This window comes from Gorilla gorilla, chromosome 15 (assembly GCF_029281585.2).
Source record: "Gorilla gorilla gorilla isolate KB3781 chromosome 15, NHGRI_mGorGor1-v2.1_pri, whole genome shotgun sequence".
NCBI lineage: Eukaryota > Metazoa > Chordata > Mammalia > Primates > Hominidae > Gorilla > Gorilla gorilla.
Genome location: NC_073239.2, coordinates 100,453,323 through 100,597,501, shown reverse-complemented (window position 1 = coordinate 100,597,501; position 144,179 = coordinate 100,453,323).

Sequence of the window (144,179 nt, the reverse complement as noted above, 5' to 3'; positions counted from 1 at the left end):
CAGAATTTTGCATAGTATCTGGCACATAGATCTTTTCAGCAAATATTAGTTAAAGAAATGTTTATTTTTAACTGCTAAATCATGGAAGTCGTTGAGCACAATCAAGGCTGATGAAAATGATAGTCACTGAATGCCTACTAAAAATACATACCTGAGGTCAGAATGTTTGTCTCTGTTCATGAAAAAAGATATAGATGTTCTCTTTGTGATTTTTTTAACAATACTAGGAACTCTTAAACATAAAAGGAATTATTTTCAAAAAGATTTTAAAAGGACAACCTTCTAAGCCATATTACAAAAATAATTGTTTTTTCTTCGTCATTTTCTATGTAATTCTGTATTCCAAGAACATATTCCCCTTTGAGTTACTTTATTCCATGTTATGCCATTAATATCACTTGCAAGGGTTGCTATTAGCTCATGCTAAGTAGTTTAAAGTTATTCAAGCAGAGACTTCTTTGTCGTGCACAGGGGTTGAAAGCAGCAAGGAAGCTCCAACCCAGCCATCATGCTAGCTTCCATTCCGAGTGCAGGAGTTCTTTGCATTCCCTGAATGCAAATAATATATTGAAAAAAACACTTTCCAGAACACAGTGTTTACTACTTTCCCACAAATAATACAGTAAAATAAAAAGAAATGGGAAAAATGTAGGTAAAGATGATATACATCTTGTGTTTTTTTAATTCTCTTCAGAGAATCACCATCGTGGGTGGAAACAAAAATAGATAGATAGGTGGATATTAATTTAGAGAATTTGAATGCTGTGCTGTTATTGTTTTTCCCACTAATTACGTTAAAGCTAAAATTACTTGTTTTTTAGAGTTATTGAATGGATCTTAAATATGTATGTCATAATTGGAAAGAAAAATTCTTTTCATTTTTGTACTTGTTTGCATATTCTTCATTCAAAACTTGGAGATTATTTCCTCTCCAGTTGAATCTGAACTGGCTTTATGATTTGCTTTGACCATCAGAATATGGCAGAAGCAATGAAGTGTGAGTTCCAGAAACCAGGTCTTAAGAGGATGGGTGGCCTTACTTTTCCTCACTTGGAACCCAGACTGCATCTGTCAGAATGTTTGTCTAGACCCCTGGAGGATGACAAGCTACAAGGAAGAAATTAAGAAGCCCCAGCCAATAGCCAGCATCAATGCCAGGCATGTAGGGATATAAAGAAGGTCATCATGAAATCATCAAGGCCAGCTGCTCCCATCTGCAACTGCACAAGTGAGCACAAGAGAGATCAACATAAGAATTGCCCAGCTGAGGCCAGTCAGCCATGAAAAAGACCAATCAAGTCATGAAAAATCATAAATTGTTTTTATTTTAAGCCCTTGCATTTTATGATCATGTGTTATGAAACAACACATAAATAATACAAAGATGAAAGGAGAAAAACAAAGTTTCAACTAAAATTCACTTATCTCACTTCATAGGAAGCATTGCATACATTATAAGACTGTTTTCTGTCACTGTTTTTTCTATTTACATCTTCCCATGATTAAGCTTTAAACAATGTTTTGGTAAAGTCAGACCTAGCTCTGTAACAAAATGGTAAGATCAATGTATATTAAGGGATTTTGAAAATATACGATAATATAGGTTATATACAAAACAATATAGGATATATACAAAAAATTGCCAATATCAAATTTTCTTCCATGTACTACTTAGAGTAAAAGCCTGCCACATTGTTTAGCACTGACTTTATGGCTAAACAGTGAATTGAAAGGCTTCTTGCCATGGGCTGGGCACAGTGGCTCATGCCTGTAATCCTAGCCCTTTGGGAGGCCAAGGCAGCTGGATCACCTGAGGTGAGAAGTTCAAGACCAGCCTAGCCAACATGGTGAAACCTCATCTCTCTAAAAATACAAAAATTAGCCGGGCATGGTGGTGGGCACCTGTAATCCCAACTACTCAGGAGTCTGAGGTAGGAGAATGGTTGAACCCGGGAGGCGGAGGTTGTGGTGAACTGAGATTGTGTAACTGCACTCCAGCCTGGGCGACAGAGTGAGACTCCGTCTCAAAAAACAAAGGAAAGGCTTCTTGCCATGAAGCTGCTTCCAGCAACACAGATTTCCATATGAAAAAAAGAGTAACTGTATTAGAAAGAGGAGATAACCCACATCATTAAATCTCCATTGAGTGTTACTATAACATTGACATTATTACCACTACCCTAATATTCAAATAAAGTAACTTTTACAGTAAAATTTTTTTCTCTTCTGATTTGTCCTAAATCCAAATCAGTAATAAGGACTTTAGTATTATATTTGTCAAGATGATCACTTTGACTAATAGTTGTTTCATTCCATTATATTTTTCCATATATTCATATTGGATGGAGACTTACAGTGATTTATATTTTTAAATGGAAACAGAAAAAGTCTCAGACTTGTTCTGGTCTTTGGTCCTTTTCAAGTCTAGATGTTCATCAGAGCCCACTACAACAGAATCTCCAGGGGTGCACCCTAGCTAGGATTTTGTTTTCCAACAGTGCTAAAAAAAGATTGCTTTATATTAATTCTTACAGATCATTTTCATATGCAGTTGGGGTTGGTAACCACAGCCTTATAGGAAGGGTGTCACTTCACTGCTAAAATAATTCTCGATGGATCCTGAGCAAACCATGAAGTCTCTGCATAGTTCTGTGTCCATATATTGTATCCAGTCTTTCACCATCATGATGTTCATAAAATGCCTCCCTCCCCCAAGAGTGTGCTGCGTGGACCAAATGTGTTAGATTCACTTAAGAGTGGTTATAAAGATTTGAATTCCCAAGATACTTCCACAATCTAATAATTTTAAATGATTAGAGAGAGCCTGGGAATCTGTATTTTAAGCAAGTCCAGCTGCTTGTCATTCTCTTTTTCAGTGAAATCACCAGCAATGTCTTAGCCATGCATTTTATCTGATCTAATCGGTATGTCACAATCAAGGTAAGGTGTTACTGAAGGATGGATGCTTAATATGAAAAACCTCCCAAATACTATTTACCTTTTAATTTTATCTTCCAGTGACTTGCCCTTTGCTGTGATTTGAATATTTGCCCTCTTCAAAACCTCGTGGTGAATTTCAATCCCCAATGTGGCAATATTGAGAGAACGGGCTTTAAGAGATGATTGGATCATGAGGGCTCTGACCTAGTGAATGGATTAATGGGGTAATGGATTAATGGATTAATGAGTTATTATAGGAATGGGATTTGTGGCTGAGTAAGAAGCAAGACCTGAGCTTGCATCAGCCTCCTCACCACGTCATGCCCTGTGCTGCCTCTGGACACTACAGAAGGTCCCTACGAGGAAGAAGGTTCTCACCAGATATGCAACCTCAACCTTGGACTCTCCAGCCTCATTCTGTAAGAAATAAATTTTGTTTCTTTATAAATTGCCCAGAGTCAGCTGTTCTGTTATAAGCAACAGAAAACGGACCAAGAATCCGATATCGTTTGGATTTGTGTCCCCGCTCAAATTGCATTTTCAATTGCAATCACCAGTGTTGGAGGTGGGGCCTGGTAGGAGGTGATTGGATCATGAAGGTGGATCCTTCATAAATGGTTTAGCAGCATCCCTTTGGTGCTGTTTTGCAATAGAGTTCTCACAAGATCTGGTTGTTTAAAAGTGTGTAACACCTCCTCCCACAACAACCCTTCCTCCCGCTTCAGCCATGTAAGATGTGTTTGTTTCCCCTTCACCTTACATCATGACTGTAAGTTTCCTGAGGCCTCCCCAGAAACAGAAGTTTCTATGCTGATTGTATAGCCTTCAGAACTGTGAGCCAATTAAACTTCTTTTATTTATAAATTACGTAGACTCAGGTATTTTTTATAGCAATGCAAGAACAGTCTAATACAGAAACCCCTTTAACAATTGATTTTTATACTCATGATGAAAGAGACTTGAGGTTGGGTACCAATTTTAGGTTTCCCTTCTACTTTCACTACTTGAGAATCTATACAAAGTGTCAATGAGAAAGGAATCCTCCACTGGTGATTCCTAATTGTCCAGGGAGACACTAATTTGTATTTAGAGGTAAACACTTATTATATGTAAAACCATACTCAGTGTACTCTGAAATGTGCCATGTTGTATATCCAGCTTTACATGGACCAGTGTCTATTGCAGGAACAATGACACAGCTCGTTTGATTAAGCCAATCTGGCTTTTGGTGTTCAAAGTGTATCACTCCAGATGTTCTGGACAGAACAAAGATAGGCTAGAATATGTGATGTAATGAATTAATGAATTTTTTTATACTTCATCAGCCAACATCAAGATAAACTGTATTGAACTAGCATGTGTCCAGCTGAAGAGTGTTTAAACTGTTAGTGCAAAGCTGAAACTTCAATAAACGCTAGGAAAGGATCCAGGTTTTATTACCGGTGATACAGTTTGAGTGGATAAATTCTAACCATTTTAGCTAAACCCTCCAGCTTCATATTAATCATGAAGTAGAATAAAGTGGGAAAAAAAACAACCACGGGGAATGTGAAAATAAGAGTTTAAAAACTGAAGTATTACAAAGGTCAGCTTCTTTACGAGAAGACAAACATAGCTGCATTTTAATTAAATTATGAGATTGAAAAAATAATTTATGTACCATCTGGTCCTTCTCACAACTTATGAAAGGAAGAAGAGAAAACTGAAAAAAACTGGATTTTCTCTCTGATGTTGTCATTACTTTTCTGTAGGAGCTTGGCAAATCACACATCTCTCCAGACTTCAGTTTTGTTTTCTGTAAATTTGTTATTAGATAAGATGATTTGAGAGTCCCTAATTTTGGAGAATGTTGTCAATAATTTTTGGAGATTTGGTGTATATAAATAAGCTGTTATAAAAGTAACTAAATTCTATTCTCACAACATTTTAAAGAGAAAAATGTTGCATGTCAAGTCCACGAGTTATTAATTTTATTGAGAGTTCTTGATTTACCAGCGACTCTACTAGCTATTACCATACATTTTCTATTTTAACATTCGCTCCAGCTGTAGTTTTACTTTTTTTCTCTTTTAACAGAAGTGGAACTGAGGCTTAGATAGTGTAATCTGCCCATAATTTCACTGTTGGTAATAGTTGGAGCTTGGATACACCAGGGAATGTGACTGTGGATGCTGTGGTCTTAACAAATGTGCTGCGATAATAAATTAGTAATTCACTATGTGTGTGGTAAGTTCCAGTGGCAGAACAATAAAGTCATCTGTAAACTCTGGTAAGTAAATGCTTATTGTGGTAAACTTCAAATCACAGAAATTTTTCTATTTTTACTACCTGCTGTAATTCAAAGATTAGTATTTGGCAGACAGGTCATGAAAAATAAAGTAATGATGTGGAGATTAGTTTTACCAGATATTTATACACTCTGTAAATCCTCTAAAATTAAAGGAGTATGGAACCATATGACCACATGAATGAAATGGAGTAAAACACTCAGAAAAAAATTAAAGAATAGTTTAAAACATAATATATGATAAGATTCGCATTTCAAAATTCTTCAAAATATATAAACTTTTTAATAAATGGTACTGGGTAACTGTATAGCCACTTAGAAAAAGAAAAATTGAATCTATATCTATAATCATGTAACAGAATAATCCCCAACTCTTTCAGTGATGTAAATGTAAAAATAAAATCGCACAAGCATGAGAAGTAAACGTGAGTAAATTTATTTGTTACCTGGCATTTTCTAAATTTGTCAAATTTCAACTTTTCTAAATTTGTCTCAAAAAAATTTTTAAAAAATAAAATACTGATAATGTGCCTACATAAAAACAAAAGAAAAATGCTTTGCATGACAGAAACATCATAGGCAAAATCAAAAGACAATAACAAACTGGAAGAAGATATCTGTAACTTTTATCTGAGATAAATAACTAATAACAATTAAGATTTAAAAAGACCCTTGGAAGAATATTGTCCAAAATAATAAAATATTCAGAGACTGACAATGTTAAAAGTACACTTAATGATATGAATGTATGTTGAGATGCAATTAAATCTTTACAGAGATGTAATTCTTCACATTTAAGATTGGCAAAATCTAAAAGCTTGTCAGCATGCTCTTTAAAGAAATGCTAGAAAAATGGGTGTTCTCAAAATTGCTAATGGGAATGGCAAATGAAACCCCCAGTTCTCGGACTTTATCATGAAAATATTATGGCAAAAATATGAACAAGCCATATAAAAAGTTATTTGTAAACGTGAAATTTTGGAAATAACACAAATATTCATCCACACGAGATTGTTGCATACACTCTAATACATTCAAACAACTACATACTATCAAATTATTTAAAAGGAATGAGAAATATCTATACTGTTTCAATTCGTGATTAACCATCCTCTCCCTCACCTTCCAATAAAACGCAGTTTTGAATTGTTATTCCAGAAGAAAGGAGAAGTAAATCTTACAATTTTCTAATGTACACCTACCTCTTTGTTCCTGCTATGTTTCATTTGCCTTTGATAAGAACATCCAGAAGGAAAAAAGAAGTGAAATGATACACAATGCTACTCCTTAAGTATTTGTGGATGATGTGGGAAAAAACAATTATATAACAATAAATCTTAGGAGAGAACCAAATTTTAATTTAAGCCACATAGCTATTGAAACATACATGTAAAAAAAATTGCAAGCAAATCTACGCTGTAGTTGTGTGGCTTTTTCCATTGACTAAATCAGGTCCCCCATGTCCAGAAATTTAAAATATTTCCAAAAACTCTCTTTTATGTCTGTCACGGTTTCTGTTATTTTGCTTTCTGTAACTCAAAGTGAGATTAAACATACCTTAATTACTCAGTTTATATCATAGATATAATTAAAATAGGGCCAATTTTAAAGGTATATCACAAATATGTTAAAAGACATTTGTGGAAGAAGTAAAAAGTAATTTTGGCTGATAAACAAGGAGATTTGGCATGTTTTAAAGGTCATTGAGGTGAAATGCAGTGGCTCATACCTGTAACCCCAGCATGTTGGGAGACCGAGGTGGGAGAATTGCTTGATCTCAGTTCAAGACCAGCCTGGGCAATATGGAAAATCCTGTCTCTACAAAAAGAATAAAAATTAGCCAGATATGGTGGTGTGCACCTGTCGTCCCAGCTACTTGGGAAGCTGAGGTTGGAGGATTGCTTGAGCCCAGGAGGTTGAGGCTGCAGTAAGCAGAGATTACAACACTGCACACAAGCCTGGGTGACAGAGTGAGACCCTGCCTCAAAAAAATTAAAAATAAAACATATAACTGAAATGAAATAAAATATAGATTTAATAAAATATTACAGAGTGCCATCAGTAAATATTGTGAGGTATGGAATTCCAAAATCTACCCTTTCGTAACAGCAACTAAAATTCTGGAAAATCCATCAGAATTGACTCTTTGAAACTCTGAAATTTAGTAAAAGCAACTTGAAAACACTTAATAAAAATTATTGAAGTGCAGAAAAAATAAGAAACTTTATGGTGTTTCAATTATCCATTGTCCTATTCCTCACTTCCCAGCTCAGTGGTAGTCTTAAAAGTAACAGCCAACCTCATTAGTTCCAGTACAAGAAAAATTCCTATAAACATACACTCAACTGAAACTGACTGAAAAACAGAAAATCAGAATAGACACATAACAATCAAAAGAATGACTCAGTAATCAAAAAACTTTTAACCAAAACAGTAACAAAACAATGCCTAGAACCAGAAGGTTTCAATGGTCAATTCCACCAAATGTTAAGGAGAAACTCACACCGATCGTGTACAAACTTTTCAAAAAATAAAATAGAAGAGAAGGGCATACTTGCTAACTCAATCTGTGAGGTCGACATCACTCTGATACCAAAGCCAGGCAAAGATATCCCAAGAAAAGAAAAATACAATCAGATATCCCATATAAATATAGATGCAATGATCCCTAATAGAATAGAACAGAATCCTCAATAGAATACCTAATTCAGCAACATATGAAAAGATTATACACCACGACCAAGTGAAATTTATCACAGAAATTCAAAATTGGAAAATTGATCAGTGTAATTCCATATCACTAGAATAAAGGAAACACACACATATACATGTTAACTCAATAAATGCAGAAAAGATTTTGATAAAGTGTGATACCTTTTCATGGTAAAAACACTCAACACACTATGAATAGCAGGAAATTTCCTCAACTTGATAATGGTATGATGCCTAATTGTAAAAGACTCCCTCATACTTAATTGTGACAGACCCAAATCTTCCCCCTTAAGATGAGGAATAGTACAAGGATGTTTGCTCTAGCCACTTTTATTCAACATCATATCAGAAATTCTAACCAGAAGCAATTAAATCAGGAAAATGATAAAAGGAATCTAAATTGGAAAGGAAGAAATAAAACCATCTCTACTTGTAGCTAACATAATTATACACATAGAAAATTCTAACAAATCCACATGTTAAAAAAATCAGTCAGCAGAGTTGTGAGATACCAGGTCAATACATCAAAATCCATTCTATAGCTATACACTAAAAGTGAACAAGCCAAAGTTGAAATTAACAAAATGATTTCATTTACAGTAGCAGCAAAAAGAATAAAATACTTAGTAATGAATTTAACCAAGGAAGTGCAAGCATGGTACACTGAAAACTATCAGGTAGTGTTAATAGAATTTAAGAGGAGCTAAATAAATAGAAGTATGTCTAGATTTATTGATTGGAAGGTTTAGTATTATTAAAGTATCCATATTCCCTAAATTTATTTAATGAATTTAATCAGCATCAACATTCTAACTACCTGTTTGCAGAAATAGATACAATGATCTTAAAATTCCTGTATAAATGCAAGAAGTCAAAACATTCTGAACAAAAGAACAAAGTTGACTCACAATTCTTAATTTCAAAACATACTACAAAGCTACAGTAATTAAAGCAGTGTGGTACTGACATAAAGATAGATATATAGATTAATGAATAGAGTGGAGAGTACAGTCATATAAACCCATGAATCTTTAGATCAACAGGAGAATTAAGAAAATTAAATAGGGAAAGAATTAGTCATGTCAGCAAATGCTAATTAGACTATTGAATATTCATATGCCAAAGCATAAATTTGTATTCCTACCCCACATTTTTTATGTCATACCCTTTAAACTTTATTTGTATATATTTATAGAATATAGGTAAATTTTGTTACATATTGTGTAGTAGCAAACTCAGGGCTTGTAGTGTATCCATCAAAAATTAACTCAAAATGGGTCGATAACCTAAATGGATCCTCTAGAATTATAAAACACTTAGGAGGAAGCATAGCTATAAATCCTTGTGACCTTAGATTAAGTAGGAACAAATAGATAAATTATTTATCAACATTTAAACATGTTCTGTGTCAAAAGATAACCTATAAAATGTGATAAAATATTTGCAAATCATATAAAGTTCTCCTATCCAAAATATCCTAGTAAAGGATTCCTGCAACTTGACATGAACAATCCAATTAACAGGCAAACAATCAAGTTTTTAAAATGAGCAGAGGATTTGAATACACTACTCATTCAGGTAGCTTCATGTCTCAGTTGTGACAAATATATGTGCAGACATTGCCAAATGTCTCCTACAGAGCAAAATTGTCCCCAATCTAGAACCACTGTTCTAGAGGAAGAATTATACCTCTTTCTTCAGGGGTGGCTGGCCATAAAAATGATACAGGCCTAGAGCATTGATGCCACCAAGTAAAAGCTATTTTCTCCTAAGGTCAGGAACAGTACAAAAATGTTTGCTCTAGCCAGTTTTACTCAACAGAATGAATGAAGTCAACAGAGAGACAGAAATGGGACGATCTAAGCCTTGAGAAAAATCATTTCAGTCATTTGATCAAACTTTACCTGAATGTTATTCACCACTGGACCTTACAATGACATAAACCAATAAATTTTATTCTTTGACCTAAGCCAGTTTGATTGACTTTTTTTCTAATTCGCAACCAAAATAATCTTAAATAGTTTGTCATTATAATCTAAATAGATAAAATGCACCCATTAGTATTTCTACCTCAAAAGGTAAAGGTTATTTTTCCCATATGATTTATAATAGTTTTGAGCTTCCTTACAAGTGTTGCCACGTACAGAATGAAAATTATTTTGCATGCTTTACTTTTTAGATAAACGATTGCAGTTTTAAACCCTGATATAACTCTTTGCTAAGGTATCTGCATTAACTATGTCCATTGTTAATAAAACTAATTCATCAAAAGTCTATGATAAAATGGGCTGCTTATATAACTTTAATCAGCTATTGCTTTGAATCCTGTTATTTTCAAAAGATGAAAATTATATAGCCATTGTGGCAGTTCCCACTGGCAGTAAAATTGTAGTGTTTTAAAAAATGTTATTACTTTCACTTTTGTTTGAGCTGTCCTCCACAATCATGTCACTCTTGGATGGTGCTAAAAAATAGAGACATAATATGAACAAAGCCTTAATCATGGCTTGAACATGTATCACCCTCATTGTGTGGTATTCTAGGACAAACATTGTAGATTTTTCTTTAAATAATCTGTTTAATTATCATTAAAAAGTAAAAACACTTCTTTCACACATATCTAGATAAAAAATAATTATTTTAAGAAATAAGGAAGAATACAAGTCAGTTTGATTTATACACAGAAAATTTTAACCTGATTACATCACATTTTACCTCAATTTTGAGTATTTTAACTAAGTCAAATAATTTTCTATCTATATAATATAAACTCTGCCAATACTTTCACGTGAAAGAACTTATTAATGTGTAACATTTGAGACCGTTTTCAAAAGATGAATTAGTACAAAAAATGCATTGGGACAAAAATTGTAGACTATTTTGAATAAGAAATGTGGTAATTTTGAGTAAGAATGTGTATCATTTTTTCTTCTTAAATTCATTGTGTCTGCCCAGAGGCCAACACACCTCCAGGCACTTTCATTTTTTACTTATTTACTCACCCTTTTTACAGGAGAATTTGAATATTTGAAAGATCTTTATAAAGGAATAACCATAAATAGTAGTCCTTTAGATCAATCCATGGTTCCAAAAGGACTCATGGTTGAACAAGCAAAATTAATAGAATCCTTCTTTGTCGCTGCAAGTTCAAAATTATTTTGCAGTGCAATAAAATCACGTCTTTTCACACTTTTACAATGGTTAAGGATAAAAGTTTAATTCCTTCATTCTGAAGATTGATCCAATTTTTGAAATGGCTTACTACAAAAGACATAGGGTACATCTGAAAAGGAAATATTAAAAGTGCTTAGTAACAACAAAAACAAAAGTGACACCATATTATGAGTCTAGGAAACCTACTTCTTTTTAACAAAACATGCTATTAAATTGTGGTAAAATGCACTGAAACTCTATGTCCATTAAACAATAAGTTTGCATTCCTCCTTCCACCTTATTTCTGAACAACCATCGTTCTATTTTCTGTCTTTATAAATTTGACTATTTCAGGTACCTCAGATAAGTGGAATTATATACTTGTCTTTTTGTGATTGGCTTATTCCACTTAGTATAATCCCCCACTGTTTATCAGTGTAGCATATGTCAGAATTCTCTTCATTTCTAAGGCCGAATAATATTCCGTTTTATGTATATACCCCATTTTAAGGTCAATGGACACATTGGTTGCTTCCATGTTTTAAACAATGTAAATAATACTCCTGTGAATATGGTTATGCAAATATATTTTCAATATCTTGCTTTCAGTTCTTTTGGGCATATATCAAAAAGTGTATCATATGATAATTTCATATTTAATTTTTTGAGAAACCAACATATATTTTCCATATTGACTGTATCATTTTACATTCCTACAAGCAGTACACAGCGTTCCCATTTCGCTGTACCCTCATCAAAGGTAGGTATTTTTCTGTTTTGTTACTTTATAGTAGTCATCTTAATGGGTATGTGGTGATATCTCATTGCAGTTTTGATTTACATTTTTATAATAATTAGTTGTATTGAGCATCTTTTCATGTGCTTATTATCTATTCATATGTTTTTTGGAGAAATGTCTATTCAAGACCTTTGTCCATTTTTAAATCTGGGTTTATGTTGTTGTTGTTGTTTTTGTTATAGAGTTATCAGAGTTTTACACATATTTCCAGACACTATTTCCTTATTAGATATATGTTTTGTAAATATATTCTCCCATTCTGTGGGTGTTTTAAATTTATTGATATTGTCTTTTGATACAAGAAGATATTTTATTTTTCAGGAAGTACAATTTGTCTTTCTTTCTTTAGTTGCCTGTGTCTTTGGAACCAAATCCACGAAACCAATGTGATTAAATTTTGCTCCATTTTTTCATAGAATTTTATAGTTTTTATGCACTTATGTATAGGTCTTGGATAAATATTGTGTTAATTGTTGTACATGGTGTTAGGTAAGAGTCTAAATCCATTCATTTACATGTGGATATCCAGTTTTCCCAGCGTCATTTGTTTAAAAGTCTATCCTTCCCTCATTGATTATGTTGGCACCCTTGTCAAAAATCAATTTACCATATATGGAAGAGCTTATTTCTGGGTTATCTATGATGCTTCCTTAGACTACTTATTTGAAATTATGCCAATACTGTACTGTTTTCATTACTGTAGCTTTGTAGTAAGTTTTAAAATCAGTAAGTTGGAGCCCTCCAGCTTTGTTTTTCTTTTTCAACATTGTTTTAATTATTAAGGGTCCCTTGAAATTCCATACAAATTTTATGATGGGTTTTTCTATTTCTGCAAAAAGTCATTGAGATTTTGCTAGAGATTTCATTGCATTTGTAGATTGCTTTGGGTAATATTGATAACTTAACAATGCTAAGTCTTCCAATTGATAAACATAAGATTTCTTTACATTTATTTATGTTTTCTTCAGCAATATTTTATAATTTTTTATTGTAAATGTCTTTTATCTCTTTGGTTAAGTTAATTCCCACATGTTTTATTTTTTGATGCTATCACAAATAAAATTATTTTCTGAATTTCCTTTTCAGATTGTTTATTGTTAATGAATAGTAATGCAACTGATTTGGGAGTGTTGATCTTGTATCTTGCTATGCTGATGAATTTATTACTTCAAACAGTTTTTGTTTTTAATTTTCGTAAAATCTTTTTCTATATAAGATCATATCATCTGCAAACAGAGATAAAAAAATAATAATAAAAGGCATCCAAACACATGTGCCTTGTTTCTGATCTTAAGGGAAAAGCTTTCAGTCTTTTATCATTGAGTAAGATAGTTGCTGTGGGTTTTTAATACATGGCTAATACGGTTTGGCTATGTCCCCACCCAAAATCTCATCTTGAATTTTAATCCCCGTAATCCCCAAGCATCAAGGGTGGGATTAGGTGGATGTAATTGGATTATGGGGGCAGTTTTCCCCATGCTGTTCTCATGATAGTGAGTGAGTTCTCATGAGATCTGATGGTTTTACAACGGACTCTTCCCTGTTTGCTTGACACTTCTCCTTCCTGCTGCCCTGTGAAGAAGGTGCCTGTTTCTTCCTTGCCTTCAGACATGATTGTAAGTTTCCTGAGGCCTCCCTAGCAATGCAGAACTGTGAGTCAATTAAATCGCTTTCCTTTATAAATTACCCAGTCTCAGGTATTAATTCATAGCAGTGTGAGAATGGACTAATACAATGGATTGTATTATGTTGAAGTAGTTTCTGTGGATTCCTAGCTTACCGAATATTTTTATCATAAAAGAGTGTTGAATTTTGTCCAACTTATTTTTTTCTGAATCAACTGAGAGGATCACGTTTTATGTCCTTCATTCTGTTAATGTGGTGTATTACATTGATCTATTTTCATATGTTGAACCATTCTTGCATTCCAGTAATAAAACCCACCTGGTCATTGTGCATAATATATTTGGTATGTTGCTGAATTAAGCTCACCAGCATTTTGTTGAGATTTTTACATCAATGTTTATAAGGGATATTGGTCTTTAGTTTCCTTTTCTTTCAGTGCCTTGTCAGCTTTGGCGTCAGAGCAAAGCTGGTTTCATAGGACAAGTTAGAAAGTGTTTCTTTCTCTCTAATTTTTTTGAAAACTTTGAGAAAGATTGGTGTTAGTTCTTTAAGTGTTTGGTTAAAATTTACCAGTATATAAATTCATCAAGTGTATGATTTTCTTTTTTGGTAAATTTTTGATTACAGATTCAATCACCTTACTAGTTTTCATCCTATTCAGGTTTTTTATTTCTTTGTGATTCAGTCTTGGTAAGGTTAGCATCTCCAGAAATTTGTTCATTTCATCTAGGTTATTCAATGTGTTTGTGTGTAATTGTTCATAGTATTCTCTTAGCATCTCTTTTTAAATTTTAGTAGTAAAAGTAGTAACATCTCCACTTTTATTTCTAATTTTAGTAATTTTAATATCCTGTCTTCATTTTCTTGGTTGATCTACACGACACATTGACCAACTTATGATTTAAATGTTTTTCTCTATTTTTAATTCTTTAATTCATTTATCTCTGCTCTAATTTTTATTATTTATTTTTCAGCTAACTTTGGGTTTAGTTTATTTTTGATTTTCTTATTCTTTAAGTTGTAAAATATAGTTGTTGATTAGAGATTTTTTATTTTATAGTGAGTTTATATAAATTTCTCCATTAGTACCATTTCCACTGCCTCCCATATGTTTTGATGTGTTGTGTTTTTGTTTTTATTTCTACTCAAGTATTTTCTAATTTCTGTTGTGATTTCTTTTTGATTCATTGTTTGTTTAATAGTAATTCATTTAATTTACAAAAATTTGCAAGTTCTGTTTTTGTTATGGATTTCTAACTTGTTCCCACTATGTTTGAAGAAGATACTTTCTATAATATTTATATTTTAAAATCTCTTGACACTTAATTTGTGTCCTGATATATGACTTATCTCAGAGAATGCCTCATATGTGCACTTAAGAAGAATGAGTATGTTGCTCTTGTTGGGTAAAGTGTTCTGCATATTTCTGTAAAATCTAGTTGGCTTATTGTGTTGTTCAAATTCTCTATATTCTTACTTATCTTCAATTTGGTTGTTCTACTCATTACTGGGAATGACATATTAAAGTCTAAAACTATTATTAAACAACTATCTATTTCTCTCTTCAATATTGTTAGTTTCTGTTTCATATATAATGGTCCGTTATGAGATGTGTAAGTATTTATAATTGTATATCTTCTCATTGAATTGAATATTATATTTTATTATATGTAATGTCCTTTATTATTGTAATCTTTTTTGATTAAATGTCAATTTGGTCTGATATTAGCTTAGACATCCATTATTCTTCAGTTACCATTTACATAAAATATATTTCTTTATTATTTCATTTTTAACCTATTTGGGTCTTTGGATTTAAAGTGAGTCTATATATACACAACATATAGTTGGCTAAGATTTATAAATTATTTACTCTGCCAATCTCTGTATTTTGACTGGAGATTTTAGTCTACTTACATTTAAATGATTTCTGATAAGACAAGTTTAAAATGATTAAAGATAAGAATACTTACTTCTGTCATTTTGTCATTTGTTTTCTGTATGTTAAAGCTTTTTTGTCCTTTATTTCCTACATTATTGTCTTTTTTGGGTTTAGCTGATTTTTTTGTATGAAAACATCTAAATTCAATTTCATTCTCTCTCTCGTGTGTGTGGTTGTGTGTGTGTGTTTGTGTTTGTGTGTGTGTCTATGTTATAGCTATTCTCTTTGCATTTACCATGTGGATTACATTTAACATCCTAAAGTAATAATACTCTAATTTGAATTTATTGTGTTCTTAAATTCAACAAAATACAAAAATTCTGCTTCTAAATAACTTTGTCCCTATGCACATTCAGATATTAATGTCACAAAATTACATTTTTATATATGTGTGCCCTAAAGCAAAAACTAATAATTGTTTTTAATGGATTAGTCTCTTGAATTATGTAGAAAACAAATGTTAAGTTACAAACCAAAGTTACAACAATATTAACTTTTATTTGTACAACCATTTTGGTAAATGTATGTTTCATAAATCATGCAGAAAACAAAATGTGGAGTTACAAACCAAGGCTACAATGACAGTAGCTTATGTAATTACCCATGTATTTACTTTTGCTGAGACTATGTTCTTCATAGGGCTTAGTGTTGCAGCCCAGTGTTCTTTCATTTCAACCTGCAAAATTCCTTTTAGTATTTCTCGTGGGGCTAGTCTAAAAATTACAAACTTTTGTCTATCTGAAAATATATTAATCTCTCCCTCACTTTGAAGGATACTTTTGTTGAATATAAGATTCTTGGTTGATAGTTTCTTTCTTTCACTGCTTTGACAATATCAGCCCACTGACTTATGACCTCCAAAGTTTCTGATAAGAAATATGATGATAATCTTATTGAAGATTCCTTGTATGTGATGAGTTGATTCTCTCTTGTTTCTTATAAGATTATCACTTTGACTTTGTCTTTCAATAATTTGATTCTAATATGTCTCAGTGTGGGTCTCTTTGAGTTTATCTCACTTGGGTTTCAGCGAGCTTCTTAGATATTTATATTCATGTCTTTCATCAAAATTAAGAATATTTGGCCATTGTTCTTTGGATAATCTTTCCATCTATCTTCTTCTGTTACAAGTACCACAATGTGTACATTTGTTAGGTTGATGATGTTTCACAGTTCCTTTGGACTCTTCCCACTTGTCTTTAATCTTTTTTTCCCTTTCTGCTCCTCAGACTTAATAATTTTAATTTAAACTATCTTCAAGTTTACTGAATCTTCTGCCTGCTCACATCTGCCTTTGAATTCCTCTGGTAAAATTTCCATTCCTTTTACTGTACTTTTGAACTCCAGGATTTCTTTTTTATTTCATCTCAGGTTTTGTATTTATTTACTTACATTTCCATTTTATTTATATATCGTTTTCTTGACTTTCTCCATTGTCTCCCTTTAATTCTTACAGCATTTTTAATACTGTTGTTTTAACGTCTTTTTCAATTAGCTTTGCCCTCATGTCTTTTCACGGATGGTTTCTGTTGGTATTTTTTCCATATGGGCCACACTTTCTCATTTCTTTATATCATTTGTGGTTTTTTTAACTGGATAATTCAATTTAATAATTCAGTACCTTGGGATATCAGATTCTCTCTCTTCCTCAGGATTTACAGATTTTAAAAAATAATTTTGTTGTGTATTTTGATTGTTGTAGGTTGTTTCTGTGCTGGGGGTCAGCCTAAGGTAAACGTAAGATCTTCTCAAGACTTTTTGAGTGTGTGCATTTTTTTGGGCATATGTGGTGGCTCTCTGAATTTCTACATATATAAGGTTGATTTTAAAATTCCTAGACCTTAAATTTTGGCTCCCAAAAGAGAAAGAAGAGGAAAAACTAAGGGGCACAATGAGAGAAATTTTAAAAGGCACGAGCCCTTTAAATTCCCTGATAGTTATTTCAGCTATGGGGGGGCGGGGCTTGCAAGTGTGAGTAGGAGGGCAACAGTGGCCGTCCACCACTATGCCTGCATCTCCAAGATATAAAACAGCAATCCGTGATTAGAACACAGGTCCCTGATATTTAGAGGATAGGGCCCTTATTGCCCAACCTGGCTCCCACAGGCTGCATGAAAGCAGTCTCTGGAGTACATGTAGAGTTCCCTGCCATGGGGCTGGTGAAGTAGAAAATAGGTAGCTAGAAAGATAGCTAAGAGCTTAAACTGACTAAAATTATTTAAAATTTAACATTCAGACATTCCCTGACAGTTACAAACCTTCCAATAGACTACAGAATTCCAAAACTGTTACATTATATAGATTCTGTTATGTAATTGTTTTCTATTTAGGGAAATGTATTCCTGGTGTTTTCTACTCCACCATCTTCCCAAATTTCCACCTGTGAAGCCACTTCATTTATATGAACACATTTCATATATATGTTTCAAAAATCATTATTATATAATTTAATTTGGCTTCTGCCTTTTTAATTAATCAAGAACTGAATGTTTCTACATGTTTTCTTCATTGAGAAGTTAGCAAATAATATTTTTAATACACTTCACTTTTCCATTATGGACTTCATATTTCATAGTAACTTAGCCATCTTTTGCCAACTCTCTTTCCCAAATATTGTGGTTATAATTTAAAAAGTGATAAAACCTACTAAGATATTAACTGATAATTTATGAGTCTTTTAATAGTTAATGAGGGGTTCAACAACCAAAACTCTATATGAAGTAATGTCTTAACAGTGAGAAAATAGGGAAATTGACAATTTAGAGTGGGGGCTATTTTTAGGTGACATCCTAGCATAACATCATTTGGATTTATATGCATTTTACATAAATACAAAACTATTAGATAACAAATTTGGCATAAAGATAGATTTTATTATAAAGTGATTTACAAGAGATTAATTACTAACATAGCAGAAGCTGGTTTTATATGGTGATCTCATCTTTAAATAATATAAGGCCTATGATTAGTAGAATTAAGAAGGTATATATTAAAAAATTTACATTTGTTGTTATTGTTGACATTTTTGCTGTTCTCATTTATTCTATAGTTTTCCTTCTTATTTTATTTGAAATAAGTTCTGTAGCCCATGTGTTAATGTATATCTGTCTCATAAGTCATTTGTTATAATATTTGTAGAAAATTACAATGTGTTCACTCACTATGTTTATCTGTAAAGTGAAAATAAAATATTGGTTTAAAAATATTTGTGTTTCTCAAAAAAATGTTAAAAAACACCCCAGCTTAATGATGTCTTAGATTCATAATAATAAAATGAAGAGGTCTACTTTATCTGAAGGTAAGCCTACGTACTGACTTTGAAACATTTATGTTATCACTAGTGTAGAATGCAAGATGAATTCATTTGTTATTTTGTTATTGATCAAATTTTGTTTTTATCTTTTTCTCTTTTTTAAGGTTTTATATGTAAACAAAAATCTCTGATTACATTTCAGATCCTGATAAACAGGTGATTTATTTAATAGAAGTCATTGAAATAGAGTAACAGACTAGTAAATTTATTAGAATGCCTCTGGTTATTTGGCATCCTGTGTTGATAATGATGGCTTTAGCTATATTCAGTAGATGTAAATTTTTTTATGTCATGTGCTAATAACTGAAAAATCTGCAATATTATCATATAAGAATATATCTAATTTAAAATATATTTTTGTGCTTCTTAGATGTAAAAAATTACCATAAAGTTGTGTCTTTAAATAGAAACAAATCACCTATAATCTGATTCATTCTGAACATTGCATATTCTCAATTCTTCGTGTACATTGAAACATCTAGTTTTAAAGCAGACACTCATGTATATCGTCCACTTTGAGAAGTATGCAAAACTACAACTATTTCCTCTGCCAAGCTATTGTTAAAGTCCCACTTTACAACTTTAGAGCTATGACTTGGGCAGCATTAAAGTTATTACTAACTTAAAATTTCTTATTATTCTCCAGAAACATTAGGGATGTTACCACTATGAGTTACTATTAAATATTATTTAATAACAAATTTTAGATTAATTACTTTATGCAATTTAACACATTTTAATTGAGTACTTACTGTTATAATATGGCACATATTAGGTGCTTGGGATTATTTTCAAGTATGTTAAATTGAGCAAAAATTCCTCTGGAAATGAGACACAGATTCAAATAGATTTACATTTAGCTGGTGGGTAAGATATGAAATAAATATATAAATCCATAGCTTGACATTTTGTCCAGCTTTCTGGTGAAGACAACTATAGTTACTGAGGTCATGTGAACAGATTGATAAGTCAAAAATACCCCAAGGTTATTGATATGGTCTGGCTCTGTGGCCCCATCCAAATCTCATCTCCAATTGTAATCCCCATGTGTCAGGAAAGGGACCTGGTGGGAGGTGATTGGATCCCCAGATGGATTTTCTCCATGCTGTTCTTGTGATAGTGAGCTCTCACAAAAGCAGACGGTTTTGAAGTGTAGCACTTCCTTGCTCTCTCTCTCTCCTGCCACAATGTAAGACATGCCTTGTTTCCCATTTGTCTTCTGCCGTGATTAGAAGTTTCCTGAGACCTCCACAGTCATGCAGAACTGTGAGTCAATTAAACCTTTTTTTTTTTTTTTTTTAATTACCCAGTCTGGGTAGTTCTTTATGGCAGTGTGAAAATGAACTAATACAGTTGTCGAAGAAGAAAAAGAAGTTAAAGTAAGACATTGGTGTTTTGTTGTTGTTGTTGTTGCTGTAGTTTGTTTGTTTTGAGACAGAGTCTCCCTCTGTCGCCAGGCTGGAGTGTAGTGGTGCCATCTCAGCTCACTGCAACCTCTGCCTGCTGGGTAAGTGATTCTCCTGCCTCAGCCTCCCCAGTGGCTGGGACTACAGGCACGCACCACCACGCCCAGCTAATTTGTGTGGTTTTAGTAGAGACGGGGTTACATCTTGTTGGCCAAGATGGTCTATATCTCTTGACCTCATGATCCGCCCTCCTCGGACTCCCAAAGTGCTGGGATCACAGGTTTGAGCCACCGCACCTGGCTGACATTGGTGTTTTTATCAACTGACTTTGTATGGTCATCAATTCAGTGTACAGTTCTGGTTAGATAAAACAATACAAAGGAGAGCAACACAGGAACTGCCTTTTACTCATTGAATACTTTGTGTATTTACTATTTAATTTATTTTAACTCAATCATAAATGGGAAACTAAGGTTAAGGGAAACATAGAAGTCACTGCACAAATATTTAACAATTTTAATTGATGTAAATGATCTCTAGGTGTTGACATAACACTGAAGCAAATTTATCATTTTACTCTAGGATAATTTGAGGGAAAAAATATCCTTTGATTTTTGTTCTAGACACGAGTTTCACTGAAGAAAATATATTTTAAAATAACTCATTTATCTTACATGAAAAGTAATTTCAAAAGCATATTATAACCTAATGGAGGAAATTCTACCAAGTAACTTGACCACCTGTACCAAGATGCAAACTGAATTAACATTGTTGATTATAAACAAATTCTTCATTTAGATTACCACTGTGAGGTTTTCCTGTCAAGATTTTCAGGTGGATAGAAAAAAAGCCAGGACAGTACAGAGACTGCTTTGTTGTGTTAACCAAAAAGGCTTATAGTCGTATGGTTTGGAAAATTGATGCTGCTGTTTTTCTTAGGTCATCTCATTTATGTCAAAATAACATAATCAGAATAAAGTATTGATAATCAGGATTAGAATTCTAGAGATACTATATTTTTCAATATATATATATTTCTATATGAATGTGTATTCTATATGAATGTGTATCAGGTGTCTCTGACTTCCTAATAACATTTTTGCAGTCTAAGTTTTACTTTATTCCTGTCTGACTGCCCTTAGCACAGCTTGTTTGTGATGACCCTGTTTAACATACATGCTGGCTTCCCCCAGTGAAATTTTTGTATTCATAAAATAATTCAGAAGAGGAAGAAAGAACCTCAAACGATGGATTATCAACGACCAAAGGCTGGAACAAATGTACTTCTTCTTGTGGAAACATTTTATCGTTTTTTGAAAGGGAACTTTTGAATCCCACTTATATTTTGACTCATTCTTCTCCTTCCTCCTAACTACATATTTTTGTAATTACAATTTGAACCCAGAAAAAGAAAAAAGAATAGGAACGGAAGTGCCCCAAGTGATAGACTTTTGGTAAAACATCCATTAGATGGTAAACAGCAGCCACAGTTGGAGATTCAGCTCCATATTTAGGAGGTGATTCACTAAAGAAGCTACTGAATGTTCCTCTGTTTCCAAACCTGGAGAAAAAGAAAAGTGGATTATTGGCACCCCCAACACAATTTATTGTTATGGCAACCTGGAGAATCGAGAATGTGTTTTGAGATTCTCTTAAGGAGAAAGAAAATAACTAAACAAACAAACACCAAAATGGTATGTAAATGAGCTAGATAAAAGCAAGAATTAAGAATTTGAAGTATTTCAAAATATTAAAATAATTTTTCAAATAAAGTGAAAAATTATGATATTATTAGTGAATGTGTATATACTGATGCAGTTGCACTTTTATGTGTACTTTTTGGAGGAAGAAGGAAGAGCAGGAGTGCTTGTGATAGTCTCAATTGATTAATGGCTTTTCATCTCACAGGTTTTCTAGACGAGTAAAACTTTACTATATAAAATATTCTCGGCCTGGTGCGGTGGCTCACTCCTGTAATCCCAGCACTTTGGGAGGCTGAGGCAGGTGGATCACGAGGTCAGAAATTCAGGACCAGCCTGGCCAACATAGTGAAACCCATCTCTACCAAAAATACAAAAATTAGCTGGGCATGGCAGCAGGCGCCTGTAATCCCAACTACTCGGGAGGCTGAGGCAGTTCGAGAATCGCATGACCTGGGAGGCCAAGATCATGCCACCACACTCCAGCCTGGGAGACAGAGCAAGATTCCGTCTCAAAAAAAAAAAAAAAAAAAAAAAAAAAAAAAAAACTCATAGGATATAACTGCCTCATTAAGAAAAACCACATACAAAGCAGCAAATAAGAAACTTGATGCATATTTAGAGCTTTCTGTTTTCTACGGAGGTATAATGGCACTGATATGATACAGACAAGCCACCATACTGGATAGACTGATGATCTGACACAAGGAATAAGTTCAAAAAGGTCCCAGCAATCAATGATTAGAAGCTTTCAAAGGATTGCTTCTTCAGGCCGTTTTCAGACAGAATTTGGTACGGCTAGTTCAGAAAAAGTCACTGAATACCTATTACAAATTGTAAAATGCTGTTTCCTTTGTCTCTGTTGTCCTGATTGAAAATCATGTTGATAGCTAAGAAGAGACATTTCTGAGCAGAGAATCGTTTGTTCTGAATTGTTCTGCAGCCTAAATACTTGAAAGCAATTTTTTCCCTAGTTGTGGATGGGGTGGGGAGAAATAATATTTTTTCCTCCAACTCTAGACAATGTTCTACATTTTTCTTAAAGTATGACTTAATAAATATATATTTGGTAAGGCTTTATAAGCAACACATAAAGGCTAATTATGCTAAATTCAGTCTCTCTTAACTGATAACTGAGAGAGAATGGAGCAAGTGAAGTCATAAAGAGAAGGGTAAACAAGATGCTTGTAATAGATTTTCCCTTGAAAGAAGTAAAAGCTATTTTTACTGTTCCTAGAAAAGTGAATTTTAAGTATCTTTGATTGGAACAGAAAGAGATTTCATCTTTTGATAAATAAGGTTTCTAAATTAATTCATCTATTTTCTACTTCTAAAATAATTTTGTTGAATCTTTGAATTTAAGCTTTAAAGAGTGATGAGTTTCAAGACAATAGCATATTTAAAATACTATGCATCAATGTACTTAAACTCATGTAATTGATTTTTGAAACATTAGGAATGTTTTAGCCTTGATCCAATTTATATTCCCTAAAAATACAAATTTATTTCACTTTCTGATTTTTTTTGGTCCATGTTGTTAGTTGAAGAAACAAAAGTTGTTAGTTTTGACACATACAGAATTATATTTATGATATGTTTTCCATCATGTTCACAATACAGAATATCAAATATGCCAGTTCACCAAAAGCTCTATGATTCAAAATGATAAGTTTTATAAACATGAAACTAATTTTTTAAACACTTTATAATTTAAAATAATAAATGTAAATTTATGTCCCTATATTTCTAGATCTTAATACATTTAGTTTGTTGCCTATAGATGGTTACTAATTACTGGCATCAATGTTTGTGACAGACTGGAATTACTGGCATTACATCACTCCAACATTTAAGTGACTACCAGGTTTTCATTTTAGTGCAGAACAAATGGAATACTTACTAAGGTCAATATGCTATGATCCTTCTTAGCTCTTAGAATATACTACCAGATGAGACAGTAATATATACTGATAACTATAATAGATTTTGATATGTACTATTGTAGAAAGTATTACTCAAAAGTTTTGTAACCACAAAGGGAGTGAATGAAGAGTGCTGGGTTCACTGACAGCCTGGGAAAGAAGGATATTCTTGAAATAAGATTGGAAGAAATGAAGCTTGTGCATACTGTCTTCTTTCTCTCGTTACTCCACTTCTTCCAGCCAACAGCCTATATTTTAGTTGCTTCCCTTACTGTGACTTCTCAGATCCTCCAGATAGATCACAGACCAAATTCAATGTTATTATTTTAGCACATCAGCACATATTGTAATTATAATTCCAGTTTCAATGTCAGTCTGTCTCATCACACTGACATCCCTGACAACAGTATATTACACAATGCCTGTGCTAATATTTGAAAGGATACATTTGCAATTGCAAAAATATGGAACCAGCCCAAATGCCCATCAATCAACAAGTGGATAAAGAAAATGAGAAAATGTGGTACGTATTTATATATACATATGGTGTAATACTACTAAGCTATAAAAAGGAATAGATTAATGGCATTTGCAGCAACTTGGATGGAAATGGAGACTAGTATTCTAAGCAAAATAACCCAGGAATGGGAAATCAAACATTGTATGTTCTCACTCATAAGTGGGAGCTAAGCTATGAGGATGCAAAGGCAAAAGACAGATACAATGGACTTTGGGAACTCAGGGCAAAGTGTGGGAGGGGGATGAGGGATAAAAAAACTACAAATTGGGTTCAGTGTACACTGCTCGGGTGATGGGTACACCAAAATCTCACAAGTCATCACTGAAGAACTTACTCATGTAACAAAATACCACCTGTTCCCCAAAAACCTATGGAAATAAAAAATTTAAAAATTTAAAAAATAAAAGATAATGGATCAAAAAAAGGATACATGAATGAATTAATATGTCATATTTTCAGAGAGAGAGAATTGGAGGAAAGGCCATTCCGGAAAGCTGTAGTACATATGGCACCTACCAAATGTAGTAAACAACGTAGCAAGAATAATTTTGTGAAGTAGGACTCAGCATGATTGAAAATGCCTTACTTTATTCTAGTTCTTTATTTTCCAGAACATTTATCCTCTTCTAAAATACCATGCCTTATATATTTATTATATTTATTGATTTTCTTACCCATCTAGAACACAAGATCATGAAATAAAGGTATAGATCTCTTTTATGTTATGTTTTCACCAGGACCAAATATAATGCCCAGAGTGATGTCAATTTGAAAATATTAAAATTGAAATTCAAACTTAGGTCTCAAGTGTTCATAATTTAATTTTTCTAAACCAAGGTTGAAAATTAGACAATAGCCAATGAGATTCTTAAAAACTTATTTCAACTAAACAATTGTGTATCAAGGGCCTATCATCTGCAAAATAGTTTATAAGTAGTATAACATACAAAAGTAAACAAACTAGAATCTATTTTCCAGTTCATCATGGTCGTCTGTGTAACCCAGACAATTACAGATCTAACTATACAGTGGAGAGTTATTAGTTATGACAGAGATAAAAAAGCATTCTATGAAAACACAGGATTCAATTCTGTTTGGGAAAATTGAGACAAACTTTGAGGATAAAACCTTACTTGACCTGAATTTTTAATTATATGCCTCCTTGAAAAAATGTAATAAACTAAATACACAAACTAAATAAATGCCACTCCTTCTAAGGTTAGCGCTGAAAGAATAATTTACACATATGGAGAGATAGTTAGATGCATAGATATATATATATTCCTAACATAAAACATGAGCCACAAATCATCTAAGGTTTGACATTCAGTTATTTATCACCTAACTTATCTGACACCAATTATTATTGTCCCAAGAATAAATGAGAAGTATCCTATGGAAAAACCAATCATGGGACAGAGCTCCCCTAAAAGTTCTAAATGCTCTTGTCTGTATAAATGTTCTTCTTTCAATGAAAACTTTGTAAGGCATTGGTTTTATTTTTTTTTAAAAAGGGAAAGAGATAGTTCAAAAGATTTAGAATTAAGAATAGCAAAGGTATTTGAAAGGAAACAAAGGTATAAGGCTTAAACCCAAAATCTTTAAATTTATACTATAATTTAATGAAAATCTTAATACTAAAATAGAAATAAATAAAATGATGGAATATAATGAAATGACTGATCAGAGATATATCTGCATATCACATATGTTTGCTTGCTATTTAATTTTGCTTATTTTTAACACAAATGTTCTGTGAGCAATTAATTATTATTATTTCCTTTGCAAATTTTTACATACACAGAGCCATCAGTCTTAATCTTTCTATTTCTTCTTTTACTTTTATAGGTAGAAAAGCAATCATCAAACTAAGATAAAAATAATTATTCACAGATTTTTTCATTTTTATTTTAGATTTATGTATTTAACTTTTCTGATTGAGCTGAAAACTATTTTGCAACATGTTTTTACATAGAAATCCAATCCAACAATATATTTTTAAAATGGGTTAGTGTTAGTCTCAACACCATTTATTCAATAGTCAATATTTCTCTCACTGAATTCAGGTGTATGCTTGCTACATAATGGCAAATTATATAAACACTACAGAAATAATTTTATTGAGTGGCAAATTAAAAAGACCATTTAATAAAATTGTTGAGAAAATGAATAAGACTTTACGAGCAAAGAAATGTGAAAGGGTATAGCTATGAATCTTTTAAAAATATTGAAGTAGGTTATACTAATGGAGGGTCAATTTGCTTTCCCAGAATGTGTTTATAGCCATTAAAAGGTTTTGATTGTTTGTGCCATTAAAAAAAGGTTGTTCGTTTTTAATCAGAGAAAGATGGGGTAATTTGGCTTGGGAAGGAAGGAGAAGGCAAGGAAACAGCAGAGGAGAAGGAAACTCAAACAAAATGGAGTTTAAGGAATTATATCTCATCATTTGCTGATCCTAGACAATTTTTTGGTCTGCTATGAGAACAAAAGAAAGTACTCAAAACAGACAAAGTTGTTCAAAATGGACTTTGACACTGTGGACACAGTAAAGTGTCCTTAAGCTATAGGTGACAGAGTGGGAAAAAGGTCTCTCTGATCTGCCTCTAGCAGCCCTCTGAGAGTGGGAAGATTTTGGCAAAGCCAAAGTCAGTACCCTTGGCACACAGACACATTACAGTCATTAGACTGGCCAGTGGCCAATGCCATGATTTTATGTCAAGTGCCTTACTAGGAGTAGGAATAGGAAAGAAAGAATAAAAAGTTAGTTGGTGGGCATATGTGAGGAAAGCCCTTCATAAATCAAGCAAATAACTGGATGTCCTTTCTCAAAAGCCAATTTTCTGCTCTAGCTAATCGGTTAGTGGAGGCTAGAGCTGCTACAATTTGTTCTATAAAGTCAAATTGTCCTTTTATAGAAACAGATTGTTAAGTCTTAGAAGTCAAGATTATACTTCAGATAAAAAAATAAAGTTATAGCTAGTTGATATGGTTTGGTTCTGTGTCCCCACCCAAATCTCACCTCATATTGTAATCCCTATAATCCCCACGTGTCAAGGGTGGGATCAGGTGGAGGTAATTGGATCATGGGGGTCATTTCCCACATGCTGTTCTCATGATAAGTGAGTAAGTCCCAAGAGATCTGATGGTTTTATAAGCGTCTGGCATTTCCCCCGCTGGCACTCATTCCCTCTCCTGCCGCCCTGTGAAAAGGAGACTTCCGCCATGATTGTAAGTTTTCTTGAGGCCTTCCCAGCCATGTGGAACTGTGAGAAAATTAAACCTCTTTCCTTTGTAAGTTACCCAGTCTCAGGTATGTCTTTATTAGCAGTGTGAGAACAGACTAATACGTCAATCATAATAGCCAATATAGTTCGAAATTCTATGATTTGTTAGACATTGTTCTAAGCACAGTGCTTACATTCATTCATCATATCCTTAAGTAGAAATGTGCATATTATAATGTGTGACAAAAGAGACCATTGTAGCTTTGTAGTTGACAGGTTCCAATCAGATATCCTTGAAATATCTTTGGTAGTAATGATCCTAATATATAGAAAAATTAAGAACCAAATTCAGAATCACAACCAGTAAATATATTAGTTGAATTCCATAAAATGGTAGAGCTATCTGGATTGATGATACTAACACTAATTTGACCTAAAAATAAGGTAATGAGAAGCAGTAGTCTCACAGGCTTCACTTAATAGATCTATAAGAAAAACTTCCTTTAAAACTGGATAGTTTCACTGAAAAGTTGACAAGTTCTATTAATGTTACACCTACGGTTTCCCAGGGATGGAGTAATCCCACTGCTGGTTATCCACCTTAGGTAAATAAACACTTATGTTCATGGAAAATCCACATACAAAATATTCATCGTGGTTTTATTCATAATCATCCACATTTGGGAACAACTCAAAAGTCCTTCAATGGCAAAGGAATAAAGAAACTGTGAGAGGTCCATACAATGGAATATTAATCAAGAATGAAAAGGAAAGAACTATTGATAAACAACGACAGGGATGAATCTCAAAGATACGATGCTAAAGAAATAAACCAGTCTTAACAAATAAATATTTTAATATAAGAATTCTTATAAATAATATTCTAGAAAAAGCAAAATTATAGTGACAGAACAGATCGCTGGTTTCCAGGGGTTGAGTATGGAGGAAATGTATTACCAAAAAGATCAGCATGAGGGAATTTTGGGGTAAGCACTGACGAAAATATTCTCTAACCTGATTGTGGTGGTGTTACATGATTCTTTTCCTGTATAAAAACTCACAGGACTATAGATCACAAGAGTCAATTTTATGGTATTTTAATATTGAAGTGGAGTAACTTTTTAAAATAAGAGACTAAATATATTACACTGACAAGGTATGCCCCTAAATATAATTATATACTTTATGAAAGAGCAAATTGAAAGTCAGAAAAATTTAGAATTAAGTATACAGATATCTAAAAAAAATTTATTAGCATCCTGAAAGACATAAATCTACGCAATTAGATAAATTAGATCCAAATAGTTATTTTTAAAGAACTTAACCTATAAATTTAATGTAATAGCCTTATAAAATATGTTGTTTGCTATTCTATTTACTTTTAATTTTTATTTAAAATGTTATTGTTGATGCACAGTATTATAATGCTTCTAATAACATGATTTACCATATTTATTGTCTTATTGTACTTTCAGTAATTACTTATCTGTAAATGTTTTAATTTAGGTAATTATATATTTAAAATGAAATCAAATATCATACATTTAATTTAAAATATTTGGGCTTAATTAACTTTGTATATTAATGATGCTGAACATTATTCAAAGGCCATTTAGAAATATCCTTAAAATATCTTAGACTTTTAAGTAGAATAATAAAAATCAGAGCTTGAATATAAAAGTTTTAAGAAGAGTAGGCATTTAGAAAATTTGTATACAAATCAAAATAATACTCAGATAACCTTGTCTTCACATAAATTTATCCTGAATAGCATCAAAGACCCAACACTAACAGGTATTATTATTCTCTATTTTAAAAATGAGAAAACTAAGGCACCAAGAGGCTACTTACATGTCTTATGTCACACAAAACACGGTCCAAAATTATTTCAAGAGAGAAGAAATAAGTGTTCTTATAATTTTAATATGTTTGTTGGCCACATAAATGTCTTCTTTTGAAAAGTGTTCATATACTTCACCCACTTTTTGAGGGAGTTGTTTGATTTTTTTCTTGTACATTTGTTTAAGTTCCTTATAGATTCTGGGTATTAGTCCTTTGTCAGATGGATAGATTGCAAAAATTTTCTCCCATTCTGTAGGTTGCTTCTTCACTCTGATGATAGTTTCTTTTGCTGTGCGGAAGCTACTTAGTTTGATTGGATCCCATCTGTCAATTTTGGCTTCTGTTGCAATTGCTTTTTGTGTTTTAGTCATAAAGTCTTTGCCCATGCCTATGTCCTGAATGCTATTGCCTAGGTTTTCTTCTAGGGCTTTTTTTATGGTTTCAGATTTTATGTTTACATATTTAATCCATCTTGAGTTAATTTTTATATAAGGTTTAACGAAGGGGTCCAGTTTTAGTTTTCTGCATATGGTTAGCCAGTTTTCCCAGCACCATTTATTAAGTAGGAAACCCTTTCCCCATTGCTTGTTTTCGTCAGGTTGGCCAAAAATCAGATGGTTGTAGATGTATGGTGTTGTTTCTGAGGTTCTTGTTCTGTTCCACTGGTATATATATATATATATCTGTTTTGGTACCAGTACCATGCTGTTTTGGTTACTGTAGCCTTGTTGTATAGTTTGAAGTCAGGTAGAGTGATACCTCCAGCTTTGTTCTTTTTGCTTAGGATTGTCTTGGCTATACGTGCTCTTTTTTGGTTCTACATGAAATTTAAAGTCGTTTTTTTCTAATTCTGTGAAGAGGCTTAAGGATAGCCTGATGGGAATAGCATTGAATCTATAAATTATTATGGACAGTATGGCCATTTTTACGATATTGATTCTTCCTATCCGTGAGCATGGGATGTTTTTCCATTTGATTGTGTCCTCTCTTATTTCCTTAGCAGAGGTTTGTAGTTCTCCTTGAAAAGGTCCTTCACATCTCTTGTAAGTTGTATTCCTAGGTATTTTATTCTCTTTGTAGCAGTTGTGAATGGGAGTTTGCCCATGATTTGACTCTATTATTGGTGTATAGGAATGTTTGTGATTTTTGCACATTGATTTTGTATCCTGAGACTTTACTGATGTTGCTTATCAGCTTAAGGAATTTTTGGGTGGGGATGATGGGGCTTTCTAAATATACAATCATGTCATCTGCAAACAGAGATAATTTGACTTCCTCTCTTCCTATTTGAATACACTTTATTTCTTTCTCTTGCTTGATTGCCCTGGCCAGAACTTCCTATACTATGTTAAATATGAGTGGTGAGAGAGGGCATCCTTATCTTGTGCCGTTTTTCAAAGGGAATGCTTCCAGCTTTTGCCCATTCAGTATGATATTGGCTGTGGGTTTGTCAAAAATAGCTCTTATTATTTTGAGATATTTTCCATCAATACCCAGTTTATTGAGTGTTTTTAGCATGAAGGGGTGTTGAATTTTATCGAAGGCCATTTCTGCACCTATTGAGATAATCATGTGATTTTTGTCATTGATTCTGTTTATGTGATGTATTACGTTTACTGATTTGCATATGTTGAGCCAGCCTTACATCCCAGGGATGAAACTGACTTGGTCGTTGTGGTCATTAGAGAAACGCAAAAAAAAAAACCCACAATGAGATACTATCTCATACCAGTTAGAATGGCAATCATTAAAGTCAGGAAACAACAGATCCCGGAGAGGATGTGGAGAAATAGGAATGCTTTTACACTGTTGGTGGGAGTGTAAATTAGTTCAACCATTGTGGAAAACAGTGTGGTGATTCTTCAAGCATCTAGAAGTAGAAATAGCATTTGACCCAGCAATCCCATTTCTGGGTATATATCCAAAGGATTATAAATCATTCTACTATAAAGACACATACACATGTATGTTTATTGCAGCACTATTCACAATAGCAAAGACTTGGAACCAACCCAAATGCCCATCGATATTAGACTGGATGAAGAAAATGTGGCACATATATACCATGGAATACTATGTAGCCATAAAAAAGAATGAGTTTTTGTACTTTGCAGGGACATAGATGAAGCTAGAAATTATCATTCTCAGCAAACTAACACAGGAACAGAAAAACAAACACCGCATGTTCTCACTCATAAGTGGGAGTTGAACAATCAGAACATGTGGGCACAGGGAGGGGAACATCACACACTGGGGCTTGTGAGGGAGTGGGGGATAATGGGAGGGATAGCATTAAGAGAAACACCTAATATAGATGACGGGTTGATGGGTGCAGGAAATCACCGTGGCACATGTATACCTATGTAACAAACCTGCACATTCTGCACATGTATCCCAGAACTTAAAATATGATAAAAAAAAATTTAAAACAAATCACATGTAGAGTAAGAGAACTAACCAGAAAAGTTGAAATTAAATGTATACAGAAAAGTTGGAAATTTGTAACAAATATATTAAACAACCAGACTAATAAAAATTACTGTAATTAAGCATTTTTTAAAAAATAATTCTTATAATTGTAAATTATAAACCCTGAAGGGCAACCGAGGTACATAAATGTTAAAAATGCTAGTATATCTGATAATCTCCTTACTGGGCATTTCTTCCTCATGAAAAATAATGTTTATTTAAGTAAAAAATTGGGGAAAAAACATCATATATTAAATACTTGGTTAAACCTACACAATATAAATAATTCCTAAGCTATTTGGTATAATATAATGTAACTCTATTTTTTTCTAGATGAATATTTAAATATTGCTCAAATGATATAAGTAAAAAAAATTGGAACTAGTAAGGACATATGACTTTAAATACACTCAGGTATATCCTCACATAACACATCAAATACATGGAGAGAAGAAAGAATCGAATGTCATATACCAAATTGTTTGCAGTGGTTTTTCCTTGGTGGAGAGCTTATTTCTGCTTTTTCTAAATTCCTGACTTAATGAACATATACCTGAAAGCAGAAACAAATATTTTCCATTAGAAAGTAGACAAGCAGTGCTTAAGTACACTATAGTATGTAGTGATTCGTTCACTGTTAGGAACACCTGTAAGCTTGTCACTAGGGCAGTTAGTGTTGTCTGCTGTATAGTTGTATTAACAATACAACTAATGCTCTCCTTTTGATCAGCATCTTCTCCCAAAGGATTCCATGGAGCAGTTTCACACACTAGGTACTTACCGGTAATGCAGAAAAAACTGAACATTTAAGCAAAACACCTTTTAGGTAGGTGTCTTATTTTACTTGTAGTAGTTCTTCTAACGTGATACCCTGGTATTTGTAGTATATATGTTCATTGGTAGTCTCCAATTCCAAAGAGCAAATGTAGGTACAGATGTTCAACCTCCAAAACCTTAGCAAAACTAAAGGCCAGGAAAGGCACAAAACTCAGCAAAATTCCTTATTCGCCCTCTGCATTTTTCCACTGGGTAAAATATCATAATCCAAATTAGATTTCCCTCTGGCCTAATTGCTATAGACTTCCTCCAAAGGGCTTGAGGCACTCTTGTTCTACTCCTTGCTGTTTTCACTCAGCCAGCCAGATTTTTGAACAAGAGTGTATGCAATGTACAAGATTAATCTTCTCCTGAAAATAGCATCCTCTAGTAGTGGATAATCCATGAAAGCCTAAAAATTAAAGGAAATCTTTTAAGTTCAAGTAAAATGAGCCAGGGATTTGGTTCGTCTCTTGTTTTGCCTTTGATATTTAGATCCCTGTCTGAGCCCACTTAGACATTTACTAGACCTCCAGGTATGAGGGATGCAGCTTTGTTTTGACATCAAAGTTCGGGGGAAATGTAGAATGCTAATGAGCACTGCAAGCTCCAAAGGACATGATTAAGCTGTAATTGGTAAGCAGGTGCAACTCAGCGAAAAATCTGCAGGAGAGAACCGTCAACTTGGAAATACAAAATAAAAATAATCTCGTCTGATTTGTCCTGTTTTCTTTCTTCTTTCTTTTTCTTCTTAAGATAATAATGTACAGCTAATAACTGGAGATATTGATTCATTATCTTTTCTGCAGAGGTTGCTGATTGAGGTATTAATCCACGGCAAGCAGAACAGATCAAATATTTGTCACACGAAACTAGATTAAAAGATCACAGATCCTGAAATGGGGATACTTCCAGTTTTATGTGAGTAAAGTAGAATATTCTGTGCTCATCATCTACCTCACCTTGCTCACAAGATGCTTGCCCCTACTGCTGCTACAACAACGTATGGACTACTGGAGTTTGTGGGCAACCCATCAATGCTAACCAAAGCAAGTCCTGAAATCCATCTTGCTGGAGCGTGTTTGCTCAGAGGAGTGAAGCCATTTGTGCAGTAGCTCAATAGGAACTTAATGTGAAGAGAATCTGATTGCCAGCACCAAATTTGCTTCACAACTAGGTAGCACCTATTTGTAAGGAGCTGAGAAAAGATTGGCACTTAGGTAATGGGATGAAATTAAGCAAGATATTGAATTGCTTTGTCATGGAAGGATGTAAATTAAGCAAGATACTGAACTGCTTTGTCATGGAAGGATGTACTAAAGTTAGATCCTTTTTTCACATGTCTTGTTTTGATGGTGAGGTGAGGGCTCTTGTTCTGATTTCACTATCTGTTAGTGATATCAGATAACAGATAGTGATAACAGATCACTATCTGTTCTGATAGTGATATCAGAACAAGAGCCCTCACCTCACCATCAAAACAAGACACATGAAAAATATTCAGTGAAAATATTCTAATGTAATCACTTTGCCTCCTGTGTTGACAACAAAGAGTAATATACATGGGTTTTGTTCTTTATTATTTTATTTCACATGAAGACCTGCAGTATTTTTTTAAAATCCTGTGTGTGTGTGTGTGTGTGTGTGTGTATGAATTTCTGTGGTGTCATTGTACTGTTGTTTATAATGTCTTACTGTGTTCACATTTTTATGGCGTTGCTGGTAATTCTATGAAACAAGATTACAGACTGTTGTTGTTTATAATAATACATTTAGGTTTCAAAGTGTCGGAGGTAACGCGGTGACTCTTTTCTTGGGTTGATCTTGAACTCTCTATTTGGACAGTGCTTTAAATATAAATTTATAGAGAGTTCAGTCCCAATTTGCCACTTTAAAATGAGTTAATTGGATTATGAAGCATCTAAGTGTCCTTCCACATTATTGATTACATCAAATTTCCCAGTAGCTTAGCTAAAAATGCATCTCAGATTACATTAAGCTGAAGGTTTTCTTTCTTTTACTATACTTATGAAAGTCAATAAAGAAATTATCTTTTTCCCTAGCAAGTTAGGAAAATATCTGAAATTCTGAAAATTTCCTTAACAGAGATCCTTGGAAGAGATTTTGTCAATAATATAAAACTGTCTTACATCTGACTATACATAACTTCTTGTATTTCTTTAAACAATTACAGCAAATTTGCTTTTACCAGCAGTGACTGAGAATGTGTTTCATTTAATCAAATTCTCATTAATGGGAACCATTTTTTTTTAGAGAGTTTATAATTTGATTCATTTTTCAAAATCTTGTTTTAATTATTTTGATTAGTATTGAGCTTAATTTAATACTTGTTTATTTGTATGTCTTCAATGTATTTTCTATTTTTACTTGTCTTTATCAATGAGCCATTCATATATTGTTTATTTATGAGTTTATTTATTAGAATATCACCTCTATGTCACAATTGTTGATATCCAGAGTTTTCACTTTTAACATGTTTTGATATTTTTTATCTCACAGAAATTCTTTTAGCTCTAGTTTTGTTTAATACGTTTATGAATTACCATCACCTAGTTATTCATAGATTCACATATTCAACTTCTTTCAAAGATTATTTCATTCTGATTAGAACAAAATACATGCTGTAAAAGTAGGAAACTATATACAAAGTATAAAACTACTATCTATCATCCCACCAGAAGAAATACCTATTGATTTATTTTTGCCTGTTACTTAATCTCATTATCATGTGCATTTAAATGCATACATATGCAGCTCTGAACACTTCATACCATGCTCACTCCACCTAGCTGGAACTACCTGTTCCGGAATTTCTTTCTTTGCACGATTCCAAATTAGGTTTGACCACAGAGAGATTGCAGGAAAACTGGAAGGCATAAGTGACAAGGCAGATAAAGGATTATCTGGAGGAAGGGCAAGGGCCCACAGCACAATGAGGGCTCACACTTTGCTGCTGATCTGCCCGCTGATCCCACCAGATTTTCTCCTTCAGCTTGTTGAGTCCCTGGGCCAAGAGTGTGTGCATCATCATAGCAAAAGATTCCACATTCTCCTGCATGTCATCTGTGTCATGCCTAAGAGACAGATATAGGTTTCTATTTGTTTTCCTAAGTTCCAGTTTGTCCATTTTGTTTCATTTGTCCTAATTCTCCCTCAATTTGCATCCAGTTTTGTTGTTTTTTTTTTCTGACTGCCAGTCCCGCTGACCTGTAATAATGACTTTGGGCTCATCATCAGGCTCAGGGTCAATGGTTTCGCTTAGACTTCTCTGCCAGCTTCCACAACTGTATAAGGATTGACCCCTATGGCAAATTCCTTATTTATTTTACACAAGGTGGTTCTGTTCCTCTGATGAAATGTCATATGAAATATTAAAGAAAAAAATTGGGATTTGACCGTGTGGTTTATTCAGATTTTCGCCCTACACTTTCATTATATAACAAATATTTTATATGTCACTCTTTGAAAGAAATATCAACTATAATTTAATTTCTATGACATTTTCTGTTATGAATAGAGAGAAATTAATACAACCATTTCTGTATATTGAAATGTTATACTGTTTCCATAGTGAACCTTCTTATATATAAATATTTATGCAAATCTATGATCATATTCTTACCTTAAATCTCTAGAGATAGAACGACTAGGCCAAATGTAATGACTTTTTAGTGTTTATATACAAATCACTTTCCAGAAATGCTAATAGTTGCACTAACAGTATAAAAGGGAGATCATCCTATAACAACATTGATTTATAAAATTTTTATTTACCAATATTATAAGCAAAGTCTTTTCTCTTAAGGCCGACAGTATATTTATCTGCATTTTCTTTATTTTATTTTTTCCATTTTTACCTGCTATCTAGATTTATTTTTTAATAATTCCTTTAAACATATACAATCCCCACTGAATTAAACAAAAACATTATTTTAATCCAAATACTTTATAAAATATTTCACCACTAGAAGTTTTATGTTGATATCACCAGAGCAATATATATCAAGTTAAAAATATAAACTGTACAAAGAAAAAACTGATAATTTAATTTTTCTGATATATATATACCTATTAACATACTTACTACTAGTAATTTTTTTCAGCTATATGGTGAATATATTCTGTGGAAGCATAATGAGTGTGTATGTGTGTCTGCATGTATGTATTTTTATAGTATAAGATAATTAAATCTTTATCTTTTCTGTTGTGGTGCTTTTGGTTTCTTTTTAATTATTACACACATTCTGAGATAATCATATATATATGTAAATTTCTATGTATACCATCAAATATTTCCTCAGGATAATTTTCAGAACTGAAATAATCAGGGCATTTTTTTTCTTTTTCTTGAAACTTAAATATTTAACAGAACTTATATTTAAGAATTTGTCTATTCAAATTCCGTTGAGCCTGATAAACATCAATTTTCACGTACAGATATTAAATTCTGGATAATTTTGTATTATTTCATTCCACCTTGTGCGTTCTTTTAAAAATTCAATCCTAATTCTCAAAAATTTTACACACAGACACACACACACACACATACATATGCTACATACAGGTAAGTTCTCCATAGTAGGCATGCGCCTTCATTAATTAAATCTTTTTGGCTGATTTTCCTGGGAATTCCTTCGTCGTTACATAGATACCCCAGACCCATTGCCTTCCTGTCACCACCACTTCTAATTACTTGGTTCACAGCTCAAATTGCAATTCACTGTAATTGGTCTATTTCTGTCCTAGGATATATTGCATTATTAGATGTGTAGCCTTTAAATGCACATTGACACCAATGGCAACCATTGGAAATTCAGGTGAGTAAGGATGTGAAATGCTCACAGCTATCTTAGAAAATAGTTAAGTATTATAATGTACACTTCAATTGCAAAATGGTAGAAAATTAATCAGATGCAGTGGCTAACCACATTAACCTGAAAGTCCTTTATTAAACTATTTGATCCTCTCTCAAATTATTCTGTAAACTAGAGAGAGTTTTGAAACCTATTTCCATCTATCAATAATGACACAGAAGTCCAAAGTCTTTAGTGACATATCCAAAGTCACCCAAAGTTGGTGACCCGACTAGGAGTGAATTTAAGGTCACAGATTTGCTAATTTCTACTGGCCTCATTATAGCATAGGCTAATTTGGAAGTAAACAGAATGAGCCTAATTATATCTTTTATGAACTTTATTTCCCAGGGGCAAATCATCTTATGCCAGGTTATATATCATTGTGCCATACTGGCACTTTTAATATAAAAGCAAAACCAAATTGTTGACATACTTGTTGAAATGCTCATTTGGTTATACACATATTAATAGGTTTGATGTCCTTTACGTTAATAAAATGGAGCATTTAGTTTTCAATTTGTTTCTAAGAATATTATGCCAGCTCCTGGAGTCTAAATGCCTACAGCTGGTTGTTAATAAGAGTGAGGTAGGAAATTTGATTTCTTTATGAAATAAGTAACATTCATGATCACAGTTGCACTTTCAATTCTGGGCAGTGGTCCCATGATTCTAAGCTCAGAAATTTATTCTGTTAATTGCAGAGAGCACAAAAGAGACCTGGCTGATGATTGAAAACCAGCTCTTGGTATTTGTTATTCAGCTAGAGTTATTTCTCCTGCTGGTACATTGCATACGCTTACATAAAGAGTTGCTTATTTTATATGCCTAATTACAACACTTTTGTTCAAGACTATAATCACAATACCTTAAAATAAAACAGTTTGTAGGATTTGCTCTCTTGAAAGAATGCAGAACTTTTTCCTTCTGATATTGTAGTATTTTTGGTGTTCATTTGCTTTAAATCCAGTTATAATGTTGGAAAGGATTTAATTATAATCCGTTTGTAATTTACTAGAAGTTATAGTTATGTTTTAAATATCATTTCAGTAAGAATATATTTGCTCATTAAATACATATGAATATAAATATTGACATAAATAGAGATATATACATATAAATATAGAGATTTGATATAAAACATGCCTACCATGTGTCAGACACGGTTAGAAAATCTGTGACAAAAATGGTTGTATAAAATGCCTTTCCAGTGTATCACAGCTTCTCTTCATATTGCAAGTCAAAACTTACATAGTGATTTAAATGCAAACATATTCCCCGTCAACCAGGACGGAAGATGTCAAAGAGTCTTCTGATATTCATACAAAGAGCTGAGCAGGTATCTGTACTTGTCTTTTAATAAATGACATTTCCTTTAGCATATGATTATCATTTTGTTACAAATACAATAATCTATAAATTTGCTCTCTGCTTATGGGTTTTTGAGCTAAATGGAAGTGAAAGAAAGATTGAGAAAAAAATATGTTGTACTATGTTCTAATACTTATATTGCTTAGATGAATTCAGAACTGTTTTCATCAAAGTTGTCCAGATAAAGCTTCAATGTGCTCAAAACATGCTATGGCAGATTATGTTCAACATTAGAATGCTATTTACATGCTATGTTATTTAGAGTTTTAAAAACTTAAGCAGAATAATATGAACAAGGAAAGAATGTGATAGAATTCTTTCCGACTTCCCTAATCTTATTGGTCAAGATAATGTATTGGAAATATTCATAGATAATGTGGTACATAAAATGATCAGATCAGAAATTGGGTTCACATTTTCTTTGATCTATATGAAAAAATGCTATTCGTTATTTTATTTGTGTCTTTAACAGGTATTTATTAAATGTGTTTAATTTCTAAGACTATGTGCATTGTCTCTAAGCACCACTCAGTATTTGTTGCTACATTAAAATATTTAAAATGAGGAGCTTTATTATTTAGTTGGTCTATTTCTCACTTACGTGGAATAGATTTGAACTCATTAAACTGAATATTTGTTTATTAGTGATTACTCAAATAAGTGTTGTAGTATTTTTTAAAAACCTTGAAATATTCAGACATGAATATATTCAAATAATCTTAAAAGGATTTGAGAAACTTTCTCATAAAATGTTTTTAATGTATTTATATAATTAGTTAATTAATACCTTGGAAAATTATATATTAAGCACCTAACATATAACAATATTGCTATATACTAGGGCTACAATAGTGAGTAAAATATAGTCTATGATTTCATGAAGAATTTAGACTACTGAGAAAGTTTATTGTTGATTAGATCATCAAGAAAATACATAATTAGTTATATGCTCTATTAAGTTTTATGTAAGGTAGGTATAGAGGGCAACGAAAACATATGATACAGGGACAGAACAATAACTAATGGAATGTGGGAGAAAGAAAGAAAATGTCAAAGATTAAACTTTGGCTCTTTGCTGCACACACAGGTGAGAACATTCAGAGATGGGGGATCTGAAGATATCATCATATTGCACAACTTCATAGGATACCATTCACAGATTTGAGGTGAAGACCATTAACGGTGATTTGAAAATGTTGCATTTGAGCTGCATGGAAACATCCAAAAAAGGGTTGTAAGCAAGCAAGTGGATACATGGGTTGAAAATTCAGAGAGAATACTTGGCGTGGAGAAATACATTTGTAAATTACAGGCTGCAGAGGGTAAATGAGGCCATGTGACAAAAACAGCAACAACATAAAACAAAAATAGTACCTACAAAATTTAAATATTTTAAGTCCTAATGGTAGAGTTGAGCAAAAAATGAAAATCGAATAGAGAATAGAGAAATAGAATGAAAACCAAGATGTATACAATCACAGAGTCACAGTTGACTATTTCAAGGAAGTATTATTATATAATAAGATTGAATGCCAATGATAGATAAAAAATGCTGATACCTAAAACATTATCCACTTGATTTCATAGCATAAAGGTCATTAACTCATGACAATGTGACCAAATTTAAAAGCAAACAATCTCAGTATATGGAATGAACATTACAAATTATAATGTTTCTCATTTTATTTAGTGCTGCTTTCAAAATACTGTAAAATAACTTCATTTAATATAATTCTAACACCACAAGGATTAATTTTACTTAATTTTGATTCCTTTTTGTCTTTCTTTATACTATCTTCTAAAAATATTTGTTTACGTAGTACTTTTTTAGTGGTGAAGCATGGTAACAGTTATCTCCTTAATACTTGCATGAATGTATGCTTTACTTTTGGAAAACATACATTTCATGCCTATGGAAATTTTCTAAAAATTGTACAATTAAGTTTCTCTGTTCATTTAACTTCTTTTTTCTTTTTTTTTCAAATTCTCCTCAGGGATCTCAGTGCAATTAAGGGAAAATGCTCAGGAGGGGGAGTACAATGAAGTAAAACAGTTAAGTCAATGACTATTAACCAGGCCAACCCCGGGTAGATATCACAATCACCTGGAGAACTTTAAAAATTCTAATGACCATTCCTCACCTACGAAGATATGATGTAATTAATATGCAGTGATAGCCAAGCACTGTGACTTGTTTAAAGTCTTCTTCTCCTTTCCCACCCTAGATGATTCTGATTGTCTGATAGAATTAAGAAGCACTGATAGTATTGGCTTCCTCCCACCCCTCCCCCTACTATCCTATTAAATGAGCATATATTACTAAGATATTACTGAGTGAGTGTAACCAAGAGAGACATGAACTGCTTCCTGAGTTAGTCTCTTTCCCCAAGTAACATTTATGGTCTAAGTACCTTCCCTGTAATCCAGATGAGTCTACCATAAATACATATACACAGAAAAAAAGACAGGGAAATAGATGTTAGGGAGCATTTCAATCAATTTGAAAACTGTAGAAAAAATGAAATACATATCCTATAATTTAAAAATACAAAATCTTAACTTTTACATTCATTTGATGATTTTGTCATTGTCTGGACAGAACAAAAACTAAGATTAGTATACTTGTAGATAGTTTAATAAAAAATAAACTGAAGTGGAGAGGATGAAATAAAAAGGATGAAAAGGAAAAAAAAAATCACATCAGATTATAAGAGGCATAACAGATGCATAGAGTCCCAGAGGAGAGAAGAAAGAAATGAAACAGAAGCAATATTTGAAAGAATAGTGGCTGATAAATTTCTCAAAGTAATGAAATATATTAACCCACATATTCAAGAAAGAACAACATTGGACTCAGTAGTACATCATAATCAAACTGTAAAAATCCAAAAATCTTAAAATCAGTCAGAGAAAAAGTGATTACCTTCAAAAGAGCAATAATGATATTAAGGTTATTTATAAACAAAATAGTTGAAAGCCAGAAGATGATGGAATAACTTATTTAGAATATGAAAAGAGCAAAAGTGAAAATATAGAATTATAAAATTGTAGTAAAAATATCCAAAAATGAAGATGACATATATATTTACAGAAAAATAGAATCCTTAGCAGACTACCAGTTTAAAAATGCAGACTAAAAGGAGTTCTACAAATGGAAGAAACTTTGTCATTTTTGGAAGCATAAAACCTTGAAAAGTATAAGGTGTACTGAAGTGTGTAATAAACTCTAATATGTTTACAACACAAATGAAAATGTCTTTTGAGGTTTGGTACCTAAATAAACACATAGGCAACTGCAGCAAGGCCCTACCTGCTTTTCCCCAATGTGACCCTCAACATTCACCCACACTCCCAATAATCAAGTGGATATCCAGCTTCCAAAAAGCTTTACTTCCTTTGAGCCAAGTTATTTTTTTCCTGCCCACTTCTAAGTTACAGCATTTTAAATGACTTCCCATCACAATTAGAATAATATCTAAATCCAGCCTCCTAACATACTGGGCAATACTAGTCCCAGGGACTAGTTCCTGCTACCCTTACAACGTCGTAACATTCAACTCTCCATATAACTCAATGGACTGTCTGTCCTTCACTTTGTTTAAACGGGTAGCTGGTCTCTGCCAGGAACACTCCTCTGCTCATTTGTGGATTTCCCTGCTTCTTTTGCAGGTCTTAAAGAGACCTCCAAAAATGAGTCCACATTCTTGTTCTCATAATCATAATTTCCTGATTCCATTGTGATTATTTTGAATTATTTTCTTTATTTGATTTGGTTCTTTGATTTAATTAGACACCCCTTAAAACTTTAAACTGCATGAACATAAAACAAGCTTTATTTTATTCTCTGTTTTATTATTTGCATCCAGTTACCTGCCTGGTACATTGCAGAGGCTCCATCAATACTTGTTGAAAGAGTGAATGATAATGAACACCTAAACCCTAGTTGATTAATCTATCAAATAAAGGTGTGGGCTAGACAATTTACACAAACTACTCTGATGTCAATAAGAATATTATAGTATACTTGAATAACATAATTTGGCAAGTCTAATTATTTCACCCAAATTAATTGTCTAAAGAATCTTACTTGATTGATAGTTAATAAATGTATTTGTCGGGTTAGTGGAGTAGGTTAGAGCAAATGTTGTAATTCCAGGCCAAATCAATTACTAAATTGCTTTTATGAAAAGGTGAAATAGTTCAGTGCATTTTATCCACAGCATTTTCATTTCACATTTATATTGACAGTTTTGAAACTAAAGTTCTGAAACACTATTGCTAGTTCATTCAAAAGCAGGAAACAAAAAAAAATTGCAATGTGGGTAGTACACACTTATAGCAGTTCCTGGTTTACATTTATTTTATCATTTTTTTTTGAGACAGAATCTTGCTCTGTTGCTCAGGCTAGAGTGCAGTGGCATGATCTCAGCTCACTGCAACCTCTGCCTCTGGGTTCAAGTGATTCTCCTGCCTCAGCCTCCTGAGTAGCTGGGTCTACAGGCATGCACCACCACACGCAGCTCATTTTTGTATTTTTTGTAGAGACAGGGTTTCACCATGCTGGCCAGGATGGGATGGTCTTGATCTCTTGACCTCGTGATCTGCCCGCCTCGGCCTCCCAAAGTGCTGGGATTACAGGCATAAGCCACTGCACCCAGCCTCTGGTTTACTTTTGCTGACTCAAGAATTGTAAATATTTCAGATTGAAAATAATATATGTTTTTATCTAAGTAATCTACAATTGAAGGATAAACTTCAGTATCTCATTCTCAGTGAAACTGAACTAATTCAACATATTAAATGGACAATCTTTAGTGGATTGAATCATGAATACCAATTTCCCCTCTTGCCTACGAAGCAGTCATATCCCAAACTGCCAGAAGTGTTGACTTCTGAGGGCTCAGAGCTGAATCCCCCTCCAAGAATTGCTCTCATCTCCTCCCCCGAAGAATAATGTTTCACCTGATATTACATTCCCTCTTCAATTAATAATTGCCTTCAACAAATTATTGGTTAATGTGAGGAGAAAAAAGCCTGTCTTCAAATAGCAACAACTCCCCAAAGGTGTAGTTCCTCCAGCGTTGCCTGTGAAATTGGCTGTGTGCTATCAACTGCACCACACTTCTTCATTCTCACTCTGACCAATCCTGTTTCTCTCAAACTCTTAACGGTGTCATTCATAAGAATACTCCCCATTAATATCCCTGTATGCAAATCTCTGTCTCAAGGTTTTATTTCTGAGGAACTGCACCTCAAAATAGAATTTTCCTATTTTCATGCTAAAAATGTTTTCTTGAAAATTTTGGAAGTCTCAATAAAAACATGGTTATAACCCATTTTAAATACCTTTCTTTCCTGTTAATTAGTGAGGAAATCACTTATACTAGTTCAGGTATAGAACAATGCTTTAATGAGTCATTAGCATCTGTATCATCTGGGAGCTTGTTAGAAGTGCAAAGACTCAGGCTCCCCATTGCAGCCCCCACTGCATTAGAATCTGTAGACATAGGACCCAGAAATCTGTGGCAAAATCACTTCTACAGGTGACTCTTATGTATAGTTAAGTATAGTTTAGTTAAAGAAGTATTGTAAATATTGGATATTAAGAAAGGAAGAATGGGTAAGACAGTTATCTAATTATACTAGGGAATAAGAAGTTATCTTTTAATTCAATAAAAATATTAAACTGATAAAAGAAACATCAATATTAAGAGACACATATTAGCTGTTATGGTTCATCCACATGTCTATAAATGAAACATATAATTATGAAGTAATATAAGTAGTTACATTTCCATTTCCATTTTTGGCTTCATACATTAGATTATTTCATCTCTTCCCTTCCGTCAATATTTAACTTTTCTATTTTTCCATCAAATCATTATTATATTTCTGAAAATTAAGTCATCAAAAGTCTTTTAGCAAGTCTAACAATTAAGAGCACAAAACCCATCTACTACTACTACTTTAGTTTACAAACTTAGTTTACAAATGGGCTACTACTTTACAGTTTACAAATTGCTTTCACATTTCATGTGTCATTTGATGCTAACAAAATTCAAGTGCCATTTTACTTTAATTGATAGATGAAAAGTTGATGTTAACTGAGGCCAAATGGCTTACTTAAAATCAAGTAGCTTGTAACTGATAGCATAACATTAAGGATTAGTTCATCTAAATCCACATCATGTCCCCTATTAAAAGAAGTTCAGATTTTAAGTTGGAAGGATCTTTTCATTATCTATCTATCCATCTATCTACCTACTTATCTCTGGTGATTGCTTTCTGATGTTCATAGATTTACCTCAATGTGTATTCTCCTTAAATTAAGAGAATATCTAGCACTTATTTAAGTCTGCAGTATATACTCCATATGTGCTACTTCCCTGGTGTCTTTCTTTTATTTTAGCCCAAGGATGTATGTGTAAATATATTCAATATGGCCTTATGCTGAAGAAGAAACCAGGACATTAAACTACCTGGAAGTCTGGAATTATTTTCCTGCTGATATTTGGTGAAGTGTATCCAATATATCACATGGAATGATTTTAGACAATATAAATGATCTTTATTAATTTTTAACACATTGTTCTGCACTATTTATTGAGTGTCTACTGTATGCCAATCATTTTTCTGGGTACTGCGTGTAAAGAGATAAGAGAAATAATGTCCCTGCCTTCCTAGAGAACATTGTCTAATGAAGCAGAAGGCGGATGACAAGTAAATACATAATAAAGTCATTACACAGTGCAAAGTATGTGAAAGAAATAACCATAAAAACTTGGGTGCTAAAATACAGAATAAGGGAAATCAGATGAACTGCAAAACATACATAGAAAATTGCTATTAATACTACTATTAGTTTTGCGTAATGAAACTCTATGATTGTACTTCCCTAACACAGTAAAATACTTGCAGCTAACAGCGTATTTAATGAAAATAATTATGTGGTCCATTCAGCATTACAAAATGCCTTCGTGTGTCTAGAGTTGAATATTTAAATGAATCCTCACTTTTCTTTATGATTATCCAGATTTACATGTCTCAATTAAATAATAAAATATTTCCCATAGTACTTCTATCCAACACCTTAACAACAAATTGCCTTGACCTTCATTTATTCCCTTTAGGTGCATGTTGAAAGGCTTTGCCAATAGAAAGGTCTCTGGTTATCTTTTAATATTTCTGTGGTTTGGAATGGAGACTGCTGCTGCCGCCACATGCAGTAGGTGATTTTATACCTTTCAAGAGCAGGCAGACGGTAGAAGCAGATGGGACGTATTTATAATCCCACATATCCCCATTGAGCATCATTTAAACATCTGGCTTTGAGAAAGGGTCACCAGTGCTGTAATGAGTTCAAATATTTTATAACCTGCTTCACCTATCCCATCATGTACATAATGATAGTTAGCAATTCTCAAAGCATTAGACCGTTGAAGTTCTTTCTCCCACTTTTTTAATTTATTCTGTACTTTTACTCTGAAGCAAAATATTCTCAGTAAAAAAAAAAAAATGAAAATAAGAAAAAAGACAGGATGACGCATTTGTGCATTTGTAGGAGCAATGGCTAGTATCCTGGACACTTGATATATGCAAGCCCTTGTGATAACCACCTTACATCCATTATCACATTTAATCCAATAAACTGACCCCATAAGCTAAACACTTTCATTACCCCATTCCCTAAGTCCATTAGAGTAAACATATATGCAAAGGATATGAAAGATATGCAAAGGATCCAACATCCTTGCAATAAGATGAATCCAAGTTTTTCTGGGTCCTCATTCTTCTCCACCAGCCTGCAGCAGTGAAAACACTATGGGAGGAATTCCCTACTTAGAAATGATGCCTCTCTAGCACCATAAAAACCATACGCTTAGATATGGAGAGAACATTACGAAGATTCTTATTCTGGACTCTAATAGTAAATATCACTTTAGTTTTCTGCTATTTGTTTGCCAACACTATAACAAGCCCAGTACCAAATACAAACTTTTGAGGATAAGGAAAGGTGAGAATAAATTGTTCCCCTTTCGAAGTTTAAGAAGGCTGAGTGTTTAACTCATGGCATTAGGCAAAACCAACGTGAAACAAAATTTTCAGGAATGTATAAATCTCTTAAAGTATTACATATTACATTACATGTAACTATGTCTCTTCACTCACGCGTGGCTCACGTCTGTAATCGCAGCACTTTGGGAGGTGGAGGCGGGTGGATCACTTGAGGTCAGGAGTTTGAGACCAGCCTGGCCAACATGGTGAAACCCCGTCTGTGCTAAAAATACAAAAATTAGCCAGGTGTGGTGGTGCATGCCTGTAATCCCAGCTACTTGGAAGGCTGAGGCAAGAAAATCACTTGAACTTAGGAGGCGGGGGTTGCAGTGAGCCAAGATCATGCCACTGCACTGCAGCCTGGGCAATAGAGAGAAAAAAAAGAAAAAAAAGTATATATAGAGAGATAATACTTATTATATATTATACATGTAATCTTATTGATTTGAGGTTAGGATTTACATGTCAGAAAAGTGGTGGGAAGGATAATTCAATACATATATTATCTCATTTACAACCAAAACTAATTTGAATAGGTACTTCACAAAATATCACTGGCTAAGCTAGAAACTGGGTAGGTTACATGAGACTATGACGAAGCAATAAACAGGACAGAGACATTCCGTACAGACACACCAGCCCTAATCTCTCTTTCCTCTTTTTACTCCTCACTTTGCAAGTGTCAGTTTAGAGGCATCCTCTTACTCTCTTGTGCCTGGCTTAGCTGCTTCTTTCATGAAATCCCTTAATTCCATTTTCTGACTTCTATAAGAGGAACTCAACATGGTTTGTAACACAAATGTGATATTGCCAACAGCTGAATAGGAGATCTCCTCCATTATCAAAAGGCTCTTTGTTTTCTATAATATATATTTTTACAACACTCTTCTGACTTTTCTCATTTGAGGTTTCATCTTACTCACATGGGCTACAGAATCTCTTAACAGTTTTTTAGAAATTGATCTAATATAACAATTGAACAACAGATTTAATGAACAATTGTTTGCACCTCTGAGCAGTCTATTATAGGTGTTTGCCAACACTATAACAATCCCGGTACCAAATAAAAACTTTTGAGGATAAGGATAAGGATAACACAATCTACTGAGAAATATAGACAAGCACAAATAGATATGGAAACGTATATAAGGTATTTTCACATACAAGCTATGAAATCCTCATTTGTAGTGAATAACTTCTGGGGTAAGATTAATTCCAAGACTTTGCAAGAGAGAGAGAAAGCTTATAAAGGCCGGGCATGGTGGCTCACGCCTGTAATCCCAGCACTTTGGGAGGCCAAGGAGGGCCGATCACGAGGTCAAGAGATCAAGAGCATCCTAGCCAACATGGTGAAACCCTGCCTCTATTAAAAATACAAAAATTAGGCCAGGCGCAGTGGCTCACGCCTGCAATCCCAGCACTTTGGGAGGCCGAGGTGGGCGGATCACGAGGTCAGGAGATCGAGACCATCCTGGCTAACATGGTGAAACCCCGTCTCTACTAAAAATACAAAAAATTAGCCGGGCTTGGTGGCGGGCGCCTGTAGTCCCAGCTACTCGGGAGGCTGAGGCAGGAGAATGGCGTGAACCTGGGAGGCGGAGCTTGCAGTGAGCTGAGATTGTGCCACTGCACTCCAGCCTGGGCGACAGAGCCAGACTCCGTCTCAAAAAAAAAAAAAAAAAAAAAAAATACAAAAATTAGCTGGGCGTGGTGGCGCATGCCTGTAGTCCCAGCTACTTGGGAGGCTGAGACAGAATTGCTTGAACCCAGGAGGCAGAGGTTGCAGTGAGCTGAGATCATGCCACTGCACTCCAGCCTGGTAACAAAGCAATAGTGTCTCAAAAAAAAAAGTTTCATTTAAAGATTATCTCTATTTTCTATTTCCTAAAATGTTTTCTAAGCCGCCTTTTTTTTTTTTCATTTTTTAAATGAAACTTTTTTTTTGTTTTTTTTTTTTTTGAGACAGAGTCTCACTTCGTCATCCAGGCTAGAGTGCAGTGGCATGATCTCAGCTCATTGCAGCCTCAACCTCCCAGGCCCAGGTGATCCTTCCATATCAGCCTCCCAAAGCAGTTGGGACTACAGGCATGCACCACCATGCCTGGCTAATTTTTTGTAGAGACAGGGTTTCTACATGTTGCCCAGGCTGGCCTCGAACTGCTGAGTTCAGGTGATCAGCCAGCATCGGCATCCCTACGGCTGAGATTACAGGCATGAGCCACTGTGCCCAGCCTGTTTAGATGAAACTTAATGCAAAGGAGAACTTTACCAACTTGTAAGTGGCAAGAAGAGCATTAAAAGAGCAGACATAGAGTGAGTGAAAGAATGGAGGATTAAAAGTAGGAATTTGTAAGCAATATGCGAGAATAGATAGCTCATCAGAGTACTTGAATACTGTGAAAACCCTTGAACAGTAACCCAAGTTAGTTCAGGCTTTCAGCAAAGAATGTAGAATTGAAGCTAAATATTTCAAATAAAATAATCATTAATTTTTTATTGACTATCAGTTGTAACTAACAAATATTTATAGTTTATCAGTGTCTTCTACTTGAATGTCTTCTCCAATGTGGGCTTTTATTTTAAAATGTATGCCAGGAAACTTCAGAGAAGACAAGCTTCTCTTATTTGAGGATTAGGTTTGGTTTCTGAAGTTTAATTATACTATTATATCATTCTGCCAAAATGGATTCTGTTAGTCATACAATTATACTCAAATCTTTGAATATAGAGCAAATGATACAGTTGTCAATACATATCATACCATACCATACTTATCTTACACTGTCATAGTGTAACACTGGCAAGGGACAATCTCAAAAAATGAATTTTGATTTTACCATCTCCTTAGTTTAAGATTTGACAATGACCAGAAACTAGTGCTCAGCCATCATTCTCTGCTTACTGAGACATATACCCCACGATGATTTTCTAAAGTGGCCGGTAACATTTCTTGCGACAATTCTCTCTAACTAATAAGAAATGACAGAAGATGGGAGAGTTATCCAATAAATCAAGCTCAAGCAAAACCTCAGCAAGTTAACTTTGTTCATTCAGAGCAAAGATTATTGCCTTGACTCGATAATTACTCAGTAATGTGGACTGTCATCATTTCTAAGAATTCTCCAAAATAATTTAAGTAGACTATCATGAAGCTTAAACTAACATAATGTATGCAATTTGTACACATTTCATAAAAATGAAATGTGGATTGATTTCCTGACTAAAGTATATCTCTAAAACCTCATATAAAAAGAACATTTCACTAGTCCCTGCACTTCATAAGTTTTCAAGCATTATGAACTAATTGTGCATGGATTGGTTTATTTGGGATAACTAAATAACTTTTCTCTTTGCTGGCTTGACTCTTCTGACTCCCTACTCTCCCGACTCCCTACTCTCCCCATAACATATATGTCTACAATTTTTTATGGAAAATTTGGAAATCCATCAACTTCTAAAAGCCACAGTTTTGCTTGATTTTTAACAAACTCATTTGATGTGAAACGTGATCAGAGCTGCTGTGAGCCTATTTGTCATCTTCATTGACCCACTTAGTGTGAAAATCTACACACTTCAAAACCCTTAACTCTAGAGGGCTTTCCCTGCTTATTTCTGAAACTTATCTGGAACCAAAGCTTTTCGATAACTATTTAGAGTCCTCTACTTTTGGAGCAAAAATAGGATTATATTTTCCTTCAACTGAAGCCTTGTTTGTAACCTGAGGGTGACTTTTTAAAGTATAAATATATTCAATTCATTGATCCATAGTTTCTCATAAATAGCACTTATTGTACACAATGATTAGCTTGCCTTTTTTCTAGATGAGGAAACAGAATCTTGAGAGGCAAAACAACAAGACCAGAGTAGCAGAACCAGAAATCAGAGGAGGCAAATTTCAAACCACAGCAGTTTGACTCCAGCATGCTTCCTCTTCACCTGCTTTCTGGTCTTTGCTCCTCTCTTTCTAGCTCTAGACAGTAACTTAGAGGAAGAAAGATGATCTCAGCTTTCATTCAAGGAAATAATTTTGACCTATTTATTGACAGTCCCTTAAAATATATCTACCCTTTTATGAAAAGATGTTGAGACTTTATCCTGAGTAGGGCTGATCATTAGCATTTCAGTGACACATTTACGAAATACTTAAACAGACGATATTCCCTAGGATGTATCTTCCTCTCCTCTGTCATTAATCCTCCCTTCTTATTACTTACTACTTTACAATACTGAAACGTTTTTAGACATAAATCAATCTCATCGGAGACTAAATGCTCAGATAAACAATAGTTTAATCATGTTTCTTTTGTTATTAAGTGTTATTGTCACACCTGACATATCAACATCTTTCCTATCAATAGTCATTAACTCACTTTTACAGATTGCATTCTAATGTATTTACCTTCATGCCATTATCAAGCAGTGTTCTCAGAAGACAACCTGAATTTCTCTTAAGAGCTTTTTTTTAAAATGCAGTGTGTAATAACTCCCTGACTAAAGTATGTATCTAAAACCTCATATAAAAAAGAACATTTCACTTGTCTCTGCATTTTGTTTCTACACATTATTAAAATGACCAATCTTTAATACTTGAAAGAAAAAAGTGTGTAGGAGAAAAATATTTTAGCCTAGGCATCTGGCCAAATGACAAATGGAGCACAGAGAGCTGAAACCATTTTATCACGATTTCACCAGAGACTGATTTATAGGTATTCTAGTGTCAATGACATGTGCAGATTCAGAATTTTTTTAATGTTTACTTTTCTAAGACAAATACAGATAATTTATTCTGGGTCTAAGGGGCTAAAGCAAGAGTACTGGAATGGATCAACTCTACCCTTTAACATCAAAGTGAGTGCTAGAGCCATAACTTTGGTGACATTTGGGCTGTGAGCAATAATTCGGAGCCACCTGGATGTGATTAGTTCAGAGTAAACTAATGTCAGAATAATCTTCAGTGTACCTTTTACCTTCAACCTCCAATCACCCAGGTTCCCTCCTCTACCCTTGGGGAAAATAGCTGCTAGCATCTGTCAAGTTACACAGCATTTAAAGAGTTTGTTCCTCTAGAAGATCTACATAGTATTGGCTAAAACATTTCTGTTAACATTAAGACTTGAAGAAAACACTAAGTTCACTTTATTGTTTGTACTCACAGCCAAAATGCTGAAATGCCTATGTGTCTAGGGAAAAAAAATTATCCAAAATCAAAAGCAGGACCAAAAGGAGTTAATGCACCAATCACTTACTTTGGTAGACCTGTGAGAAATTCTGGAACATGTTAAAATATGACATGAACTTGTTGAACTTCACTTCTTCTTTTAAACCTCTGGCATGATCCAGGATCTTCTTGCTTGTAGCTAACAAAAGAAAAAAAAACCAACAACAACAAAAAAAAATGGTGATTTAAGTCCCCTTTGGAATGAACTGCAACTGAGCAACTGACATGGGAATTAAAATAAATCAGGCCTAGACACACAGTTAGTTACCAAGCAAGAGCTGTGAAAACTGGAAGCATTCACTATAATTATAAGGCAGCTGAGAGACAAGAGGATGAAATTTTATGGGGCTCGAGGGTCGAAGATCAACATTACACTGATCATCAACTGTCACTACCATGCTATTTCCTAGTTGGGACCAAGTTAACTGTTTGTTTAATTTCTAATGCTGTTAATTTTTCCCACGTCTGTGAATGAAAGGTTGTGACATGGTATGGAATCTTTCTACTTGAGTCACAAGTAAATTCACTAGAATATTGAAGATAATTTATTTCTGAAATCTCTAGTTTGGGGCTCTAAACATATTTTGTGGCAAAATCTAAACATCGTGACAAAACCTAAACATATCGTCAAGGAAAAAGTTTGCTTCTTTAAAAAATGGCTGGTTTACAAATATCAATAAAAATTATCAGATGCTAATATACAAAGTAAGAAAAATAATGAACTGTGAATGCCCACAGATGGGAGGAGAACAATAAAACAATTGCTGTTTCTTCATCTGCAAATTGATAAAACAAATTTTGGGAAGTAGCTTTATGCCTTATCAAAAACCCTCAAAACGTCTTGTCTCTTTAGGTTCAGTAATCATATATTTTTAATCTATCCTAGAAAAATAATATTAAGTAAACTTAAATTATACATTGCATACTATTTATAATTGTAGAGTTTTAGAAATATCTGAAAAAGTTTATGATAAAGGTGAAGGTTAGGCAAATTATTGGTACACTGTGTTTTGATGTATTACATTGCCACTGTAAAAATAATAAACATATATGTTATGTGTTAGGTTGGCGCAAAAGTAATTGCAGTTTTGCCATTATTCTTCGAATGCATAAACTGCAATTACTTTTGTGCCAACTTAATAGAAATTTGATTTGCTGTACTGGAACATTATATAATTTCATGATAAATGTTCTATCTATTATATATATAAAATTTACACAAAAAATGATATAAAGTAAAACATATAGAATAAAAACCAAATGTATACAACAGTAATGTTATGTAAACGTATAATTACACAGAAATCATTGTAAAGACCAAAATCGATCACAAAATTTTTTTTTTTAATTTTCTTTTTCTTTTTATTATTATACTTTAAGTTTTAGGGTACATGTGCACATTGTGCAGGTTAGTTACATACGTATACATGTGCCATGCTGGTGTGCTGCACCCACTAACTCGTCATCTAGCATTAGGTATATCTCCCAATGCTATTCCTCCCCCCTCCCCCCACCCCACAACAGTCCCCAGAGTGTGATGTTCCCCTTCCTGTGTCCATGTGATCTCATTGTTCAATTTCCACTTATGAGTGAGAATATGCGGTGTTTGGTTGTTTGTTCTTGCGATAGTTTACTGAGAATGATGATTTCCAATTTCATCCATGTCCCTGCAAAGGACATGAACTCATCCTTTTTTATGGCTGCATAGTATTCCATGGTGTATATGTGCCACATTTTCTTAATCCAGTCTATCATTGTTGGACATTTGGGTTGGTTCCAAGTCTTTGCTATTGTGAATAATGCCGCAATAAACATACGTGTGCATGTGTCTTTATAGCAGCATGATTTATAGTCCTTTGGGTATATACCCAGTAATGGGATGGCTGGGTCAAATGGTATTTCTAGTTCTAGATCCCTGAGGAATTGCCACACTGACTTCCACAATGGTTGAACTAGTTTACAGTCCCACCAACAGTGTAAAAGTGTTCCTATTTCTCCACATCCTCTCCAGCACCTGTTGTTTCCTGACTTTTTAATGATTGCCATTCTAACTGGTGTGAGATGGTATCTCATTGTGGTTTTGATTTGCATTTCTCTGATGGCCAGTGATGATGAGCATTTTTTCATGTGTTTTTTGGCTGCATAAATGTCTTCTTTTGAAAAGTGTCTGTTCATGTCCTTCGCCCACTTTTTGATGGGGTTGTTTGTTTTTTTCTTGTAAATTTGTTTGAGTTCATTGTAGATTCTGGATATTAGCCCTTTGTCAGATGAGTAGGTTGCGAAAACTTTCTCCCATTTTGTAGGTTGCCTGTTCACTCTGATGGTAGTTTCTTTTGCTGTGCAGAAGCTCTTTAGTTTAATTAGATCCCATTTGTCAATTCTGGCTTTTGTTGCCATTGCTTTTGGTGTTTTAGACATGAAGTCCTTGCCCATGCCTATGCCCTGAATGGTAATGCCTAGGTTTTCTTCTAGGGTTTTTATGGTTTTAGGTCTAATGTTTAAGTCTTTAATCCATCTCAAATTGATTTTTGTATAAGGTGTAAGGAAAGGATCCAGTTTCAGCTTTCTACATATGGCTAGCCAGTTTTCCCAGCACCATTTATTAAATAGGGAATCCTTTCCCCATTGCTTGTTTTTCTCAGGTTTGTCAAAGATCAGATAGTTGTAGATATGCAGCATTATTTCTGAGGGCTCTGTTCTGTCCCATTGATCTATATCTCTGTTTTGGTACAAGTACCATGCTGTTTTGGTTACTGTAGCCTTGTAGTATAGTTTGAAGTCTGGTAGTGTGATGCCTCCAGCTTTGTTCTTTTGGCTTATGATTGACTTGGTGATGCAGGCTCTTTTTTGGTTCCATATGAACTTTAAAGTAGTTTTTTCCAATTCTGTGAAGAAAGGCATTGGTAGCTTGATGGGGATGGCATTGAATCTGTAAATTACCTTGGGCAGTATGGCCATTTTCACGATATTGATTCTTCCCACCCATGAGCATGGAATGTTCTTCCATTTGTTTGTATCCTCTTTTATTTCCTTGAGCAGTGGTTTGTAGTTCTCCTTGAAGAGGTCCTTCATATCCCTTGTAAGTTGGATTCCTAGGTATTTTATTCTCTTTGAAGCGATTGTGAATGGGAGTTCACTCATGATTTGGCTCTCTGTTTGTCTGTTGTTGGTGTACAAGAATGCTTGTGATTTTTGTACATTGATTTTGTTTCCTGAGACTTTGCTGAACTTGCTTATCAGCTTAAGGAGATTTTGGGCTGAGACAATGGGGTTTTCTAGATATACAATCATGTGGTCTGCAAACAGGGACAATTTGACTTCCTCTTTTCCTAATTGAATACCCTTTATTTCCTTCTCCTGACTAATTGCCCTGGCCAGAACTTCCAACACTATGTTGAATAGGAGTGGTGAGAGACGGCATCCCCGTCTTGTGCCAGTTTTCAAAGGGAATGCTACCAGTTTTTGCCCATTCAGTATGATATTGGCTGTGGGTTTGTCATAGATAGCTCTTATGATTTTGAAATACGTCCCATCAATACCTAATTTATTGAGAGTTTTTAGCATGAAGGGTTGTTGAATTTTGTCAAAGGCCTTTTCTGCATCTATTGAGATAATCATGTGGTTTTTGTCTTTGGCTCTGTTTATATGCTGGATTACATTTATTGATTTGCATATATTGAACCAGCCTTGCATCCCAGGGATGAAGCCCACTTGATCATGGTGGATAAGCTTTTTGACGTGCTGCTGGATTCGTTTTGCCAGTATTTTATTGAGGATTTTTGCATCAATGTTCATCAAGGTTATTGGCCTAAAATTCTCTTTTTTGGTTGTGTCTTTGCCCGGCTTTGGTATCAGAATGATGCTGGCCTCATAAAATGAGTTAGGGAGGATTCCCTCTTTTTCTATTGATTGGAATAGTTTCAGAAGGAATGGTACCAGTTCCTCCTTGTACCTCTGGTAGAATTCGGCTGTGAATCCATCCGGTCCTGGACTCTTTTTGGTTGGTAAGCTATTGATTATTGCCACAATTTCAGATCCTGTTATTGGTCTATTCAGAGATTCAACTTCTTCCTGGTTTAGTCTTGGGAGAGTGTATGTGTCAAGGAATTTATCCATTTCTTCTAGATTTTCTGGTTTATTTGCATAGAGGTGTTTGTAGTATTCTCTGATGGTATTTTGTATTTCTGTGGGATCGGTGGTGATATCCCCTTTATCATTTTTTATTGCGTCTATTTGATTCTTCTCTCTTTTTTTCTTTATTAGTCTTGCTAGCGGTCTATCTATTTTGTTGATCCTTTCAAAAAACCAGCTCCTGGATTCATTAATTTTTTGAAGGGTTTTTTGTGTCTCTATTTCCTTCAGTTCTGCTCTGATTTTAGTTATTTCTTGCCTTCTGCTAGCTTTTGAATGTGTTTGCTCTTGCTTTTCTAGTTCTTTTAATTGTGATGTTAGGGTGTCAATTTTGGATCTTTCCTGCTTTCTCTTGTGGGCATTTAGTGCTATAAATTTACTTCTACACACTGCTTTGAATGTGTCCCAGAGATTCTGGTATGTTGTGTCTTTGTTCTCGTTGGTTTCAAAGAACATCTTTATTTCTGCCTTGATTTCGTTATGTACCCAGTAGTCATTCAGGAGCAGGTTGTTCAGTTTCCATGTAGTTGAGCAGTTTTGAGTGAGATTCTTAATCCTGAGTTCTAGTTTGATTGCACTGTGGTCTGAGAGATAGTTTGTTACAATTTCTGTTCTTTTACATTTGCTGAGGAGAGCTTTACTTCCCAGTATGTGGTCAATTTTGGAATAGGTGTGGTGTGGTGCTGAAAAAAATGTGTATTCTGTTGATTTGGGGTGGAGAGTTCTGTAGATGTCTATTAGGTCTGCTTGGTGCAGAGCTGAGTTCAATTCCTGGGTGTCCTTGTGACTTTCTGTCTCCTTGATCTGTCTAATGTTGACAGTGGGGTGTTAAAGTCTCCCATTATTAATGTGTGGGAGTCTAAGTCTCTTTGTAGGTCACTCAGGACTTGCTTTATGAATCTGGGTGCTCCTGTATTGGGTGCATATATATTTAGGATAGTTAGCTCTTCTCGTTGAATTGATCCCTTTACCATTATGTAATGGCCTTCTTTGTCTCTTTTGATCTTTGTTGGTTTAAAGTCTGTTTTATCAGAGACTAGGATTGCAACCCCTGCCTTTTTTTGTTTTCCATTTGCTTGGTAGATCTTCCTCCATCCTTTTATTTTGAGCCTATGTGTGTCTCTGCACATGAGATGGGTTTCCTGAATACAGCACACTGATGGGTCTTGACTCTTTATCCAATTTGCCAGTCTGTGTCTTTTAATTGGAGCATTTAGTCCATTTACATTTAAAGTTAATATTGTTATGTGTGAATTTGATCCTGTCATGATGATGTTAGCTGTTTATTTTGCTCGTTAGTTGATGCAGTTTCTTCTTAGTCTCGATGGTCTTTACATTTTGGCATGAGTTTGCAGCGGCTGGTACCAGTTGTTCCTTTCCATGTTTGGTGCTTCCTTCAGGAGCTCTTTTAGGGCAGGCCTGGTGGTGACAAAATATCTCAGCATTTGCTTGTCTGTAAAGTATTTTATTTCTCCTTCACTTATGAAGCTTAGTTTGGCTGGATATGAAATTCTGGGTTGAAAATTCTTTTCTTGAAGAATGTTGAATATTGGCCCCCACTCTCTTCTGGCTTGTAGGGTTTCTGCCGAGAGATCCGCTGTTAGTCTGATGGGCTTCCCTTTGAGGGTAACCCGACCTTTCTTTCTGGCTGCCCTTAACATTTTTTCCTTCATTTCAACTTTGGTGAATCTGACAATTATGTGTCTTGGAGTTGCTCTTCTCGAGGAGTATCTTTGTGGCGTTCTCTGTATTTCCTGAATCTGAACGTTGGCCTTCCTTGCTAGATTGGGGAAGTTCTCCTGGATAATATCCTGCAGAGTGTTTTCCAACTTGGTTCCATTCTCCCCATCACTTTCAGGTACACCAATCAGACGTAGATTTGGTCTTTTCACATAGTCCCATATTTCTTGGAGGCTTTGCTCGTTTCTTTTTATTCTTTTTTCTCTAAACTTCCCTTCTCGCTTCATTTCATTCATTTTATCTTCCATTGCTGATACTCTTTCTTCCAGTTGATTGCAGCAGCTCCTGAGGCTTCTGCATTCTTCACGTAGTTCTGGAGCCTTGGTTTTCAGCTCCATCAGCTCCTTTAAGCACTTCTCTGTATTGGTTATTCTACTTATACATTCTTCTAAATTTTTTTCAAAGTTTTCAACTTCTTTGCCTTTGGTTTGAATGTCCTCCCGTAGCTCAGAGTAATTTGATCGTCTGAAGCCTTCTTCTCTCAGCTCGTCAAAGTCATTCTCCGTCCAGCTTTGTTCCGTTGCTGGTGAGGAACTGCGTTCCTTTGGAGGAGGAGAGGTGCTCTGCGTTTTAGAGTTTCCAGTTTTTCTGTTCTGTTTTTTCCCCATCTTTGTGGTTTTACTTTTGGTCTTTGATGATGGTGATGTACAGATGGGTTTTTGGTGTGGATGTCCTTTCTGTTTGTTAGTTTTCCTTCTAACAGACAGGACCCTCAGCTGCAGGTCTGTTGGAGTACCCTGCCGTGTGAGGTGTCAGTGTGCCCCTGCTGGGGGGTGCCTCCCAGTTAGGCTGCTCGGGGGTCAGGGGTCAGGGACCCACTTGAGGAGGCAGTCTGCCCATTCTCAGATCTCCAGCTGCATGCTGGGAGAACCACTGCTCTCTTCAAAGCTGTCAGACAGGGACATTTAAGTCTGCAGAGGTTACTGCTGTCTTTTCGTTTGTCTGTGCCCTGCCCCCAGAGGTGGAGCCTACAGAGGCAGGCAGGCCTCCTTGAGCTGTGGTGGGCTCCACCCAGTTCCAGCTTCCCGGCTGCTCTGTTTACCTCAGCACGCCTGGGCAATGGCGGGCGCCCCTCCCCCAGCCTCGCTGCCGCTTCGCAGTTTGATCTCAGACTGCTGTGCTAGCAATCAGCGAGACTCCGTGGGCGTAGGACCCCCCCCCCTCCAGCCAGGTGTGCGATATAATCTCGTGGTGCACCGTTTTTTAAGCCCGTCGGAAAAGCGCAGTATTCGGGTGGGAGTGACCCGATTTTCCAGGTGCCGACCGTCACCCCTTTCTTTGACTAGGAAAGGGAACTGCCTGACCCCTTGCGCTTCCCGAGTGACGCAATGCCTCGCCCTGCTTCGGCTCGCGCACGGTGCCTGCACCCACTGACCTGCGCCCACTGTCTGGCATTCCCTAGTGAGATGAACCCAGTACCTCAGATGGAAATGCAGAAATCACCGGTCTTCTGCGTCGCTCACGCTGGGAGCTGTAGACCGGAGCTGTTCCTATTCGGCCATCTTGGCTCCTCCCCTGACATGAAGAGCACAAAATTTTAAGTAAGAAGTCCTTGGCTTTTCTCTAGATATATATAAATAGAGAATAAGATACATTTATTTAAGCGGTATGGTAATTTTTGCATGTGTATGTGTGCATAAAATAAGTTTCTTTATTAGTCCATTCTCATACCTCTATAAAGAACTACCTGAGACTGAGTAATTCATGAAGAAAAGAGTTTTAATTAATTGACTTACAGTTTCACGAGCTTAACAGAAAGCATGACTGGAGATCTCAGGAAACTGACAATCATGGCAGAAGGAAAAGAAGCAGCAAGCTCCTTCTTCAGAAGGCAGCAGGAGACAGAGAGAGAGGGAGAGCAAGGGGGGAAGTGCCATACACTTTTAAACCATCAGCTCTGGTGAGAACTCACTCACTATCACAAGAAGAGCGTAGGGGAAATCTGCCCCCGTGATCCAATCACCTCCCATCAGTTCCCTCTTCGAACATTGGGAATTACAATTCAACATGAGATTTGGGTATAGACACAGACCAAGACCATATCGGTTTCTAACGCCCAGTACACTTTGCATCTGCATATGTTATTCTCCCTTATGTTGACTACATATACAACATTAAATGCAAAAGAATACACCTTGAAGTCAAGAAAATATTTAGTACAGTGGAATATAACCCATTGAAACACAATAAATATTTACTGGCAACGATAATAGTAATTATAAATCATTAGATATCTAAACATTATTAAATAACTTTTGCTTTAAGCAGTTATATTTTGGCTTTGCAGAAACAAAGTCCTAGAAAATGAGAAACACATAAGCAAAGCAGTTTTATAAAGCAGAATTTAACTAACAGAAATCCCTAATCAAATGAGACTTTTAGAGGCTATATATTAATTTTAGCCAAATAAACAAAACGATAAGAACACAAGTATTACCAATGTTTTATTCCAAAAAGAACTGGAAGGTTATGCTTTTGGTGTAGTAATCATTTCTAAACTCCTATTCCAACAATGACAACAAAACATAGCTTTGACTCACATTCAAGATAAAGGCAAAATATTTGCAAGAATTTCATTGTAACTTAATTTATAAAGTAATCTCACAATGTAAAAACACAGAGTTTAGAAACTTTGTCAACATGGGGAAAATAAAAAAATGAAATTAAATCTGAAATCAGTTTATTCAAGAAATATTGTTCACCATCACTATGCTTTTTAATTTATATTGCAATGGCTCAGATTTTGGTTTCTGGTGTCAGAGCTCCATGTCCAAATCTTGACTGTGCCACTTGCTAGCTAAGCAACTATAAGCAAGGCATTTAAGCTTTCTAAAGCTTAGTTTTGATGCAGAAAAAAGAGCGATGATAGTAATATATCACTGTGGTTTTACTAGAAATAAGTTACAACATTGTTAATAAAATATTAGCATGTAATGAATGTTGGTTATTTAAATTGTGCTAGGCCTGGGGATTTAACAGTGAGGAAGGAAAAAGATCAATGTCATTCTCTCAATGAACAAAATATTTTTAAAAAACAAAATTATTAGAGAGCCTATAAGGCAGAAAGGAGTTACGGTTAATGAGTGATGGCTAGATTCAACAAAAGAAAATAGGAAAAACTGAGGTCGGTATTGGAGACCGATTTTCTGCTAGAAGGATTTGTCAGTTGTAGAGGAGTAGCTGAGAGGCTGAGAAACTATGTATTGCTTTTGACAACCTGGTAGGGTCAACTGTGCAAAGACCCCTGGATCAAGAGCCCTGGATTTCGAGGCCCCAGCCAACCACTCATGCATTGAATTAGGATTCCAAATAATTACACTCTAGGAGTTAGGATTCCAAAAGATTTTACTTTGAGAGTAAGAGTAAACCAGAAATATGCAGAATTTAAGGACTAAAGACTAGCTTTAAATTGTTTCAAAAAATAAAACTACTAATCTGTCTTGAACTTTAAGATAATTTTTCTTTGCAAGATAAAAACTTGATAACCAAGAGTATATGAAGAAAAGACTGAGTAATGAAAAACAGGAGTTGAGATAAGTAGCAAACTGTAGACCAAGACTTTTGAATAGGTGCTTTTATTAAGTTTGAAGAGATAAAAGAAAAATTGAGAAATTTAGTCAAGAACTGGAAACCATAAGAAAGAAGAAAATAGAATTATTGGAACTTAAAGATAGAGTATATACAACTAGAAAATAAATGCATAAGTTTATTTTAAAAATATTTGTGACACAGTTGAAGATAAACATAATTAACAGGAAGATAGCTCATAAGAAAATATCCATACTTAAACATGAAGAGGCAAAAATATGGAAATATTGAAAATTGAATAAAAACCATAAATGATTCAGAGAAAAAAATCTGGTATTTAATATATGCATAATTGTCCTTGCAAATATTAACTGTTGAATATCCTAATATGTATATCAACACAAAATTGATACTGTCATTCTAATACGGGGTATGAGATCTGAGAAGGAGAAGGTGATGTGTGCAGGGAGAAATAATGTAGAACTTCAAAGATTTGCCTTTGGTACATAAAGTGGATTCTTAGATGAATATTTTTATAACTAATTTAATTCGTTTATTTTTCAAAATATGTTGTTAGTAATTCCTAACACAGAAGGAGATGAATGTTTTTACTTAAGGATTCCTGTCTTATGAGCTTGACATGGCTTATTTCTACAAAAATCTGTGCTTTCATTCATCAATACAGTAAGTCTTCTAAGCACTTTATATTTTGTAATCATGTAATAATAACAGTATTCAGGAGTTTTAGGAATTCAGGCGTTCCTAAACATTCATTAAATAAAGGCAGGAATTATCATTATAGTCAATGTCTTTTAGGTATATGTTAGTTTCCTAATACTTATAAAATATTGTGCTAAACTCAGTGTAACTCTTTAAAAATAGTTATAAACACAAAATACAGTAATATTATAGTTTCTTTTGTTGTGATCTCCTGTGTTTACCAATATAGATTGAGTCTGATTTATTCAATTTCAAATGTATAGGCAAATAAGTATTGAAATGGGTCCGGTGCGGTGGCTCACTCCTCACCTGAGGTCAGGCATTGAAGACCAGCTTGGCCAACATGGTGAAACCCTGTCTCTACTAAAAATACAAAAATTAGTCGGGTGTGGCAGTGCATGCCTGTAATCCCAGCTATTCAGGAGGCTGAGACAGGAGAATTGTTTGAACCAAGGAGGCGGAGATTGCCCTGAGCCGAGATCCCACCACTGCACCCCAGCCTGGTGGACAGTATTAAAAGTATTATGGTTCCTACCACTTGAAGTTTAAATTCGTAAACTGGACTTTGAAGATGTCTCACAATAAGATCTCAAATTTTAGAGTAGAGAAGAATCCCTAGGGTACTGTTGACAGTATATGGAAAATGGTTCTAAATGCTAAGAAACTTTTCAGTAGCTTTGGGGTAGGGCCCAGAAATTTTCATTGTTAACAACTCTGGCATGTGGTATAATACTAGTGGGATTTTGGAACAATTTTTAGGAATACTATGTCATCTTATTCCTCACTCACATAATGCCTCTAATTAGGCAATCAGGAACAGTTTCTAGCTGTTCCCCAAATAAGCCATGGTCATTTCTTTCTCTAACATATTTTTTTTAAGCACAAAAAATTTTCTTTTCATTTTCTGTTCCTAAAACACTCTCGTTTACCCTTTTTCATTAAAATGCTGATGTATCCTTCTCAACTCAATTGCTCTCTTTTTCTGTTGCTTCTTTTATTATGTATGCGTTTTTAAATCTTGTTTATCATTGCCTGATGCAAATCCTTCCCAATGCATATATTCCATTTATGCAACACAATTTCACTCTCATCATTAACTATTCACTAGGAAAGTGTATGTTTCCATATATGTAATATGTTCCAACAAGAAGGTAAAGATTTAAATGGTAGGAACTGTATCTTATTTCTTAATTTCATATTTTGTAGAACAATGGTAGGCACATAAAAGATAACTGATACATTCTGATTTACATTGTGATGATAAGAATTGGTGGGATATCTAAGTAAAAATGAAAAGCATTTTATATATCTTTTGCCATAATATTGTAATGTATACTGAAGTGACTATTTTCCAAAATTAAAGGATTATTAGAAAATTTTAAATAATTTTACATAGTTAAAATTGCTAATAGCTTTTTCAATTATTATATTGTAATACAATATAGAGTTGTCATCAACTGTATATTGATCAGCATATCGACTGTATATTGATCCACACAGACACATACTAAAATATGCACATATATAAAACACATATATAAGTATACACCCACACACATGTATATATGCACATATATACATACATAAACACATATATGTAATTAACATATACATACATGCAGATAGAGTACATATACATATAAGTTGAAAATAACTACAGTTGACGCTTGAACAACATAGGTTTGAATCTACTTATATGTGGATTTTCTTGGATAAAACTTACATTGACTGTGCCTGTCTCTCCTGCTTCCTCTTCCAGTTCCTCCACCACTTCTGCCACCTTTACCACCCCAGAGAGAGCAAGACCAACCCCTCCCCTTCTTCATCCTCCTCAGAAGATGAAGATCTTTATAAAGATCCACTTCTGCTTAATGAATAGTAAATATATTTTCTCTTCCTTATGATTTTCTCAATAACATTTTCTTTCCTCCAGCTTACTTTATTACAACATCCAGTACATAACACATATAAAACATGAAATATGTGTTAATCGACTGTTTATGATATCAATAAGGCTACCGGTCAACAGTAGGCTAATAGTAGTTAGGTTCAGTCAAAATTACATGTGGATTTTGGACTGAGAGAGTGGTTTGGCCTCCCAGCCCCCATGTTGTTCAAGGGTGAGCTGCAGATTAACAGATCAAAACCGAGTATTTTTTATTTAATATAATATTTTCTGCTTTATACAATTTGTCTTTCATTAGAGAAGTTTTAAAAAGCCATGGAGTATATCATCCAGAAGATTTCCAAGAGTTTATATACTTTCAATTCCACCTCTATCATACTGCAAAACCTTGTATACTATTTAGAGATAGCATACTGTATCAAATTATTAGATTTTACCTAATTAATAGAAAGCTGAAAATAACAGACATAGTATAAGCACAGAGAGAAAACGCTTTTATAGTTAACCTTGAACTTATGAGCCATTGTGCTTTACAGTGAAAACACCAGAGGTGTAAAGCATTTTCACGAATCATGATTTTATTATATTTTGCGTTTGATCTAACTAATATGTCAGTTCACTAACAGAAGCACCTTAATTTTTTTGTCTCATATTTACTTGGGTATCAAATGATATAATTAAAATGCAATAAAATTATTCAGAAATTCAATGAGTTAAATGCAATGCTTCTCTATTTTGCATTCACAAAATAACCCATGCATTTTAGAGATTTAAGATAATATTATGATTTATCTGTAACTACTAATTAACTACAATTGTTCTTCAAATTTATCTTTACCTGTAAATTTCTTTAATTATTATTTAATAGCTAAATGTCACATTCAAGATGTCACAAATCTATGATTCTTTTCTTAATTCTCCCAAAGTGGGACAATTTCTCTAAAGTTCATTTCTTGTCAGCTTGTGGCTTACAATGTTATTAATACTTTCATTAGGTAATTGTATTGCAATAGTTAATTACTGTTTATTTTCTGCAATATAAATGTCTGTCAAGTGGTCTGCTAAGCTTTTTACTTTTATTTCTTTATTCACCCTCAGTATTCTTATCCCAAACTTATGAACTCGGGGACTAACTCTTAGAGAAAACAAGTAATTGGTCGAAAGACATAGAGCCAGAAAAAGCCGAGTTGAGATTCAAAAGCAGACACATCTGACTTCAAAGTCGGGTTCCTAGCCACCAGAATTCCGCTTCACATCTTGTACTTTATTAAAGGTAAATGCAGGGAGTAATTGAAGAGCTGCTTAGCATTTTAAGAAACAGAAGCAAATTGCTGACTATGTGAGCTACATTTTCTGGGAAATAAGCAGAAATGCCTACTTAAAATTAGCTGAATGCCTCAAATTGTCTGAGCTATTGAGACAAATGCCGTGGACTGTAATACAGAAAACATTTCTCCCCTGAAAATGTTACTAACATAATATTGACAAAGTATGTATAGAAAATACTTTTTTTTCACCTTTATTGAGCCATATTGAACAAATAGCAGTTGGCAGAGATCAAAACAATAAGATGAAAGGGAAAAATGAAATGCAGAAATTAACAAAACTTTCATTTTTTGGCAGAGGCTAATTCTCACTCTTTTTTTGCTGAAAGAAAAGCGGCCATCCCTTTGCGCTATGATCCCAAAGAATTTATAATGGGAAAGTTCTGTGATATTAATTCAAATATTTCAACTAACAGGTTAAAGAGGGGAGGGAATTTGTAGAGAGAAGAATAAATCCTTCAGCCATAAAGGTATGTGATGCCAATTAAAATGCACTCCTAGGTTGCAAAGCAGCTGCCAAAGTGAAGAGTGTTTTCAGAAAATAATTCTGGAGAGGGTCTAGGTGGCACAAGGGCTTTTAACATTCATCCCCAGAATATTTCATCCACAAATATAACACCATGCAAAAGCAAAGAGAGTATGCCAAGCACAGAATCTCATTTAGCACCCTGGTAGTTCACTTAATTAGAATAAACCCAGACTTCCTTAAAACTCTTTTGTAAGCCAAAACCTCCCCACCACAAACTGACTTTTTAATTATGTGGTTCTTAAGAGCCTTTGGGCATGCAATAGAACTGAGTGTAAATATAGCCATTAACACACACAGACCCACCCTCTCCCTACACACACACACACACACACACACACACACACACTCACTCACTTTTGGAGAATTAAGCAATGGATACTAGTGCTATTTGTGTCACTCTCTCATTACATGACTTTGAGAAAAAGATATTAACATCTACACAACTTAATTTCCTTCTGCAAGATCGGAATAAAATAGTTGCTTCTTTACAGCTACTGCTATTTTAAGATTGTTTTCAGAGCAGTTTTAGGTTCACAGAAAAATTTAGAGAAAGGTACAGAGATTTCCCATATACCTCCTACCCCACATGTGGCACAGACTCCCCCGTTATCAACACCCACTATTTTATTTTCAAGATTAACTAAAATAATGTTTGCAAAGTCCATAGTGCAGTACTTATGTGATAAATTTAAGAAAATAGTATTTAGGCTAATATTAGTACAAAGAATGATAAATGGAAATCAAATGTCCTGAATTAGAGTCTCTTCACTCTCATTTGCCTAGATTTAAGACCTTAGAAAAATCTCATTATAATATTTGCTTCAGTTATCCTACATGTGGCACCAAAATACATTCAGGCTTTAAACTTCTTAATTTTTTTAAGATATTGCTATGATTAGATTTATTAAGAATTCTTCATAGCTAATATGACTAACGTTAAGAGTAGAAGCCTTTCTATTAGACTCTCCTTTTAAATTCACATTTAAAAATGTAATATAACAAGAATTTTTTATTAATTTGCTTATAAAACACTGTCAAGAATGAGTAAATTGTAATCTTATAATAAATTATAATAAATTACTTTCAAGGCTGTACTCAGCTACTCAGCTTTCTTGAGTCAGGCAATATTAATAATAAGAGCTCTAAACAGCCATCCCAATAAAAATCATTGAAATAATAAAAACTAGAGTCAGGGGCACCATTTGAAAAGTACCCTTCATTGATCAGTAATGATAATAAGAAATTGATAAAGGACAACTTTCAAGTGGAATCAGAAATCCTGGGCAGTTAATGAGCAACCAAGCAAAACTGTGCCAAAAAGGGTTTTAACAAAGCTTGGAAGTTTTGAAATTTTTCTTCCTTTTTGCAGTAGACACGAGAGCAGGATATTAAGCCTAGGGTAGCTCCAGGTAAAAAAAAAAAAAAAAACCCAATAAAAAATAGAAAAGTACAGTTCTCAACTTTGTGAGTACAAAATTTCAATCGAACAGGCAAGAGGAGGCAACTAAAAACAAATCTCAGGAAGGACAGGAAAAATTCAGTCTTTCAAACTGGTGACCAGAAGTTTACTCTTCATATGGTTTGTCTGTATCCCCACCCAAATCTCACCTTGAATTGTAGCTCCCATAATTCCCAAGTGTTGTAGGAGGGATTGGGTTGGAGATAATTGAATCATGGAGGCAGTTCCCCTATACTATTCCTATGGTAGTGAATAAGTCTCACGAGATCTGATGGTTTTATAAGGGGTTTAGCCTTTTGCTTGGCTCTCATTTCAGTCTTTCCTACCACCATGTAAGATGTGCCTTTCACCTTCTGCCATGTTTGTGAGGCCTCCCCAGCCATGCAGAGCTGTGAATCCATTAAACCTCTTTTTCTTTATAAATTACCCACTCTCAGGTACGTCTTTATCGGCGGTGTGAAAACGAACTAATACGGCACTCATGTACTCATGCATCAAAACAGTAACCAAAGGGGAATTTACTTATTATAATGGAATGATGGCTAAAAAACTGTGCATCAAAAATTGTGGACTGCAACTAAAGAAGTATTTAGAGGAAAATACATAGTCCTCGAAATACAAACTTGAAGAGGAAAGCAATCAATTTAAGAATTTAAAAAAATAAAAATTCTAAAACAAGTAAAATAAACTAAATAATAAAAAGTAAAGATAAAAATTTGGATGCATTAGTAAACTAACTTACTGAAGAATAATAGCAAATCTGAAAGTGAGTTATTGTGAAAGACTGATAAAATTTAAGAATATTGCAAGAATAATCAAAAAGAGAGCTCAAATTAAAATTAACTGGCATGAAAAACAAAACGTAATCATTCTGCTATTTAGATTACAGGGAAAATAAGATGATATTATAAACAAATTACTAAGAAATTATAAACAACAATGACAAAAATAGATGCAATGCATATATCCCTCTGAAAAATACAACTTACTGAAATTAAAACAAGAAAATTTTTTAAAAAACTGTAATAGACTTTCAAATATTGAATAATCTTTCCACAAAGTTGCAGTAAAGATGACTTTTCAGGAAAGTTCTACTAAGCATTACAGAACAGATTGTTCCAAAACACACGCTCTTCCGGAGAATACAAAAATTGAATCAGATCCAATATTATTTATTTTCAAGTTGTCTGTAAATTTTATTTAAGCTGCACCTCTTGTATGTTCAATGTATGTGGTTTTTCTTTTTTGTCCAGTCTGTTTAACTCATTTCTTAATTGGAATATTTAATCCATTTACTTTTAATGTTCTTGTTAATATATATGGCTTTGCTCCTGTTTTACCTACTGTACATCCCTCTTTCATTCGGATTAATTAAAAGTATGCTTTGTCCATTCTTTGTCCATGCTTATCCCTTATATAAAGTTTCATTATCTTATTATTATTATTTTAGCAAGATTTAAAGTTGATACATTTGGGTGCAAAATGCAGAAACAGTGGTACTTGCATTACTAGCAAAAAAGTAAACTGGCACAAAGTTTCTGAAAGATTTAGCAAGATTAATATATATATAACATTTTATAAATATATCTACAGGGAGCTTCAAAATGTTTTCTATCTTTTGACCCTATAATTAATGTACTAAATGACTTCTATAATTTAAGGATGCTTAATATAAAACTTAAATAATGTAGAAAATTTGGGAAAAAACTAAAAATCAAACAAGAGAATAATGAAATATCAAACTAATCATATATAATCATTAAAATCATGTTTTTAGAATATAATTATAAGAGTTGAGGGAAATTCTTATATAATAATGTGAAGTACAAAATGTAAGATACCAAATTAAATATACGATGTGATTTAACATCAAAACCCTAGAAGAGGCCGGGTAGGGTGGCTCACGCCTGTAATCTCAGCACTTTGGGAGGCCGAGGCGGGTGGATCACAAGGTCAGGAGATGGAGACCATCCTGGCTAACACGGTGAAACCTCGTCTCTACTAAAAATACAAAAAATTAGCCAGGTGTGGTGGCAGGTGCCTATAGTCCCAGCTACTCGGGAGGCTGAGGCAGGAGAATGGCGTGAACCCAGGAGGCGGAGCTTTCAGTGAGCGGAGATCGCGCCACTGCACTCTAGCCTGGGCGCCAGAGCGAGACTCCGTCTCAAAAAAAAAAAAAAAAAAAACCCTAGAAGAAAACCTAGGCAGTACCATTCAGGACACAGGCATGGGCAAAGACTTCATGACTAAAACACCAAAAGCAATGGCAACAAAAGCCAAAATTGATAAATGGGATCTAATTAAACTAAAGAGCTTCTGCACAGCAAAAGAAACTATCATCAGAGTGAACAGGCAACCTACAGAATGGGAGAAAATTTTTGCAATCTATCCATCTGACAAAGGGCCAATATCCAGAAACTACAAAGAACTTAAACAAATTTACAAGAAAAAAACAACCCCATCAAAAAGTGAGTGAAGGATATGAACAGACACTTCTCAAAAGAAAACATTTATGCCGCCAACAAACATATGAAAAGAAGCTCATTATCTCTGGTCGTTAGAGAAATGCAAATCAAAACCACAATGAGATACTATCTCATGCCAGCTAAAATGACGATCATTAAAAAGTCAGGAAACAACAGATGCTGGAGAGGATGTGGAGAAATAGGAACACTTTTACACTGTTGGTGGGAGTGTAAATTAGTTCAACCATTGTAGAAGACAGTGTGATGATTCCTCAAGGATCTAGAAGTAGAAATACCATTTGACCCAGCAATCCCATTACTGGGTATATACCCAAAGGATTGTAAGTCATTCTACTATAAGGACGCATGCACACGTATGTTTATTGCGGCACTGTTCACAATAGCAAAGACTTGGAAGCAACCCAAATGCCCATCAGTGATAGACTGGATAAAGAAAATGTGGCACATACACACCATGGAATACTATGCAGCCATGAAAAAGGATGAATTCATGCCCTTTGCAGGGACATAGATGAAGCTGGAAACCATCATTCTCAGCAAACTAACACAAGAACAGAAAACCAAACACCACATGTTCTCACTCATAAGTGCAAGTTGAACAATGAGAACACATGGACATGGGGTGGAGGCATCACACACTGGGGCCTGTTGTGGGGTGGGGGTGCTGGGGGAGGGATAGCATTAGGAGAAATACCTAATGTAGATCATGGGTTGATGGGTGCAGCAAACCACCACGGTAGGTGTATATCTATGTAACAAACCTGCATGTTCTGCACATGTACCCCAGAACTTAATTAAAAAAAAAGTATCATTGTCTTATTATTGATGACCCTAGTTATAGACATGCAATATTCGTTAGTAAAGTGTAGGTTAGTAATACTCATTCCAAGTAAGTTAGAGTATTAGCTTAATTCAGCCTCACCTATTTTTATTGTCTTCACATACTGTAAATCTATCTGCCTTTCCCTCTGTCTGTCTCTCTCATTCTTTCTCTTGGTCTCTGCCCTCCATGTGTACACACACACACATACACACACACACAGAGACCAAAACCACATTTTGTTCTATACAATCAACATTCAATTGGATTGACTTATATTCCCACAGTCACTCTTTCTACTGATATTCATTCCTTTTTTGATCTTCATATTTCTCTCAGGGATCATTTTATTTCTCATTGAAAAATTTACCTTCAGTGTTGAAAGATATACTCATTGATGGTGGCACTTTTGAAATAAATTTCTCCAGATTCTTTATTACTTTTCCCTTAAAGAGCTGGAGCTTACCCACACTCACTTTTATTGAAAGTGGGCTGGACTTAGAGACTTACATCTGGAGAACAGGATATGAAAGAAGTGATGTGAATGATGGGGTATTGCTTTAGAAAGTAGGTTGTAAGAAGACCACAGCTTCTCTCCTGGAAATGCTGTTTTGCTGTCTCTCCCAAATCATTTTTTTCATTGAAATAAAATTCGCTAACCTAAAATTAACCATTTAAAGCGATAAATTCAGTAACATTTAGTACATTCACAATGGGGAGCAAATGCCACATCTGTCTAGTCTTCTTTCTTTTTAAGATTTCAGTTAAAGTGGAATTAATGCTTAATTTGCTAAGTACTTTTGTATCATCGTTAACTTTCAGTAATTGTAGTTTTTACCCTTAGCATTTTTATCCTATTATTTTACAAATATATGCCTTACTTTAGTTGTACTGAAATTAACATGGAAATTTGGATCATGGTTACTTTAAACTTTGTGTCTGATAACACCAACATCTATAGCCAAAAAGGTTGATTTTATTTCTTGCAGTTGTGTTAGTTTTTGATTCACATTGTCTTCTTTCATCCTGTGTCACACACTGTAAACATATTATAAACATATTGGGTATGTGTGTGAAGTGTGTGTGTATGTGTGCATGCACGCGCAACACATGAAGTAGAGTAGAAGTCCCTTAAGATTATAAGAAATTACTTCTTACAGAGAAAATGTAGTTTTACTCCTACGAGGTGCCCATAGTAACTTGTAAAATGAGATCATCTTCCTGTATTTTTTAGGTATTGAGGGGATGTGTATCCAGACTTCAGTCTGGTTGAGGACAGTTCGTGTCTTATTCTTGCTGTCTACCTCTTTGGCTCTTTGCACTGAATCTGGTTGTTTGTCATCTTCCTTTTTTCCTTCCTTGGCCGCTCTATTTATTTCTCTTGCCACACAAGACTGCCAAAAACGTGATACTCAGGATTTTAGTCTCAGAGCAGCCTTTTCCGAAATTTCAGATTCCATCAGGAGAAAAGGGGACGAAAGGTGCTGGACTTCAAAGTTTGGATTTCCTTTATTCCATGGATGCATGTATGTGTGTGTGCATGTGTGTTTATTTTGTACACATATACACACATTTTACAGTACATATAAATTTTCTCATTCAAGTAGGATGTTCTAGTTACCCAATTGTTATCAGAATCTGGAGACCTTTAAATATTAACCTGTGCAGTATAATTTTCACATGCATCTATTCACCCCCTTTATAGAAATATCTCTTAAGATTTCTCCCATTCCAACTGCCCCACTGCTCTTTTGATATAGGCTGTTGACCCCACTGCCTCACTGCAACCTCTTATCAAGTTTGCCAATCATACATCATAAATACATCCAATTTCGTAATCAAGCTGTTACCTACTTTTCTTCCCTCTTCTTCCACCTCAGTTTAGCACTTCTATTTTAGAACTTTTATTCTTCCACTGATTTCTATCTTATCTATAGTATAATGAATTCTTACATATCTCTTTGCCTATTGGTTTATATCCTTAATTTGTGAACATATTTTATATGACTCATATTTTTAAAGATACATTAGGTATTATAGGAAAACAACGTCAAGATGGATATAGGAAGGAAGTAGGGGAGTAAAAGATATACTTGCTTCTTTTCTCAGCAGATTCGAATATAAATTTTTCAACGGAAATATATTTTAAAACTTAAAAAAATTGAATATCCATGGTTTAACAGAATTTCAGGGTTCTCTAATCAATATATTTGAAAATGAGAAAACGTTGTGAATATTTCGTGTGTTACTTCTCAGCTTACATTTTAACCATGAAAACAGGACGTATTAAAAAAAGGACAGTTGAAAGGTTTTATTTCTCATGATTGTGTTACAAAAACATGGAAGTCTCAGTTTGGCAGGTTTCCCAGGGGATTTAAAATTTCTCTAAGTCATCTATAAACAAAATAGTTCCTCAGCTGAAGGGCTATAATAACTTCAGATCCCCACCCTAGATATCTTCAGTTTATCTTGTTTTGTAGAAAAAGGGAATAGTCAACACACACACACACACACACACACATACACACACACACACGCACGATTTAGAATATGCAAACTGAAAACTGAATCCCTAACCAAGCAGTTTTCCCTCTTTCTTTGGGAGGAGCCTGCAACGATTGCAAATGACGTCATTAGTCATTGAAACTGATGGAACTGCTAAGATAACATTCTTCACCCCAGAGTAAACATTGATGGCTCCTTCGAGGGATGTCTTACATTGCAAGTCTGGGATTTAGTTTATAGGTCTGACAAGTGTGACCTTTAAACTAATGTATTTGCTATGAAAAACGGGAAAGAAAACTCTTTATAACTCAAATAGATTGGCTAGAAAATCACTTTCCAGCAAGTAGTCTGATTACAATCAAAATAACACACCAAAATGAAACAGTTTACCTGTGATCAATTTAATGTGGTTGTAAAATGCTAATTATGAGAGAAAACACATTCAAGGTTTGTGGTACTGTCTATAAAACTTGCAGAGAATCTAACATTCAGTGATGTGTAACACATATGGGTAAGCAGATGGCCAAAGTATTATTTTTAAAAACAGGACTTTTGCTGACAAAATACAGAATTGGAATGGTGTGATTGGAAAGCTAAGAGGATACTATTTATGAGGCAGTAAGCTCATGCTCAGTAATTGGATTCTTGCTAAATGGCAGATAACAAGGACTTGGTTTGTGTATGTGTGTGTATGTGTGTGTGTGTGCATGTTGTAGCTATAGAAATGAATAAAAAACTCTTCTGACCGTATACCTATCTATAATTTCTAACCCAGCTTTTGGGGATCTATGAGAGAATGATGCTTACTTTACAATATCAGATGTGATTCATGTAAATTGTTAACTTTTCTATTTTTGATACAATTCTGCAGAAAAAAAGTAATGAAATAATTCTGAATATGAACAAAGACAAATTAGATATGAAGTAATTTTTAAAACTCCATACATATACAACAAATACTAAATTAGTTACTTGAAATCACTTGCTGATTTGGGTGCCCCTTCTTGGAGCTACTTCAACACCTTGCTTATATTTCCAGTACTCATCATATTCAGCTGAGATTTTTCTAGGAAACTGCATGCCTTCTTGAATTTGCTATTAGCTTTCTGATATCAGGGATTATATCTTGTACATATTTTATTCTCCCAACCTAGCATGAGACTTGGCCTGTAGTAAATGATCAGAAAGACTTTACTGAAAAAATTAATGAAGCTCTATTATTCAGTTAATACATTTTAAGCCATTGCATTAAAATTGCAGCAATTTTTTGAAAGAAATGTTAATTTCTTCCTAAGAATGACAATTTTTAAGAAAGGAGATTTTAATAAATTTTTGATAAGAGGTTCCTTAAGTCTCAAATTCCTTGCCTGTAGGTGAATTAGACCTATATTGGTACTTACCTATGAGGCATAAGTTATATTTCCAAATGTTCTGAAGACTGAGTTCAGATGTTACTTAGTAACCTTTCCAAATATTCATGATAACTAAGTTTATCTCATATTTTGCTTCAAGATATTTTCAGAAATTTAAATTTGTTTCATACTCAGGTGTTATCCCTTGTTATGTTTCATATACATTTTGTTATATATCATATATATCTTCAACTACATATTTACTAAATTCTGTTCTTTCCATAGTGGGCACCAAAGTAAACCTAAATGAAAAAAATTGTAAATATAAAAATATTATATATGTAGATACATAAATTATTAGGAAGAACACTGGCATGTATCAACATGCAAACTATGATTTGTTGATATTGTTAGAATAAGTAAATAGGTAAATGTTAATAATCACAATTGCTCTATCTCAGGCACTTTTATATGTATTAGCCAAACCAAGCAGATCTGTTCATAAGGACCTCCTTCTGACCCATTCTTCTTTGCTATAGAGACTTCAATGTCTATCTTGGCCAATAGAAGGGCAGTACAGTCCTCCACTGGAGGCAGTGGCCAAAGAAACAGCCTTGAACACAACATAGGTGTTGACATGAAGGACTCTGGTTTCAGAAACCATGGTTCTGAGTTCTAGTTCAGCCTCTCATTAGCTTGGGAGTTCAGTTATTACCTTAATCTGTCTGGAGCCCAGTTTCTTAACATGCAAAAAAGGCAACTGATACTACCTATTTCATAGCATGCTTCTTAGCATGGTGTGAGAAAAGAGGTTATGCTCTTAAACCAGTGCTTGCCACAAAGTTAATTCTCCACAAATTATGGCTATTAAGTTAATGACACAGTTGTTGTTTTTAAAAAGCTCCTGTAAGAAACCAATATTTGGAAAACTAGGTAGGATACTGAACCATGAATATAGCAGAGAAATTAAAATGCACATCACAATTAAAGATAAATGAGTAAGAACATATATTTGTACATGTGTTTATGCATGTATGCAAATGTATATTCTATTTTTGCACTATAGATTTGGGCACTCAATCAAGCTAAATATTGTCATAACTATAGGAATAGTTCCCAGCTGGAAACAACCAAGCTGGAGAGAAACATTCGCTCAACTTAGGGCAGGTGTAATCCTGTAGGGGCAGATGGCAACATATGTTTACAGAACTCTCTAGAAGGCCAACATTTAATGGAAAACAAGTTGGAAAGATTTCATCTTATACTCTAACTCAAATAAAGTATAAGAAATACACTAAGAAAAAAATAACAACATTCTAGCCACTTTTCTCTTAGACAACCTATTTTGTAATTGTAGGTCGGTTTCCTTTATGCTAATTGTTCAAATATCTGTGACTTAAGTCATAAATTCTAGAACTATGTTTTACTTTTCCTATTATGCATTTCCACCTTGGCTTTTTGCTGACACCTCCAAGTCATCATATTTTCCCCTGAACACTTTTTTATTTACCTCTGTTCCTTTTGCCTGAGAGGCATATCATAGTTCTCCCAATCATGTGTGAAAGAAACTTCAGACTTTGTGTGAAATATATATGAATGGATATATGGCAGGTAGGACAGTAGATGATCTGCATGGTGTGCATATTGATTTCACCTTATATTTAATTTGGATATAATTATGCATATTATATATAAGTTTAACACTGGTCAGTTTTGCTTTTCCTGTTATTCTGTCCCTATGTACTAAAGAATTAATTTGGCAGATCTGGGTGTCTGCAACTTGCACACTCTGTGGAAAAGTGTGTCCTCGTCCATCTCGCAGAGACAACTTCTAGGCCCTATCATTATCCTGTCTGATAAATGTGTCTCTGTTTATCTGGGGAGTTGGACAATGCCACACTGTTTATACTGTAATAACAATGTGATTTATGTTGGGAGCCTTGGGCCACATGGCATTAGTTTGACTTTTAGAGGGACTACACATTGTTTAACTAAGACGTCCTTCAGCCTCATCCATGGTCAGCCATGCCTCTGTGACCAACCCCAATAAAAACACTGAGCACTGAGTGTCAAGTAGCTTCTCTGGTTGGCCATACTTATGTGTATTGTCACACATCATTGCTGGGATAATTAAAAACTGTTTATAAGCCACTGGGACAGGACAATAAAATCAAATATCTGGTCTTTTTTTGAACTCTGCTTTATTCACTTCTTAATTCTACTCATTTTAATCTATGTATATCTTTTCTCTAATAAACTATAGTTATAACAACTTCTCAGGATTCTTTGAACCCTTCTAGCAAATTATTGCTCCTGAGAATGGTCTCGGGGGCCTGCAAAAATAAGTATGTTTGTAAAAACGTAAAACTAAATTGACTAAGTTTTATAGGATACTCAGTCCCTCAGAGCTAAAATTTAGACCTGCATTTATTTTGGTATCAGAAAAAATAAGAATTTAATTAGTTCACTTATTCGTTTATTTTAGGACTGTTTATCTATAAAGTGTCTGAAAAATTAACTGTTTCTAAGAGTATTGGTGTAATGAATATTTTAAAAGTGAGTCACATTTAGATCTAATTTGCAAATATTTAGCAATTGCCCCCACTTTTATCATGAATAGCACAGGTACAGGCTTTCAGTGGATTAGCCTAACTAAGGCAAATCTGGACCGGTTGTGAGTAAGAACCATCTGTCTATTAAATCAGGGATGCTCAGACCTAGAAGGAAAAACAATCTCAGCAATCCAAAGATTATTTTAAGATATGGGTAGAAACTCTGCTAACTATAATTCTCAGTGGTTAGAAGATCTGAATTTAGAATCAGAATAAAATAGGTTTGAATCCCATAAATAAGTTCTTTAAGTTTCCAAACATGTTTGCTACTCCAAATATATTCTTTTTTTCAATGAGTATATATTGACTGCTTATCATAAGCCAGATATTTTGCTGATCATTAAATATTAAAGCGTTGAATAGATTATGTATATTGAGTTCTTAGTGTAGTTTCTATTGGACATTAAACCTGTTTCTCCATATTTGGGTGTATTTTTTGTTATCTACCTGCTACAATATTTATATTTAAAATCTGACTATTAGAATTCTGCATGGACCTGTGTTACATGGCCATGATACTGCACAGTGCCCAGCTCTAGAAGAGACTGTGTTGATAGATAGCAATGTGAGTGGTGTCCCCAAGTTTTAAACATGAAAGTCTGGAATTTACCTCATATTTAAAGAAAATGTTTGTTTGCATAATTTTTATGTTAATTAGCTACTTATGATAATATACACTTGACTGGAAAATATTTTAACAGTGTACAATATTAGCTATACCATTTGGGAAAAAAATATCAGCCTTAGAATGCTCTTCAAACTGATATTACACAGGACAGCTTTGTTGTGGCTACCTGAAGATTCAATTACTCTGAGAGATAATTTTAAAATATCTAAATCTACTAATATTTTCAATGTATATAAATCATCTTAAAGGTCCTTGGAAGGAAAATACAACTCAAGTGTTTTTGTTGTTGCTGTTTTGTTTGTTTGTTTGTTTTGAGATGTAGTTTCGCTCTTGTTGCCCAAGCTGCAGTGCAATGGCGCAGTCTTGGCTCACTGCAGCCTCCGCCTCAAGAGTTCAAGCGATTCTCCTACCTCAGCCTCCCGTGTAGCTGGGATTAAAAGCATGTGCCACCACGCCTGGCTGTTTTTGTATTTTTAGTAGAGACGGAGTTTCTCCATGGGGGTCAGGCTGGTCTCAAACTCCCAACCTCAGGTGATCCACCCGCCTCGGCCTCCCAAAGTGATAGGATTCTAGGCGTGAGCCACCACGCCCGGCTCTCAAGTGTTTTTTTGATATGTAGACTGGTTGCAGTGCCAAAAGATGATTAGGAGAAACAATGTGTTTCCTTTGACTATCAATAAATACCTGATGGTAGGTCCTAAACAAAGCATCCTTTTTTTTTTTTTTTTTTTTTTTTTTGAGACAGTCTCGCTCTGTCACCCAGGCTGGAGTGCAGTGGTGTGATCTCGGCTCACTGCAAGCTCTGCCTCCCGGGTTCACGGCATTCTCCTGCCTCAGCTTCCTGAGCAGCTGGGACTACAGGCGCACGCCACCAAGCCTGGCTAATTTTTTGTATTTTTAGTAGAGACGGGGTTTCACCGTGTTAGCCACGATGGTCTCGATCTCCTGACCTCGTGATCCGCCCGCCTTGGCCTCCCAAAGTGCTGGGATTACAGGCGTGAGCCACCGCGCCCGGCACAAAGCATCTTAATGAAAATGTATGAAAATATAATTGGTAGAATAAAAGTTTAAAAGTAAACAGGTAACAGAAACAAATCTGAACTCATTGAAGTTACATGAATCACACCATCAGATTTTATTATTTTGATTGTAATACTCTAACAATGACCCACTTGGAGATATTGAACTAGGCCAAATATAATTCCCTTTTTCTTAAAATGATATAATTTATAGAGCTTTAGGAAAGTCCTTTCCATTTGCGAGAATATAACTAGATTCATGGTCTACTTTCATCTTTTTTTTTTTTTTTTCAACTCGCTGTCAAGTACCTACCACTCCAGAAATAATCTGTTTCCTTTGGCTTTTTGTAATCTTCTTTATTCTGATTTTAGCATTTGGGATTTTGTTTTATTTCTCTAGGAAAAATCCTAAATCCCAAGTCACAAGACAAATGAAAAGTTCCCAGACATTCAGTATATCTATATAATCTCATTTTTATACATTACAGTTTGTTTTACATTGTGTGTGTGTCTGTGTGTTTGTGTATGTGTATTAGCTTTATGCATTAACATTGGGAACTTTCTTGGAATGTATTTTATGTCATAATTTATACAACCTTAAAGTTGAGCAATGCCTTCATATGAAGCCTCAATACCAAACAAAGCAATTTTGAAAATATTTTAACACTTGTCGTTTTTCAGTTCTGATGACTACTCTCTGCATGTATTTTAGTAACATTGCACAACTAGACATCAAAGTATATGTGAGACCACTCTAGATAGGTTCATAAGCACTTGTCTTTATGGAGATTATAAAATATTTTATTTGTATGCTTTCAAGACTCACAATTATGAAAACATAGACTGAAAAATATTTTAAAGAAATATAAAATAATAGTCTTTATTTTCCTCCAAAAATCTCATATTAGCTTTTCTTTCTTTTATTTTTTTCCTAGTACTCTTGCAGACAATTCTGTTGAATCTGCATAATTATGGCAGAATTTGTTACAAGTAAGTAATTATATCCATTTACTTTGCACATTAGGCCTATTATGTCTGGGTGACTATCATTACTATGGCCCATTATCAGTCACTTAAAAAAATACATAGGTGAAAGAGGCATTGCGTTTTTGGTGACCTCCACAGTCAGGCATTGTGTTCAGTGGTTTAAATATGTTTTATTATTTTATCTTCAGAAGAAGCCTCTGAAGGATATAAACCCAGGTACCATTCAAAGTTACCTGTTCTTTAGGAAAAAAAGCTCATATTCCAACTAACAGAATTCTAATTTTTTATCTGATGTATCTGTGACTATTAAGGGCTAATATTCTCATGATCACATTTGCAATGATTTTCTTTGTGCCAAATGCTTGGTCTCATTCGAATTTGGCCTCGTCTGTCTCTTTTTTTTTTTCTTTACTTCCTTATGAGATCTAAAATTGCAATGTAGTGAATTCTCTTGAATTTCTTTTTCCTTAATGCCACTTACACAAATAGCAGTATCAGATGTTGCTGAAGTCTTAGGTCTAATAGCAACAGCCTGGTACAAAACAGAGAAGAGATGCTGAGTAAGAAAGAGACACCATCAAGTGGAAAGGATGTTTCATCACACAATCTTCAGACATCCATTTTCATACTAGATCCTTAAGTATGACCCTCACAGGGAATTTCTCATCAGGAGATAATTTTGTTTAACTCTGCTTTCTTAAGGTTTACAGTTGTGCCTATCACACGGTACACACTCAATACATGATGGAAAATGGGCAGATTTTCCACCTAAATTCTATCTGCCTCCCACTATGGTGCTCCTTTGATACTGTTTGAATGTCTGTCCCCACCCAAATCTCGTGCCAAGTTGTAATCACCAATATTGGATGTGAGGCCTGGTGGGAGGTGATTAGATCATAGGGATGGAGTTCTCATGAATGGTTTAGCACAATCCTCTCAGTGCTGTTCTTGTGATAGTGAATTACCATGAGATTTGGTTGTTTTAAAAGGGTGTGGCACCTCCCCAGCCCCCTTTCTCCTGCTCCAGCCATGTAAGACGTGCCTGCTTCCTCTTCACCTTCTTCCATGGTTGTAAGTTTTCTGAGGCCTCCCCAGAAACAGAAGCTGCTATGCTTCCCATACAGCCTGTGGAACCATAAGCCAATTAAACCTCTCTCTTTATAAATTAGCCCGTTTTTTAATCCTTCCCTTTCTCATTGACATTTCTTTAATTATTTTCCACTTTATTTTGTACACCAACTTAACCCTTGCTCTTTCTGGTCTAACTCATTCCATTTGTGTATGGAGAGCCAACCATCCACAACCAAAATGGCCCCTCAGTAGGCTTCTATTAAACAAATATCAACCTCCTTCTATGCTTGTTGTGTGTGCGTACTTGTATGCATATAACATTTGTTTGGCTCATCCTACAGAACAAAGAAGACCAACAAGTCTCTCAATAATATCAGCTGTAAATAAAGGTTTTCTGCCTTCCTTAATACCATAGGTTGTTTTGTTTGTATGTTTTAGTATTATAGAATTGAACATTATATTGTAGGCTTTCAATAAATAGTTTTTGAAAGGTTGGTTAGATTGGGTAACTTGATGAGATAATCTAAATATAAGGAGTGATTTTTCTCTGAAAGTTATTTTTATCAGTTTCTAAGGTCTGTGATGCATAATATTTGTCATATATTTTTTCAAATTTTTAAATTTGAAAAATGACATGGAACTATCATTTGATATGCAGCTATCATTAAATTTGAAAAATAATATATTTGTTGAAATTTTAATTTTTAAATTTGAGAAATGATATATAACTGTCATTCCCGGGCCAGTCAACCATGATACATTGTTATACTATATAACAATTGGATCTTATTGTAGCTCATATCCTGAAATATGGTGAGATCCATGATTGCTAGGATGTAAATTTTCCTTATCACTATAAAAGAACTTTCACTGTAGGCCCTGCCTATCTCATTTTCTTGAGGATCAGATGCAGTAATTATTCAAAGTATTTTTTAAAAGGGAGATTAAGATATTGTTGAGAAGAATATTTTTCACATTAACACATTTGATGATGCTATTAACAAATTTATTAAATATTCATTTAATGCACTTTTAATAAAAAAGGGCAATCTTCATTTGAAAAGCTCTAGTCATGTCCTGTCTCCTTTAGACATGATCTTGTGAGGAAGCTTTAATTCTCCCTCTCAAGTACACTCCTAAGAAGTATAATCATAGTTTTATAAAATTTATTCCATTACAAAAGTATAATTGTCTGATTATACTTTGTTAATGGGCTATCATTTAAATATAAATGCTGGTATAAATCTACTAATATTATTATTGGTGGTGCTTTCTTATCAGTAAAATATATGTGAATTACACACAAAATATTTTTAAACAGGGCAGTTGTCTAATTCAGTTTTATGATTTTCATAAAGTTAAATGGGAAAAGAAAACAAACACATAAATGTCAGAAAAGTAAATTACATTCATGCCATTTTGTTTCTACTAAAAATATTTATTTTATCAGAAGCACAGGTAGACACATCATTAGAAAAACATGATTTGAAAAATTCCTTCGTTCTACTTCACACTTCAGAAATAAATAATTTTCTTCAGTTTGGTCTACAGTTTTTTCAATAATGATAACAGGTTCTGAAACACTCATATAAAAACCTCTTTTTTTTAAAAAAAGTAACAATTTTAAATTACTGTGTTAACATACACTTTTTGAATAGAACCGATTGTTGACTCTGATAGCCCTAGGTTGGGCTTCTTTTCCTAGGGCTTCCTCACCCCGTCCAAAAAATCATGCACAGTCCTTGCCAGATCATTTTGTTGAGATGGTCTGGCTTTATACAATGGATATCTTATGGTTGTATATAGTAATCTAAATAAATTATTTATCTAATTAAATTTAGCATGTTAAGCCATTCTGCGATATTATAACTTGGAGAAACTCTCTAACATTCGGGATCCAGGGAAACAAATGAGACTATTAAACAAGTAAATACTGTTTAAATATCATCATTTTTATATTTTAAAGCACTGGAATTCATTTCATAAGTAAAAAACCAATTCTAAGAATTTAGCACAGACACAATCACCCCTTGCCTAAGCGACATTCGAAATAGAAAAGATAAAACAGAGTCCCACAAAAAGCTGAGTAAGGATGTTGCCAAGCCCTTCCTTTTAAAGTAAATCTCTTAGGCATACTAAAAAGACAGGAGCTAGGTTAAAAAGCAAAAAAAAAAAAAAAAAGGGCAGGATAATCTAAACGCATCTATTTTTGAGAAATATATGAAAAATTTGCAATCTGTCCTGCAAATTAATCTCTTCTTTCTCCTTGGATCCATATGGCTTCCCACCAACCCCTATCCCTTTGAGCTAGTCCAGCAAATAGGCCTGGTGGCAATGGGAGAGGACCCTCCCCCAAGACCAACTTTGATTGTTCATTTTACAATGGCATATGACAGAAGCTTTCCCAGATTTGGCTGAGAAAATCCAAGTGAAGTGTCTGTTGACTGTTATCACGTTCCAACCTGCTGGCCATATGCAAATAGGATTCTGTTTAGAAAAACTGGTTGGTCGTGTGCTGCTGTTCGCAGGGAGAGAGGGTTCCAAGAGGCTCAAGCTGTTGCCCCATGGGGACTTGTGCTGCTCCTGACAAGGAGAAAAACCAATTCGGTCTTAAAACTACATTACAAGAGGAAAATAATTTTTTAAAGGTGGTTGTGGAGTGAAAATAGATGATTAATTAATGGGTTATTAGAAAAAGTTTGCCATGTCTGAGGAGGAAGTATTTAAGGAATGTTAAATAGAATGAAATAATTAGAAAGATCCTTCCATTCATACCGGTTAACCCCCTCAGCAGAGAGTTTCTGTAATTCCTTGTATAGACATTGCTTGCAAATTGTCCCATTATTTACTCTGTCTCCCAACAGATTAACTTTTCCAAGTCTTTGCATTGTCTTGGGCATAGAGTTAGCACTCAGTGCATGCTAATTGAATAAGTAAATGAATGAATTGCCAATGTCAACTTTTTGACAGACTAAACTGCTAACTGGTGTTTCTCATACCCTTTATTGTACACTAAAAATTTTGTTTATGTGAGGAAACAAACTTTCTTTATGGCTCTGTTGAGTTCACTACTTTTTATTTATTCTCTTAAAACTCCTAAATAATCTGCCGGGCGCAGCTCACGCCTGTAATCCCAGCGCTTTGGGAGGCCAAAGCGGGGGGATCACGAGGTCAGAAGATTGAGACCATCCTGGCTAACACGGTGAAACCGCGTCTCTACTAAAAATACAAAGAAATTAGCCTGGCTTGGTGGCAGGCGCCTGTCCCAGCTACTCGGGAGGCTGAGGCAGGAGAATGGCGTGAACCCGGGAGGCGGAGCTTGCAGTGAGCCGAGATCACGCCACTGCACTCCAGCCTGGGCGACAGAGCGGGACTCCGTCTCAAAAAACAACAAACAAACAAAAAGCTCCTAAGTAATCATTGAGAGGAGTGATTTTGGCCCCTAGAAATAATTTGGCGATCTACAGAGGTATTTGCCTATCACAACTGGGGAAGAGCAATTACTATCTAATAAGTATCCTTCAAGGACCTACCAAGGATATTGCTAAGCATCGTACCATACACTCGGCAGCCACAGCAACAAAGACTTATCCAGCTCAAGATGTCAATGGTGCAGAGGTTGAGAAAACCCGCCATGAAAAATATGTTCTTCTCCACTAAAGAATTGTAGGCTACCCAGGGTTTTTTTCTTTCTGAGTTGAAGTTTTGATGACTCCCTGTCTGTGCCATGCGATGAACATTGTTTCTCCCTTTTTGTCTTGCCTCTTACGCCTACTGACACCTCATCAGATAATGCAGCCAAAGATTAATCAAGCTGCAGTCAGGAGCAAATAGGCGCTTGTCCCTCAAGGTTGCTCCCAATTCATTTTCTGGACTTCAACCCATGGAGAAATGTGCCTGGTTTGTAAAATATCCCAGCTCTTGAAGAAGGGGCTGTAGGTGCCACACAATATTTGCTATTTCTCAAGGGTAAAACCATCTCTTTGTTTTAAAAATTGTATATTCAAATGCAAAAATACAGGAGAAGAATTCTGGACCACCACTTATACATATACACAGAAATATACATGTGTACATACACCCACACATACAAACTGTACACATTTGTTTTGCTTTTCTCTTGCTCTAGAAAAATCATAGCCAAATTCTAGGGCACAAGGTGAATATGACTGTTTGCTTTAAGCCTATTTTTGCACTGCCGGTTCAGTGATAAATTAGAAACATAATGTGAATAAAGTAAAAACATTAGGTCCCTCCCTCAGCCTAATTGTTTGCTCTGCATTTTAATGATCTAAGGTAGAGAAAATAAATTAGCTTTGGAATCAGAAATAGATATAGATTAGTAACTTTCTGATCTATGTCGTGTGTGCTTATTTATAAAAAGTTAAACACATTATAAAAATAAAATCATAAAATACAGAAATAGGAGACCAGTCAGTGTATATTCCTGATCTTTCCATGTTCTTTCTTCTGAACAACAGTCCTGTAAGATCTCAGAGGGTTGAGTTTGGTGTTGCAAGGCTCCAGAGATGACCTCTTCTAGATATTTTCTTCTGCTTATTTGTTCTTCTGCCTTTTTCCTTGCTGTGCCTGCCTTTGATTGTTCTAGGCTTGAGTTTAACCATAAGGTTAGTCTAATCCCTGATGTGGCTCCTGTCTTGGGGCCAGAAAGTCAAGTGTGAAATTTTGACATTTGTCCAGCTACTGTCACTTATTCCAAGTCTTAAATCAGCAGCTCTCATTACAAAAGGCTATCCGGGTATCAGCACCAGTCTAAGTGTCCAAGTTAATGGAATCTCAAACTTCTTAAAATTAATAGCTAGTATTTGCATCCTTATGTTTTTAGTAACCTCATTCTCAGATTCTGACTATAGGAGAAGCAATAACTTAATTATTGATTACAATAGGTACCTCTGTTTAGAATTCTACAAACACTGCTACTGTTTCATTCATTCATCTCTGCATCAATACATGCTTGCCAAGAGCCTTTGGTGTCACAGATCCAGGGTCAGATAAAGTGAACAGCAGCAATATTAATAGAGCATTTATTTCTATGTAAATAAATCAGGACCATATATAATCTGCCAGGCACTTTGAAAACTTGCTGAGCAAGACAGACATGTGCCTGCCCTCCTGTGCTTATAGTCTAGGAACTTCAAAGATGTCCAGTAATGCATATTAATATAAATAATATTTGATAACTAGTTTTATTTCATTTCATATCCTGATTTTGGAGATTTTTCATCCTTCATTTTGTGTTTACACTTTCTTTTTTTTCTTTTTATCACTTCCTTTCTTGCTTTTTTAAAATCCAAATGTTTGCATTGTGCTGGGCATAGAGCTAGCATTCAATAATCTGCCTTGGGATGTACTCACTGAGAATCAAGGATGAGCAATACATAATGCTAAGCATGCCTGTCCTCAGTGAGTTTAAGGCTGTGCTGAAGGCTCTGCTAAGTGGCGATGTATGTATAAGAAGAAAGAAGTAATTCTAGTAAAAAAGTAATTATCCCCTCAGGGGAAGGAAGGCATCCCAGAGGAAGAGATTTTGAGATGAGCCTTTAAAGAAAAGCAGGACACTCACAGGCAAAGAGATTTAAGGTTCTACTGGATTGAGCCAATATTTGAAAATTCCCATTGAATTTAATGAAGATAACATTTTGTGATCCCATGTGGTTAGGATAGGGTCCCTGCACTGAGAGTATAAACGAAATGCTAGTCTAGCAACAGCCTGGAGTGGTGTGTTGAGAAATTTAGACACTATTTTTATATCATCAGGATATAACATAAATAAATGTAGATATGTAAATCTTTATATATATACATTATGGAGCTATAAATTATTTATAGAAACAATACGGCAAAATGAAAACTCTAAACCGGTTTTCCAGGTCTATTTTTATTCCTCAATGGATTTGTGTTTCTACAGAGCTATGAAAACAAAGCATCGTCATGCTGTGTTTATTATGGAAAATCTTTCTGTCCTGCTTAAATGATTTTGGTTTTCAACAACTTCAGATGACAGACTGGAATTTTCCCTTTTCAAGCCAAATTTTCATTGTCTTTTCTTCAGAAAAATCACCTGGATTTGTCACGCTTGGTTCAAATTACTTCTGAGTGTGCCTCATATCTTAGAGTGCAGTCATAATTGATACCTTATTTATTCATAATTTTATGACTAAAAGGGTTTTAGGGTTTATTAAGGAAGTGGATCAACACATCTTCTGAGTTCTTGGGAAATATCAGCCTTCACCAGGAGTATTTGTCAGGTACTGATGATTTTTTTTTCTCTTTAGGACAAAAACTGAAAAAAACTTCCAAGTTTACAAATATTTTGGAAATGTAAGGAGATGGATAAGATTCGAAAGTTACAATTTCTACTGAAAACATCAGTGCTCTAAATTATGGCACACAGGTACCATTTTAATACTTTTTCATAATTCCACTACTATAAACAGTAGTATAGTACTACTATACTACTATAAAAATTCCACTACTATAAAACTACTATAGTGAACAGACTATAAAATTATCATACTTCACTGCGTTGCCTCTACATTCTCTTTCATTACTATGGATCTACGATTCAATTTTTCCAAAATAGTTGCACTTTACAAGAAGTCTTGGTAAATACGAGCATAAATGAATGGAGAGAATAATGTGAATTTCTTCTATAACTCTGAGCTAGGTTTGGTCTCTGAATTAGGTTTCAGAATAATCTTTGTTTCACAAAAGTCCAGGTTTTTTTCCTGAGACTTCACTAACCATATTTGAAAATTAAATGGCAACAGATAGTAAAATATTAGTTAAAACAATGTGTTTAGTAATCTGATGACCTGGTATTATACTGTGGTTGTTTCTATTAATAAGTTGTGTGGTCTTTAGAATATTATGTTACCTCTTCAAACATCAGTTTTCTAAAATAGAAAGTGGAGATAATAATAGTAACTTTACAGCATTGTTTCAAGAATTAAATGTGATAATGATAATGGGTTCCTAACTAATACTTTACCTACCATAGAGCCCAATCTATACATTGTCATTATGATACTTAATAAAAACTTGAAAACTTGGAGAAACATTTTGGTCATTTTAAACAAGAGGATATTTTGCTTCCCTGCCGTTTGTTGTTTCTCCCTCTATTTTTCTAGGTGATAAAGATTTTATGCATGCATTTGTAACAAGTAGATACGCTATTTTCAATTTTGGCAACCAATCTTTCATCAGTCAGTTTACTTCCTGATTAAGGCTTGTTTATAAATACATGTTTTCTCTATTGTTTTTCTCATCTTTCTTTCTTAGGCTATCATGCCACTTTAAAGAGATGACTAACTATCAATTTTTTGGTACTACTTCCCTCCTTTTAAGTCTGGAGGAGCTTGTAACAGCTTCAACCAAAAGAGCACACATGAAATAATGCTAAGTGACTTTCAAAACCAAGCCAAAAGTATATATGCAACTCCTGCCTTTTTCTCTGGAACACTTCTTACATTGTGAGTCTCCAGGCAAAATTTTCAACTACTTTGAAGCCACCATGCTGGTACCCTGGTGAATGCCACTCTCCAGCCATCTCCTTTAGATACAAGAACTCAATTAAAACATGGTCAGCACATTCACATGCCAGACACCACTAAGTACCACTGTCAATGTCATGTGGAGTAGAAGAATCAGATTTCGAGTCTTGATGAATTTCTGAATCACAAAACAATTAAGACGTAGTAAATAGTTGTTACTTAAGGCTCTAAATTTAGATAAGTTGTAATGCAGCAGCAATAGGTAACTGGGATAGGTACATTTTTAGAATTTGCCCTACACACATTCACAATATGACCCAAAAATTATTTTCACTTGTCAAATTGAGGCTGAAAATAATGAACTTCATAATGAGGCAATTGCACATACAATTGGAAAGAAGTTCCTTCATTTTAGTTAAAAGGTAACAAAGTTATTACTCAGTGAACCCATTACAAGTGCAATTACTTGCAGGCTAATTTCTGCCCCTATGGCTAATTACAGGCAGAAGGATTTCAATGAAAAATTGAATGCCTACCAGAATCTCCTTAGAAAAACATTTCTCGATTACTCTGTACAGGTTTCTGGTGACCTATGGTCATTAAGCATCACAAGACATTACTCAGAGAGGAAGTTATACTCCTGATAGATACTCTGTCTAACCTAAAATTATACGATTAACTCACTTTTGCTTAAAATTCTTGTTATTTTAACATTTTATTTTCTATCTGCAACTGTTATATACTACTAATATGCTTTTTAGCTTCTTGAATGTGTCCAAATACTACAACTTCATTACTGCATAATGAAACACACTGGTCTACTCATAGGCAGTCTAGAGAAAAAAAGACTGTGTTAGCTTCCTCTTTTTATATATACACTGTTTGTATTATTACAGATAAATAAAAAATATTAGAACCTGATGGAAACTATAGCAATTTTAATTACCATAATCCCAAAACAAGAAAAAATGTATAATTTATCACAATGTACATACCATATATCTGTGTAATATATTACAAAAATGATTCCCATCTACACATTATCTATAAATTTCTTTATTTACATAGCAATAGATCATGAACACTAACTATGGCAAATAAAGACCTTTGTCATCACTTGCAATCTTTACATATTATTTCATTCCTTTATTATTATTTTTGCCCTAAAAGGGGAATAAACATGCATTGAGAATGGAAGATGTTAATAGAGTTGAATAGACTCACTAAATTTGTGATTTTCCATATCTGTAAAAATGTTGAAATGATTGAGATTGATCTTGCAAAGTTAATAGTAATGGGCTTAAAATTCTTATTTATTTATAAGAATTTTGAAATTTTTATCATTCAAAATTTTTAAAAAATCTGTGATCCAAGCAAAGAGAAGGATATAGGTTATTAATGAGCAATACACTTGAAATGAAATTGGAATGGTAAATAAAAACATTAAAACATAAATAATAGTCATTTTAAAACAACATTGCCGTATCATTTACCCTGAAATTCATAAGTCATTGAAAACTTTGATATTCAGTATTACCCATACTCTATAAAAGTGGGTTGGGTAGACAGAAAAGACAGTTTAGAAGTTTTCAAACCCTTCAACCCACTGATTGTTTTATACAAGTTTCTCCAGAAAATAAAGCAGAACAAAATTATACGAACAAAAATATTAATTTCAGCATTATGTAAAATATGTAATTATTTTAAAATTCCTATTGTCATTAAAAATTACATTTATCTAGATTAATATGTACATTAAATGAACAAAATTGTCGTGGTTTATAATAAACAATATCTCTATTTGTAATAAAAAGCAAATGTAAAAATAAATGTGGTGACTGATGGAAAGAGAGGAAAAGCAGAGTGGAGCCAGGGACCACCTGGGAGCCACTCAAGGAAAAACGAGCTTCCACCCCAGCCAAGGGAGGCAGTGAGTGATTATGCTACCCTGCTCAGGAAACGACACTTTTTTCCACAGATCTGTGCAACCTGCGGATCAGGAGATCTCCTTCTTGAGCCCCTGCCACCAGGGTCTTGGATTCCAAGCCCAGAGCTGTGCAGATTCTCTGTGGCCACTCGGCTTGCAGACTGCCTAAGATTACCGAGTTTCTGTGGGGAGGGGTGGCCACCGTCACTGCAGCTGCAGTCTGCTGTTTTTCCCCTGCCGGTGCCCTGGAGACTGGGTGTTTTGGACCCAGGAGGAATTCTCCACAGTGCAGCACAGTGGCTGTGGCAGATGGCGCCCAGACTGCCTCTTTAGACCACACCCTGACCCATCCCTCCTCACCGGGTGGAGCCTCCCTGAAGGGAATTTCAGCAACTCCAGCAAGGGGTTTATGGACAGAACTCTGATCTCCCTGGGACTAAGTCCCTGGCGGGGAGGGGCAGCCGAGGTCTCCACAGATCAGCTGACTTAGTCTTTCCTCCGGCTGGCTCTGGGGAATCAGGGCAGTCCAGATTGGCGGGATTCCCCACAGTGCACCACAACCCCTCTGCCAAGAGGCAGCCAGAGTGCTTTGCTAAGTGGGCCCCGGATCCTGTGCCTCCTGACTGGGTGAAGCCCAACAGGGGTCGCCTGACACCTTACACAGGAGCATTCCTGCTGGCATGAGATTGGTGCTCCTCTGGTACAGAGCTCCCAGAGGAAGGAGCAGGCAGCCATCTTTGCTGTTCTGCAACCTCCACTAATGACACTTCCAGGTGCAGGAGAAGCCCAGGCAAATAGGGTCTGGAGTGGGCCCCCAGCAAATCGCAGCAGCCCTACAGGAGAGAGGCCTGATCATTAAAAGAAAAACAAACAAACAGAAAGCAACAACAACCACAGCATCAACAAAAAGTCCCCACAAAAATTCCATCCAAAAGTCAGCAGCCTCAAAGATTGAAGTTAGATAAACGTATGAAGATGAGAAAGAATCAACAAGAAAACGCTGAAAACTCAAAAAGCCAGAGTGCCTCCTTCTCCTCCAAATGATTGCAACACCTTTCCAGCAAGAACACAGAACTGGGTAGAGGCTGACATGGATGAATTAACAGAAGTAGGCTTCAGAAGGTGGGTAATAATGAACTTTGCTGAACTAAAGGAGCATGTTCTAACCCTATGCAAAGAAGCTAGGAACCATATAAGCTCTTAACCAGAATAACCAGGTTAGAAAGAAGCATAAATGACCTGATGGAGCTGAAAAACACAACACAAAAACTTCACAATGCAAGCATAAGCGTCAGTAACTGAGTAGACCAAGCAGAGGAAAGAATTTCAAAGCTTGAAGACTATCTTGCTGAAATAGGACAGGCAGATAAGATTAGAGAAAAAAGAATGAAGAGAACTAACAAAACCTCCAAGAACTATGGGATTATGTAAAAAGACAGAACCTATGACTGATTGTGGTAGCTGAAAGAGATGGGGAGAATGGAATCAAGTTGGAAAACATACTTCAGGATATCATCCAGGAGAACTTCCCCAACTTAGCAAGGCAGGCCAACATTCAAATTCAGGAAACCCAGAGAACCCCAGTAAAATATTCCATGAGAAGATCAACCTTAAGACACATAATCGTCAGATTCTCCAAAGTCAAAATGAAGGAAAAAATGTTAAAGGGAGCCAGAGAGGAAGGCCAGGTGACCTACAAAGGGAAGCCCATCAGACTAACAGTGGACTTTGCAGCAGAAACTCTACAGGTTAGAAGAGATTGGGGGCCAATATTCAACATTCTTAAAGAAAACAATTCCCAGCCAGAATTTCATATCTAGCCAAACTAAGCTTTATAAGTGAAGGAGAAATCAAACCCTTTTCAGATGAGCAAATACTGAGGGAATTCGTCACTACCAGGCCTGCCTTGCAAGAACTTCTGAAGGAAGCACTAAATATGGAATGGAATGAAAAAACTGTTACTAGCCACTACAAAAACACACTGAAGTACAAATACGAATGACACTATGAAGAAACTACATCAACAAGTCTATAAAATAACCAGCTAGTATCATGATGACAGGATCAAATTCACACAAACAATATTAACCTTAATTATAAATGGGCTAAATGCCCCAATTAAAAAGCACAGAATGGCTAGCTAAATGAAGAGTCAAGACCCATTGATGTACTGTATTCAAGAGACCCATCTCATGTGCAAAGACACACATAGGCTCAAAAAAAAGGATGGAGGAAAATTTACGAAGCAAATGGAAAGCAGAAAAAAACAGGGGTGACAATTTTAGTTTCTGACAAAACAGACTTTAAACAAACAAAGATCAAAAAAGACAAAGAAGAACATTACATAATGATAAAGGGTTCAATTCAGCAAGAGGAGCTAACTATCCCAAATATATATGCACCCAATACAGAAGTACCCAGATTCATAAAACAAGTTCTTAGACTCCTACATAATAATAGTGGGAGACTTTAATTACCCACTGTCAATATTAGAAAGATCATTGAAACAGAAAATTAACAATAGCATTCAGGACTTGAACTCAGCTCTGGATCAAGTGGACCTAATAGATATCTACAGAGCTCTCCACCCAAAAACAACAGAATATGCATTCTTCTCAGCACCACATGACACATGACACAGTCCTCAGCAAATGCAAAATAACTGAAGTCATAACAGTTTCTCAGACCACAATGCAATCAAATTAAAACTCAAGATTAAGAAACTCACTCAAAACCACACAACTACATGGAAATTGAACAACCTGCTCCTGAATGACTCCTGGGTAAATAATGAAATTAAGGCAGAAATTAAGATGTCCTTTGAAACCAATGAGAACAAAGAGACAATGTACCAGAATCTCTGGAAAACAGCTGAAGCAGTGTTAAAAGGGAAATGTATAACCCACATCAAAAAGGTAGAAAGAACTCAAATTGACACTCTAACATCACAACTGGAAGAAGAACCAAGAGCACACAAACCCCAAAGCTAGAAGAAGATAAGAAATAACGAAGATCAGAGTGAAACTGAAGGAGATAGAGACCCAAAAAAGCCTTAAAAAACAACAAATCCTGGAGGTGTTTTTCTTTTTAATTAATAAAATAGATAGACCACTGGCTAGACTAATAAAGCAGAGAAGAGAGAAGAATCAAATAGACACAATAGAAAATTATAAAAGGGATATCACCGCTGACCCCACAGGAATACAAATAACTATCAGAGAATACTATAAACAACTCTGTGCAAATAAAATAGAAAATCTAGAAGAAATGGATAAATTCCTGCACACATACACCCTCTAAATACTGAACCAGAAAGAAGTTTAATCCCTGAATAGACTAATAACAAGTTCTAAAATTGAGGTAGTAATAGGCTACCAACCAAAAAAAGCCCAGAACCACATGGATTTACAGTTGAATTCTTCCAGAGATACAAAGTGGAGCTGATACCATTTCTTCTGAAACTATTGCAAACAATTGAAAAGGAGCAACTCCTCCCTAACTCATTTTATGAGACCAGCATCATCCTGATACCAAAACTTGTCAGAGATACAACAAAAATGGAAAACTTCATACCAATATCCCAGATGAACATTGATGAAAAAATCCTCAATAAAATACTAGCAAATCGAATCCAGCAGCAACCAAAAAGTTCATTCACCACAGTCAACTTGGCTTCATCCCTAGGATGCAAGACTGGGTCAACATACACAAATCAATAAACATAATCCATCACATAAACAGAACTAAAGACAAAGATCACACGATTATCTCAATAGATGCTGAAAAGACGTTCAATAAAGTTCAGCATCCCTTTATGTAAAAAACTCTTGATAAATTATGTACTGATGGAACATACCTCAAATTGATGAAAGCCATATATGACAAACCCACAGTCAATATCATACTGAATGGGCAAAAGCTGGAAACATTCCTCTTGAAAATTGGCACAAGACAAGAATGCACTTTCTCACCACTCCCATTCAACATACTTCTGGCCAGGGCAAGAAGGAAAGAGAAAGAAATAAAGCGTATTCAAATAGGAAGGGAGGAAGTCAAATTGTTTCTGTTTTCAGAAGACACAATCCTATATCTAGAAAACCTTATTGTCTCAGTCCAAAAGCTTCTTAAGCTGATAAGCAACTTCAGCAAAGTCTCAGCATACAAAATCAATGTGCAAAAATCACAGACATTCCTATACATCAACAATAGACAAGCAGAGAGCCAAATCATGAATGAACTCCCATTCACAATTGCTAAGAAAATAATAAAATATCTAGGAATACAGCTAACAAGGGAAGTGAAGGACCTCTTCAAGGAGAACTACAAGCCACTGCTCAAGGAATTCAGATAGAACATAAACAAACGGAAAAACATTTCATGATCATGGATGGGAAGAATCAACATTGTGAAAATTGCCATACTGCCCAAAGCAATTTGTAGATGCAATGCTATTCCTATTAAACTGCCATTGATATTCTTACCAAAATTAGAAAAGCAAATTTCTTTAAAATTTATATGGAACTAAAAAAGAGCTTATATAGCCAAGACAATCCTAAACAAAAATAATAAATCTGGAGGCATCATGCTATGCGACTTCAAAATATCCTACAAGGCTACAGTAACAAAACAGTGTGGTACTGGTACAAAAGCATACATATAAAACAATGGAACAGAATAGGGATCTCAGAAATAAGACCGTACATCTACAACCATCTGCTCTTCAACAAACCTGACAAAACCAACCAATGGGGAAAGGATTCCCTAATTAATAAATCATGCTGGAAGAACTGGGTAGCCATATGCAAAAAATTGAAACTGTATGACTTTCTTATACCTTACGCACAAACTAACTCAAAATGGATTAATGACTTAAGTGTAAAACTCAAAACTATAAAAACCCTAGAAGAAAATCTAGGCAATACAATTCAGGACATAGGCATGGGCAAAGATTTCATAACCAAAACATCAAAAACAATTGTAACAAAAGCAAAAATTGATAAATAGGATCTAAATAAACTAAAGAGCATCCACCCAGCAAAATAAACTACATCAGAGTAAACAGACAACCTAAAGAAAGGGAGAAAATTTTTGCAATCTATTTATCTGACAAAGGTCTAATATCCAGAATCTCCAAGGAACTTAAATTTACAGAAAACAACCCCATTAAAAAGTGGGAAAAGGATGTGAACAGACACTTCTCAAAAGAAGACATTTATGCTGCCAACAATCATACAAAAAAATCCCAACATTACTGATCATTAGGGAAATGCAAATCAAAATCACATTGAGTTACCATCCCATGCCAATCAGAATGGTGATTATTAAAAAGTCAAGAAACAATAGATGCTGACAAGGCTGTAGAGAAATAGAAATGCTTTTACATTGTTGTTGGGAATGTAAATTAGTTCAACCATTGTGGAAGATAGTATGGTGATTGCTTAAAGGCCCAGAACCAGAAATACCATTTGACCTAGAAATCTCATTACTGGGTATATGCCCAGAATAATATAAATCGTTCTATTATGAAGATACATGCACACGTATGCTCACTGCAGCACTAGTCACAATAGCAAAGACTTGAAGTCAACCCAAATGCCTGTCAATAATAGACTGGATAAAGAAAATGTGGTACATATACACCATGGAATATTAGGTAGCTATAAAGAGGAACAAGATCATGTCCTTTGCGGGGACATGTATATAGCTCCAAGCCATTATCCTCAGCAAACTAACTAACACAGGAATAGAAAACCAAACACCACATGTTCTCACTTATAAGAGGGAGCTGAACAATGAGAACACATGGACACAGGAAAGGTAACAACACACACTGGGGCCTGTTTGAGTGTGGGTTGTGGGGAGGGAGGGCATCAGGAAAAATAGCTAATGCATGCAGAGCTTAATACCTAGGTGATGGTTTGATAGGTGCAGCCAACCACCATGGTCCACATTTACTTGTGTAAGAAACCTGAACATTCTGCACACGTATCCTTGAACAAACAAACAAACAAATAAATTCAAGGGAGCAGAAAGTATTTCCATCTTCTTATTTCATTATATGACATTATTTCTTCATGGGAGAATACCTCAGGCAGGCCAAATCTTTTGATACTGGATTTCTTGTTTATGTTTTTTTCTGTATATGTCAAATAATTGACATAGAATATTAATATGATTTTCTGCAATGCTTTAATAAGAATCAGTTTTGAAAACATGAGATGCTTTTGTAACTTAGAATTTTCAAATCAACCACAAAGCCCTGGGCAAACCGGATTGCATTACAAATCTCTCTGGTTGTAATTATTACTTTCCTCAGCAAAGTGATGTGAGAAATTTTTTCCTGGGAAGAGATTGGAGTTTATGAAATATTCACTAAAAATTTCTTTAAGGAAAGTCTGAAATCAGATAGTGTCTTAATATTGTAAACAGAATCTAGTGATGTGTTAGATTATTTCAACCACACAATTCTGTCTCACTGCATAATCCCCAAATCCTAAAATTAATGAAGCCTGAATAAATTAGTCTTGATAACACATGATATGATGCTATACTTCAAAAATATAAAAATGAATAATATGTATAAATATGAGAAAATAATTTTTAAAATGAGAACATTATAACAAAATACATTCCTCACTCTATAACTAGAACTACTTAATTTAAGTAAGTACATTGAAGAATGCTATACAGAAATTTAACCATAAAAACATTGTATTAGGATATAACACTTCACTAAACCATTTAATCATTTATTTTTTCAAAAATATTTATGGAATAGTTGCTTAATTCCAAGTGTGTTTGCACTTGACATTATGGGTAATTTTCTTATTTTCAAAAAATATAATTTGTAAAGGCTAAAATTAAAAATATACCATAAAATTTTAAATATTTTCATATGATACTGTAAAAAATATCCTTTGCTTAAATAGGAAGAAAAACTGAGAAGGTAAATGGCTTTGACTGAGCTGAATGAGAGGCAGAACAAGCAGGTGATTGGCATAAAATTGCAGAAAAGAATAATGAAATACACAAAGAAGTTGATGAAATTGAAAAGGAAAGATATAAAAATTAGGGATATACTGAAAACTTCAAAGCATTGCTGAAATAAATTAAAGAAGACCTAAATGATTTCCTGTGTATATGAACTGGGAGACTTAATATTGCTAAAATGGAAGACTTGTACAGATTCAATGTTGTTTTTATCAAAACTTCAATGGCCTTTTGTTTTTTTTTTCAAAAATGGAAAAACTGATCTTCAAAATCATATGAATTATAAAGATGCCCTGAATAGTCAAAACAATATAGAAAAAAGTTAAAGGAACATACTTCCAAATATCAAAATTATTGCAAAACTACAGTAAGAAAAACAGTGTAGTACTGGCATCATAGTAGATATAATAGACTAATGAAATAGATTTGAAAGTTTATAAATAAGCATGTACGTATATGACAATGGATTTTCAACAAGGTGCCAAGATGAATCAATGGGTAAAAATAGCCTGTTCAACCATCAGTGGTTGTAAAAGTGAATATTCTCATGCAAAAGAAGGAAATTGAAACTTTAATTTGCACCTAAAATAATAAAAATAAAATTGGATCAACAACATAAATATAAGCTAGACTCATAAAACTTAAAGAAGAAAATATGGATTTAAATCTTCATTACTTTGTCGTTTTGCAAATGATTTTTAAATATGACAACTAAAACACAATCAACAACAACAAATAGATACACACTAGACTTAATCAAAATTAAAAGCTTTTGTGTATCAAAGGACATTATCAATAAGGAAAAAATACAACCTACAGGATGGGAGAGAATCCAGTTGTTGCTCTGTATCCATGGTTTCTGCATTCATGGATTCAACAAAGCGTTAATAAGAAATACAGGATTCCAGGAATATGGAATGGGCCAATAAGGAAGGACTACTTTTTATATCAGTGGGTTTCGCAGGACCAATTGCAGGACATGAGCATCTGCAAATATTAGTAGCCTTGGAGGGTCCTCATACTAATACCCTGTGTGCCAACGGATGACTGGGTTTGCAAATCCTATATCTGATAATGATTTCATATCTAGAATATAGAAAAAAAATTCCTAAAACTTAATAACAAAAGACAAACAGCCACATTTTAAAAATGGCCAAAAACTTGAACAGACCTTTCTCCAAAGATACGTGAATGCCCGAAAAGCACATGAAAAGATATGGAACACAATTAGTAATTAGAGACATTCAAATCAAAGCCATGAGATACCGCTTCATGTCTGCTATGATGGTTATAATATTATTTAATGGAAAATAATAAATATCGGAAGGGTGTGGAGAAGAAATTGGAACTTTTGTACATTGCTGATGGCAATGCAAAATGGTGTACTCTTTGTGGAAAACAGTTTGGTGGTTCCTTGGCTCCTCACCAAGTTAGAATTACCATATGACTCCTATATGCATGCACAAAAGAATTGGAAACAGGTACTCAGAGAAATACATGCACATGCATGTTCGTATAGCAGTACTATTCATAAGAGTCAAAAAGTTGAGAAAACCCAAATGTCCATCAATCTATGAATAGATGAACAAATTGTCATATATACATAAAACAGAATGTTATTCAGCCATAAAAAAGAATATCATACTAATATTAATATATACTAAAATGACCTTTGACAACATTATGCTTAGTGAAACAGACCAGACATAAATGGCCACTTTTTTTGGATTCCATTTATATAAAATATCCAGAATAGGAAAATTGATAGAGACAAAGTAGATTGGTGGTGTCCAGGAGCTAGCAGAGGTATGAATGGGGAGTGACTGCTTTGCAGGTACATGGTTTCCTTATGAAGTGATGAAAATATTTTAGAACTGGATAGCAGAGATGGCTACATGGCATTGTTAATGTACTAAATGCCATTGAGTTTTTCACCTTAAAATGGTTTATTGCCAGTAATTTTGTATGCTATTTACCAAAATGAGTTGAAAACTTAAGTCTACACAATGACCTACACACGTTTATAATAACTTTATTTATAACTGCCAAAACTCATAAGCAACCAAAATTTTCTTCAATAGGTGAATGGATAAACAGCCTGGGTTACATCCATAGAATGGAATATCATTCAATGACTTAAAAAAATAAGTTTTCAAGCCAGAAAAAGAAAAGAAGGAAAGTTAAATGTATATTGTTAAATTACAGGACTAATCTGAAAGGCGATATATGTATTATTACAACTCTATGGCATTCTGGAAAACACAAAACTATAGAGATCGTAAAATAAGCAGTGATTGCCGGAGGTTACAGGGGAGAGAAAGATGAATAGGCAGAGCACAAAATATTTTTAGGGCAGTGGAACTATTCTGTATGCTATTCTACATGTGGATATATTTCATTATATATTTTCCAAAACCCACAGTATATAAAATACTAAGAATAAATTCTAATGTAAACTATGGACTTTAGTTAACAATGATGTATAAATATTGACTCATCAATTGTAACAAATGTATGCCACTAATGTAAGATGATAATAATAGGGAAAACTGGTATACCTGTGTATAGTGGGGTTGGGAGGAAGTGAGAGAGTATATGGGAACGTTTTGAATATTCACTTAAATTTTTTTGTAAACCTAAAGCTACCCTAAAAAGCAAAGTCTCTTAATTAAAAAGAATAGCTCAAGCACTCTTTTTAATGACTTCTATTTCATTAAAGACATAACCTCTGGGTTTTTCTAAAGGTTAAATTTATGTTACATGAATATCACCTCAATAAAAAATAATTAAAAATGAGTGAAATAAAATTATGCAAATAGCCTATTGGGAAGTCAAATACGCTATTGATTTTCTAACACTTTGTTCATGCAGTCCAAAAATATGAATAAACTGCACTTCTTCACACATATTTAAGTTGATATATAAAAATTGTTACAATCAAATGGTTGAAAGGAACTACTTTTAGCACATTTTATTTTTTAACTTTTCTATTTCTGCAAATTTGTGGGGTGCAGGAGAAATTTTGTGATATGTATACAGTACATAGTGATCAAGTCATAGTATTTAGGATATCCATTACCTAAGTATAGCATATTTTTGTTAAGTATAGTCATTATACTCTGCTATGAAATGTTGAATTTATTGCTTCTACCTAACTGAATGTTTGTATCCTTTAACCCACTTCTCTTTATTCTCCTCACTAGCCCCTACTCACCCTGCCCAGTCTGTTATCTATTTCTCCACCCTCTACCTCCATCAACATATTTTAAATATTAAAACTTTTTATACAAATAGCAGTGTTGCATAATGCTTTCAAATATACCTAATGGAATACAATGGAATAAAATACAGCATTATTCATATGAAAATATAAAAACATTAACCTCTCAATGTGCATTTGCATTTGCATTTCTCTCTGCATAAAAGGCTCTTCCTCTAAATTTTAACTTGGTTGAACGTGATATACTTCATCACTGAATTTATGCTTCTGTTCAAATATGATCTCGAAGATATCCTTGATATTCATTCTATTTAAAACAGATTGTCTTTACCACCACTGACCCCACCACAGTCTCTATCTTCTTCATTCAGCTTCTTATCATATACTGTTACATTATATTATTTTGGATATTTGTTCATAAAGTATTTTTATTTTGTGTCTCTATCTTGTACAAGCACCATGAAGAAAGTTTGGGGCAGGAAAAAGAAATCCTGCCACAGTGTGTAGCACATATTCAGTGTTCAATAAATATTACTGAGTGAACAGATGAATAAATGAATGGACCTTACTTCAAGGAATTTGCACATTATCCATCAAACACATGGTTCAGATCTCGACTTGTATACTTCCTGCGAGATTACAAAAGTTTCTGAGAAAGCATACCTAAAACATTGTGGTGTTTGAGTTCTTTCAAAAGCAGATCATGAGACAAGAATTTGAGAGGAATGAGTTTATTGAGGAAGGTCTCAGAAATGTGGGACTTGCTGACACAGACAGCATCTGCTCCAACTGTCTCGTCATCAGACTTGTCTATCAGAACATACCAATCAATTACATCATCATTTCAGATCCCCCGTACATTACAGAATCCCAAATTTAAGGAAGTTCTGATATGTAGTGCAAATTAAGTAAGTCTTAAAATTCCGGTAGGTATATAAAACCTAGCTAGAAAATGGATAGGAATATTTTGGGGGGCAGACCTTAAAATTAAAAGAACAGTAATTATAATAAAACTATTAACTAGTATGTTTCCGCTTAAAATGTGCTGCACCTTGTGTCAGGCACTTTATATTCCTTGGCTCCTTAATCCCAAACATTTTACTTCAAAACAGTTACTTCCTTCACTTTACAAATGAGACACTGGGGACCAAATAAGTAAAGCAGTTTCTTTAAGGATGGAATCCGGATTCAACATCAAGGCTTTCTATTATCAAAAGTAACAATCTAGCCTTGACTTTCCATGTATATCATTGAGCACCAGACTTTCTTCCTTATTCTTGCTTCTCCTATTTACTATTATATTATTATGAGTTCTGTTACTGCTCATCGTGATTTCCATAATATAACTATGCTTTCAGTTGTTTTTTTTTCAAATTAAACTTGAATATTGATGTATTTCTATGAAAGATGAGAAAATTGGCACACTTATACTTCTCCCCACATTCCTGGACTCTTGTTTGCTTGGCAGATGTCCTTCAGGGAAAATAGAGTGATCAAATGCAAATACAGTAATAGATATGTCCCTATTTCCAGAGCAGATTTACTAGCATACTTTTGGAAACCATTAATTGTGCATTCTGCCACTCTATTTTTAATGGCATTATAATTCATTCCCAGATTGCTAGATAAATGCTCTGTTAACTGCCATTTCTATTACATGACTGCAAAATATAACTGAGAAGTAATAAATAGCCACATACCAAGTAATAAATGGTTTGTTTTCAAAACAAGATTGTGATTACTTGGATTTTAAAAAAATGTAATGCAATATTAAAACAGAAAAATACTGAACTCTTCCGAGGGATGTGGTAGTATGGAGTGGTTTGCTAAAATTGAATACATGTTGAGTTATCCTGTATTCAATTAAAATGACATTATTCCTGGAAACATCTATTTAATTGTATTTCATTCTATAATTTTTCAATTTTTATTTAGAATTTTCATTGGAAACAAAAACCAATTTTAAAATAATTTAAACTTTGTTTTTATCATTCTAAATGTATTACTTTGTAATTGTTAGCTACAGACACAAAATAAAATATTTGCTCACCATTTATTAGTAATTACTTACAGTTGACTAACATGTCTTGGCGTTTATAGTACTTCAAAATTGCTGTCACAGAGTAGAATGTGGAAGTAAATTTCAGTTACTAATGTAAACCTCAACTGAACCTCATACCAAGAGCTGTGAGACACATAAACATAATAAATATATTCACAGTCTATTTCAAAGGCAATCATAATTATGATCCTTGAAAATACCTTTTTCCTCCTTCAGAATATTTGAATTTGAAATTGCTTGGTACCAAGATTGAAAGATAACCTTAGGCCAGATCTTCCTTTGTGGAGTAAATACAGTTTAAACAGTTGTCTCAATGCCATTCCTAAGATTTGAGAAAACAAATTTTGAGGGCAAAATGAGCCTGGGAGTTTAAGCGTCTTCCATTTCAGTAAAGTGCTCCTTTATTTTTAATATTCTGCTCCTTCCCCATCTCTTTCTAACTATGTGGCCTCATATAAGACCTGTACAAAGTGAATCCATGTTACTTTCTTTAAAGAAATATGAGGTGAGATTGATTGCCTTCAAATATCAAATACCATTCAGGTTTGAATGACTTTAATCCATAAGAATTCCTCTTGCAACCTAAACTTTTGAGTACTCCTTTGTTGGTATAGGAAAAAATAACATTGTATTGTTGCAGCTTTTTTTGCTTCAGTAATTCTGAGTTGTAGGGAGTGGGGCCCAGTAGCTTTTTTGCTCCCGTTAATTCAGCAAGCGGGAGGGAGTAGGGTTCAGCAGCTTTTTCACTTTTGTCGTTCCACGAGCGTGAGAGAGTGTTACAACTTCTTACTCCCGCCAACCGCAGTCAGCCAGGAACATCTCAACTCTTTAACCCTCACAGTTCAGCAAGCGACAGGGGTTGGCTCTCAATGGCTTCCTGTCTCCCTTTGTTCGGTGAGCAGGAGGGAGGTAACAGCTCTTTTACTCCCGCCACCCGCAGGTCTGCGAGTCCCGGGTTCTTGTCCCATGACCAAGAGAAATAAGGTACATAGACACTGGAAGGTGAGTAAGGTAGAGAGGAATTTTACTGAGTGACAGAAGAAAAACTGTCAGGTGTGGGAGGAGAGCCTGAAAGCAGGTAGCCATCTCTGAGGCTGAATTCTGTTGTTTTGTTTTTTTGTTTGTTTGTTTTTGTTTTTTGAGATGGAGTCTCGCTCTGTCACCTATCTTGGAGTGCAGTGGTGTGATCTCAGCTCACTGCAACCTCAGTCTCCTAGGCTCAAGCAATTCTCGTGTCTCAGCCTCCCGGGTAGCTGGGATTACAGGGGTGTGGCAACACGCCTGGCTAATTTTTTGTATTTTGTGTGGAGATGGGGTTTCACCATGTTAGGCAGGCTGGTCTTGAACTCCTGACCTGAAGCAATCTGCCCGTCTTGGCCTCCGAAAGTGCTGGGATTACAGGCGTTAGCCACTGCATCAGGCCAAGTCCGGGGGGTTTTCATGGGCTTAGAATGGGGTGAGTGCATGATGATTGGCCCATGGATGGTCTTGGAAAAATCGTCATTTGAGTGGTTAAAAGCCAACATTCAGAAGAAGCCAATCAAGAGAGAGGGGGTAAGATGGGGATAGAAGTTTTCACTCTGATTATGGACTCTGTCCAGAACTGGCAGCTCGGTTTTTAGGTTTTAAATGGTCCTTGGATTGAAGGTCAGGTTTCACTCCGTCCCTGTCTGCCTAGGAATTTGTCTGTCTCCTGTCACTATCAGTATGAAATGACTTTTTATTATTTAGTTGCTAACAGTAATTAAATTATTTCTGAGGCTTCTCTCCAATAAGCCAAAAGCAAACCAAAAAACCCCAAAAAAGCAAAACAAAAAGAAAAACAACGCACCTTGTAACTTTTTTGTAGATTCATTTTCTTTCCCTCAGACCTGGCAATAGTGTCCTTTCCCAAAGAGTGGTAACTTAAACTTGACCCAACACTTTAACAAGGGGTGGAGCTTCCTTCATCTAAAGCTCTCCCACTAAAAACAGAGAACATCCAGATAAAGGATACTTTTGTGGTTAGGTGCCCCATTTAGCCCAGCTAATCTGCACATGATGAAGGAAACTAAAGAAGGCAGGGAGGTCTCTAAGCAAAATTGAACCAGCAGTGATGGTCTTGATCACACTCCAAACTACCTTCCAGTTATTTGTCAATGACATACACTCGCATACACTTCTGTGAACCATTCCTCAGAAGAGTCAGAGTTCCCAAGGGATCTATGTCCGAGGTTTCTTTTTTCCCTTTTATGCCCCTTTAGAAGCTCCATCACTTATTTGTCACTTCAGCAAGGATCTGGAAAATAAATTCATACCAATGAGTTACTAAGAATATATTTCTAATTTTAATAGAGAGAAAATAGATTAAATTAACAAAAAAATAAACACTTTCCAAAAGGGATTTAGGTAAAGCCTATGAATTTCTTTTAGGAAGAGGCTAGAATGCTTAGTGTTTGAAAATATATAGTTGCAAAGAAGCATAGTATGTTTTACATTCAATGAATTCCTTCGATGTAAGTAACTCTTGCTCTCTTTTTACTGATTTTCTTCATTAGTGATTGGGATGACCTTATTTTATAAATTATTGCTTTTCTTAATAAAAGTATAATTTTCTAAGAGCTAATAATAATTTCTATGCAACATAAAATGAACATATGTTGAAGATTTAACTCATTAATGAAGGAAACAGTAGAATGATAAGAGAGTGAAAACTAAAGACTAAGTGGGCACTAAATTAGATATAAAATGGTTTGAGGTCTTAAGGAACAAGAAATCCATAACCTTTTGGTATCTAAAACAATTTGCATCCACAGAGAAGAAGAAACTTTATACACTGTTGATAGATATGTAAATTAGTAATTAGTACAGCCATTATTGAAAATTATATAGAGGTTCTTTGGAAAAGTAAAAAATAGAACTATCATATGATCCAGCAATGGCACTTCTAGATAGATATATATCTAAAGCAAATGAAACCACTATTTTAAAGAGATATCTGCACTCCCGTCTTTTGCAGCATTATTTACAATAGCCAAGGTGTGGAGTTCACCTGAATATTCCTTGATGAATGAATGGATAAAAAACGTGATATATATATATATATATATATATATATATATATATCACATTATACAATGGAAATCTATTCAGCCTTTTAAAGGAAGGAAATCCTGTCATTTTTAACAACATGGATGAAACTGGAAGACATCACACTAAATGAAATAAGCCAGCTACAGAAAGATAAACACTGTATGATCTCACTTATATGTGGAATCTGAAAAAGTTGAACTCATAGAACTAGGGAGTAGAATGGTGATTACTAGAGGCTAAGAGTTGTTGGGGGATGGCAGATGTTGATCAAAGGGTAGTAAATTTAAGTTAGACAACAGGAATAAGTAGATCCATTGCACAGCGTGATGACCACAGTTAATAATAACATATTGCAGATTTCAGAATTGCTAAAAGTAAATTTTAAATGTTCTCACCACAAAAAAATTATAAGCATGCCTTCTATTTATTTATTTATTGAGATGAAGTCTCCCTCTTGCCGCCCAGGCTGGAGTGCGATGGTGCGATCTCAGCTCACTGCAACCTCCACCTCCCGGGTTCAAGCGATTCTCCTACCTCAGCCCCCTGAGTAGCTGGGATTACAGGTGCACGCCACCACGCTCGGCTAGTTTTGGTATTTTTAGTAGAGACGGGGTTCAGCATGTTGGCCAGGCTTGTCTCTAACTCCTGACCTCAGGTGATCCACCTGTCTCTGCCTCCCAAAGTGCTGGGATTACAGATGTGAGCCACCGCACCCGGCTGCTTTGCCTTATTTTTAAGGTTTAGATCATTTTCCTTAATGCCTGCATTACTGTTAAAATACAACTCACTCTTCATAGAAAGTAACCAAAAGAAGAATAGAAGGAGAGGAAGGAAGGAAGGAAGGAAGGAAGGAAGGAAGGAAGGAAGGAAGGAAGGAAGGAAGGAAGGAAAGATGGGAGGGAGGGAGGGAAGGAGGGAGGGAGGGAGGAAGAATATTTACTATATTGTTCTTTGCATTGTATTCTTTTGAAGATATACTAATTGTCCCTGTACTCAGTAGTCTTTTAGTTGTTTTAAGAGCCAAAAGAAAACCTCCTTTTCACTTTCTGAAGGTTCACTGAGAATCAAATGGCAAAAGGCAGATTAATAGAAGAAAAGGAATATCAATTTATTTGATCACAGTTTTACATGACAAGGAAGTATTCAGAATGAAGACTCAAAAGTACGAGAGAACTGTCCATTTGTATGCTTAGTTTCAACGAAGTATGGACAAGCCATGTAAAAATATGATTGAACAAGGGCCGGGCACGGTGCCTCACACATGTAATCCCAGCACTTTGGGAGGCCGAGGTAGGCAGATCACGAGATCAGGAGATCAAGACCATCCTGGCTAACACGGTGAAACCCCGTCTCTACTAAAAATACAAAAAAATTAGCTGGACATGGTGGCGGGCGCCTGTAGTCCCAGCTACTCGGGAGGCTGTGGCAGGAGAATGGCATGAACCCCGGAGACAGAGCTTGCAGTGAGCCGAGATGGATTCACTGCACTCTAGTCTGGGTGACAGAGTGAGACTCTGTCTCAAAAAAACAAACAAAAAACAAAACAAAACAAAACAAAAAAATATATATGTGTATATACATATGATTGAATAAAAAGTGTATGATCTAATGCTAATAGACAGAGTAGGGGAACCCATCAAAGCCTATCCATTTAGATTCTTCTTGGCTTCCCTGAGCATGCATTCCTTTCTTCTGCATATTGCAAAGGTCCTTCTCTGGAATGAATTCTTATGACCAACAATCAAGTAAGGGGGGTCGGATTCATTTCTCTGTGGCTTTACATAGAAAGGTGGGGGGAAATTTTTAAGTTTTATGTCTGGTTTTGAAAAAGGGGTTTGGGTTTCTCTGACCCACCATGGGGAAGGGGGATTGTATCTTCTATGGCTAGCATTGCAGGGAAATGAGGTGCCAGAGACAGGAGGGCAGGAGAAGAGCAGAGCAGAGCAGAGCGAAACTGTTGCTTCTGAGGCCTTTACGCTGGGGCATTGTTTTCTGAGCTCCAACATTATGCCATTAATTCTGTGCTACACAGTAGAAATATGTTCCATAAATATCTTATTCAATATAGGCTTCCATCATATTTTATATATTTACCAGCCAATGTTCTCTGAATGAGGATCCTTGACAACTGGAAATGTCAGGAGACCATAGAAAATAAGTTTTTTTTTTTTTTAATCTATAATAATTTGCTTAGGGTGGGGGAAAGGCAAAAACAATCACGTAAGACAAAATACTCTAATGTAAAGTGAAAAAAATTACAAACATACGAATAAGTAATGGATTTTCAGAAAGAGAGTTAGTAAAGAAATGTCCTATGTTTGATGAATTGGTGAATCATTTTCCTGGTAGTTTTTAAAGGGCTGATTTCTATATCATTCTGCATTGCTTTATCTCAAGATTTGTGCAAGCTCAACCTCCTTTACAATATACAATTGTTTGTGTCTTCCCATATACTAAATTGTTAACCAAGTGAAATTATTCTCACTTTAAACATTGTTATGTCTCATTTACAAATGGAAAAGATACTAATTTTTTAAAAAGTTTTATACACATTAATTCTTTGTCTTTGATATTTAGCACTTATGTTTTAAAAATAAAAATGATCACAAAGCATTGTTGACATAAAAGTACAGATACTTGAAGTCAATGCCAAAATGCTTTTCTTTTTTTTTTTTTTTTGTATTTTATTTATTTATTTATTTATTTATTTATTTATTTATTTTTGAGACGGAGTCTCACTCTGTCGCCCAGGCTGGAGTGCAGTGGCATGATCTCGGCTCACTGCAAGCTCCGCCTCCCGGGTTCACGACATTTTCCTGCCTCAGCCTCCCAAGTAGCTGGGACTAGAGGTGCCCTCCACCACGCCCGGCTAAGTTTTTGTGTTTTTCGTAGAGACGGGGTTTCACCGTGTTAGTCGGGATGGTCTCGAGCTCCTGACCTCGTGATCCACCTGCCTCGGCCTCCCAAAGTGCTGGAATTACTGGCGTGAGCCACCGCGCCAGGCCCAAAATGTTTTTCAATTGTCATATTTTAAAATGCCTTTATAAAAGGCCGTTGGGTTTAGTAAAAAATTAGACCAGGATGCTATCACTCACCATCACGGAAGGCCTGGTCCCCTCTGAATCTGCTGTAGCCGTACTCAGATTTGATTCCTACCAAATCCGTTGTAGAAGCTAAGCTTATATTGAATATTCCAACCTGGCATAACTACCTTAAGGTGTGAATTAATTCATGCTTAAAGGACATAACAATTATTTAATAGATACGTACGCCCAACACACCTACGCTCAACGCACGTACACTCAATTTCAAGAACTATTTCCGATTAGATCCGCAAACCCTCTCTCCCCTGATCTCTGACTTTCCATCAGTCCAGGTAAAGTACCCTTGCCAAACCCCAAAAACAAGAGACTAACATGCCGCCCAGTCAGAGCCCAGAAATCATAGTTTAACAGTGAATATCCCAACAGCTACCCTTCAATTGATGCAATTTTCCTAAAAATCTTAAGACCCCTAACTAAATTAAGCCTCCATTCTATATAATAAACACAATACTTCCACCATAATACTAATATATCTTGAACATATTCCTCTGAAAGTACTACCCCATATATCATACCCTAAATCAATTATATCCTAATTATGAGTAACCTTCTCAGCCAAACCTCTGCCAATTCAACTGTAAAGACCCTGAATTCCCGGAACTGTAAACGATTGCTTATACTTACTTCTTTCCTTCTCATATTTTAGTTTTACATTGAAGTATTTACGCAGTTAATGTAGCTTAATTATTCAAAGCAAGACACTGAAAATGTCTAGATGGGTTTACACAATTCCATAAACGGATAGGCTCGATCCTAGCCTTTCTATTAACTCTTAGTAAGTTTACACATGCAAACATCCCCGCCCGAGTGAAAATGCCCTCTAGATCACCCGCATCAAAAGGAGCAAGTATCAAGGGCCCACAAATGCAGCTCAAAACACTTTGCTCAACCACACCCCAACGGGAAACAGCAGTGATAAATCTTTAGTAATAAATGAAAGTTTAACTAAGCCATGCTGATATCTAGGGTTAGTCAATTTCATGCCAGCCACCGCAGCCATACGATGAACGCAAGCTAATAGAACTCGGCCTAAAGCGTGTTTAAGGTCTGCCCTCAATAAACCTAAACTCCATCTAAGTTGTAAAAAACTTTAGCTGAAATAAAATATACTACGAAAGTGGCTTTAGTGTCTTGAAGACACAATAGCTAAGACTCAAACTGGGATTAGATACCCCACTATGCTTAGCCCTAAACTCTAGTAGTTGCATTAACAAAACCATTCGTCAGAATACTACAAGCAACAGCTTAAAACTCAAAGGACCTGGCAGTGCTTTATATCCCTCTAGAGAAGCCTGTTCTATAAGCTATAAACCCGATACACCTCACCACCTCTTGCCCCCAGCCTATTACCGCCATCTTCAGCAAACCCTAAAAAGGTTGTAGAGTAAGCACAAGTGTACACATAAAAATCTGGTTGGTGTAGCTCATGAGGTGGCAAGAATTGGGCTACATTTTCCATATCCAGAAAACATCATGACTACCTTTATGAAATCTAACGGCTCAAGGAGGATGTAGCAGTAAACCCAGAGCAGAGTGCTTGGCCATGAAGCACGCACCCACTGCCCATCACCCTCCTCCAGTACTATTCTAGAGATTAATATTACTAAATACTTTCTACACACGTTGAGAGGAGATAAGTCATAACACAGTAAGCATACTGGAGAGTACATTTGGGAAAAATAAAGTGTAGCTTAACCCAAGGCATCCGGCTTACACCTGGAAAATTTCATCATGACCTGATCACTTTGAGCCAACTCTAGCCCCAAACCTCACTCAATTTACCTTAGACAAAAGTATAGGCTATAGAAATTTCATCCTGGCTCAATAGACATGGTACTGTAAGGGAAAGATGAAAGAACTGAATCAAGCATTAAAAAGCAAAGAGAAACTTTTATACCTTCCACATAATCTATTAACTAGAAATAACTTTACATAGAGAACTATAGCCAAGTCCCCCGAAACCAGATGAGCTACCCAAGAACAGCAGAAAGAGCACACCTACCTGGTGGCAAAATAGTGAGAAGATTCATGAACAGCGGTGACAAGCCTACCAGGCCTGGTGATAGCTGGTTGTCCAAGAGGGAATCTTAGTTAACTTTAAACTTACCCACAGAATTCTTAATCTCCCTGTTAGTTTAGCTGTTAGTCTAAAGAGAGACAGCTCTTTACACCCTAGGAAACAGCCTTCCTACAGAGAGTAAAAAATATTACCACCATAGTTGGTCCAAAGGCAGCCACCAATTAAGAAAACGTTCAAGCTCAATGTCCAATTATTTTAAATCCTAATCACTCTATTGAATTATTTTAAATCCTAATCACTCTGTTGAACTCCTAACATTACATTGGACTAATATATTACTTAATAGAAGCAATAATGTTAATATAAGTAACATGAAGACATTCTCCATTGCATAAGCTTACATCAGACCGGAATAATCCACTGATTATCACAAGAGCCATTCCAATTCATCAGGGAAGGAAGGTATCATGTAGCTATAAATTAAATTACTTGGTTTCAGGGAAATTAGCAGAGTTTAAGTTGTTTTGCTCCCTGCTGAAGATCTATGATTTTTTCTTTTCTGTAACATTCTCAATATCGCTGTTCCCCAGACAGTGAAGGTAGGTGACTGTGTAGGTCCATACAGTGTAACAGGGCGTATAAAGAAGAGTAAGCTTAAGGCTAAAAGAGATGTCCCATTGTTCAGTGCTTTTTTTTAGCAGATCTTGTGTCAAGTGCTTTGCATGTTTTTTCTCTTTTCACTCTCACAACTGTCCTGTAAGGAAAATTGATTTGCTCCATTTTATAGTTATGAAAACTGAGGCTTAGATATTAAATTATTCCAATATCACACAGGTAGTAAGTTGTGGTGCAGGAAATTGAACACATTTAGGCCAGCTTCAGAGAGCACAAACAACCTTGTTATATTTCCTTTACAAAACTGAATGACTCAGGTTATATAAATAAGTCTTTGTCAAATCAATGAAAATCTCTTGGCTTCTTTTTTTGCTATGTGCAAAATAGCAATTTATTTTTTTTCAAGTTTTATTTTAGATTCAGTGGGTAGATGTGCAGGTTTGCCACAGGGGAGTATTGCATGATACTAAAGTTTGGGGTACAATTGAACCCCTGTTACCCAGGCGATGAGCATAACTTCCAAAGGAAGTTTTTTAATCCTTGCCCCGGTTCCTCCTTACTCCCTTTTGTAGTCCCCAATGTCTGTTTTCTCGTATCTTTATGTCCATGTTTTATTTACAAGTGAAACATGTGGTATTTGGTTTTCTGTTTTTGTGTTAGTTTGCTTAGGATAATGGTTTCCAGCTATATCCATGTTGCTGCAAAGGATATGATTTTGTTCTTTCTATGGCTGTGTAGTATTTCATGGTGTATATGTACCTCATTTTCATTATCCAGTCAACTGTTGATGGGCACCTAGGTTGATTCTGTATCTTTGCTATTGTGAATAGTACTGCAATGAATATACAAGTGCATTTGTCTTTTTGGTAGAACAATTTATTTCCATTTGGGTACGTACCTAGTAATGCGATTGCTGAGTTGAATGGTAGTTCTATTTTTAGTTCTTTGAGAAGCCTCCAAAGTGCTTTTCACAGTGGCTCAACTAATTTACATTCCCACTAACAGTGTATAAGTGTTCTCTTTTCTCTGCAGCCTCGCCAAAATCTGTTATAGTCTGACTTTTTAATAGTAGCCATTCTGACTAGTGTAAGATGCTATCTCATTGTAGTTTTGATTTGCATTTCTCTGATAATTAGTGATGATGAGCATGTTTTTATGTTTGTGGGCTGCCTTTATGTCTTCTCTTGAGAAGTGTCTGTTCGCGTTCTTTGTCCACTTTTTAATGAGGTTATTTGTTTTTTACTTGTTGAGTTAAGTTCCTTACAGAGTCTGGATATTAGACCTCTTTGTTGGATGCACAGTTTGTAAATATTTTCTCCCATAATGTAGGCAAAAGCTGGAAGCATTCCCCTTAAAAACTGGAATAAACAGGGATGCCCACTTTCACCACTGCTATTCAACATACCACTGCAAGTTCTAGCCACAGCAATCAGGCAAGGGAAAGAAATAAAGACGCCTTAACAGGAAAATAATAAGTTAAATTATCTGTCTTCATTGACGATGTGATTCTATACCTAGAAAATTCTAAAGACTATACAAATTGGCTCCTAGAACTGATAATTTCAGTAAAATTTCAGGATACAAAATCAATGCAAAAAAATTCAGTAACATTTGTATACACCAATAATGTTCAAGCTGAGAGCAAAATCAAGAATGCAATCCCCTTTGTAATAGCCACACAAAAAAATAAAATACCTCGGAATACATGTGGCCAGGAAGATGGGAGACCTCTACAAGGAGAACTGCAAAACACTGTTGAAAGAAATCATAAGGGACACAAACAAATGAAAACATATTTCATTGGAATATGAAAGAATTGGAAGAATCAATATTGTCAACATGGGCTTATTATGGGGTTATTGTCAACATGGCCATTCTGCAAACCAACCTACATATTCAAGATTACTCCTATCAAAATGCCAGTATCATTTTTCACAGAATTAGAAAAGAGCTATTCTAAAATTTATATGGAACCAAAAAGAGACTAAGCAACCAAAGCAATTGCAAACAAAAAGACCAACGCTGGAAACATCACATTACTTGACTTCAAACTACACTGCAAGGCTACAGTAACAAAAGAAGAAAAATAAAATAAACATGGTAGTGGTACAAAAACAGAAACACAGACCAATGGATCAGAACAGAGAACCCAAGAATAAAGCCATATACCTACAACCATCTGATCTTCGACAAACTCAACAAAAAATAAACATTGGCAAAAGGACTTCCTATTTAGTAAATGATACTGAGATAATTAGCTATCCATATGCAGAAGAATGAAATGAACCCCTACCCTTCACCATATAGAAAAATTAACCAAAGATTAATTAAAGACTTAAATTTAAACTTCAAACTATAAAAATCCCAGAATAAAATGAATGTCAAGAAGAAAACACCCTTTTGGGGTTCAACAAAGGAAACATGCTTCTCAACATTGTCTTGGCAAAGAATTTATGGCTAACTTCTCAAAAGCAATTGTAACAAAAAAAATGGACAAGATGCACCTAGTTATACTAAAGAACTTCTGCACAGCAAAAGAAACTATCAACAATGTTAGCAAATAAAAATTTTAAAATCAGTATTATAGAATTTATCTTTTCCTTCTATGATTTTAACCACATACTATGCTGTTGTTTTCAAAGAAAAGGACACATGTTTCCCATCCTTATTTAAAATTGAAGAAGATATTCTTTTGAAGATTCTATACACCTGGTATGATTACTTTTTTATAACACAAAAACCACCTGGATTACTATATGACAACTTTTCCCTTAAAATTCATTCATCAATGGCAAAGCACTACAATGCCTTTAGAAATACTTGCAAGAAATTTTGTATCTTGATAACAGGAATATCATCTACATATATTTGAAAGTTTGGAATATTGGCATGTACAAGGCATTATTTAGTCTAGAGTTATTGCATGATATCAAAATGTATTTAATCTTCAGCTACCTGTTCCATGAGTTACACACTAGAAACCATAAATTTAGAAATCAGGGTTGTAAGAAACTCTAGAGCAGATGTGTTATTTTTTTTAAAGCACTAAGAAGGAAATTAAGTTTTTGAAATATTTAATATTATCAAATTGATAACTGTGCACTCACTGGGTATGTTTATCAGATCATTACATATAGTTTACAATGTATGCTAAAGGGACATTTGTAGTTTTACAGTTTGGAGGCTGTGTTAGTTTGCTAGGGCTGCCATGACAAAGTAGCACAGACTGGGTGGCTTAAACAATAGAAGTATATTTCTTCAGAATTCTGGAGGCTGGAAGTTTGAAATCTAGGTTTCAGTAGGCCTGGTTTCTTCTGAGGTCTCTCTCCATGACTTGTAAATGGCCACCTTCTTACTGTTGCCACATATTTATGGTCTTTCCTCTGTGTGTGTCTCAGTCTCCTCTTTTTAGAAGGAGACCAGTTGTATGAGTCCATTTTCATGCTGCTGATAAAGACATACCCAAGACTGGCAAGAAAAAGAGGTTTAATTGGACTTCCATTTCCACATGGCTGGGGAGGCCTCAGAATCATGGTGTGAAGCAAAAGGCACTTCTTACATTGGAGGTTTCCAAACCTCAATTCTTGACTTCTGGGTACCTGCAGGCTCAATATCATGTGGAAGCTGCTAAGGCTTGGGGCTTCCACCCTCTGAAGCCACAGCCTGAGCTCTACATTGGCCCCTTGCAGCCACTGCTAAAGCAGCTGGACACAAGGCACAACATCCCTAGGCTGCACACAGCTCAGGGACTCTGGGCCTGGCCCATGAAACATTTTTTCCTCCTTGGCCTGCTGGCCTGTGATGGGAGGAGCTTCAGGTGAAGACCTCTAACATGCCCTAGAGACATTTTCCCCATGGTCTTGAGGATTAACATTAGGCTCCCTTCTACTTATGCAAATTTCTGCAACTGGCTTAAATTTCTCCTTAAAAAATGAGTTTTTCTTTTCTACTGTATCATCAGGCTGCAAATTTTCTGAACTTTCTTGCTCTGTTTCCCTTTTACAACAGAATGTTTTTAACATCACCCAAGTTGCCTTTTGAATGCTTCACTACTTAGAAATTTATTCTTCCAGATACCCTAAATTATTTCTCTCAAGTTCAAAGTTCCATAAATTTCTAGGAAGGGGCAAAATGCCACCAGTCTCTTTGCTAAAACATAACAAGAGTCACTTTGGCTCCAGTTCCAAACAAGTTCCTCATCTCCATCTGAGACCACCTCAGCTTGGACCTTATTGTTCATATCACTATCAGCATTTTTGTCAAAGTCATTCAACAAGTCTCTAGGAGGTTCCAAACTTTCCCACATTTTCCTGTCTTATTCTGAGCCCTCCAAACTGTGCCAACCTCTGCCTGTTACCCAGTTCCAAAGTTGCTTCCACATTTTTGGGTATCTTTTCAGCAACTCCCCTCTCTATTGGTACTAATTTACTGTTTTAGTCCATTTTCACACTACCAATAAAGGCATACCCAAGACTGGGAAGAAAAAGAGGTTTAATTGGACTTAGAGTTCCACATGGCTGGGGAGGCCTCAGAATCATGGTGGGAGGTGAAAGATATTTCTTACTTGGAGGCAGCAAGAGAAAAATGAGGAAGAAGCAAAAGTGGAAACCCCTGTTAAATCCATCAGATCTCATGAGTATTATTCACTATCATGAGAATAGCACGGGAAAGACCTGCCCCCATTATTCAATTACCTCCCCCTGGGTCCCTCCCACAACACATGGGAATTCTGGGAGATACAATTCAAGTTGAGGTATGGGTGGGGACACAGCCAAACCATATCACTGTAAGGTTCACCTCAATGACCTGTTTTAACCTTAAATACCTTTTTAAAGGCTTTATCTGCAAATAGTCACATTCTGAGGTACTAGAGTTTAGGATTTCAACTTAAAAGTTTTGGGAGAACACAATTTATCCCATAACCAAAGTTTAAGGGTTCATTCAATTATGCACATTCTAGCCATTAAGATCTATTTACCAAATGTATTTACAAACTATATTACCTTATTTTACCATATCTCTTTAAAAGTGAAAGTACTTTATAGCAATAAATGCAAAGAAACCATGAAACAAAAATAAGGCTATAATGTAAGCTTTATTAGACACAAGAAAATGCAAGATTTAACCCATCCCATTCTGGTATAAGCTTTTACTTAGCCACATAATGAGGCAGAAACAATGAGAGACATTAAGAGTGTTTCAAGGATAACTCACAGGATTTCTTTCTCCTGTTATTAAAATAGCATTCTGTTAAATTACTTCTTCCAATCATTGCTCTAACTATGCTCTCTTTAATACTTTGCTGGAGAAATAAGCAAGACTTAACTGGTAGCACTATCCATGAGAGTATGTGAGAAAAAACTCTTTGCTGACCCAGATCTGGGAAATAAGGCTGTATGGGGGCTCTAAAGACTATCTTCAAGCTTGATGATTTGCTATGAGGACTTACAGGTTGCAGATGCTATTATATTCACAGTGATAGTTTATTATAGTCAAAAGATAAAGAGAAAATCAACAAAAGGAAAAAGCTCATGGTACAAGTCCAGCCCAATTCTAAGTATCCCTTCCAGTGGAGTAGCACAGCATGAGTTTGATTCCTCCAACAATGATCTATAACCACATGTGTGGAATGTTGCTATCCAAGGAAGTTTAACTGTGCCTGGTTGTCTAGGTTTTTTATTGTTGGCAGTCACAGTCAGGTAGTCTTACAGTGCCTAGGTAATTGACCTCGGTTACTGGGGCTCTAGCTTCCTAGATTCAAAGCAGGTGTTTACCATAAATAACATTACTAGGATAAACTATCTGGACAAAAATGGCACAGCATTTCACAAGGCCACAGGCATACACAAGCTATGAGACACAATAGCCCAAGAGCTCAGCTAAGGCCATTAGAAAAGGCCTTTCTTGAGAATGGGCAGTGGTAGAAGAACATAGTGCACTCAATTAACTTTCTCCTGTACATGGGCAAGTCCCAGTTTACAGTATTTTACCAGCAGGGGCTGGGTCCATATTACAGATAGTGAGTACGAGTGCTATTCCTAGTAATAACCCAGTATAAAACAGGAAAAATAAGTAAGATGAATCATTTTGAAGATTGGATTAAGTTTACAAATAAGAAAGAATAAAGTCAGAAGCTGGAAAATCTGACAGCCTGGCAAGATTCAGGGAAGTAATTCTGAATGAAGGGCTAGAAAAATGAGGAAGGAATAGATATCATTGTTACCAGATAACACTTAAATTAAATCAGGAATGTGTGAAATGGCTTACAGATAAATGAGAATAATTTTCAGAACAAATCTCTAGTGCCTTATAGCAATATTTCCAAGTTAGGGTGCATAGGCTTAAACCTTTTTCTGTATGTGTGCATAGGTAAAGAGATATCAATATGCATTATGCTCTCAAAATATATCTCACATTGACTTCATTCTTGTTTGGTGATTCAAATAATTAGCTAACTTCACCTTAGACTTTTTATTTTATTTTATTTTATTTTATTTTATTTTATTTTATTTTTTGAGACAGAGTCTCGTTCTGTCGCCCAGGCTGGAGTGCAGTGGCGCAATCTCGGCTCACTGCAAGCTCCACCTCCCGGGTCCATGCCATTCTCCTGCCTCAGCCTCCCGAGTAGCTGGGACTACAGGCGCCCACCACTACACCCGGATAATTTTTTGTATTTTTAGTAGAGACGGGGTTTCACTGTGTTAGCCAGGATGGTCTCGATCTCCTGACCTCATGATCCACCCGCCTCAGCCTCCCAAAGTGCTGGGATTACAGGCGTGAGCCACCGCGCCCAGCCCCACCTTTGACTTTTATCATGAAAAAATTATTATGCCAAGTGTGAAATTTCCTCTAATTATGGCCTAATTAAATTGAATTTGGAGTCTTTGTTCTAACATTGTTGTCATTGGTAAGAGAAGTATCCTACAGCCAAGGCTACTTGGAGGCTTTGGTGGGAAATATGATTAAGACTGAGACCTTTAATTCTATGTGGTTAGATTCTCACCTTGTTTTTGGATTTCATCTCTCTTTTAGTTAAAGGAATGCAAACTGTTCTACCATTATTTCTGCATGTTTGGGTTTATTTTCTCCTTTTTCTTTTTGTTTACAATGTACAGCTTATTACTCTTGCATGTAGTGATTTAACTTCTTGAAGCAGTTTCTTTCTTTTAGAGTAGTTTCCTATGACAACTTCAGCAAATTACCACAAGCCGGGTGGCTTAGATCAATAAAAATTTATTCTCTTACAAACTGAAGGCCAGAAGTCTCTAGTGGGTTTCACTGGGCCAAAATCAAGGTGTTGGAAAAGTTGCACCTCCTCTGGAGATTCTAGGAGAGAATCAATTTCTGCACCTTTTGCAGTTTTTGGAGGCTGATCTCATTGCGTTGACTCATGGCCCAATGTGACATCACCTATTCTTCTCTTGCTTGCATAATCACATCACCTTTTTCCTTTTCTTCCTGTCTTTCAAATCTCCCTTTGCATTCTTCTTATAATAATAGCTGTGAGTACATCTAGGACCCATTCTAGTAATGCAGGAAAATATCCCCACTGCAAGATCCTTAATTTAATCCCATCTGCAAAGTCTATTTTGCTGTATGATACAATGTTCACGGGCTCCATGGATTAGAATTTGGACACCTTAAGAAGCCATTATTCAGTCTACCACACTTGCATAGAATACATGTCCACTCTAATTTTACCAATTGGTCGATAACTATTACTCAAAAAATATGTCTTGCATTATCTTTATATTTTCTTGGTGCTGAGCAAAATTAGTGGGTAAAGAGTCTGGGATTCCTTATTGTATCTCATAACCAGTCAGCTCAATTCTTATTTTCAGATGATAACCCAGGAAAACAGCTGATTCTTTAAGGCATCTAATACTGTCAAGTAATAAATCATTTCAAATTGAAGGGAACCTTCTACAGGTGGCATTGCAGAAAGCATTTAATGAAGTTTGAGATAACATTAGACAGTACAACACAGTAATTTTTCTTTTTAGAATTTTTGATAGATGATACATAGCTATCATAGATAAAAAGGCAAACAGAACTATTCCCCTGAAAGAATATATAGTTTGTGCTGTTGTGAGAATAAATTGAATTTGATCTGATATAACATAATCATTCATGATCATTCCTAAAAGGAATTTTATAAGTAAGCATTTAACTCCAGTGTATGACATAATTCAAAAAGAACAAAAAGCATAAATATAGGGCTTAATGATTTCTCTCAAAAAGGGACACATTTTTGGAACAAACGCTCAAGTCAATAAATAGAATGTTATCAATGAATCAGTCAGGGATCACTCAAGGAAGTAGACTCAGTATAATAACTATGTAAAAAGAATTTATTCTGAGAGTATACTTCACAGGTACATGGGAAGAGTTTGGAAAGTGAAAATATGTAGTGAAAAGTCAGATGATCATAGAGTTTCTAGTGAGAATAGACAACTCAGGGTTTGCTGGGAAATAAGAAGTTCCAAAACCTTCTACTGCCAAAGCAAAATATCGAATGGGGGACTTATAAAGAGGTTTATGATATGCTGTTGCTCCAATGCAACATCCGCTGTGATGTGTAGCCATGTATCTAGTGGTAGGCCTGGGGTCTCTGTTGGTCATTAGAGCTAGTAATTAGAAAGGCAAGCTGGATGTAGAGAAGATGAGAGAAAAGATTATCTAGACCTTAGGGCACTACTATCCCTATCACCATATTAACTGTGGTAACTTTCCAAAAATAATGACTACTTATTGAGCTCAAGTTTCTCTTTTGTCCAATCTTAACCTGGAATCATACAAGAACAGCATCATCCAGCTCATCCAGCAAATGAGCATTTCAGGAGCACCCTTCTCCCCATAGTCCCATCCACTTAATGGAGTTTGAAGGTAGAATTTGGATACCTTGAGAAGCCATTATTCAGCCTACCACACTTGTATAAAATAAATGGCCACTCTGATTTTACCATTTGGTCAATAACTGTTACTCAAAAAATATGCTTATGTAGTTAGTGACTATGGGGAGTCACTATACCTTTCATGACTAACCATTGTGTTAACTTGTAACTATCTAGATTAATTTTGCCTGTCTTGTACTTTATTTGAATGGACTCATGAAATGTGCATTTGCTTCTGGTTTCTGCTGCTCAACATCAACTTTTGTGAGTCATCCATGTTGTTGTGTGTAGTTGCAATGTATTTATTCTCATTGTTATATTTACTATTCCATTGCCTGAATAGATCAGGAGCTTTTTTCTATTCTACCAATAATATATATTTGAATTGTTTCCATTTGAGGGCTCTTGATAACAATGGTGATGTGAATAGTCATCTATCTATCTATCTATCTATCTATCTATCTATCTATATATCTCTTGGGTTGCACATGATTGTTTGGTATTTACTTAAGAATGGAATTTATAGTCTAAGAGATAGGTATATGTTTAATTGGACCTGATGCTACCAAATTATTTTACACAGTGGGTACTTAACTTCTCAAAATAACATTTCTAGTTTACAAATGATGACAATATTTTCACTCTTAGGGTTATTATGAGAAGAAAATCATAAAATCCATTTTAAACACTTGTGTGCCTCAAACATAATGGGTCCTCAATAGGTGTTGGGTCATTATTATTTACTGTATCTTCATAGTTTGATGATCACAAACCAGCCAGAGCTCATTAGTTCAAGCAATATTTCTTAACTACACATAACATGCCCAACACTATACTATGTACTCCCAGCCAGTGATGTATAATACCTGGGCTTGATCCTCAGTTGTCTCCAAATAAGCACAAGGGACATTAATATGACTGAGTAGAACCCTATATATAACTACACTGAGTGTGTTTCAAGTGCCAAAAAGCAGTAAGTCCACTGTTTGCAGAGTATTTGGATGATCTCATTAGTAACAGGGGAGGGCTGGAATGGAGGGATTAGTACATTTTAGCTGAAGGTATGGATACTAAATTCTCATTTAAGTAGAAGTAAATTTTGACTAGATCCTAAATTTACTTTTCAATCCTGGTGTTCCTAATTCTCACCTTGGATCACAATTAACATAATAATGACAAAAATTGGCTTCAAAAGATTAGTGAACACCTAGAAGTGCATAAGAGGAAACGTGCCTACTTCTCAAGGATTTGCAGTCTAATTGGAACACTAACGATAAACAAACAAGTAAATATATAGTACACAAAGTCAAACCAAAAATTACTTAAAGAACAAAACAAAAGTTCTCTTCCCTCCATTCTAACCCTCCCCTCTTACTAATGAGATCATCCAAATACTGTGCAAACAATGGGCTTAACTGCTTTTTGGTACCTTGAAACACAATTAATGTAGTTAAGTATAGGGATCTCCTCAGCATTTGGGGAGATAGAGATTGCCATGAAATACAGTTTTAGATAATTTGGTGAGGGAGGCATTTGAGAATACCTACAACTTGTATGGGTATGTTATCAAAAGGATAGAACACTGTATTTCAGACATAGCCTTAAGCATGAATATTTACACATTACATAATGTTAGAACACTGTTCACATTTGACAACTAAAACACACACACACACGCACTCACACACACGGACATTTAGAGAGAAGATACAATATTTGCCGGAACCTGACAGATTTCAGAGAATAATCTTTGACACATAAAAGTTGACTAAGGAAAATTTAGCTGTGACAGTTGACTGTTACATTTTCTCATTTATTACAATTATGACTTGTCAAAGAGATAAGACAAACTTGAGTCTCTAGGACTATTAGGGAAAGAGAGTGCCAGTAAAACTTTATGTTTTTATTCTTTCTGACTTATTTCCTGATCACAATTTCTTCAATTTAAAGTCAAAAATTCTTGATTATGCAAGTTCCACTTGCTTTCAGATAATTCATCTGGGAGCCTTGTTTCCAGCAAGATGACTAATTGCTAGATTAATAAAGACATCAATGTTCCCCCATACAAATACTTAGGTTTCCCTGCCTTGCATATATGAGATGTGTCATTTTCTCTGACTGCCTAGATAGTATAATTTTCTCAATTTATATTCCTCTTCTTTTTATCATTATTCATATTTTTTAAAAATTAACATTTTTCAAGAATTTCCATTGTGGGACTGGTAGATAGTCATAGCAAAGCAAAAGGATGTGAGGAAGCAATCTGGTCTCATTGCTTGTTGGATGCAAGATCTTGGCCAATTTATTTAATTCATTCAAGAAACATTTATAAATACCTACTATGTGCCAAATTCTCAAGATATTTTTAGTTAATCAAAGACAAAAATATCATCCTGTGTGGGGTTCCCTCTGAATAGCTAGATTTCTAATCTGAGGGTAATTATATTATTAACTATCACAAGGGTGATAGCATAGATTAAGTGAATTCATGGAACGACTTGGTTATTAAACAGACCTGGTTATGCCACCCATTTGCATGAATTTTAAGCAGTTTTTAAAACTCAGTTTCTTTGTGTCTTCCAGACACCATAGTGCCACTTCTTATTTTTTTACAGCCAAATTGTTTTAAGGTATGTTGTTTATACTTACTGTATTTGCTTTCTCAACTTCCTATTCATTACTAAATTCACTATGACTTTTATTTTTACATTACCATATACTAAATTCCTCTTATCATTGCAACCGTACACCATTACCATGGACAGTTCTCATCCCTACAATGTTTCCCTTAGGCAACATTTGACACTCTAGAAAACTTCCCTTGAATCCTCTTTCACTTTCATGAAACCACACTACGTATGTTCTCCTTCTCATTTTACATTATCTCATTATTTTCTTACTTGTAATTAAATCAGAATATTCTTCAGGCCTGTATACTCCATCTGGTCAATTTAATTCACTTCCATAGTTTAAATTACAGGTTGTCTCCAAAATCACTCTCTTGCCCAGAATTCTTCTTAAAAGAAATAAAATATTTATTTTATTTATTTTTTCCTGCTCATATCAAGTGGATATCTTGTAATATCTCCAGCTCAATACCTATAGTACTGAACTCACTTTTCGTTAGTCCCACTGAACCTGCTTGCATTTTCAATAATACAACCTTCCTTTCAGTTATCAAACTAAAAAATCTGAATATAATCCTTATCTCCTTCTTCTCGTTTATCATCCACATTCAGTGAACAACTAAGTCTTGTCGTTTTGGCATGCAATTATATCTCAAATCCCCCCTCCCACTCTATTAATTTCACTTTTACCCTTACCGTTTCTTTCATGTACTGCTGCGATAACCTCCTAATTTTCTAATTTTCACCTTTATTCTTGCTTCCATTGAGTTCATTCTCCGTAATTTTAGGAGAAAGGCCTTTCTGACATGAATATGAACATATTACTGCATGATTAACACCTTCCAATGGTAGTAGATAAAATCCTAATACATGAATATGACCTTCAAGATTTCCTGACAATCTAGTCTTGATTTTCTCTCTAGCCTGTTTTTCAAATGTCCACTGTGCTAATGAGAAAAAAAAAACCAATTTCTGAACAATTTCCCTTGCTGTTTTCTACCTCTATCTCTATTGTCTATTCCAAATGTTCACTGTAATAGTGAGTAAAAACGTTTCTGCACAATTTCACTTTCTGTTTTTTTTCTTTCTAGAATATATTTCCTTCTCTTTTCCTGAATTCATCCTTTATGTGCTTCAACTACCAGGGTAACTCTTCTCACCATGGAGGTCTTCCCTGGACTTCATTATTGTGTTAAGAGCCCCCAATACAGCTTCACGATCCCATGATATACTCTTATTATGACAATCTTTATATTTCACTATAGTTTCATGTGTGATTATCTATCCTTTCTACTAATGTGTCAGCTTAATAAGCAACTCAGTTTCTTAGCAGTAAGCAATGCCTACTACATTATATTCACTTAGTATGTGTTTACTTAATGAATGAATGAGTGTTGACATATGTATGTAACTCTTTTGTTGAATGGGGGAATGGATATTGAGGTGTTATTACCTACTCTTCTATTATATCAAATCACTTTTCTAATGTCCATGTTGCATTGGTCCCAGTAGATTTATAATTACTAAATAATTGTAATCACTACTTATCACATACCTGTTTATTTTTTCTCTCCAAAAATGCACACAGGCACAAATTACTAAACCATTTAATTTCACGATTAACCCCTTTCAGATTTGGTAATGTCATACTTTGAGTCAACCGCGGCAGTATGGCACAATTGCTTATATTAACTCTATTTGGTTAAAATATACTGGAACAGGTTCAAGAGGCCCCAATGTCCTCCCAAGAAAGTATCAAACAACATATCACGACTATCTGCCACTAGGTTTACACTTCACTCAACTCTTCCCCTTTTCTCTCTCATCCCAATTTAAATATCTCTCTGTTAACAACTTCAAACATATAATTAGCACTATTAAATTATGTTTATTATGAACAAAGGCAATCCATCACATCTGTGAAATTATAGCCATAGAAAATAAGTCCCTTAGAGGTCTCCATTTATTAGGAAACTAAGAACAGTTTTACTGGGTCTGTATTTTAGATCTATGTTAAATATAATAATGTATATTTGATGCTTTTATTTAATATGGAGGGATTAGAAGAAGGTATATTAAAATGGTCTCAAATAATTGTTTTATCAATAAACAATTCAGAAAATAGAGTTAAGATGAGCACTTGTGTTATATTGCAGTGGCTGACTTAACGGATGACATTACCAACTCTGAAAGGGACATTGGGAAATTAACCGGTTTAGCCATTTGTCTATCCAAAATATTTTATACATTGTACGATGGAGTTTAATAGCTCAAGGGGTTAAATGTCTCAATAGTATTATAAAAATGGTTAACCCTTTTTAAAAAAACATAATTTTTACAAATGGAGAAAACTCAATAATCTTTGAATGTGAATGTTAAGTAATACACTTAGTTATGGAAGTCAAAGTATGGGAAGGTAGTTAATCAGGAATAATTGTTTCTGGTTGAGTACAAGAATTCTCTGAGTTAAAAATATGGTTTTTTTCCTAAGGATAAAAATAAACGTACCTTGTGGAAAGTAAATTAAAGTGGCATTACGTTTTGTGAGGAAAATAAACTCTGCTATGTTTTATCAATGTAAATGTGTTATTACAAGATTATATCAATCTTCCTGAAATTCACAAAAAATGACTTAATATTGAATCTATGTGTAGACGACTTTTAAATAGCATGAAAAGATCAGACAGAGAACCTGGGACAGAAGAAATAGAGTACAGTTTAGTTAACCCTTCTTTGCTATTATTGTAAATGGTATTAAAAGAAAATGCTTGTAGAAATGCTGAACCCCTTGATGGTTTTAATCCTAGTAGAATAATAGTCTACAATTATTCATATATGGTGATATCAGCTCACAAAAAACCTATACCTACCCCAACCTTGGGCCCACAACAATGGAAAAGTACAACTTACAAAGAGTCAAATACTAATGACTTTCATAAAAATAAGCAAAATCTATATCAAATATTTTATTCATTTCACTAATTAATAAGTGAAGCAATAAAATGTTTATCCTGGTTCAAAAAGTATTTGAAGATCTAGATATTTATAGGGAATTTACAAATAAATTTTGTAACAAAATTACCAGGTGAGATTAAAAAGAAAAACCGAAAACTGGTTAATCTCCTCTGGGGCAATAAAATGAAACCTTTGTAGTTATATTTTCTACTGTACAGAAAGTACTAGCATCATTATAGACAAAAATCTATGTGTTAAAATATAATTTTTCTAAATGTACTTTTATTCAACAGTAAAGAATAGTGAGAGCAAAGCATATCCCCTTAGGTTATCCTTAACTGGGTTTGTCTCCTTAGAACCTGAAAAAATACCCAATTGATCTTTTAGCCTAATTTTCGAGATCTGTATACTTTTTTCTCTAACAGCACTCGATAGTTTTGAATAATCTGCTGAATAAACAGTATAAACAAAAGAGTACCAGAATTCCCTCACAAAATAAATGAGATAACAAGCTAACAAGCCTTCTATGTCATAATAGATAAATAAAAGACAAAAATCAGAACCTCAACAAGATAAGATTTAACAAGCAACTTGCATATATAAAATAATAGGAGAATAAAATTATATATAATTATATAAGTTCATGATGAAAAGATTAGAAACTAAGTGCTGGAAGAACGTGCTATTTAAGATCTTGAAACAAATTATAGCATTTAATTCCCATTGTACCCCTCTGGGTTAGGCATTTTAATACTGGTTTTAGAAATGACAGTACACACATTTTTGAAGGTTAAATAACGGAAGAATTACGCCATGACAATGGGGTTTCAAATATGTAGAAGATCTGCCTTTACAGGAGTAGAGAGAAAAGGAGAAACTCTCATTTTTAAAGACAACATAGATACCAAGAACATTGTATTTGTTTTACTATAGTTAATGCCTGAATTCCTTCATGTTTGCCTTCTTTTATTCCCTGAGCACAATCATTTTATAATGAACTAGAGAGCCTTAAAACAACATAAATCATCACTTATTTGTCAGAAAATTCAATACCCTTTTCCCCCTCAAGTTTACATTAAGTTTTCTGAAGAAAGTTATGTCAATACTCTGACTGACAGATCATAAATCCCAACAGCAGTCTTATAGATTAGCAATTATTCTGGAATATAACTACTCCAAATTCGAGATGGGATAATTTCATGATCATTGTCTAGTATATGTCAATGAATATTTCATTTCTTGTATCTCCTTAATCTGTTGTATATTACCCAGTCAATTCTCCTCACTATTTGACATGGTATTAAAGATTTTTTTTGCCCTGATATTCACACAAATTTATTCTTAAACTCATGCTTTTCAAAGTAGCTTCCCACATCTCTGAGAGCTTTTTCACCCTTAGCAACTATTTTGAAATTAAAAATACATTTCATCATAATTGTGCTGTATTCCCCATACTCTGCCTCCCAAATATGTTTTCTGATTCACTCATTCCATTTTCTTTTCAAAATATTGTGATTTTCACAGTATCTACTGTTCATATAGGCCTACTTAGCAAGAAACTGGAATGACAGCCAACACAGACTTCATACCTCAAGCTTTTGAAAAGTTTTGATGAAAATATTAAATTCTAAAGGCTTAAATAAATTTGTCTTCATTTTCTTTGCCTTGAATGAACTACCTCCATTGTACATTTTACTAGCATGATAGTTAGTGGGTTTTATTCCAGAGTCTTTTCCTGATGGTAAGGCCAGGCAGGGCTCAGTTATAAAATAGGAAAATAATGTCTTTAATACTTTCAATTGCATTCTCTCTCTTCTCAATAAGTCCCTTGACTTTGACCCTAAACTATGTTCTTCATATTCTGAATGACTCAGCCACCCTACTAGACAAATCATTTATACTGTATTAACCTACCATTTAGGCCATATAAAGGGAGACTTTTTAAACTCGAAATTTCTCTTTAATTTATGGTTATAATTTTTTAACAAACATGTTGATAAAATTAATATTAATCATAATAATAACTGACATTTATCTGGTTCCTAGTATAGCCATGTTCAGGTACTTTAAATTATTATCTAACTTACTCATTATAATAACTTTTGAGATACTTCATATTATTAAACATATTTACTCATTTTACAGCTGAGATTCAGAAAAGTTAATCAATTTGCTAAAAAAAATCATACTGCTGGAATGGAAAGTATTCTATTTTGGAAGAGGAATAAAGAAAACTCATATGTAGTTTTAACAGATTTTCTAGGGTCTATAAATGACCTTGGAAAATAACTGATGAATTATTTTAATTGCTTCCTTAGATTTGAATGAATCATAGAATAGCCAAATCATGTATCCAGATTTTCCGGAAGACCTGTGGCAGTCTACTGAAGAAGTGAGCAGTAGGTATGTTTAGTTTGATGCTTTTTGCTTTTCTTGTTCTGCTGGAGCAATGTTCTTTTCTCCTGGTACCTACTCCTACCCTTTTTTCAATTTCCTCATCAATAATGAGCACTTACATTGGATTTCACACCTTTTGTCCTCAAGTGGCTGTTCAATACAGTCAATGTCAGAAATTTTACCTAAATGTCTAAACAATTCCCTGAGAAATTTTTCTGATAAAATAGCATCTGAAAGATGGGAACACATTCTAATTCAAATGAACTAAAACCTTGGATGTAATGTCAGACATGTGTAACAAGAGGGAACCAAACTCTTACCCAGGTATAGTTTGTAATTACAACTTGATAACTGCCTACCTCAATAATTCATTGAACTCATCTATTGAATTTCTACCACATGCTATAAGCTGCGTAGGCTTGTGTGTTCTCTGCCTTTGTGGGGGTTACAGTCATTCAGGGAAGCTAGATCATTCAAAACATACAAAACATTAAATTGAGAAATGTCCAGACTGAGAAAAAAGAACGATACGTGCTTTTTATTCACGCTACAAACACGGAAACAGAAGAAAAGAGAGTAGAAGTTAGGGAAAGGCAAAAGAAACAATAAAGAATAGAAAAGTCATTCAGGTGAGTTAGAGTGATTCCCAACAACTTCAGGACCATGAGTTTCCCACCCTTTTCTTCTCTGCAAATAGTTTAAAGCATTGATGTAGTACATTCTTCCATTTTTTTGCATGGCGGAGGGGGTACTTACAGGAAGAATCCCTGAGCCCCAATTGATAAGAACAATTTCAAATCCTCTAGAAAGAAGAGAGGATGTATACTCCTTTGAGTAAAACGTGCTCATGCTCATTACAGAGCATGTCCCCAAACAGTAGTAGAACTCAGAGATAATGAGGATAAAAATAAAGTTGAGATTTAAATCTCTTCTGGGATGCTAATCATTACACCAGACTTTACCATGTTAGGGCTTGGTTGTAAAAAGACCAGGGAAGAAAGATAATTCTGTTATGTATTTCCAAATGAGTGTTTTCTTCTCTTCATACTCTATCCTAAAACAATTATACTAAATAATAAATTATTCTTATAAGAATCACTAGAACAAATTCTTATATTTAATTGATATTATAAAAAGCATAACAAATTATTTGCATATATCTTCCGTGTTATAAGTGACTTTTAAATTTATGAGAGTCCAGTGAATGTTCGGGTTCACAAACGTCTACTAACAATTTGTTAGTAATTCAAAGTATATAATAGTTACATAAATAGATAATGGTTGAGAAAAAATCATCACCTATTTTGAATTTTTATGAGAAAAATAATTATGATTTTTCTATTACATATTATTAGATTTTAAGCAATATACATTATTTTTATCATTACCTTGATTGCTTTGATAACTTAAAGATAGGATTAGATAATTCTCATTGAAATGGTTTAAGATTGTGTCAGCATATCAGTACAAAAGCCTCAATTTGGGGCCATGTTTTATTTACTGTACTTAAATATGAATTTAGATTATTAGCATCTGTAAAGTGGAGGAGGTTTATTATTTGTTTACCCTTTAGAGGACTTTTGTAAAAATGTTTACAAAATTGATTTTTATGGGATAGCCTTTTCTGATATAATTACTATAACCTGTTTAAGAAAAGAATTTTGGAGACAGAAGGGATGGGAATCCTTTCTCCTAGAAAAAGTAAAGGATGGAGTTACTTTGGGATAACTTAGAAAACTCTTTTGTTGGGAGAAGCCTGCAGATTCCACTGTGACATTCCAAACTCATTTCAAAGGAGTGTTATCTGAACCCAGGTTTGGAACCCATCAAATAACCTATTTTTTCATGATATAAAGTTGGAGAAAATGTTTTCACATCTGTGCTTCTGAGTCATCTGCTCTTAATGAAATTGTTAGCAAACAGTTCTGATCATTGCACCATCTTGACAGAATTTATAAAGCCAAGACTGACTGGTACAGTGCTTTTGAGAATTCGAATTGCTGAAATTTTAAGTACCAAAAGGGAAATCCAGTACTTACCAAAGACTTAAAAAGTATGTAGGCCAGGAGAAAACAAAGGGAGTAACTCATGAAAGATAGAAAAAGAAAAAAAGTTGTAGGAAGATTTATGAATCCCTAACCTATTTTGCTGTAATTGTTAAATCCCTAGCGCAAACAGATGAAGGACAGAATCTGATGCATTTCCACTTACCTTCAGAATTTTTCTCCATGCAAGATTAAGATTTTACAAATACAATGCATTTTAACATGTTCTCTTTTTCAAGATTATAATTTAGTCGTGGAGGGAGTTTAAACATTTCAGAAAAAGAGAAAGCAGGGTTATAAAATACATATCACTTTATCTTTCACCAACTTCTTCCCTATGTGATCCCCAATATTCATAAACAGACATAGAGTATTTGTATACTCCAGATACATAAGAAATATAAATGTATTGAGACATATTCTAATAGATATCTACATAGCTAACGTGTATAATATATACATGCAAAATAAGGCATAGAAATAATGTTGAAAATCACTAATCTATACTTAAAACTTCCCTATAAAAAGGAAAAAAATAAGAACCAAAGGTAAGAAAGTTGCCCAATATTTAAAACTATTGAAGATACAGAAAAATTGTTTCTCAGTAAGTTGATCTGCTTCTCAGAACATAATATTTGCTGCTTCAATCTTTCCATTACTTTTCATTTAATTGTCCACAAGAAATCATTAATTGAGTCTAAAAATGCCCTTTTCTTAACAATATTCTGTTAGAGTGGAAATCAAGTGAGAGAATCCCTTTTCAGTCAATGGTGAAGAGAGGAATATTAAGCATCTCCCTTGAGAGTATGAATGAAGGTGATATACAAGAGAAACTGAAATGTAGAAATTTTGACAGTTTTTCTTTATGTAGCTTTACTTCTATAGGATTAGAAGTATTCAAACTAGCAAGACAAAGTACTAATTTGAACTCTCTCATCAGGAATAAAAAAAGATGTCAAATTTTTATGTAAGTTTATATTGGAATATCGTCATTGGAGAAGGATAAAATGCATCACTAGCTTGCTAAAACAAATGCACACTGAATTTAGTGGTCCTAAAGCAATAGAAATTTTTTCTCCTTTTTATACTATCCATGATGGGCACCTCCTGTTGGCAGGTAGGTTTCATCTGTATGTTAATTGAAAGACTGTATTCCTTCTTGTGGAATCCATTTGTGGTTCCACTGTGACCTACAGCCTTAGAATCCTCTTACATCCTATTCATGAAAGGAGGAAAGACAGTGAAGAAAGCATGCCCACAACTTGTTGTCTGTGTTTGCAACAAAACTCACTCTCAATGGTAGGTATTTTGTCAGTTTATTGCTTTCCAGTCTATGCCCAGTAATTAGAAGAATGACATGCTCTGAGGATAAGACATTTAAGTATTTGGTGAAGATGAACGTTGTGTATTTCTTTGCCAAAGGACAAAGAATTGTTTATGAATGTTACTCTAAGCTTTGGTGTGATGAAATAATATTTCTCAATGGCTGGACATTAAATGGTGTGATGAGTATCAAGGTGAAAAGATAAAACTATTTAAAATAATAATAGCTATAATAATTTGTTAAGAAATACACAGTATAAAAAGATGTAAACTGTGACATCAAAATATAAAATATAGGAGTGGAATGGAGTGAAAGTGTTGTTTTTAATGCATTCAAAGTTATGTTATTATCAGCTTACAATAGCTCGTTATAACTAAAATGTTTTATGTAATCTTTATGGTAACCACAAAGCAAAAATCCACAGATACACCAAAGATATCTAAAAATATTAAAATATAATGATTCAAAGCACCACTAGAGAAAATCATCAGTAAAAATGGAAGACAACAAGAAAGGGGGGAAAATAAATATCTACAAAACAACCAGAAATCAATCAACAAAATGGCAATAATAACTCTTTATCAGTCAGAATTTTAATACAATCATATAATGCTTAACAATGGAGATACATTCAAAGAAATATATCCTTAGGTGATTTTGTTGTTGTGCAAACATCATAGAGTGTACTTACACAAACCTAGATGGTTTAGCCTACCACACACCTAAGCTATACAGTACAACTATGTCTCATAGGCTACAAACCTGTGCAGCATGTTAACATACCAAACACTATAGGCAATTGTGACACAATAGTAAGTATTTGTGTATCTAAACATACCTAAACATAGGAAAGGTACAGTATAAATATATTACAATTTTATGAGATCACCATTGTATATACGGCTTGTTGTTGATGAAAATGTCATTGTGCAGTATGTGATCATAGTTACTGTTAATATAAATGGATTAAATTCTCCAATCAAAAGTCACAGAGTGGCTAAGCAGATCAAAAAGGAAAAACACAAGACTAACTATGTGCTGCCTATAAGAGACTCATTTACCTTTAGGGAAATATAGAAATTGAGAGGGAAGAAATAGAAAAAGAGGCCGGGCACAGTGGCTCATGCCTGTAATCCCAGCAGTTTTGGAGGCTGAGGCCAGTGGATTGCTTGAGGCCAGGAGTTTGAGACCAGCCTGGCCAACATGGTGAAACCCAATCCCTACTAAAAATACAACAACAACAAAAAAATTAGCCAGGCATAGTGATGCGCACCTCTATTCTCAGCTACCCAGGATGCTGAGGCAGGAGAATTGCTTGAACCCAGAATGTGGAGGTTTCAGTGAGCTGAGATCATGCCACTGCACTCCAGCCTGGGTGACAGAGTGAGACTCTGTCTCACAAAAAGAAGAAATAGAAAAAGATATTCCATGCAAATGGAACTCCCCAAAAAAGCAGATGGCAGATATAGCTATATGTATATTAGAGAAAATCAATTTTTAAGTCAAAATCTACAAAAAAAGACAAAGTAGGTCAATAAATACTGATAATGATGTCAATTCATCAGAAAATATAAAGATTTTACATATATATGTATATATATAAATATATATATGCATCTGACATTGGAGCACTTAAATACTTAAAGTAAATATTAATCGATCTGTAGGAAGAAACAGATGGCAATACAATAAAACAAGAAATTTCAATACTTCATTTCAGCAATGGACAGATCATGCAGAAAGAAAATCAATAAGGAAACACTGGAGATACACTACACTTCAGACAAAATAGACCTAACAGACATATATAGAACATTTCTTCCAACAGCAGTAGTGTACACATTCTTTACAAGTGCACACAGAACATTCTCCAGAATAGACCATATGTTAGGCCACAAAACATGTCTTAACAAATTTAAAAAGATCAAAATCATATCAAATATCTTTTCTGATCACAATGGTATGAAACTAAAAATCAGTAACAGGACAAATTTTTAAAAATTCACAAATACATGGAAATTAAAGAACATTCTCCAATCGCCCAAAGAGTCAAATAAGAAATTAAATAGAAAACTAAACATATCCAAACTTATGGGATACAGCAAAGGCAGTTATTTCAGGAAAGCCTATAGCAATAAATGCCTACATAAAAGAAAGAAGCATCTCAAATAAATAACCTAATGGTTATCCCTCAAGAAACTGGAAAAAGAAGAACAAACTAAACCCAAAATTAGTAGAAGGAAGGAAATAGTAAAGATCTGAATAAAAGAATTGAAATAGAGACTAGAAAAACAACAGAAAGAAATCAATGAAACTACAAGATGGTTTTTTTTTTTTGTTTTGTTTTGTTTTTTGAGACGGAGCTGGAGTGCAGTGGCACGATCTCGGCTCACCACAACCTCCGCCTCCCAGGTTCACGCCATTCTCCTGCCTCAGCCTCCTGAGTAGCTGGGACTACAGGCGCCTGCCACCACGCCTGGCTAATTTTTTGTATTTTTGGTAGAGATGGGATTTCACCATGTTAGCCAGGATGGTCTCGATCTCCTGATCTCGTGATCTGCCCGCCTTGGCCTCCCAAAGTGCTGGGATTACAGGCGTAAGCCATCACACCCGGCCCGAGATGGGTTTTTGAAAAGATAAACACCATTGAAAAACTTTAGCTAGACTAACTAAGAAAAAAAAGAGAAGACTCAAATAAATAAAATCTAAAATGATAGAGGAGATATCACCACTCATAACGCAGAAATACAAAAGATTATGAAACTACTATGAACAATTATGCATCGACAAATTGGATAACCTAGAAAAAATTCCTAAGCATGTACAAGCTGCCGAGACTGAATGAGAAAAGAAAAAATCTGAATAAATCAATAATAACTAAAGAGAATGAATTAGTAATAAAAAGTCTCCCATCAAAGGAAACTCAGTACCCGATGGCTTTATTTCTGAAATCTTCCAACATGTAAAGAAGATCTAATACCAATCCTTCTCTTCCAAAAAAATTATAGATTATCAAATACTTACAAACTCACTATATGAGACCAGCATTACTCTAATACCAAAGTCAGACAAGGACATTACAAGAAAAGAAAATTACAGGCCAATATACCTGAAGAACATAGATGCAGAAATCTCTAATAAAATACAGCAAACTTAATTCAACAACATATTAAAAGACCATTCACCACGATTAAGTAGGGTTTATTCCAGGCATACAAGCATGGTTCAACATATGTAAATCTATAAATACGAAAAACCACTTTAGCAGAATGAAGAAGAAACACCATATAATCATCTTAATATGGAAAGCATTAGACAAAATTTAACATTCTTTCATGATAAAAGGTCTCAACAAATTAGGTACAGAATAAATGTACCTCAACACAATGAAGATCATACATGACAAACCTACAGCTATCATACTCAATGATGAAAAATTGAAAACTTTTCTTCTAAGATCAAGAACAAGGCAAGAATGTCCACTCTTGTCACTTCTTTTCAACATCTTACTGAAAATCCTCATCAGAGCAATTAAGACATCTTTATTAAGATAAAAAAAAAGTCATTCCAAATCGGAAAAGAAGTTAAATTGTTTCTCTCTGCAGATGACATGATCATTGACATGGTTTGGCTGTGTGTCACCACCCAAATCTCATCTTGAATTGTAATCCCCACGTGTTGAGGGAAGAAACTGGTGGGAGGGGATTGGATCAAGTGGGCAGCTTCCCTCATGCTCTTCTCATTACAGTGAGTGAGTTCTCATGAAATCTGATGATTTAACAGTGTTTAGCAGTTTCCCCCTCATTCTCTCTCTTTCTTGCTGCCTTTTGAAGAAGTTGCTGGCTTCTCCTTCGCCTTCCGCTGTGATTGTAAGTTTCCTTAGGCCTCCACAGCCATGCAGAACTGTGAGTCAATTAAACCTCCTTTCTTTATAAATTACCCAGTTTCAGCCTGGGCACAGTGGTTCACACCTGTAATCCCAGCACTTTGGGAGGCTGAGGCAGGAGGATCTATTGTGCTCAGGAGTTTGAGACCAGCCTGGGAAACATGACAAAACCCCATCTCTACAAAAAATACAAAAAAATTAGCCGGGCATCGTGGCACACACTGGTAGTCCCAGCTACTCAGGAGGCTGAGGCAGGAGAATCACTTAAACCGGGGAGGCAGAGGTTGAAGTGAGCCGAGATCGCACCACTGCACTCCAGCCTGGGTGACAGAGTGAGACCCTATCTCAAAAAAAAATGAAAAATAAAAAATTACCAGTCTCAGATAATTCTTTAGAGCAGTATGAAGACTAACAAATACAATCATATATATAGAAAATCTATTTTTAAAATACATACGTTACATATATATAAAACATTTCAGTTAAAAGAAATAAGTTCAAGAGATCTAGTATAAAACATAGTTACTATAGCTAATAACAATATATTATGTTCTTGAAAATCACTAAGGATAAATATATGATGTCATGCATGTATTAATTACCTTGTTAACCATTCCACAATGTATACATAGATATCGAAACATCATGCTGTGCATAAGATGTATGATTTTTATTTGTCCATTTATAATAACTAATTAATGAAAACAAAAATACCACAATGAGCCTGTAATATGACAGAACCTAGTTAGGAAAGATTGAAAAATTAGTTTTAGGTTCATAACATATCCCCAGGTATATTTTATGTGTTTTAGAAATTTTATTAACTTAGCTGTTAAATATGGTGTATATAATTCTCAATAAATTATAGGCAGTTAGTCATCCTTTAGGACTTATTTTCCCTTCTTACATGAAGGAAGACTTTCATGATTGCCAAAGAAGTTATCTTGGACATAATGGTATCAAGATCCAGTGTTCATAGAATACAATACATAGTTAATAAGGTAGCTTTCTACATGAGACAGCGATAGTTTACAAAAAACAAATAGCAATGTATGTACTTTCCGGTGTCTGACAACCCCTGTTGGAGGGTCTCATCCAGTTGGGTGGCATGGGGAACAGGACCCACGTAATGAAGCACTTTGTCCCTTGGCAGAAGGAGTGTGCTTCGCTGGGGGGAAACCCACTCATTTGGGCTGCCTGGATTCCTCAGAACTACCATGAGGGGATGCTAAGTCTGTTGGTCCACAGAGACTGTGGCCACCTCTCCTTCCTAGGAGCTCAGGCCCAGGGAGATCCAGATTCTATCCCTGAGCCTCTGACTGGAGTTATAGGAGTTCCTATAGGGAAGCCCTGCCCAATGAGAAAAGATAGGTCAGGGTCAGGCCTGAAGAGGCACTCTGGCTGCAGACTACTACAGCAGGTGTGTTGGGCTGTGGGGACAAGTCTTGGGACCAAGCCGTCCAACCTCCCTGGCTCCAGCAGGTAAAAGTGCAGCCTGGAGCTATACAGATGGGTGCCACTCTTCCCCTGCCCCGGGAGCTTAGTGTGTTAGGCAGTTGCAAGTCGCAGTGCTGGCTGCTGTCCTTCCCCCAAGGAGCTCAAAGGGCTTAGACAGCAGGCAGCTGCAGCCACCATGCTGGTCACCCCTCCCGCAAGGGGTTCGGTAGGCTTCAGCAGATTCCCACAGAAAGGCTGTAAGAATATACATATTCCAGGGTTGGGACTCTAGGCCCCAGTGGCATGGGTTCGCAAGTGGGATCTTCCTATCCATGGGTTGCACAGTTCCGTGGAAAAAGCAGTTTCCCTAGCTGTATAGCACACTCACTCACTGCCTCCCTTGTCTTAGGGGAGGGGGTTCCCCTACCCCCGTATGATTCTCAAGTGGGCCACCGCACTACACTGTTCTTCCTTCTTTCTGTGTGTCATGCCAGCCTTCCAGTCAATTTTGATGAGAGAACCTGGATACCCTGGTTGCCAGTGAAGGATTCACATGATTATTGCGGTTTTTTTCCAATGGAAGCCTCCGAACACTACTGCTTCTAGTCAGCCATTTTGGCTCCACCCTCTATCAACTGATTCTTAAAGGAATTTCTACTAAGAAATTTGTTTTGTAAGACTATCTTTTTTACATTATATTAAGTGCTAAGTCTACCAAGGCAATTACTATAAAAGATTCAATTTTAATAAGAATGATTAATTTTTTGTAGGAATTTAAGCCATGTTTCCCATGATCACAACCGCCATATAAGGTGTGCATTTGGACACTGAACAATTCTAGGGGCAACATTTACAGAGTAGCATCCTTTCTCAACTTTTAAAGTTCCATATATGTTATATATTTTTTTCCTAAATGCAATCTTAATTTTACATTTTTTTCTCATAGAGAGGAAAATTGAAAAAGTTTAGGTTCTGTTTTCCATTGTCATTTTTATTCATCAAACTTCCAATACAGTCTTAAAATATAGATTGCTTGAATTTTAACTCTCTCTTCCGCACATTAATCAGAAAAGATCTGTCAATTCTGAAGAAAAGATTGGGAGTATGGGAAAGACTAAAAACTGACAGATTACATTTCTACAAAAGCTCCAGATCAGCTATATTTTTAAAAAATTATAATCAGGGTCTGAAAGTTCATTAAAAGTTTTACAACCATAAAGTTCTGTCTCTGTCAACCCTATTCTGCTCTCTTGAAGCATTTTCCACCATAATTTTAGAAGTAAACCATATTGATAATAGTAAACTAATTTTATTTTCATACTGCCACTATAACTTCTTCCTAATGGAATAAAAACTATTCTAGGAATTATAAATATAACAACCTAAATGTATGCAAGCAGGCCTTTACAAAATGAACCTATCTTTAAAATAATGTAGGCCATAGTATCACTCCACACTTACTTTCTCTTTTTTATACTCATAATCTAAAATGTACTCAAAATATAGAATCAACAAATTTCAGTTGATAAAAGTATTTCAAAATCACAGAATCTTGTGATACAAGGTTCTGAGTTTGACATTTATCTGGTTTAAAACACACTTCTCAAATATTTATGTGAGGAGAAACACATTTTCAGGTTTTTCCCTAAGCTTTAAGGAATGTAGGTTGAGACATAGAAGAAAGAAAGAAATTAAGTGACTCATGGAAACAGTGGGGAGAAAAATGCTGTGAAGTTACTGAAGACTTAAACTACCTTTCCTAGTACATTTAAAGTAGTGGTTATCCAATGCATCCAATATACAGCTCATCTCTACAAGAGAAAAATCAGAAGGACCTTTAAATTATTCACTTTATTTCTTGATATCCTCATGAAATCCTCTCAATAATTTTCACCGCCCTTGCATCATAAACATCTTACTGTGATAAGTGAATGTCACCTTCACTGATATTTTCAAAATATTCAATACAGCTAAGCTGGACTTCATTAGTTTGAAAAAGGTAATAGAAAATCATGAATAAAAACTCACAAGATATTTGCTAATGTTAATTGGTAATTTGGGACAAATGTCTTGCTGAATAGAGCTAAAGCGTCTAAACAAAATATATTTACAGTCATCTCAAAAGCACAAAACCATTCACAAGATATTGAGGCATCAGTAAAACAAACTTAGTACACCAGACTAGAATTCAGAAAAATAACATTAACATCAGAATGTCTTTTGCCCTGAAAATATCTGCTCACTGAAACAAAAATCAAACAACAAAAAAAGACTTTAAAACTAAACTGACTTTAAAGGCATCAAATTATGAAGGGACAATCCAAAGTCAAGTACCCATTAAACAACTTTTAATAAAGTTGGAATTCTCAAAGGAAAAACCCAAGTGATAAGAGTCCAAGGAAGATAAAATAGCCTTTGAATGAACTTGGGCTTGGCTTCCTATAATCTTGGTTGTGTAGAGAACTGAAAGCATTGAATGTAGATTAAGAAGGTATTCCACTGACTATACTGGAATTGCTCTGAAGAAGTAAACAAAAATCCTCTCTAGAAGGCAATACCATCATCTGAGGCTTTGTATTACATGTACAATTCATTTTTCCATAATGCAGTGATAAAGAGGCAGTGGAATATAAGACACAATGAATGAAAGTCTTTAGATAGAATATAAACAGAAATAATTACATGCCTAGATATATTGGAATTATTAGATGCAGAAGGTACAACTAGAAATTAAAGCTGACCAAATAATTTGTCAGCTAATTAGAAACTACAAAAGTAACTTGGATATAATACAATAAAATTATATTAAAATAATGAAACTAAAAAAGATGACTTTAATAAATACTTGCAGCAAAAAAGAGAATAAAGCAGAAAATATGGCCCAAATAACTCTATAAGATGGGGCAAAATATTTCAAAATTGTAAAAAGAGAATGAAGAGAATATGAGTGACATAGAGAACAACATGATAAGGCCAAATTTTGGTGTAACTGAAGTCCCAGACCTGTAGAAAGGTAAAATGGAGCAGAGGCAATATTGGATGAGATAGTATTCAAAACAGACAGCAACACACAGATTGAAGAAATCAAATAATTCCAAGGAGAAAAATTAAAGTAATATAAACACAGACATATCATAGTAAAATCAGAGAAAAAGGAAATTTTTAAAAGCAATCAGAGAAAAGTACAGATGATCATCAAAGAAACAGTGTTTAGACTGACAAATGACTTCTTAACAATACTTAACAATACTTAACAATACCTCTTAGTATTCCTGACTTCTTGGATGTCAGGAATACTAGGAGAGATTATTAATTTCCTGAAGGAAAATTATTGCCAACACTAGAAAAAAAAGTATTCAGAATGAAGTAAAACTAAAGCCATTTTCATACACACCCATACACATACACACACCACAAACACACACACCACACACATATCCCTATACTTGAAAAATGACAAGAGAGGACCCACACTAAAATTCTAGAGAGAGTTCCTAAGGCAGAACAAAAATGATTCCAGATAGGAATTAAAAGAGACAAAAAAATTAAGGACAAAAAAGAGTAAAATTTTACATAATCAAAATGAACTCAAAATAAGTGGAAGAATGTTTTATGGCTCTGTGTGTGTGTGTGTCTGTGTGTGTGTGTAGTACATAATAGAATATAAATGTAGAGAAAACATTGCTTGTATTTTGATGTCTTTCTGTTACCCGTAAGTAGGATAAAATTGTAAATAATTGTAAATAACATACCATTTGATCATGTGATGATGCATCTTTACAAATACTTACAATAAACACAAAATAATTTAAAAATGATTATATTCCTAAATATTAGAGGATACGATTGACTGAGGGGTGTGTGTGTATGTGTTTAAAGTCAAAGAGTAAGGAACCAAAAACAGGTCGAATAGTTTTTTTTAGAAAAAGCATATTATAATAGTATATCTTTTACTATATCTATAATGACATTAAATATTAGTATCAAGCTGATACAAAAGTTGTCAGACCGGGTTTTTTTTTAGCCCTAACTTTATGGTCTCTACTTAAGAGACATCTAAAACATTAGAATAAACAAATATTGGGAAAAACTTGTAGCTATATTAACCTAGTAAAAATAGACTAGAAGCAGCAGCTAGATTACCTATTTTAAAAGCTCAGCAACATTAAAGAAAAACTTTAAAAAAATTCTCACTTATGCTTTATGTCCCATTAGTTAAATAGAGAGTGTGGACCATTATAGTCACAGCCAGGTTGAAGTAGGAATCATCTCAAAAATTGCTTCCACTGTCAACACATAGTTGGAAAAAGAACATGGTAAATCATATACTTTCAGAACTTCTGATCTGAAGGGATGACCATCACTGCTGTTTATATTAGTGGGCCAAAAAAAATTCAGATAGCCACATTTACATTCCAACGAGATGAGTAAGAGCAATCTTTCCATGTGTAATTCTAAATTGTTATGTATCAAATAGCATAGCCTCAATATAAATACATGAAATATCATTTTTATGAATAAAATAATTGATAGAAGAGAGAAAATACATAGGACAAGAATTCCGAACACTAGACAATCTGTCTTGTAAATATAGCTTATTTGTCTCATTCAATGTCTATTTGGTAATACCTTCCTTTCTAGCTCCTAGGACGTCCCAATCTGATGTAATTTTAAACCACCAAACGGAAATCCCTGTGTCTAGAATTTACTCCTTCTGCTGGGTTCTTGGTCTCGTTGACTTAAAGAATGAAGCCGCGGACCTGGCGGTGAGTGTTACAGCTCTTAAAAGTGCTGCGTCCAGAACTGTCTGTTCATGGTCTTACTGACTTCGGGAATGAGGCCGCAGAGCCTCCCAGTGACTGTTACATCTCTGAAAGGTGACATGCACCTAAATAGTGCGCAACACCAAAATTCACCGTAAAGAGCAAAAGAAAACACTTTCAAACCATGCTGCGGTTAGCTGCCTGCGTTGGTGGCCTGTTTTTATTCCCTTATTTGGCCCCGCCCATGTCCTGCTGATTGGTCCATTTTAAAGAGTGCTGATTGGTCCATTTTACAGAGTGCTGATTGGTCCATTTTACAGGGTGCTGACTGGTCCATTTTACAGAGTGCTGATTGGTCCATTTTTACGGAATGGTGATTGGTGCATTTACAATCCTCTAGCTAGACAGAAAAGTTCTCCAAGTCCCCACTTGACCCAGGAAGTTCAGCTGGCTTCACCTCTCACCTCTGGCAATACTTCTTTTTCTGCTTATTAGTGAAAACTTTTGCCAAGAGAATGATTCAGAGTGAAGGCCTATTCAAATGAATATCTCAATATGATTACTATGCTAGGTTCCAACAAAGTAAGTCTACATTCATTCCAAGAAATACACACATGTAATGACAAAGCAATCCTAGTGTGGTTGAAAGTGAGAGATAAGGGGATTAGAAACACTAAGTGGCTGAGCCATCCAATATGCAAGGCTGTACAGTCTATAATTGAGCCTAAGTCCACCATGTGTTAATTCCTACTCTCAGGTCAGGGACAATGTCTTAACTCTTTCTTGATTCAAAGTTTTTATGTATCTAAAAAGTAGTCATAAGTTGTTAAGTTTTGTCAGGAGAATGGACTGAGCAATACAGCTCAAGAAGATATGTAACATGCCAACACAGTAAAGAACCATGGTATGTTAATTTTAGCTTCAATAACCAAGGATAATGTGGGTTTTTAAAAAAATTAAACAAAACAAAAAAGAAGCACAACTACATTTTTTCCTAAACATCACTGGAAGTAATCTACAAAACTGAAGCGTTTTCAACAGAAACTAGTGCATCTGTTCCGCATCGGGCTTGTTTACCAACTGAAAATTTGAAATACAACAACGATCTATGCTTTCCTCAAGTTGTATTTGCATTTTTATTTTTTAGAATATGAACTCAAAGTCTGAAATTTGCAATGCCAGATAAAGCTGGATAAAGATAATGGATTTAAAGGTATCCTTGAGTTTTAGACTGTTTGAATCAAGCTATTGACTTAGTACATTAATATGATTCACATTATAATTTATTTTAAATACTTAGATAGCTTTTTTGAAAAGCCTTTTTAAATAGACTTAAGAGAAGAAGTTCCATTTCCAACAAAAGTATTTCCTTAAAAGGTCTAATTTAGCCTGGAAAGGTTTTTAGGGATGGTGTTTAGTTTTTAAGTATAGCGATTTATTTTAAAAGTGAACCAAAGTTAGTGAAAAAGAAGCATGCAATTAACAAGGTAACAACTAAAAATTTGGCCTTTATTTTAAATGAACAGTATCTTGTAATTATCATGCTATTTTTTTACCATTACATAATATCAGAACCAGCAGTGTTTATTAACTAGAAAATATGTGTTCAGTGAAAATGAGTTCAGTAGTTAAACAAGAATGGAGCATGTTTTATACCATCTCATCTCATTTGATCTTGTACAGTATTCATTAATTGTTTGGAGAATCCCTTTGGTAAAGAAGTGTGTTTAACTATAGTTTCCTAAAAGGGGTTGATAACAAAATAATTTTTTTGTTTTGTCTTTATTTCTTCTAAAAAGAAAAAGTGAACAAACAAAATGTTGTTGTTTTTTGTTTTACACCAGAAAATCTGTTGACACTTTTCAGAACACAGCAATTTGGGAAATATTAACCCAAACCAAACCCTTTAATATATATAGCTAAAATATCAAATATGTACAAGGACAATTATAAACCCCAGTGCAAAGGGGAAAAGGAAATTTCCATTTTTCTTTGTACAAGTCATATCCAGCTCCACTATTAAAATAATAATAATTATAACATACCGAGAACTTACTATGTATGAGAAGTGCACACTCTAGCACCTTGTACATACTAACTCTTAATTCTACTGAATTGACTTCCTCCCAAAATGCTGGAAATGAACATTTCCAGGTAACAGAAACTACTGAAACCAATGAATCACTGCATTTCTAAAAGGAGAGAGATCTAAGGCCAAGAAACACTGGCCAAATGTCTAATTCTTGTAAACTCATGTGTAGAGCTGATATGATAGAAAGATATTGAAGGAAACCCAACTTACAAGCTATTTCAAGTCTTG